We start from the raw sequence: 144,179 nt of genomic DNA, 5'->3' as shown, positions 1-144,179 counted from the left end.
AGTTTGAACACAAATCATTATTTCTGTGAATTGCACATACACCCTGTGTATTTAATGTCAGAAAGCCTTATCTTATCGGTCATCTTTTAAAGAGATAAGCCCTTCAGCCCTAATTGATGTCAGGCACACACACAACGACACACACAACTACACACACACACACACACACACACACACACACACACACACACACATCTTGCCAGTAAAAAACAGAGGATTTTGACTTATTAGTGTTCTCTTTCACTTTCTTGCACTGGTATTATAATGTCATAGTTATAGTACAGTACACATACTGGCCTAACTCTTTCCAATGATTAGAGAGATTGAAGGTCACTGCTACTGACGATAATGGGACACGGCCTAAATCGCCTTGCCCTTTTGAAGGTGCACTCTTAATTCATCTTAATGGCAGACATGATGGACCTGCCCTGCTTAAAGGTGAAATCTGTAATTCAAAAAACAGCAAAGGGGGCTCCCCACCACTTTTTTGGTAAACAGCTAAAGGATGGAGCTGGAGAAATGTAACCGCTCTCAATTTCATAGACAGAGCTATGGGTGCAAGGACTGACCATCCATGAGTTCAAAATTATAGTTTTAACCATCTTTTGAAGCTATGCAGTGTTTTACAATTGCATTGTTTACAAACAATGGAGTAAAACAAGCTTATATTTTGTTGGGTTCTGATGGGGTGAGACTAAGCTCATGAGGCATTTAATTATGTTCTTCAAGAATTAATTGCTATATATAATTAATTTAATTTAAGTCCACAAATTGATGTATCAATTACAGATTGCCCCTTTAAGGTAGTGTTTTATCAACACATTGCTTATACTTTATGTTCCATTCCAGAGCAGTTATGCAACAGAGTGCTAATGTGGTCAGATAACAGCTCCTGGGATTGATAATGGTTGGAGGAGACAGGGGAGGGAGGATTACATGGGACTGACTGGTTTGTTCAGTTATTTTCCCTCCCACCTAGCACACACTCCATTCGCCCATTCCAGTTCTACTTATTAGTCTGAGGTGGTACCTTTGATTTTGGAAAGAGTGAGACTGTTGTGCTTGTGCTTCTTGGTTGTCTGATTACTTCCTGGCAAAATGATAACTTAACACAATGTTCTGTCTCCCACCTAAAGTAATTAAGTGTGTTTTATTGGCCATTCCTCCTCAGTTAGTGAACTTGTCCTCGGGGTTGTGAACGAACGTGAAAACTGCCCTCCTGGAGTGTGACAAACTTTCTTATAGAGTAATAATTTCTGTTTACTCAAAACCAGTCTGGTTGTCCAATCAATGAGGAAAGGTGACAAGCAACTGCTTTACCAGACATTTGGGATTTAATTTGAACATGAATTCGAACCAGTGGGAAAATAGAACAGGCACCTCATCTAGCATTTGAATTGACCATCAGTGTAATATTGCCCATTTCCTCAGCCTCTCTTTCCTGTGGGGCTGGTGGAGATGGCTGATTATGCTCTGTAGAGACCTTGGCCTCATTAATAACTGTTGCATAAATTTCACACTATATCACACTAAATATGTGCATACGCCTTCTTTTCAAAAAGGGCACACATAAGAAAATATTTTTGACTTCAAAATGTAATCTGACTAGAATTCTGGCTAGGCGAGAACAGGCGTGTATCGATGCAGTCTCAAGTTGGACAATGAAGAACAATTCTGACAGCAGGGCTTCAAACCATGGCAGTGACAACATGATGGCTATTGAATTCCTCAATAAAACATCTTATGAATTCTCTTTGAATAATCACCTCATAACACAACCATCAACTGAACATATATGTGCAAATGACAGATCTCTCAAATACCATCATATGATTTATATCCTACTACAGTCTACACATCATGGCATATTGGGATTTTCCTGATTCAGGTACACGTGTCAAGAAAAAATTCATGATTAGGCATGAAAGTGCCTCCCACAATGACGGCATTTGCTCCTTCATGTAGTCTGTGAGATAACTGCGGGGATCCACTGCGCCTCGCTATGTGTGAGCTGTGATCTCCCCAGCATGCAACCTGTATTGAAAGGCGCTGATCGGCCGATGCTGGTCAGCGCGGGTCGTCAACTGCTCAAAATTAACCTTTCATTAGTGGGCTTCCTTCAGTAAGTCCAACTATTGTTATTGCTCATACTTTTTCTTCTTAGTGGGCTTGCTTCAACAAGTCCAAATATTGTTATTGCTCATTATTATTGGTGGGCTTGCTTCATCAAGTCCAACTATTGTTATTGCTGACACTTCTTATTATTATTATTATTATTATTATTTAAATTCTTCCGCTTTTAAAGCATGCTACTCCTACTACAGCTTTTAAGCTTTTCACACCAATCTAACTTTAAAATGTGCAGAGAGGTCTAACTTGAGTTGCTTACATTTATATTTTTCAAACTCATACTTTTTAAACTATTCAGCTTTTGTAACTCCTATCTTTTAACATGATGGAATGTTGATTTAGGCCAACATTCTGAGAGCCCCATTGTTACAACAACTGCTATGGAGCTTTCAGAAGTCTTGAATAAAAACAACAGGAGAGCTGTACAACACATTCTTGAGATCTTCAGAATGATTACACAACAATGCACTCTCTTGGTTACAATTTCTACCCCACTGAAACCACTCTCAACCACTAAACCAACTAACTCTCTATCCACTCCACTGAACCACCACAGACTCATCCTATCTATCTATCTATCTATCTATCTATCTATCTATCTATCTATCTATCTATCTATCTATCTATCTATCTATCTATCTGTCTATCTAACCTTCTAACTGTCCATCTTTCCTACCTTATATCTATCTAACCTTTCAACTACTTAGCCATCATCCTCTAACCAGTCACTGCTGCTTCACCCAGTATAACCCATACTAATTAACCTCTTAATTATAGATCGATCGATCTATCTATCTATCTATCTATCTATCTATCTATCTATCTATCTATCTATCTATCTATCTATCTATCTATCTATCTATCTATCTGTCTATCTATCTATTTCATCTATCCATTCATCCATCTAACCAACCAACCAACCAACCAACCATCCATCCATCCAAACCATATTTAACTTCATCCACTATCATAATACCTCTCATCTATCTATCTATCTATCTATCTATCTATCTGTCTATCTATCTATCTATCTATCTATCTATCTATCTATCTATCTATCTATCTATCTATCTATCTATCTATCCTCTTTCATCTATCTATCTGTCTATTGATCTACCTAACCTTCTCTCATCTATTAATCTATCATCTATCAATTTTTCTATCCAACCAACCAACAGACGAACCAACCAGTCATCTATTATTTGTTTGTATCTATCTATCTATCTATCTATCTATCTATCTATCTATCTATCTATCTATCTATCTATCTATCTATCTATCTATCTATCTATCTATCTATCTATCTATCTATCTATCTATCCATTCATCCATCCAACCAACCAAACCATCTTTAACTTTATCAGCTACCATAAGACTATCTCATTTTCTTTCAACTACCAAAGTTCTTTCAACTACCAAATCTATCTATCTGTTATCCAAACCATCTTTAAACTATACGACTAAAATAAGACTTTGCTAGCCCACGAAGTTTCTTCTAGAACTTATTTTCCTAGTTGAGATTTATAAATGCATACGTCACACATACGGATGTGTTCAATTATAAATCAGACCCATCTTAAAAATGTGCGCACGTGAATGAGTTTCACTGTAACTTCAAATGCATTTTTGAGTGAACCGCAATTAATACAGCAGGAAAAACAAGAGGAACTTATCTAAATAGAAATGGTAGTGAAGTGGACGCAAGACTGCGCATATTATTTGCAGGTTTGGGTATGATAATAGGATAAAGAATATAAGACAATATATTGCATGAAAAGAAGTCGCAGACAGCTGCTGTCAACGCAGGAAGCCTCGAGAACCGCACCCAAGAAAGAAGAAGAAGTGGTCCGATATCAAGGTAGAGGCACCAAAACGGTGCATACCTATGAAGCCTGTGCGAAGGCTCCAAGCGGAGCTTCCCACCTTTAATGGCAGTTATTAAATGACAGTGAGTAATGGCAGATGTGGGGGGATATGGATGTCCCCTCTTGAAGACCTGTTTTCTCCACATGGAGATTACAATTAATGATGACAAATTAGGCCACAATGTCTAGGCCTAATAAAATCCTAACTCTAATAAAAGCAAGATATAAATAATAATAACCATAGTAATTCAGCCATGTGTCATTCTAATTATATGCAATAGGCTAATATTAATAATTATGAAACTTGTGAATCTTTGATCTATGTTACTGTATGTAGTTTATGCTGCTCCGAAGTTCAATTAAACTTATAGTTATAGTGAGAAACAGTAAACTATTCTCCAGTGTATAATATCCACGCCTTACATAATATAAGAATAATACGTTAAGTCAGAGGAAAATATTTTATTTCTGTAGCGCCTCTCACAAACCCAAACTTTGCCTCTAGAATGTGCATATGCATGGTCAGAAGTTTGCATTGAGGTAAGAACATTCTCACGTTAAGTTTAATTTTTATAAATACTGACTTATGCGTGAAAACTGGCGCATGCATGTTTTGGGGTCTATTTAGTGCATACACAATGGTTATAAATGAGGCCCCTTCTGATCCAGTCCGTGGATTTGGTCCCAGACGCTCCCCTTCTCATGTGATACTGAGCTCTGGAGTGAATCTAAGGACGAGGAACTCACCCCAATCTCACCCCACCCCTCCCCCTAAAAACACACACAGAGATCCCTCTCAACGCCCAGGCAGAAATTACTGTTGACCCCAGTTCTCAACACGCTGGAAGCTTCAGAGGTTCTCCCGTCAGTTGGAACAAAACTTCAAAGCACCAATTACCAGGCTCACTAGAGAAAACATGCAGCACTGACCACAAGGGAAAAGCAGTCCAACCTTTAGGAGACCATGTGGATATGATCATACTCCTCTTGTTTGCCCAAATATGTTGTGTTTGTCTCATCAATGATGTAATATATCCTTGAACCAGGAAGATGGGATGGCATCATTACTAAAAACAAGTTCACTCTCACACACAAATTCAACCCAACTCATACAAATCCCCCAGTTATACACACCCACCAAACATGACTGTACTGGTATTTGGGATGATAATAACATAGTTTTTAATATGGATGGGGAGTGTAGGGAGCATGCTATTAGGGGCGGTATGCTCTGTGTTTTCTCACCACACAGCCTGCAGTGGGAGAGAGAGGTTAGACTGATTAGATAAGAGCTGTGTACGCAAAGGGGCCTGCTGGGTTCACGTGAGGGGCTCCTGATGCAGCTGATAAAGACAACATCAGGAGAGGACTGACACAGCCACACCCTACAGACACTTGGACACAGCCTGCCTACAGTATGTAGCCAACTGCTCTGATCTGATTTTGCCGTATAGTAGGGCCTCATTCAGTGGTTGTCACATAATTTACATCTACTGAACATTCAATGCACCTGTCCAGTGCAGTGCAGTTATCATTCATATGGTGGTTATTATCATTGGGTAAAAATAATAAGAAAAACATAGTGTTTCTGAAAGTTACATTGCACAGAAATGACAACTTAAGATGTTGGGAAACTGTCTGTGTATTAGAGGAAGCAGTGTCCTTCCTAGGCATTATGGCAACATGGAACCTTGCATATGTACACTGCACCACTGTTCTTCCTCTTCTCGTCAGTTGCTCAATTGTTTCTCCCTACTCAAGTTCTATAAGTATTACCACAGAAGTCCTTTACAAACTATTGATATTTTCCAATATACTGCAAATGTATTGACATCAGCAACTTGTACGTGTCTCTTCCTGTAGTGACCTTATACCCCAATCACTCAGGCTTTTGACCATCAGTCCTGTGCACCTGATGGTCAGATAAGGACCATATCTGTGTCTGAATACACAACCTGCAGAGTGTCTTACTCATTCACACAGGAATGCATACTGCATGTTGACTTTGCCTGTCAAGTTTGATGTCTGTTAAGAATAGAGCAGGCAATCTTTTGTAACCCAGCTTTAATGACAGCAGAACTTCACCATACTTATATTTGATACATTTCCTCTCTCAGCTCGGTGTACGTGTGATTGAAATGACAGCTAAAGCATTGCTTTGATGTCAGGTTGTGTCTGTTTTCACAGTAGAGGAAGTTAGTACCTCAGTCCTTGACTCAAGTCACATGGTTTCTCAAATAGTAGTGCAACCTCAGCTCTGTCCTTATTGACTTCATGTTTAACATACTCAAAACAGACTCTAGGGTTTTTAAAGTATCCAAAAGGTAATACTCTCAAAAAGAGTGCCTATCCTTACTTCACCCCCACATATTTTTTTTGCAACTTCAAACAAAACCTGCCTGAGGTTCAACTTTGATGAAATGGGGGTTTTGCAGTCCGAAGGGTGTGAAGTCTCTCATGTTTAGTCATTATAGGGGTATCTGAAATTAAGTCTTTTCATCAGAGTGTAGTCTGTGAACTTACTTCCGGTTTTCAAAAAGTTTCTTGTGAGTTTTATTTTTTCCAATTTAAGAGCGTTTGGGTCTGGTAACCGTTTCTTAATTATTTTGTCTTGAAGTCAAAACTTGAAAATCAATAAGCTACCTTAAGGACTGTAGATAACCAACTTAAAGACTAATCTGCTAGTTAATTGCACAAGAAAATGTTCAAGAAACTGTATGCCTATGTTACACAACACTTATATTAACTGTTTGAAAAAATCCAGATGTTTTTCGTCTTGAACCAGAAGGAACGGCATGTTTCGGAACTCTATTGAGTCATGTTTAAAACTGAACAGAACATTTTATTTGGAAACCAAAATTGACACATTTTACAATATAGATGTGTTGCAGAGTTTGAGTGTTGTTATGGACTTTTTTTTCTTTCTTTTTTTTAAATGTGCAAAGCTCTTACAGAATGTTCAGTACCCACTTATTATACCAATCACCCCACCTAACACTGATTTCAGCATAGGCTATAAGAATCAGAGAAATCCTAATGGAAGATTTTCATCTGTGATGGAAAATAGACTATACTGTATTTGTAATTACAATAGGTAAGGGTTGAGTAATTCATGCACTAAGAAGTGCCATCCTGCTCTGTGGCAACATGGTTATGTGTCATTGTGCGCTCCCTTCCACCTTACTTGGTGCCCTTGAGCCTATGTGTCTATAATTTACAAAATTAAAATCAAATTGACCCCAACCCTGCTTTTATGGTATTCCTTGACCTCCATAAGATTTCTAACCTAACCCTAACCCAAACCCTAACCCATGAGTAAAAAAGAAAAAAAAGAAGAAACCTATTGAAGTTGTCCTGCATGGATTGTGTGTGGAGTTGCCTGCATGGTGCAGGATCTGCCGTCTGGGCTTCCGACCCTGCCCCCTGGATGAGCAGGAAACTGGCACTCCCCTGTGGGCGCCAACATCAGCATTGTGCTGTTTCCCTATAGTACTCTCTTATCTCCACACAGTATAAAACTTGAAAAACAGAGAGGCTTTTTGTTGCCTCAAGTCTACTACTGTCGGCAGTACAGCAATATTTTTGCAAATGATCTCAAGAAATTAGGCTGCACAACGTGTCTCTTTCTCGTAATACTTATTTTTATTTTTATTTATTTATTTTGTTTAAATCTCTCTACTATCCAGGAGTAAACAAAACACTTAACACTTCTCATCAACAAAAGCTTTCACATGAATATACAGCTGCTAAATAACTTTTATTTTTTCAAAAGCTGTAATCTGTGGCTTAAAACAGTGCAGTATTTGGAATCCTTTGTCAGTGCATTTTATTGTACGCTATCACATATAAGCACACTGTACAGTAAAGTAGCCAGTATGACTCAAGAACTCCTTAATGCACATTCAAGAACACATGATATGACCTTCTGTTTCATACATTACATTACATACATTATTCAATAGATCAATAATAATGTAACATAAATGACAGATGTAAAGAATCTCTATAGCTCGATATTACACAACTTTAATTAAATAGATGCTATTTTATAGTCAGCACCATGACTTACCATAAAAACAGATACATTGTAGCACTCATGTTAGCAGACATGCTCTCCAGTGATCAGAATAGATTACAGTAAATTTTTTTGGAAGTAACTTCTCTTGCACAATTATTGTGCAAAACACAATTGTATTCCACAATGTTAGTAAGTGGCAATATTACATCCACAAATGTGAACAAGAGGGGTCAAATGTTACAGTGTAGAGTGATAGATAATAGCATACTTTAAGGGGCATGGTCCATATTTTTGCCCTGAGATGAAGTCTAGAATCCTCCCTTAGCTGGCTCTTCAGCACTTCTAATGTTGCATTAAGGCTTACAAATCCACCCCACTACCATATTCACAGACCTTCTACCCTGTGTACTGCCACTACAACACCAGTGTCACACTGAAGATTCATTGTCACACTGAAGACTCATTGTGAAACACCTTGGCTTTGAGAGTCCTCAGATTGCAGTGGAGGTTGGAGCTGGTCTCTGACTGCAAGGCCTCTGAGAACTTGACATCATATGAACGGTTCACTTGAGACTTCCGCTTGATGGAGTTCTGAATGGTCTCTGAGGTGAAGTAGTAGACAATAGGGTCAAAGCAGCAATTGGACACAGCGATGCAGAGGGCGATGGGGTAGATCGTTCTGACTACTGACTCCACAAAACAGCCCTTGAGGGTTTTTGTGCGAACCAGGGCATAGAACACCAGGTTGACATTGTAGGGGATGAAACAGAAGCAGAAGATGAGGAGATGAACTATAATCATACGTAGGATCTTGGTTTTGTTGAGCTTGCCCCCGTGGCTGATGGTTTGGGGGCGACGCAGGGTCTGGAGCACCATGACGGAACATACCACATTGAGCAGTAGGGGGATAAGGAAGCCCACCGTTTCAATGAAGATCACCATCTTGGATAGGTGAGACTTCCACTGGGTGGAGGAGAAGTTCTCGAAGCAAAACCTGGCCGTGGTGTGGTTATTCTGGGGTGAGATGGTCTCTAGTTTAAACCCAGTGGGCAGACTCCCAGCTAGCACCAGCACCCAAACAGCCACACACACAATCTTAGCATTGCGTTTGGTCCTCAGTGTCCTCGAGCGTAGGGGGTACACAATGGCCAAAAAGCGGTCCACGCTAATACAGGTGAGAAAGAGGATGCTACCATACATGTTGGTGTAGAATAATGAGACAGAGAGCTTGCAGAGCACCCCTCCGAACGGCCAGTCTTGGTTGATGAAGTAGAAGACACGTAGGGGCAGTGTGAACACAAACAGCAGGTCAGATACCATCAGATTCATCATGTACGTCGTGGTCTCGTTGCGTAGCTTCAGAGAGCAGGTGAAGAGATACATGGCTGCTACATTGGTGATCAGTCCCACCACAAACACAATGCTAAACACAGTGCTGTACAGGGGATACTTGAATCCATCGTTCTTGGTGCAATTTGAATTGTCTGAATGGACGGTGATATTGCCCAATGTTGGGGTAATATTCTCCCCCAATTGCAGGGTAAAACTGTCTGCCAGCAGGGTAGTATTGTGCATTTTGGGCAGAAACAAGGGATCAGTGAGGGGCTGTCGTGTAAGAGCTATAGATAGAAAAGGTTTCCCTTAACTCTGAATCCACCATTAATGGGCAGTAACGCACAAAGCAGTTTCAATACAGGATGCCTTGAAAGACTGCACTGTCTGTCACCAGAGATGTCTGACCATTAAACACAAAGGTTTCATTCAATAGTCACTATCCACAGTAGTGAATAATTGCACATGATCAACATGTTTTCTTTGCCATCCTTGATGTGTGCCCTAGAGTTGTGTTGGGATTTAGCTCATGGTGAAATGACCTCTCCCCAAGAATGGGGAGCCAGGCTTCAGCTTCCTCTTCCCCTCCCCCTGCCCTCTCCCTCTCCCGGCCACCCTGCAGGACACCGGCCCCGAGGTTGGACTGGGAGCTTTACTTACTCAAGTCACACAAACTTGCCTCCTTTTTCATCCAGTCACTGAACACCAGTTCCTGAGTCCTCAGAGAGTACGGTTTGATATCCAAATCCACAGACGGCGTTTTCTTGATGATAAAAAATGTCCTCTCTCCTCCTCTAAAAGATAACCAACTCAGTCCTCCTCTTTGTCCTCTTTGTTTAGAAACAATCCCGGCTTCTCCTCAGGTTTTTCCAGTAGTAAAGGTTTACAGTTAACTCCGTAGTTGTGCTGGAATCACTGCAGAGATTCTAAAGTCCACCCCGTGCTTTCCCGAGAGTAGAGCTGGAGAGTGAGTTTTACTTCAGCTCTCTGTGTGTGTGACAATGTAAGTGAGTGTCTCGCTGTTGCTCACCAGAGTCTGTTTCCTGCTCTCCCTCCTTCTGCTTAGCTCTCTCTCTCTCTTGCTCTGTCTCTCTGTTACCTTTGTCTGTTCTTCCCTGTGACAGCCTCAAGGGTATTGTACAGCTCACACATTTAGAGAGGGGAAGAGAGACTGTGGTATAGGAACACTTACTTCTCCTTGCCGGTATCACTGCCAGTTTGTTTGTGGTTTGGGAAGAGGAGAGAGCACTTGTAGAGGCTCCACCCACCGTCTATCTGAAACTCCCCCTTCTCTTTGTCTTCTGTTACAGTGAGATATCAGGCTGAATGTTAAGGGAGATGGTCAGGAGTTTCATCTGAGAAGTTCACTCAACCCTTTCAAGAACACAGGTAGACTGTTTCAAAAAGGTCTACTGGGAAGTGTTGATTTTCTAAAAAGGGGCATTTAGACTGAGGTAGAATAAAGAGTTTTTTCGATTCAGTGGTCATTCTAATTCCTTTGTTAGTCAGCAGACTCTCAGGGCTCTTTAAACTGGAGTTCAACCTGTAATGTGGCAAGAATATTCAGTTCAGCTGAATTGATTAGTGGTTGAGAGGAACATCATGTTATTGCACACGGTTTCACAACAGTGATACTGACATGCTTTTGAGCTATTTGTTATCCTCAGTCATTTCAAACAAGACATGTTTTTAATTGACTCAACTGTTTAATTGACTCAAAAGTTTGTATCATACTTCTGATTTTCATTGTATTGAATTCCAACATTTCTGAGCAACTTAAAACCATTGCCATGAAATTTCAATTGACTATAGTATGCTACTATCTACTATCTAGGGAATACAGGATTATAATATCAGTTTAGCACAGCACTATCCCAAAAAATATGAATAGACTTCACAGAGAAATCCACATTAGACAAACAAATAAAGGAAAGCCTTGCAGACAATCTAAGAGTCAGTGGCTGTTTTATGACCATTGTCCCCCCTCTTCGTCAGTTTGCCATAAAATAAACACCATCAAGGCTATGGTGAAATGTTCTAGAAAAACAGAAACATTTTTTACCATTGTCCTTTGAACCGAAAGATTTTTCCATCTAGCACATAACAACAAGCTCTTCACATGCAAGTGTGTGGTCACTAAACAAGAACATGAATCCCAGGTCTGTTCTCATTTCTCACAATGCCAGGAAACTGTCAGCCACCCCCAAGGCCAAGACACAAGGGCCTCAAGTACAAAGGCATGGTTAAGAGAGGTAATCTCAATAGATGGATACTAAATTCTGTATAACACAAATTGAGATGTCAAGTCATCATTGGTGATTGAAACAAACTTTTCAAGAGGTCTCTCTAAGTTGCAAAATGTTTTCATATTAACCATTTAAAAAACTGCTATGATATAATAATATTATAATATAATATATGCCATTTAGCTGATGATACATGATATTCAAGTTATTGACCATCTGTAGAATGTGGTAATTGTTACTGGATATTGTTATTGTTTGTTTTGGGGTAATCACAGTAAGGTCAGGTTCTGTTTATATTACAAACAAAGCTAGAATGTACAGGGTCACCCAGTTGACTGGTACCGCCAGTGCATAGAATGTGTGGAATTTAAAAGCCTACTTTGGAGTTCTCTCATCATTGTATATATAAATGTTATTTTAAAAGCATGATGATACAAACTTTGATATTAATTTTGTATCAAGTGCAGGCAGTATGTTAATGTACCAATGTGATAACTTATTATTTATGTTTCACCATAAGCAAGTGAGAGTTAAAATAAGATTTGTGTGGGCTCTTTTGAGATACTACGCAGAAAATAGCACATGCAGAATACTGTGACAGCTGACAGGAAACAGAGGCTCTTGTTTCTAAATTCTGCAAACTGTCACTATAGTATTTGAGATCACATGTCATGCTATGTCACCCACCTCTTTCTCTACGAAGTTTGCAACTTTTGAAAATGAGATTTTCATGGTTGTTAGTGAAACTAACTGTATTCATAAAACTTAGAAGATGCTTTGGATATTGACCATGTCACATTTCTTTTGTTTTATGTCAGTTACTGTATAACAGCCTCAAACCGGTTTTACAATCACGCTAGTGCTTTTTCTAGACTTCTACGTGTTTCTTTGATTTAATTACCATTTTGAGAACGAACAAGAGCATACAGTGCAATATATTAAGTTACATTGGTGTTCTGCTGTAGAGTGTGTTTTCTCATTGGATAGTGAGCAGACTGAGTCCTTGGGGCAGACTGAGTCCTTGGGGTATACAACATACAAGTATTTCAACATACCTGGATATCTATCTACTACTGGTATTTAGATTGAGTTCTAGAGAAGCTTTAAGCAGCAGCTGTTAAGCTCTGGATGGGCTAGCACTGCAGTGAAATCCTGCAGTATGTGTTGGTGGGTTAGAGGCAGTGTCTGTTGTAGTGGAACCACAGTAACACTTATTACAGCAAAGTAGCCATCAGTGGGGAAACACAGGGTGGCTCTGATCAAGGGAAGAGCAAACCAGTTTTCGGCAGACAGCAGACAGTTAACAAGATGAAGCACATTAATCCTCTCACAGCCTCTTTCCCCTATACTGATATCCTCTTTTATAGAAAAAACGTTTCTATAAAGCCCAGAGCAAAAACAAAGCAATGCATACATTTAGTGTGAAACAATTAAGAATTAGTGCAGCACTACTGCTTCAAAAATCTCATGCAAAGAACCGAATAAATGCTTATTAGAAAATACAATTTGTGTTAACATTATTATATTGATACATTTTCCACTGATATGTTTTCCATAGAATGTATTTTCAATCACAGATGGACCTGGATCCAAGCTTGAACTATCCATGTACTCAGGGATCTCAATTAAATAAGTCTGGTGCCAGTATCTCCACAGTTGGTCGATGATGTTTAATGGGCCCCATCTTGCTCTAATTAACAGCTCTGGGGAAATAGTGTAACAACCTCTAAAGAAGTAAAGGAGATCTCCATATGAGAATGTATTCATTTTAGAAAGGCTGTCCAAACTGTTGCCACAGGGACCTGAGACCACCATTATCAATATTGCTATCAAAGAGAAAATGCTTTTACTGACAGCAAGGTTAGCCATTACTATTTCTATAAGGTGTGAACCTCTGTAACAGTCATCATAATATCAGTTATTTAAAGAAAAAAAATACTAAAACAAAATTGTCACAAGAAAACAATGCCTTAAGGACATGTTAATATTACACCATGATTGTTACGGTCCCTCTCCCTAACCTATCCTCTGGCACCACCTTGAGGCCCCAGCGATCATCACTGGAGTGTCCACCTCCCAGTCGACAGCGCACCTGTTTCCTATCTCCACTTAGCACACCTGCGACCCATTCCCAATCACCCTCCTATTAGAACCCTGCCCAGTCTTCACTCCAGCACCAGAACGTACTGTGTCTATGGTAACCTTCCCAGTAACCCGCATTACGCTTCAAGCCATTTGATATCCTCCTGTGTTCCTTGTGTTTGTTTGTGTTTCACCGTGTTCTCCTGTGCCTCCCCAGAACCCTCGTATTCCCTTGGACTCCCTCGTAATCCCACGGACCTACCCCTACCCCTCTGTACTACTGGATCTCCTGCTACGGAACCCTGGACTGGACCCCGACGACTCTCTCCTGGATCATCCCTCTCCCACCGACCTCTCTCCGCTATTGGACCTCCCACTGCTGAACCCTGGACCGGACCCTGACGACCCCTTTTGGATTATCCTTCTTTCCCTTACCCCTCTCCCTATTATTATTATTATTATTATTATTATTATTATCATTAAATACGCTTTCGGGCTATTCTACTCTCTCTGTGTGTGCCATCATTCTGGTTCTTCAGACGTTCACTCGTAACAATGATATCCCTTGTGCGGTCACCCAAATGCCCCAAAAGCCATGACAACTTCCTCATTTCAACATCCGTTAAAAATGGCAAACAGTTGCCTCTCCATTCATGGCCAAGTCCCCCCCACGCTCTCTATATCCCTTAGATCCTAGACCCAGTTTTCCTTGCATACAAATTAAGCAGTGATTATGACAGTCCAGGGAGACCCCAAATAACAAATTTCTGAAGAAAAAAATTCAGTTTTTTTGTATGCAAAAATTTGACTTTTTACTAATATAGGCAATTAACACTCCCATATACTGTATGTGTGATAAAGAGATCCAGACTCTAAATGTAAGATTTCATTCAGCTTTTGAGCCACAAAAATGAATGAAAGCTTATGCAAAGCATGAAAGTGTGATGACAGTCCTTAATGCCCAATGTTGCATCTATGCAACATTTACATTTCATATGACTATACATTCTTGAAGGTGTGGTATTAGCCCCAGTCTTAACATCAGAAATGGGTTTCACTTCAATAGCCAATCACCCTTAGTTCTTGTCTGTTTAGCCACACAGACGATATATGCAGTAAAAATAAATGTGCATCCATACATGATTCATAGTTCTGAGGTAGCCTAGTTACCTAGCAAGCTGGTAATTGGAACATAAATTGATTTGAAAGCTGTCGTCTGCAAGCTCGCCAACTATTTGAATTAGCCACTACTTCCTATTGGGATACATGCAGGATAGATAGATAGATAGATAGATAGATAGATTGTATGACCCTGGGGTAGCTCAGTAGAGTGGGTAGAGAGTGGTTGGTTGAGTTGGTTGGTTTAGTGGTTGACAGTGGGGTAAAACTGGTAGCCAAGAAAGTGCATTGTGTAATCATTCTAAGAATGTGTGCTGCAGGTCTCATGCTGTTTTTATTCAAGAGTCTAAAAAGTTTCAGTTGCAGTAATAATGGTGGCTCTCAGAATGTTGGCCTAAATCAACATTCCACCATGTTAACCGGATGAGAGGTTTTGGAGTTACAAAAAGCTTATTACTTTAAAAAGTTATAGATATACAGTTGGAAAGATAGAGGGTTAAATAGATAGTATGTTAGAAGGTGATAGATAGATAAATAGATAGATAGGATGAGCCTGTCTAGTTCAGAGGAGTGGGTAGAGAGGTGGTTGGTTGTCATAGCAACGTGAGTTAGACCTCTCTGCACACTTTAAAGTGGATTGGTGTGACTAGTTTAACAGTTGTAGGAGGAGTTGCAGGTGAAGAATTATAATTATAATAAGTATGTTGAAGAACAATAGTTGGATTTGCTGAAGCAAGCCCACCTAACAACATTGTATTGTTATTTCAGAACTGAAACATATCACATCAGGTTCAGTGATTACATCTCCTGTGCGCCAGTGTTTGGTCTTGGAATATGTAGTTGTGGGGAAAGCGAGAAAATTAGTAAATAAATTAGTAAATTAGTAAATTTTATTATGGTAGATTTAGTTTGACAACCAAATATCTGTATTTAGTCCGGTGCCTTAGCTAAAAAAAACGTTATGTGGCGGATTAAAGCATGAAAATTGGTACAGTTATTCCTTAGGTAAAATAAAAACATCCTAGAAGGGGTTCCCAATTTAATCCAACGCGTGAAGTTAGTTATAAGGAAAATTCAAAATGGCCGCTCAAATATATTGTAATTATCCCTAGTGCTATTCAAACTACTTAATTAAGTCCAAATATCATAAAATAATATGTCAAATAACATCTTATATCTTTCTTTAGTTTTCATTTTAGGTTAATAAAATCGACATGCTCCTCATCATGTCTGAAACTAATATAAAATTGCGGACAAGCTCAAAACCTAGCTACTTTCTTGAGCTCATGCGCAATGCATTTTAAATTTGATGAGATGGATGTTTTGGTGACAGCTGTGCAGGCGAGGAAAGACGTGCTGTTCGGAAGATTCTCCCAATTTATTACACTTAAAGAAAAAGATAATAAATGGGCCAAGGTGGCAGAGGTATGTGGAAACCCTAGATCGATACAGTATCGTTTGTGAGTTTGTGGTGATTAGTGCAAAAATAGTCATGTTATAATGAATCAAATGAGGCTTTAACAATACTGTAAACTTATACAATTATTACAAGGCAAATACATCATAGAAAAATGTTACATTCTACCTTCATGGTAAATGATAGAAAGAGAGAGATGTAGAGAGAGAGAGAAATTGTCACTTTTACAGTACTCACCTGTTCAGCTGAGACCACACACCAAGACATAGAGAAATAATCTGTCTCTCAGCTTCTGTCCTTATACCCAACATCCAGTATGTGGCTGAATGAGACTGATTATCCTTGCTAGCGCCATCTGTAGCTAGTTATGTGAGTTTTGTATTACTGTGTTGACGGCTGTGGTGGAAGAGGGGTGTGAAAGAAGTGTAGCATCTGAAATCCATACCACTTCGCCCCCTGATATAGTGACACTGCCACCTGGTAATGTGCTGAATTGTTGGACTATTCAATAAAATACCTTTGCATTCTAGATCTTAGTTTCATCTGTACATTACAAAAAAGTATATTCTTCTAATCATTTTGTTGGTTAATAAATGTATTCCACAGCAAAGGAAAAAAACATTCAGGAGGTGCTGCTGGACATAGAGCAGGAGAAGCTGCAGTTGCACAGGGAGAGCCTACAATTGCAGGAGCAGTTGGAGCTGGAGAGGGAGAAACTGGCAATCAAGAAAAGGTTAATGCAGTTTGCAGAGAGTGCCAAATTGAACTTTTATTAGATAGTTCGGTGGTTGACATGAGTTTGGATTTATTTGATTTTGTTTTATATGAATAAATGAATGAATATATAGGCTATCAAAACAATATTTAATTTAACATTTGGTTATCAATTAAGTGGTCTGTGTGTGCATCTATGTGTAATGATGTCTGTTGTGGACAGCATGCCTAATTGTATGTAAAATAAGTGTTGATGAGTGTGTTTCCAATGTAGTTGTTATCTTCATGTACAATTTGGATGTCTGGGTTGTCTCCCGGCAGTTCAGGCCCTGTACAGGACCCCGGACCAACCCTCTGACTAACAGGTATGGACCTCAGCCTGCAGGGTCTTACCCTGTGAGCTGCTTCCAAAAAAAGGTCCTGTGTAGGTTGGTGTGGATTAGACTCACTCCGCTTGTTAACAGTCCACGTCCCATAGTTCCTCCATTGACTTCCTTTACCCACTTCAGTTGAACTGAAAACTCCCCCGAAAACCGTACACAGAAGTGGGTAACCTCTATGGTTAACGACTGCTCTAATCTGATATGAGTGCAAGTTGGTGTGGTTGCAGAAAGGTATTTATCGGTAAGTACAATTTACCCAAAGGAGGTAATAATGGGCTAGATATAACCATTCAGATCCTATGATGAAATATGCACAGTAATCTATAACCTTTTATGTCACCAGGAGGAGGTAAAATACTTATGATGAATGGAATAATACAATCAAAATGAAAATTAAGAAGTGAGTTTAGAAAACTGTTACTTTGAAAACTGTGAACTAGTAACTGTTACTTTTAGATTTTTAATAATGGCTTATAGCATTGCAGCATAGCTAATTTATCATATAAATGGGTTAGAGACAGAATTAAAATGTTAAAATGATAAAAATATAAAAATGATAGAAATCAGAAAAGAATATATCTCTACCTCTTTCCCTACTCTGCCTGATCTACTTGTCTGTGAAATTTAGAGAAGTCCCAGTTCCGCTCCATCGAGTGAAGCCGGTTCCTCTTTCCGCCACGGCTGTGGTAAAGAGCCAGAGCTATACTCCCCCGGCCGAGGGACTCTGATTCCCGCAGAGTGTCTCAGCTTTGCCCCTTGAAACTGCTTTGCCAGTCTCAGCTTTTCCTTGGTGCCCCAGTGTATGAGTGCCCCAGACTGCAGTGGTTTTCACCCTGCACTCTGTTCCAACTGCCCCAGTGAATAATGCAAATATAATGCCCCAGACTACAGTGGTTTTCACCCTGCACTCTGTTCCAACTGCCCCCGTGAATAATGCAAATATGCCCCAGACTGCAGTGGTTTTCACCCTGCACTCTGTTCCAACTGCCCCCGTGAATAATGCAAATATGCCCCAGACTGCAGTCCCGTCTTACTCACAACCACAGCCTCAAACAACTAAGGACGATGCCTAGTGCTGAGAGAGGAACAGTGGAGTTTTCAGAGTGTGGTCAAGGGTGCCCCGTCCCTAACAGCAACCCAGCGGCGAAACCGGGAGTCAGGATTTGATCAGAGTGTGGGCCCCGGCCACGGTCAACCTCTTGGGCACCAGACTATGAGAGCTCCAGTTTCACCCCGGTGTAAGGTATCCAACACACTCCCTCCTGCTCCGGTTCTTCAGGTTTTAACGCTCCTCAGCGGGGAATGACCGAAGTACTGCTCCGGGGAGCTCTTCTTATACTCTGTTTCTGATCCAAAACTCCTTCCATATGATCCTTCCATATGAAACAACATAGTAATCACTCATCTCAATAGATCAGTAGTAGATCACCAGTAAATCACTCTATACTTCACATTGTTACTCTTAACCATTCTTATCGTTCTCATACTTGATTATGGACACAGTAGTACTTCTTGTTGGGGATTCCCACTACCTGACCTACTTCACCCCGTAGGCCTTACACAATAACCCCTTTTATGCAGTGTTAAGACCTTGTATCATCAAAAATAAACTTCAGTAATATAGTATCATACTTCAGTAATCATCCCTGAGTAAGATTACACAATCAAACCTTGGTATTCTTATATTCTTAGCACTTTCATTGGTAGCATGCCGTCATCATAATGAGGCCTATGCAGATATGTTGACACGGGGTCCTACACTCACATTCCAGTTCCTCTTATGCAGTTATGCAGTTACACATATTTGATTCAACTTATCATTTATAGCAGTTATGCAGTTACACATATTTTAATCAACTTATCATTTATAGCAGTTATGCAGTTACACCTATTTTAATCAACTTATCATTCAGGGATCCTGGAGTGTAGAGCTGACGAACAGCTCCATCCCCTCTTCCTCCAGTGTTGGCATCTCCAGCTGTGGTAGGGACAGCTCGTAGAGTAGATCAAAGAAGTTGACCTCGCAGGACAATTCCCCAGCGGCCGGTGGAGAGCTTAGCAGTAAGGTCTCCATTTCTAGAGTAAGGATCGGCATTTGGTCATCCTCCTGTTGCACCCGTTCGAGGGATAGATTGAAGATAAAAACTGTTTCAGGAACATCCTCAGCCGCGGTGTCCCTCGTCAGGTTGGGCCCCCAACTGCTAAGCTTTTTCTCTTTCTCGCCATGTCGTGGTGATTCACCAAGGTTGCTCTCAAACCTCGGGCCAATCCTGCCGTGCTTAACTGGGTAACGTTGGGAATGGTGTTTAGGCCGGGGAAAGGCCATACTAGACTCGCCCTTGGCGACAGGGTCAGGAAGGTTGGCCATTCGGACTACTGCTTGATGAACAAGACAACCTTTTGAGGGGCATATTACAGGTAGCTCCCACTCATCTCATGGCATCGCCATCGTAAATGTGAGAAAAGAGGAGATAATAAAATAATGTAGCATCCTACTTACATAGGCCTTCACAAATGTCACTTACAGTAGGCAGAAGTTAAGAAAGTCCCCAATGGTGTGACGATGTCGCGGGAGCCTTGACTACTGCAACGCACTCTTGGCCGAGTTCCCCGCCTCCACCATCAGACCTCTGCAGCTCATCCAGAATGTGCTGCCCGTCTCATGTTCAATGTTCATGTTCATGTTCTCCCCAAATTATGTCACTCTCCTTCACACCCTCCACTGGCTCCCGATAACAGCTCACATCAGATTCAAGACCCTGGTGCTCGCCTACCGGGTGGCAAAGGGAACAGCCCTTCCCTATTTGCAAGCAATGGTCAGCCCCCAAACTCCTGCCCGATCACTCGGTTCTTCCACCTTGGCTGGCCACTTCTACGAGGATGCAGCGGTCGTGCTATACAGTCACGGCTTTTCACTGTCCTGGCACCCGGTGGTGGAATGAGCTCACATGAGTGAGTCACATCTTCCGCCGCAGACTGGAGACCCATCTCTTCAGGCTACATCTTGACTGTCCCTCCTAAAGATTTCTTCACCCCCCCCCACCCCCTGTACAGTTTCTATACTGTAAATAATAATAATAAAAAATTTAAAAAAAGCATTGTGGTTACCAATGGCCCCTGGTCCTACATGCTCTTCTAAATAGCATAATGCAGTGCATGGTAATCCAGCATCTTGGCATCGACACTTCCTGGAACAGAGGGGCTCACATTTGCAGCCACACCTCAAGAGTTCCCTGCAAGCTGTAATGGAAAAACCAGTATGTGTACTAACAACAGATTATGATCATTTATTGTGTTAGCATACATTCCTTTACTAATTGTACTGTGTGATTCTTTCTTTCAAGTAGTACCAGAACATTCCAAGTGTTAACCTTCTAGACAGTGACATGATCCTGTAGCATCCTAGGGGGTATCATGTGCTGGCCTTGTATTCACGGCCTGTAAAATGGAATTGACCAACCTCCCCAAAACTGATGACAGGAGCTGTTGAGAAGAACACATTAGTGTCTTCTCAAAGGTTCAGACTGTCCCTAAGAGATAAACACGTATAACTTCTAACTGGAGGACCATTGTCCTCAGGAGCTGCCCCCAGGATTTTATCTAGGACTGCTGTAGATCATGCCACCTGTGTTCAAGGTTGTCTACTGATGTATGCCCATGTGAAAACCCTGCCTCACGATCGGACCATCTTGAGAGGGTATAAATTGTATGCTGTAACTTGTATTGGGGCTCTCTGTTCGTACGGTGCAGATTGCTATGCTTGCAACCATTATTAAAACCTACTAAACAGATATTGTGTTCGTGCATTTTTGCAAAGTCTCACTGAAATCGTTATTGTGGTAAATAGACAAAGATTTCTACCACAATTTGGGGGCTTGTGTCCGGGATCCTCATTTGGCTTGACACTGGAGGTTTCTTTTCTCAAAGGTTAAACTGCGCAGCTGGACGACTGGATCCTCCAGAATGTCTGAATACCTCCCCGAACGTGAGACATCGTAATCGAGGCACAACAGGGTGAGAAGCACAGACACCTGCCTGGGAGGACGGATGCTTCCAGAGGATAGCCAATACAGGATCATATCAAATTGATTTCAGGTGAGAACACAATACCTGTAGAAATCCTAAATTGGACTTGGTTCAAATCCATCCTGCCAGTAAGAGTCTGGAGGACACGTATGTTCTGCTGGTGAAAGTCCAGAGAACGGGTAATCAAGAGTGCTTGATTACGGGTTGACGAACCCGTTACGCCTATCACGCCTACCTAATCTGTGTGTACGTTTTTTGTTTGTCTAACTGTTTTATCTGTTCTATCCTAGGAATATTGATCCAATTTGTGAAAATATAACTCATTTTTGGTATGTCTCTTATGTCACTGAAATTAAGGCTTAGAGCGTTGAGTTCACCAGCACAGAGAATTATTTTCTTGAAAGAGATAGCAGTTTTTACTTTCAGTGCAGCGTGCCCTCCTGCATCATAAATCTCTAGAATTTGTAATCAGATCCTTTTTGCTTTGGTTGCAAGTCACCTTGAGGTATTGGAGGACGCATTTGATACTGGTATAGACACAGTGTGTGAAGTTGTCACTAGAGACGGTATTAACAGCTGGTATTTGGTAGTGAAAAGCTCTGATACTTTGGTGAACATCACTCTTATCAAAAAGTAAACATTTGTTCATTTATCTGTGTGTTATACCAATTTGATACTAAAATCCAAAAATATATATAGTTAATTAGAATAGTGACGGATCGGGAATAATCATGGGTGGTAATCAAGGAAAATGTGTTGCGACTCCTCGCGTTTATGTGGGACCGGCTAAAATCATATTTGATAAACATGGTGTTGAAGGGACAATGTGTTTAGAAGAATGGGAAAGTTTAGGTTTTCCTGCTGATGGGAGTTTCAGTGTGAGACAGATTGATGCATTAAAAGTTCAATTAGAGAAAGTTGAGCGTAAGGGAAAGAAAGTTAACTGGAAAGCATTTTTGTACTGGGCTATGGAAGCAGATAAGAGACACCGGGCACAGCAAAAGGCAGGAACACAAAGCTTTGAGACTTTAAAAAGACAATTGACTGTGGCCCCTACCTGGGCCTACCTGACATGACTAAACCTTTTACTCTAGTTGCTGATGAGAAATCTGGTTATATGACATCTGTGTTGCTTCAAGAGCATGGGGGTAGGATGCACCCTGTTGCATATTATTCCAGCAAGCTTGATTCAGTGGCTAGGGGCTTACCAGCATGCCTCAGAGCAGTAACAGCAGCTTCGATGGCAGTAAATTGCTCTCAGGGGATTGTAGCGTATCAACCTTGACAATGCTGGTGTCTCACGGGGTGAGTGAGATTTTGTTGAAACAGAGCACCAGCCATTTCTCCCCTTCTAGGTTACTGCACCATCAACATATGTTACTCGCAGTGGTGCTCAGTCAATTGTCTTGAAGTCAAACGCTGTACTGTTATTAACCCCGCAACTCTTTTACCCACACCAGATGACGGAGATCTGCATGACTGCCTGGCTTTAATTAACGAACAGGTTACTCCTCACCCTGACCTGACTGAGACTCCCATACCTAACAGCGATATGATTTTGTATGTTGATGGATCTGCACAGAAACACCCTGACACACATGACTCAGTAGCAGCCTACGGTGTAACCTCTGATAATGATGTGCTTGAGTCAGCTAGATTGTCTGGTCATTTATCTGCACAGGCTGCTGAGTTGTTTGCTTTAACAAGAGCTTGTATATTGGCTGAAGGGAAAAGGGTCACAATTTACACTGACAGCAGGTATGCATTTGGCGTTTGTCATGACTTTGGCACCCTGTCGAGGAACAGGGGTTTCGTCACATCAACAGGTAAAACAATTATGCATGCTCAACTTGTGACTAACTTGCTTGATGCAATCTTGCTTCCCCAACAGATTGCGATTTGCAAGTGTGCTGCACACACAGGAGGGACTGATGCTGTGTCTCTGGGGAATGCAAGGGTGGATGCAGCGGCCAAGGCCGCAGCATTGAGTAATGTCTCTCCCCTTTTGTAGATGGTGAAACACACTGGACTAACACACACTGAACTAACACCAACTGCCTCACTCAAGGATTTAATCAAGTGTCAACAAGATGCTTCTCCACAGCAAAAGGCTAGGTGGAGAGATGGTGGTTCCTACACAGATGGCGTTTGGTATGGCCTACTAAACAGATATTGTGTTTGTGCATTTTTGCAAAGTCTCACTGAAATCGTTCTTGTGGTAAATCCCCTAGACAAAGATTTCCACCACAGCGTTTAAATGATGCTCAATTGGTACTAAAGGGCCCAAAGTGTGCCAAGAAAATATCCCCCACACCATTACACCACCACCACCAGCCTGAACCGTTGATACAAGGCAGGATGGATCCATGCTTTCATGTTGTTTACGCCAAATTCTGACCCTACCATCTGAATGTCGCAGCAGAAATCGAGACTCATCAGACCAGGCAACGTTTTTCCAATCTTCTATTGTCCAATTTTGGTGAGCACGTGCGAATTGTAGCGTCAGTTTCCTGTTCTTAGCTGACAGGAGTGGCACCCAGTGGTGGTCTTCTGCTGCTGTAGCCCATCTGCTTCAAGGTTCGATGTGTTGTGCGTTCAGAGATGGTCTTCTGCATACCTTGGTTGTAACGAGTGGTTATTTGAGTTACTGTTGCCTTTCTATCATCTCAAACCAGTCTGGCCATTCTCCTCTGACCTCTGGCATCAACAAGGCATTTTTGCCCAGAGCACTGCCGCTCACTGGATATTTTCTCTTTTTCTGACCATTCTCTGTAAACCCTAGAGATGGTTGTGCGTGAAAATCCCAGTAGATAAGCAGTTTCTGAAATACTCAGACCAGCCTGTCTGGCACCAACAACCATGCCACGTTCAAAGTCACTTAAATTACCTTTCTTCCCCATTCTGATGCTCGGTTTGAACTTCAGCAGGTCATCTTGACCATGTCTACATGTCTAAATGCATTGAGTTGCTGCCATATGATTAGCTGATTAGATATTTGCGTTCACAAGCAGTTGAACAGGTGTACCTAATAAAGTGGCCGGTGAGTGTATAGTCGTGCATTGCCAGACTTGAAAGTCTTGTTAACACTCGGGAGAAAGACTGGGAGCCGAGGTTATGTCATCTATAGCATGAGACACTGCCCCTCTCTGGTTTACAGCAGTGTATCATCAAAACTATGGAGGGTGCATAGGGTAAAAATTCCAACTAGTGTCTAAGCACAATGCCTAACCTCAATTCCCAGCCTAAGATAATGAACTGCTAATACCTAGGATACTTGCCTAGGGTGCTTGCCTGAGAGGCACTTTGAGGTTCCAAGCCTAGGATTAATGCCTAGTGTTCATGCATAGGTTACACATTCACTGAACACTTTATTAGGAACACCTGTACACCTTCTCATGGTGGAGGTGGTGTGGGGAATGTTTTCTTGGCACACTTTGGGCCTGTTAATACCAATTAATCATCACTTCAATGCCACAGCCTATTTGAGTATTGTTGCTGACCATGTACATCCCTTCATGGCCACAATTTACCCATCTTCTAATGGCTACTCCCAGCATGACAATGCACCATGTCACAAAGCAAAAGTCATCTCAAACTGGTTTCATGAACATGACAATGAGTTCAGTGTTCTTCAGTGGCCTTCCCAGTCACCGGATCTGAATCCAATAGAACACCTTTGGGATGTGGTAGAACGGGAGATTCACAGCTTGAAAGTGCACCTGAAAAATCAGCAAGAATTGTGTGATGTCATCATGGATCAGAATCTTAAAGGAATGTTTCCAACATCTTGTGGAATCAATGCCATGAAGAATTGAAGTTGTTTTGAGAGCAAAGGGTGGCCCTATCCAGTATTAGTATAGTGTTCCTAATATAGTGTTCAGTGAGTACTGAATGTATGTCGAGCATATCTTGTCCCGGGCTCAAACCTAGGGTTCATGCCTAGTGTCCATGCCTATGGTCAATGTCTAGGGCTCAAGCCTTTTTTGTTTCATGCCGTTTGAGCATGTTAGCTAGCTGTTCATATTTAATATATATAAAGTTCTGTCTTCGATAGATGTCTTCACAAGTCTGTTCTTCAAGTCAGCTACTGAAATATATACAGCTAGGATTTTTTGGGATTTTGGCTCTATCCACCCTCCATACAAAACATTGTGCTCCCTCAGTTTATGGTGAAATGTCATGTCATATTTATATATGAATTAAGTACACATCTTTAAAACAGTCAGTTTATTCATGGAAAGGAAACTTAATTTGAGTTATACAAGGGTCGTTTAACACCATCTTTGGTTAGTGTATTGCCACAACCCTTAGTAAATTGGAACTAAAAACAAGGTTTATCTTGTGGCCAATGGGCCAGGCGTCAACAGCTAATAGCATTTTGCTGACAATAGAATACAACAAAAATGTAAGCATTTAATAAAACATGTTAAATATACAATTGGCTTCTTAAAGTCAAAACATTTTATTCCATCCCTTTTAGTGGGATAAAGCATTTTAATGCAGACTCTCTTATCAGCTCCAAGTATAAATAAATGAACGCCACTTCCCAAAACATTCAGCACACATTCAGTTGGCAATTGCACTGGTCTAGCAAATTGCTCTCTCATTGACATAATATTCTAGCTTGAAACAAAGTACACAATACAAGTACAAGTACTCTGCACACGCACGCACACACAGAGAACCAGAGGCCTGGTGCCTCATCAGTATAAACAAAATATTCCAACTTCTGTAAACATACTGTATCTGCAAGGACAGACCACTTCAGCATTATAAAGCTATCTACCATGAAATGTCAGACATGAAACAGAGCTAATGGTATTTTCGGGGAATCATTCCAATAAGAGCAAGAGACTGCTTCCAGCTACAACTGGAGTTAAAAAAAGCAACACAGGTAAGCTAACAGGTAAGCTAACAGGCCCTTATCACCATTCAACACAGGTAAGCTAACAGGTAAGCTAACAGGCCCTTATCACCATTCAACACAGGTAAGCTAACAGGCCCTTATCACCATTCAACACAGGTAAGCTAACAGGCCCTTATCACCATTCAACACAGGTAAGCTAACAGGCCCTTATCACCATTCAACACAGGTAAGCTAACAGGCCCTTATCACCATTCAACACAGGTAAGCTAACAGGCCCTTATCACCATTCAACACAGGTAAGCTAACAGGCCCTTATCACCATTCAACACAGGTAAGCTAACAGGCCCTTATCACCATTCGGAGTAAATAGTGACTGTCTACACCACTGTGGTGAAAGGACCACCAACAAAACATTGTTAATGTTCGTCAATACAAAAGTAGTAATACCAATAATTAGAATGCCAAAAGCAAATCAGCATACTACTGTAATATTGTAGCCACAAAACCTTTTGACCTTTGAGTATGAGAAAAAGTATATAAACATTGGTCAGATAAAACTATAATTACAAGTAAAAAAAAAAGTTCTGCTAATTTATAATGCTCTCTCTCAACGTTTCAGGACTGAAAGATAGTTTGTGAGGGAAGGCTTCAAAGTCAGAATACATGTTCTGAAGGATCAACTAATGGCAAGCATATAAAACTCTCCCTCATACCCATTCCAACCTCCCTCAAATTGGAGAGTATAATATATCCCACTTCCAAATCTGGAATCTGCCATTTGTGATTGCTGAAGGTAAATCATGTTTGGACATCTTACAGAGACCACAATGCCTGTGGTTGTTGTAAAACAAAAATATCTCATACATAGGGTGGAATCCTAACTATCCGCCCGTGAAAGTCGAATTATCACGCAAATTTCCCATTGACATCAATGCAAGATTTGACAAAATTGACAGAGTTACTCACGCAGATCTTGCGTTAGGATTCCACCCATACTGAGCAAGCGAAATGTTTCACATTGGTCATAATGACCAAGATGTAAGAGTGGAGTGGAAATATGTGTTGTCCATTTCCCTATGGCATGAGTTTGGTCTCTCTCCATTCTGTGCTTGTGGTGTAACCCCTATCTGTCCCCTCAGTGACCTGCGGGTTTGAGGTGGGTCCAGGGCATGGTAACAGCACTACGGCCTCAACATTATATGGACCCTCCCTCCCCAGTTCACCTCTTACCAGGCTTTGAGGTATTGGTTAGCTGGGTAGTACACTTTGGTGTAGGATCATAGGTTACACTTAGCTTCATCTCTCTCCCTTGTCTCCATACCCTCAGTGTCTTAAACCGCCCCTCCTACTGCGTTGCTATCAGTTTTTAAAGGCCCCGTAGCGGCTGGCTTTGCTGATGAAGTTCTTGAGCAGGTCGTGGTCCATGTCAGCAAAGGCCTGGGTCTGTGTGACAGCAGTCAAGTGGTTGACACAGAACTTAAAGCAGAACTCCTCCAGGTCCTAAAAATGAAGAGGGCTGGCTGGTCAATGCTGAGGAGTACAACAGAGAGTGCATTTACTGGTAGGGGAATCACTAGTGAGAAAGGCCCTAACCAGCGTGACAGAGAGGACAGTGGTTGTGTTACGAGGTGTAAGCTTACCCGGGCCTCATATTTAACGGCAGCGGAGAGCAGGGTGATGGCATTCTCCTCAGAAATGCCTCTCTTGATGGTCTCCTGACACAGCCTCTTCAGCCTTGTCTCACGGTAGAATGTGGCCAGGTCCAGCAGCCCTGCACAGTGGAGAACCAGAGAAAATCAACGGAGGTCATTGTATGGCACTCTTCACAGGTGGATTTGTATGGTTTGCTGAAGCTTTCACTATAATTCCAAACACCATGAGTTGAATCGGACTCTGTCCCTGGCTGAGCTTACCTATGGCATCTTCTGGTGGCAGGTTGATGGTGTCAGTGTACAGGTACTCCAGGAATGCGCGGTACACAAGGTACGAAAATTGGTGGATCTCGATGGACTCCTCATCCGTTTCATTTAGCAGTGCGCGGAAATGCTCACACCTGGAACCAAAGGAGAGTAACAGCCTGTTCTCCTTACCGTATTCAAAGAACCCTACTGTAATCTCATGTATTCGCTTGTTGGCACCACATTGGCAGATGTTAAAAACTGTAGCTGTCTTAGCTGTTTTTCTTGGCACTCAGTGCAGAATGTAACGGGACTAGAAAGCGGATGTTGCATGTTTGTGTGTGCTAGTGTCTTTAAAAATAGCAAAAGGGGATATAAAAGCTTTGCCCTTGCTTCCTCATGACGTTGACAGGAAAGCCAGAGAGCCACAGAGGCTGACGTACTGCACTTGAAACATACAGAAGGATTTCTTTAAGGTGGTGGGAAGGCTTTGCTTGTTAAACACATCATTAGGCTTTAATTGCAGTATACTCAGTTCCTCTCCAAAGATGAATGCATGTTGTAGTTTGTATCAGGTGCAGTGTCTTTTTTGTACCTGATTTTCAGCAGGGCTTTATGAACATGGATGCACTTCCCATCAACCAGGAACTTTAAGTCTGAGATCTCTGGGCTGTCAAACTCTCGCTTCAGTGACTGGGCAACCGTCAAGTAGTCATCTCCATCTGAAAAACAGAAAAGACATGCCATCTTAATAAAAAATAAAAAAAACACACATTATGTGGATCATGTGTCTGTACTTAAACTACAAGGGCTACAGCACATTAATATATGTCTATCTATCTTCTAATCCTTAGAGGGCTTGACCTTTTTCTACATGTTTGGTGTTCATATACCAACATGCATTCAATGCCTGGTTTGAGAGGGAAGAATTTGAATATCTCCAAGGACTGTTTGGGTATATTTAAAGTGTTGAAATTCTCCAATCCCTTAATAGTCTACTTGGGGTCCAATGCAACACAAGTCCTTGTCACAGGACAGCAATCCTTAATGTCCCTCCATTAGTACAAAATATCTACTCATAGCCACAGACCCCTTCACATGTAAAAGCTAGTCGATGTATTTTATGACTGACTGTATGTTGAGAGGAAACCATGCAGAATTCCAGTTCAACCCCTAGACCTGAACCCCTTGCCGCTGCTGTATATTTGAAAGGGTCGGATACGTATAATAATACATAGGTATACTGTACATAATCTGGTCATTTAATCATATTGCTTACCTATCCAAGTTCTTCCTTACCTCTCAGAACTAAGAATTTGAACAGGAGTGGCAATGGGGTAGGGGCTAGGGGCTGATTTGGAATTCAGAATTTCAGGTCTTACCCACAGTTAGGAGGTGCCACATGACAGCTGGGGTGGCAAAGCAGGCAAACACATCATCTGTGCTGCCAAAGTGCGTGAGGTGGGGGCAGGCTACTGCTTGACCCCGACACTGACCCCACATCAGAACCTGACCACTCTGGGTCTTGGCTGCAGACGTGTGGCTGGTGTGGCAGGCTGCCACCTCCACCATCCTAGCAGAGACAACAGCAAGAGGAGGACAGATATCAGTAAGGAAAGCAGCCTAGGCTACAGGGGAAGACAACACATTTCACTCAAGAAAGCTCTAAATGATATTTAGTGGTTCACCTGCATACATATTCATGAGGTATTTGTTATTTACAATAGAGAATTGGTATAGAGGCACCCCAAAGGCAAGTCACGTCTGGGCCTCCAGCTCCCACGACAATGTGGCCCAGCATTTCCATAGATGCTTGGGAGGCAGTTAGCCCCCAATTGACACAATGCCCATCTGTACTGACAGATAGATGTGAGATTTGGGCCTGGTGGCTGTCCTGTGTAGGAGAGAACCAACCTACCTCTCCTTGTCCATGTTTATGAGCGTGGGCACAGCTTGGTTACTCTTGTTGCCTGTTCCAAGCTGCCCGTAAGAGTTGGCCCCCCATGCGTAAATAATTCCCTCATCTGTAAGTGCCAATGTATGTGCGTATCCACAGGCAACCTGCAAATTCAGGAAAGGGCACACATCTTATGACACACAATCCTCTTGGGAAAAAGGGTGCAGTCGCTACAGTATTTCACAGTTCAACCAAGGTGGAGGAGCAGATTGATATTTAGAAACTATTCATCTATGCTTGGAGAATAAAATGGAGGACAAACAATGTTTTAACAATAAAGACGCTGTCCTCCATGAGTAGCTGCTTTCTACATATCCAATACATAATCCTGCCAAAGACAAAGAAATTGACTATATATTAATCAAGCAATATTGGCTGTGCAATTTATCTGCAATATTGTCATGGGTATTACCCATACCAAGTAATAAATCACAGCCTCAAGGGCATTACTGCTTTTATACAACAGTTACAGAACAAATCAGAAAATTGTGACATGAAAACAATGCTTTATGTATTTATTTTGCTGTAGATTGTGGTGCTTTTTGACCGGCACACAAATATAGTTCTCAAACTACCACCGTTGTCAAGGGAATGTGAAACAAATCTACTGCGGCACATGAATATCATAACAGGTGATTTAAACATAAAATCACGGCTTCAAACTCCTCTCAGCCAATCACAATGCTTGATTTGATCAAACCATAGTATAATATTGTTTATTAATAATTTGGACATCCCAGCTCTATTCTTTAATCGCAGTCCCTCAAAAAGGGCAAGAACTTTGCCTTACCTTCCATGTGTTTCTCTTACCTGCACAATATTGATGCCCTGAAGGGCAGCGATCCTGCACGGAGTCTGCTGGTTCCCATTGTTGCCCAAACCAAGCTGTCCATTGCAATTATAGCCCCAACCGTAGGTCTAAAATAAAGGAGGAGCTTAACATTAACGCTTAACATTACTTTGAAGGAGGAAAACTTCAATTCTGCCCCTATTTTCAAATGACCCTTGGGGATGGGATAAAGGGCTGAGGTCTTTTATGACATATCAAGAATGTGATGATGTGGTTGGTTGGGTCTCTTTGCAAACAGCTCCTAATTTAAATACTGTGGTTGTAGAGTAATATAAAAGCAGGTCAGGGAATAGGTTGCTCTCTTTTATTTGTTCTGGTGTTTAGTTCTCGTCATGAGCGTTCTCTCTCTCTCTCTCTCTCTGAGGGTAGAATGTAAAAATGTTCTATGAAGTATTTGCCTTGTAATAGTTGTATTACAGTATTAAGCCTCATTTGATTCATTCTATATGACCATTCTTGCACTAAATCAGCACAAACTCAACAATTCTTCGCACAGTGATAATTATATTACTTGGAGTCACATTATCAATATTAGATATGCTTTGCTATTAACAAAACATAGCCAAACCTTCACATGGAAACTGCCATTATTATACACTCACGGGCACTTTATTAGGAACACCTGTACACCTTCTCATGGTAGAGGTGGTGTAATGGTGTGGAGAATGTTTTCTTGGCACACTTTGAGCCTGTTAATACCAATCAATCATCGCTTGAATGCCACAGCCTATTTGAGTATTGTTGCTGACCATGTGCCTCCCTTCATGGCCACAATTTACCCATCTTCTAATGGCTACTTCCAGCATGATAATGCACCATGTCACAGAGGAAAAATGTCATCTCAAAATGGTTTCATGAACATGACAATGAGTTCAGTGTTCTTCAGTGGCCTTCCCAGTCACTGGATCTGAATCCAATAGAACACCTTTGGGATATGGTAGAACGTGAGATTCACAGCTTGAAAGTGCACCTGAAAAATCTGCAGGAATTGCGTGATGCAATCATGTCATCATGGACCAGTATCTTAAAGGAATGTTTCCAACATCTTGTGGAATTAATGCCACGAAGAATTGAGGCTGTTGTGAGAGCAAAGGGAGGCCCTACCTAGTATTAGTTTATATTAGTTCCTAATAAAGTGGTCGTGAGTGTATGTGGTCTACAACTTGAGAAGTGAGACCATTGGCATGCTAACAGATCAGCCCCAGAGTGTCTGTTGGGACAGTTAGTAATCTATTTATGAACTACTGTTATGATATGTTTCTTTCAACACCATCTGCGAATAAGCTCCTTTAGCAGCAGACTACTACAACCATGTTGCACTAAGGAGCACTATAGGAGATCTTTTCTGCCTGCTGCAATAAGACTGTACAACTCCTCCTCCAGCTGGCTCGATCAGGGTGATCATAGTCAAGCTGGGGGTTGTTAAATCATACTGAACTGTTATTACTGTATATCATGTTTCAGATGTGTATTTCATTCTATTATTCTATTGTCACTTTATTTTTTGTTCTTGTTTGGTTGTTTCTGATGGGAGCTACTGTAACACCTTAATTTCCTCTCGGGGATCAATAAAGTACCTACCTACCCATCTATCAAATTACCTCCCCATTGTCCAGTACAGCCATGGAGCAGAGTTGACCACAGGCTATGTTGACCACCACTTTGTTCTGCAGACAGCTGCTAACCCGTCGTGGTGTGGGCTGGTTGGCGGTAGAGCCAGAGCCCACTTGGCCTGAGTTGTTGTACCCCCATGCAAACACCTGAGCAATGAGATCAAAGGTTAGGGGTCCAGGAAATACTCAGATCAACTCAACTTTGTCCATACAAGGAGCAGCAGAGTACCTCTCCTTCAGTAGTGAGAGCAATGGTGTGGTGGGAGCCACAAGCCACCTCGGTCACCCTCTTGTTAAGGAGGTTGGTGGAGACCAAGGCTGGGGTGAGGCCATGGTTGGTGGTCCCATTGCCCAGCTGACTGTAGCCATTGTGCCCCCAGGCATACACCTCTCCATCTACAGATGATAGAAGGCATTCTTTTTAAATTAAGGTTAATGTTTTACATGTAGATAAGAATTAGATCATGAAATCATCTATAAGTGAGTAAGTTAAATGTCATTATGTCATCATCGTTCATCATCAAATGTCATCATCGTTTCATATTCAATAGGCAATAGTAGGCAATGTATGTATTATAGCTGGTCTCTGGATATACGCGTATTTAGCACCCAATCTAAATGTATATAAAGTGGAGTTGAGCATTTTTTTCAGATAAACAAGATGCTAGCTGATCTCACCAGCAGTGGCGATGACCACATGTGGTCCTGTGCCATAACTTAAAGACACAATCTTCTTTCCACACAATATGTCGATCCTGCGGGGTTCAATAGTGCTTTGCAGGTCTCCAAGCCCCAAACAGCCACTGCAGTTTGTGCCCAGGGCAAATACCTGCAGAAGGAGCAAACAATCTTTTATTTCTGTGGGCAAACTACAGCTTTTGTTTTTCCCCATAACTTACTATTAGTGCCATCTTAGACTCTACATGTTTACACATCACATTCATTATCTCGTGCACCATACCAGTGTCTACATATGTGAAAACATAAGACAAAAGGTCATAAGGAAATTACCACCTATGATGTCATTTCGAGTAAAAAATGTTTTTTAAGTAATTGATTTATGTTCAAAACTACTGCCACAAACACACTCCCACCGACCCTAACCCTTAGGTATGGTGCTGGATATAATTAATGTGATGTTAAAAATGGGTAAAGAGTCACTTCAACTATGTAGAAAAGGACCTTTGGGTCAGGGGATAAAATAGAAAATTTGTTGTTGGGCTGCAAATTGGGTCTCCAAGAAAAACATGTGGGTAAAAACAAGGCCCTAGACATGCACTAAGGCTTTCCATGGATAAAACAGGGCTTGAACTGGCATTACATGTCTAAATATAGCCTGACTATCTGATTAGCCCGGTCTCTGGAACACTATCAATAAGTGTGTGAAAGACCTCAAAGTTTTTTTTATTATCTTCATATCACATTGTGTATGTTGATAATTACTCTGTTACTTGGTCACAAGTAAGTGTTTGACTTATTTCCCAAGTAAATAAAATTAACTCATGAGCACAAGGTTAACACCTGTCACACTGTGCTCCTATACTAGATAGACTTGGGTAAATGCTTGCGGCCACTCTGACGTCACCCCATTGAAGTTGAGATTTTAAATGGTTAAGGAAAGAGTTAGGGTTAATGGTAGGGTCATCCCAATGATCCCATCTAGCATATACAGATAAACTAGCATATATTATTGAGTGTCTCAATTACATGACTGCTGTCCCCAGCCTTGAGCCTTACCTCATCATTGACTGTGACATAGAGGGCTTCATTCGCAGCACTGCCAAAGACACACGCTTGGCGGATAAGCCGAAGTTCCTCAGGAGGCAGGAGTGCAAAAACTGGCCACTTCCCTACATCCAACATACTACTTAACTGCAGAATAAAGAGAAACTACACTCAAAATAGTTGTCATTTATGAAAACATATTTTGGTAAAGTATTCAGTTAGTACAATAAACAATAAAAAAGTGGAAAAAGTACTGCAGCATATGTGCTTCAATTACACTTCATGATAATAACAAAAATAATATAGATAGTTTTGAGATCATTATTTACACATTTGAGTTTTTCCTTCTATGCAATTGAGGGACAACTGCCTTTGTTCAAACCTTTGCAAGACCATTTCTGTTTGTTGCTATTCTTTTTTACAGCTGCCTTAGCCTCAACATTATTTTCATTGCTGTCAATGGAGTGAACGGAATGGATTGCAGGCACGTTTTTCGTTTCTATTTATGTTTCCTACATACTACAAATCGTTATTCCAGATGTCAAGTCTTGTGGTGATGATAGCCAGAGTAGTATATTAAAAGAATGGCGCAAATGAAGGGATCCATTTATATTGGCTAACGCTTATGGAGACTCAAACCGTTCTTTCACACAAACCTATGGACCAAGGGAAATATTGTTATTTTAGATTATCATTTTCGAACTGAATAGATGCAATTTCAACTGCGAAATTTATTAGATATAGGCTACTAAACGTTGTGTGCTTAAACCAATTTAAGAGAGAGATTTTCCAAATGGGTGGTAGTTTTATTGTTTTACTTGAGAGTATCCATGACATTTTGGGGTTGAAACTGCCTTTTTTGATCCCCGTCTTAAGTGTTGTTAGCCCCGCCCACTTACATAAAACATTTTTTTTTTTGGGGGGGGGTAAATCAGGAAGGAATTATTGTAACTATTTGAAGCCTCCAGCGCCACTCTTATCTACCACTCCGATGATGGCTAATACACAAGCTTCTGTAAACAAGAACAACATTTTAGCTGGCCATCCATGCATCATCATCATTAAGAATTTGACACAGACACTCACTCACTCACTCACTCACTGCAAGATTAATATAGCTAGCTAATACTAATAAATAGATATATTTGGATCTGCTCTTCATGTCTCAGACAAGGATGCCTACTGCACTACTGAGCTAGCTAGCTAGCTAAAGTTGTGTAGCTATGGAAAAGCTCCGACCTTACCTAGCTACATAGCTTACCGTGTTTGTTGTGCTTATCGTCAATTATGCCGTTGTATCGACATTGATCGTGATATTTTCAATTGGTAAATCAAGTTAAGGAATCACATCTCTCAAGGGTTGGTAACTAACTGACCGTGCCCAGAGTGGCGACTGACATCGCTCTCCTTTTTTCCAACAAGGTGAGCTAAGCAACAGATAAGGAGGAGCCAGCAGAGGGACCAGTCGGTCCGTGTACCTCGCGGCCATCCTATTTGCCTGTTCAAAACGGAAATCGGAAATCCACTCATATCTCGTTTTTCGTTTGTGGAGTGAGAAAACAGAACCCGAGAATTGGCGAATTTTCCGATTTCTGCCTATGTTGGCGAATAAAATAACAGTTGGGAAAAAAAGAGAAACAAGGTAATTTTCATGTTTTCAATCTGCACCCCAAAAACGAATAATGGCTTGTTTTTCTTTATTTTGTTCAGCGTTGCAAAATCAAATAACAGTAATAGAAAGACAAGAAAATATACTTTATTCTGTTTTTATATTTTCTGTTTTCTATGCTGGTGAAGGGTGTACTAGCTTCTAATGTGGGCCCACCCGCAACACTTTCATTGGACAAAGCTTAGGGCGGTACTAGCTTCCAATGTGGGCCCACCCACAACACTTTCACTGGCCAAAGCTTCACTCAAGGGCAAGCCACACTGTCACATAGCTTACTATTACGAACGTATTAAGTCTGGTAGGCAACCAGATTTAAGATTATACCATTATCATTGCTTGCCTGTGAGTCCAAGGCAGGCATAACCCTATAACATTGAGACGTGAGGTGTGGTGCACAGCCACTTGATGAACAGAGCTTGTATAAATATTTCTGTATACAATTCCCATTAATGTGTTTTAAATTACCATAATTTATAGTCCAAATGGGCTACAATTAATAATGTGTCTCCCCAGCAATAGTGCTGATTTACATTTACACCTTCAACTATTTCTCCCTTCACAGTTTTGAGCATACTTTTTTCGTATGTGTCTATTTTTTACTTATCCTCCAAAAAACCTGTATATGTTTTTCTATTATTACAGCTAACCTGCTTTACCAATCAACTCGGCGACAGATAGACGGCAGCGGCGTGGGCAATTAGGATGCGGTGTTAGCCACCCCACGCTCCTCCCCCAGGCCATAACACTTTTGAACAATCAACCTTAGCTGTCATCTGCTCATCCTGTTGCTCACTTCTGCACCCATGACCCCACACCCCAGTGATGTGCAGTGATTTCATTAATGGAATTACAGTCAGGGATGTAGGAAGTTTAATTTGCGAAGGGGTGCTGCCTTAAATGTTGCGAGGGGGGAGCTGTGCCCCCCCTTTCTATCCAGAGAAAATGTTGCCAATAAACAAGCAATTCTGTGAGAATAGCGTAGTGGTTAGTGCATGTGAAAAGCATGTGAAAAACATGAAATGATCGAGTCTGAGGTAAATGACGAGGCCAACAGCTGATTCACCCCGAGTGTGTCGTAGAATTTAAATAATAGTATTTTGAGATAAAATACCGTTAACCAGAGCTGTTGATTCATTCAGAGACTTTATTCACAGAGAAAGAAGTCGTTTCAGATTTGCAAAGTTGAAACCCCTTTCCACTTCCGTTACCTGTCTTTTTATAGACATCACATAGGTCAACGCCCTCCATTCAACAAACTTCTAGTTCCTGTCTACATACACCAATAACATTCAAGAATTACATTTCGTCATCAAGGTGGGCTACTCCCACCTGCCCTGGCGTCTGTTTGTCTACCTAAATCTTGATGAGCCTGGCTGATTTCAAAAGCCTTTTGTTCTGGCTGTTTACAACTTTGTTTATTACTTATTTACCCTAACTTTTAATGACTCTATCCTGGTTTCTGCAGCTTTTGATCTATTGTATTCATTGTATTTATACCCTCTAATCAACCCTCTAGTCAACCCTCACTTTAATCTCACCCCTCTTTTATTGCATTCTTCAAATATTCTAAGACCATCTGTTTTCTTGTGACCTTTTCCCCTAGGTGTGGGATTACAAACCCTTATATGTCTTTAAATTTACCATAAGTGCACCCGTCCGTACCAGATAAACAGCTCTGATCATGAGGGTTGCATATATTTGTCAGTATATCAATCCTGACTCATCCAAACCTGCGTTATAGCTCTTGTATACAATCTAGCTGGTGCCATGTCAACGCATACCACAACACAAAGTAATCGCATATAGTAAGAGAGAGCAACATAATGCAAAATGGAGATGGAGTAAGGTGAACACCTTGCATTTTGGCTATTTGTCCCGACTCCGAAATGATAGACGATGTCTATCCCGTCCCCCCCTTTATGTGTCCAGCAAACATGTTGCCTATCACCTGTTAAACAAGCAATTCAGGTCACTTTTGACAAAATAATAACTTAGTGGTTAGTGTGAGTAAAAAGCGTAAAATCCAACAGCAGTCACACAGTGTAACCAGTAGCCTAGATGAGGCACATAGACTTCCATATATTGTCACACACATTCATTAACAATATATTTTTTTTAAAAACACCCCCCACAGCCTCACTTCCTACTTGCCTGATTAGAGTGAATACGTTGTAGTGGTTGAGCACCATATGCTTACACACAGCACATAGCGATAGCGCACTTTCAATGAGTGATAATTACAATTACGCACAGGTTTTCATTACCACTGCCTGCTTTCACATGTTGTGACTATGTCATTGTAAAATTGCCCTTTGGTATAAAAGATATGTATCTTGACAACATCGAGTTAAGATCAGATGTTTGACCGTCCGTGTAGGATGTTACCTAGCCTTACGTAGGCTATAATTGAATACAGTAACATTTCATGTTCTGCCTGATCCTGTTTTATCGTTTTATGTTTGTACAGATACAATGCATCAAGACATATACAATGCAACAATGTGTAGGTGAGACATCTGACTACTTAGATACCAACTTTAGAAATATCAGCTGGCATTTTTAATTTACATGTTTATGTGTACCAACCTCCTAAGCGTCCAGGTGTTATTCTCCACATTTTAGTTGGAATGTGTCACAATATCTATGAATTTAACCACTTTTGCAGTTAAATATTTCTATTACTAATATTATAGGCTACAACCATCCATTTCAAATGGGAGAACACGGTTGTCTTTGGTTCTACCTTGGGTACGGTTAGGCCTATCGTAAAATGTTGCTAGACTTTCCTATTGGGTTTGTATTATCCCAATACAGTACCGCCCTAAGCTTTGGCCAATGAAAGTGTTGTGGGTGGGCCCAAATTGGAAGCTTGTACAGCCCTTCACCAGTGTAGAAAATAGAAAATATGAAAACAGAATAAAGTCTATTTTCTTGTATTTCTATTACTGTTATTTGATTTTGCAAAACTGAACAAAATAAAGAAAAACAAGCCATTCTTCGTTTTTGGGGTGCAGATTGAAAACATGAAAATCTTTTTTTCCCGAACTGTTATTTAATTCCCCAACATAGGCAGAAATCGGGAAATGAGACAATCCTCGCGTTCTGTTTTCTAACTCCATAAACGAAAAACGAGTAGATTTCCGTTTTGAACACGTCAATCGGATGGCCGCGAGGTACACGGACCCGATGCCGGCAGAGGGTTCACTCAGCATCCATTTCGTCCTGCGCGGACGTGTGGAAAAAAGGGGTCGTTTTTGCTTGAAAACAATAGGAAGGCTGTGAACATTAGTATTTTACTCATGTTTGCACCTTGTCTCATTGGTTTGAGTTTAACGTGTGTAATGCCTAGGGTTTTACGATATCTTCGCCGTGATCTACGTAAAAAGAAAAAACTGCCCGTGACTGCTACGCACATGCGCCGTCTGACGAGTCCTCTGCCCTTGTAAATAATTGCCGATATGCATGAATAAAAAGATTCGTGAAACAATTTAAAGTATCTTCCCACTAACTTGCACTTCGTTGTCCAGCTACTTTCACAAATGTATATTACGAAATATGAAACATCACTGACAACCCTCTCTGCGCATGAATGAAGTGCTAGTTTCCGGGGTGGACAACGGTTACCATCGAGAGCCGAATCAGTCTCCACCCCCTGGTATGACGCGCAGGTGCAAGAAGGAAGAATTTATACAAGAGATCAGCCGAGACATTGAACCATCAATGATTTCACTTAAATGCAAAGATTTGACCGTTCGAAACATCCCTGGTGTTATTAATGACATATCAACCTTATAGGAATGCAACCATGGATATTATTTTTCGTAAACATATTAAGAGTACAAGACTGTACAAAAATAGCACTATACAAATGACATATTCCAAGACCAACACTGGTGTGATACTTTTTAAGCACCTCAATGAACTTAATTCTAAAATGCAAGGTAAAGAGGAAAATCTACTAAGCTCATCAGACAAATTGCGTTGCTTCAAGTCTAAACTCACTCTCTGGCGCTCTTGTGTGAAACAGGGGAGAGTTTAGATATTTCCCCTGTACAGTGCACATCCAAACAGCAAAAAACTTTCTGGCCTTATCTCTCAGCATCTGCAAACCCTTGACGAGAGATTTAATAAGTATTTTCCAGCTGAGACCTTTGCTGGTTTTGACTGGGTCCGTGACCCTTGGAATTCATGCGCTTTGGAGAGCGCAGCCGACCTGCCAATGCAGGCACAGGAGCAACTGGCAGAGATGAAAGAAGATCGTACATTAAGGATGAAATTTCAAGATATGACATTGGATACATTTTGGATATCATTGGAAAAGGAATACCCGATAGTGTCAAGTAGTGTCATTGACATACTGTTGCCCTTTTCCACGACATATGTGTGTGAACTGAGCTTTTCGAGGTTAACCTGCATCAAGAACAATAGCGGACGTATGAGCGCGGCTTTGGAATTATTCAAAACAGCGCCCGCTCTAACACGATCAAAGAGAATACGCGGGAGAGGTCCACTGTTTGAGGCGAAAAAAGACAGGGTTCCCAGCGGAAAAATTAATAAAAATGAGTTCCTCACAAAACAGGGAACCCAAAACCATTTCAATGGAAACGATCAGACTTTACCTTGGAACGTAGCGGACGTATGAGCGCGGCTTTGGAATTATTCAAAACAGCGCCCGCTCTAACACGATCAAAGAGAATACGCGGGAGAGGTCCACTGTTTGAGGCGAAAAAAGACAGGGTTCCCAGCGGAAAAATGAATAAAAATGAGTTCCTCACAAAACAAGGAACACAAAACCATTTCAATGGAAACGATCGGAGTTTACCTTGGAACGTAGCGGACGTATGAGCGCGGCTTTGGAATTATTCAAAACAGCGCCACAATCAAAGAGAATATGCGGGAGAGGTCCAATGTTTGAGGCGAAACAAGACAACTTTCCCAGAGGAATAAAAACGAAATAAAAATGAAATATCCCAGTATTCCGAACAAAACAAAGAACCCAAAACCATTTCAATGGAAACGATCGGACATGACCTTGGAACGTAGCGGACGAATGAGCGCGGCTTTGGAATTATTCAAAACAGCGCCACAATCAAAGAGAATACGCGGGAGAGGTCCACTGTTTGAGGCGAAACAATACAATGTTCCCAGATGAATAAAAACGAAATAAAAATGAAATATCCCAGTGTTCCTAACAAAACAAAGAACCCAAAACCATTTCAATGAAAACGATCAGACTTTACCGTGGAACGTAGCGGACAGAGAGCGCCTGAGAGCTGTGTACCAGGAGCTACGTGTGTGTCTGTCATCCATTCCTGCGAGAATAGTGTGTGTGTGTGTGTGTGTGTGTGTGTGTGTGTGTGTGTGTGTATATGCGTGCGTGTAAGAGTAGTAGGCTACATGCGTCATGCATTTGTTGTTCGTCAGAGACAGTGTGTGTATTCTAATGATAATCAACATTAAAAAAAATAATATATATATATATATATATTGGGGTGCCTTGAGATTTTTCATTCATGCAAAGGGTGCCGCGACTGAAAAAAGGTTGAGAAACACTGGTCTAGGAGACACTGGAGAACTTGGCGGACCTGTTGGACATGGTCTCCTCGTCGAGGGAGAAGATAAGGATATCGTCCAGGTAAACAAAAACAAACTGATTCAACATGTCCCGGAGAACGTCATTAACTAGAGCCTGAAACACAGCGGGGGCATTAGTGAGTCCAAACGGCATAACCAGGTACTCATAGTGACCACTAGGAGTATTGAATGCCGTCTTCCATTCGTCCCCCTCCCTTATCCTAAACAAATGATAGGCATTACGGAGGTCCAGCTTAGTGACAATTTTAGCCCCTTGCAATAGTTCAAAAGCAGATGAGATAAGAGGGAAAGGGTACCTGTTCTTTACGGTGATCTCATTAAGGCCTTGATAGTCAATGCAAAGGATGAAGCATCTTATCCTTTTTGTCCAAAAAGAAAAAACCTTCCCCAGCAGGAGAAGAGGAAGAGCAAATGATACCAGCAGATAGGGAAGAGTCAATATATTGAAAACCCAGGATGAGATGATGTAAAGGGGAATTGAAAAGATGGAAGCTCAGGAATTCAGTGTGGTTATTAGCAATGATCAGTTGAATGGGTTGAGTACGGTGAGTGACTCTGCACAATAGGTGACCATCTAAAGTGTTGGTTTCTAATGGATGGGACAGAGGAACAATGTTAAGTCCAAGTCTTTTCGCTAACCTCCAATCCATAATACTCCCATGAACTCCGGAGTCCACAATCACAGAGTGATTGAGACTATGGGATGAAGTAATTAGCCGTGCAGGAGTGAGAATTCGAGAGGGACCGGCAGAAGAAATGGTTTGGCTCACCAGCGCCCTCTTCTTCACTGATGAGCCTGGTCTTACAGGACACACAGACATGAAATGACCCATATGAGCACAGTAGATGCACCTGCCCTCCTGTATCCGATGTTGGCGCTCCTCAGGAGAAAGCCTTGCCCTCCCTAGCTGCATGGACTCTGCCGATGCAGCCGGGGGCGTAGAAGAGTCGGCCGTCGGCAGGATCTGTTGAGGAAGACGCCACGACAACGAGCGATCAACTGTGGACTGGCCCCTCAGGATGGGCAGAGGGACCGCAGCCCTGGATCTCTCCCTCTTTCTCTCCTGGAGACAACTGTCGATTCTTATGACCAGAGAAAAAAGAGAATCCAGGTCGGAGGGCAGCTCGAGAGGAGTCAACTGGTTCTTGATGGAGTCGGAAAGCCCCTGGAGAAATGCGTCAAACTGCGTGGATGAATTCCTGCCACTGTCAGGTGCCAGTGTGCAAAACTTGATCACGTAGTCAGAAACCTGCCTTGTGGCCTGATGCAGGCCCATGAGCGCCCTTGCTGCCTCTCGACCGGGGGTTGTATTATCGAAAATCTTGCGTAGAGATTTAGTGAAAACCTCCAGAGAATGGCAGACTGACGAATCCCTTGCCCACTTAATCGTGGCCCAGGCCTCCGCTCTACCAGTGGGGTGGGTGATGATGTACGCCACCTTGGCTTGTTCCGTCTGAAATGACGCCACCTGTAGCTCGAAATGTAATCCACACTGGACGAGGAATGCCCGACTGTTACCGGAATCCCTGGAGAACCACTCGGGTCTAGAGAGGTGAGGAGTCGGTGCCGGTTGTGTGTGCAGGGAAGCAGGAGCGGGATCACAGGTTGGAACTGGCGCCGAGATGGTAGGAGAAGGGATGAGAGTCTCGAGGGCCGCCGTCAGCTGCTGGATCTGACCACCGATGAAATCCTGGAAGCCCTCATGTCGCTCTGACAGCCCACTCACCCCCAGGCAGATTGAGGTGAGTTGTTCATCATGGCGGAGAATCTGTCTCTCCTGGGTCAGTGTGCAACAAATCAGAGTCGGCTGAGTCCATTGTTGGCCAGTTCGTACTGTAATGACGGTAGACCAAGGCGAAGGGCTCAATCGCACGACTCGGGACAAAAGCTTAATCCAAAAAAATAATCCTTTAATTCCAGAAAAAGGGTTTGGTACACAGGTAGACAATTTGTAGAGAGGCAGATATCCAAAAAGGGGTAGGCAAGGCAGGTATGGTATCCGGGTATGTCAGACAAACAGGAGGCGGATAATCAAACAGGGAAAAGGCAAAAGGCAAACTCAGAAAAACTAACAAGGATCAAACACCAGGAAGACAAGAAATCACTATGAAAATTGCTGGGACATTTTGACACTAAGTCACAAAGACGAACTGGCAACGAGACAGGGGAAACACACAGACTAAATACACAGGGAATGATGATGAGGAACAGGTGAATCCAATCAGGGCGGGGTAGACACAGACGGGAAAGGGCAGTTAGTGAAGTGTCTGAAACAGATAAGGTGAGAGATACAAAAATAAGCAGGGAAGAAAAATGGAATAACATGAAACAAAGACAAACAAATTAACGAACGAGATGAGACAAGTGAGGCCAGGCTTTTGACTATTTTGAATAGGCCTACCTTCCTTTGTCTTTTGTAATTGTATAATTTTATTTATGCCTACCCCTGTATACCTTGTTGTTAAATGCACTGCAAACTAAACTGAATTAGCTGTAGGCTAGAATCATATTTTTTGCAAGAATAATGATGTTTTGTTATCTATGCTCAGCTGGACAGGAGAAATCCAAACTAAAGAACATTGCAGATCTTCTTGGTGGAGACGATGAAGATGATGATGACAATGGCAACATCTTCTTTGAGAATCAGAGAGTAAAGTACGTTAATGTACTAGATCTAGAGAATAGTAAGAGTATGTAAGAGTATGTAAAGACATACAGTATAGCACAACAATTATGCTAAAATGTTCTAATTTTGTAAGAAATAGCGCTACTCTATCACTAGATGGCATGGTGTCCTCAATCTCACCCCATCAAAGCATGTTAAATCACGAATGATATCCCACATTTTCCAAAGCATTTAACAAACAATTTGTGAGTGTTCTGGGGTTAGACTCAGCTTGTTTCAGTGTCTTGGCAGTGATTTTTATTTTCAAGACCAACTTTTCTTTATTTAGAAACATTAATCTCTCATTATTATCTATAATGACAAAGAACATAAAACAAACATTACTAGAAGGTCAATTGAGCCTCAATGGTGTCTTGCAGAGGAGGAGGAGTCATAGGAACTTCAACAGGTTGCTCTGAATCAGGTGCAGCAACTAGTCCATCCCAGTCAATTCCTCATGCTGAGACATTCACTAAACAAAACATGATCAAATAAGTACAACTTCTCATTAGCTGTGCTGGGTTACAAGATGGCTATAAACATGAGCAAAAATATATGATGGTTCTCTGTTCCAATGAATTTTCCATGACGGGGCAATTGACAACTATGTTCTACCATTGAGAACCTGAGCAGCTTGGTAAACAACCTACATGACGTTTTTTATCTTATGTACATTCATTGAAATTGTATGGTTTAATGTATTGTGGCTCGATTAGAACCCCTGAGTCAGGACTTGCTCCTTTGAGAGCAAGATGGAGTTGCTTAATAAATGTACTTTAACCTTTGTATTGCTCATTCATGTTATGATATCTGAATATTCATATTGAACATGTTTAAAACCTGATGTTATTCTACATGGTTAGACAGTTTGTGGCTTGGTGATCCCTATCAGTCACTAGCTCTTCCTCATATTGGCATGATTGTTTTGTTTTGTTTTAATGATAAATATAACAAAAGAAATTTGCAGTTGTTGTATGATCAATTATCCAACCTGTGTTATGCTGAAGTCGTTTTTTTCGACATAGTTATTGACCTCTCCGAAATGTAATGTGACCCCTTAGCCGGGCCTGCTTGATATGAAACATATTGTGTGTACAATAGCACGGAAAAGTAAAGAGCATTAAGTCCTATGCTTTCAGCATTGACACTGCAGTGCTGACAAATCAGTTACTGGAGCTACAGTACTTATTCACCTGTGCGATCCACAATAATCACAGAAATCCATCACCACAAAATCAATAAATGTCGGTGTATGTGGCCTGTTTCTTTCGTGTGAATTGATAGATTAATATGATTTACTGTAATGTTGTTAGTTGCAGTTGCAGAGAATGACACAGTATATGACAAGTCCGAGTCTCCTTCAAAGGCATATGTTGAAATCAACTGCCATGGAGTTTTGCCAACAGAAGTTTAGGAAGCAGTCTGGCATATCTTTTTGGCAGGTAGGGTCAGACAAGAGGGACCCGGGGTTGATGGTACTGAATTTCGCACCTTGAGCATTAGTGAATAATAGATAAGTGTGGCCTGTTTGGTTTTATAGTCAATCAGTTGTAATTTACTGTAGTCCTAATCTGTGGAAGATGTCGATAGTTCACCAATTTGAAAATGGAGATCACTATATCTGATAATTCATTAAGATATATTAACGTAGCACTTAAATACATGAGCATGAGGAGAGTTGAGAACAATGATTTCCAAGTCTTAATTTCCCCAGAAAAGCACGAGGTCCTTAGTTGTGAGCAAGGAATGAGCTAGACAAATAGATAGGTCTAAAGTTACTAAGCCTATTGCGTGTTCTGCTGGGTGATATGGGTATCACAAATAAATCTAAGCCTACATCAGCTCCTACCCACCATCATAGGAAAACCTTCGCTCAGTTTCAGTGGCAGAATAATCATCACGAATAAGTGTAATGCCATCAGGTATTTTGATTATTCTGAATATTTGTAGTTAAATTATATGATATAATTGATGCATTCTGTAAAATATCTCTGTGGTTTGAATGTAGGATTGATGCAGCTGGGTAACGAAATCGTCTAGTATCTGGCTAGCTAGCTAGGTTATTAGATCTGCAGAAGCTATGGCAATATTTATTCAATGTCATATCAATGTCAAAATAGTTGTGATATTTTTAGTACATGTAGTACTAGAAACTTGGGTACAGTTTCATCACTGATGTCTTCTGTCTGTACTTGCAACTGTACCACATTGTAAATTAGACAAAACTATAGGGGGTGAAAGAGAAGAGATGATGTGTAAGGACCTAGCCCCATCAGTTCCCGTAATATTATTCCATGTCTTAAAAATGTCTTCATCTCAAAAGGGATTGCTGTTATTGTAATAGTACACTTTACTTTTTCAGTGAATCTGTAAATCCCAATTTGGATTTGAGGTCAAGAGATGGCTTTGAGCAGTAAGTACAAAATAACATGTTTATTTGTACATGCATATACATCATCATCTATCATCTGTTTATCACCAGGCCAGGACCATCTGTCTCATTCATACTGTCACATTATCTTATTATATAACAGATAACAGATCATGATAACAGATAATGGTAATTGTGTAAGAACAATAGCATCAACATCATACCTATAGCCTTGTCAATGTTTGGTTAAGGAGGATTTCTATTCTAGTACAGTAGTTATGTTGCCACAGTTATATACTACTTGGGCGCTAATTTAACTCCTCATCTGCAATGCTATGCCATATTGCTTTCATTTGGTTAAAGCAATTCTCTACCCTCTCACCTGGCTTCCGCTGATCAGGAGGGGAGCAACTCAGCCCAGCTACCAGAGATCTGGCCCTATTCACCAATATGGACTTGAAGTTGGACCTGCCCTAGACAGAGCCGACCTCACAACTGTACGTATGTGGGGTCTGAGGCTCCCCTATTGTGGCTGCTGAGGGGATTGACTCCTACGGCACAAAGACGGGTGGTCTTAACATTATTCAATTTCCGATTGCAATACTTCAGGTTAGACCTGCCCCTGAGGAAACACACCCCTACCACAAACCTGCAGTCATTTTCTCCTTGTACAGATCTCGTTTAAATAATTGTCAGTTGTGTATTTGTGATGTGTACCGTGTCAGTGTATGTATAAATGTATGTATATTTTTATGTCCCTCCCCACATTACAAGCCCATCTATTTTAGGTGCATAGGCTGGTTGAAGGGGACTGAGGGTAGAACGTGGGTAGCATGTGGCTGTGTGCTTGGCTGTTTCTTTGGCCACCTTTATTTTGAACTGTTTGATGTAAGTGCTTGTGAAAGCTTGAGTTCATCTATAATATGCTTTATTTAACCTTATATGAGTAAATACTTGTCTGGACCTTTACCCTGCCTCCCTGAGCCTCTGTACTAGTACTAAGACCAAAATGCGCATCTGAGCAGACAGATAATCAAAAGATACGTTATTAGGAATATGTACACAAACTACTGATGCCAACCAATTTTGTAGGCCTTCAAGAAATGATTTAGACTCAAATGCAAAAAAGCAACTCCTCTTTAATTTGTTTTTTTTTATAAATCTTATAACCTGCGCAGTTTTACACAGAGTTTCCATTTCTGGGATGATGGGGAAAGCAACATAATGAAGAATATTCAATTACATTATGGTGGGTGTACATTTAACAGCCAAATATGTACATTTTTGCAGTAATGATGTTTGTTTGGGTGTCTCCAGTTATGTTACCAGCGTATTCCCCCTTCCCTTGCTTACTTTCGCTGCCATCTTGTACCCCCCTTAGATGAAGTGAATGCACTGAAGCAAACATTTTTTCCAGAATGGAAAGGATCCCAGTCTTCCCCACGTTGGAAAGCCTGTTCCTCTACAACATCAGAAGGATACGTCCGTTCCTCATAAGAGAAGCAGAGCTCTTGGTCCAGGCACTTGTGATCTCCCGCCTTGACTACTGCAACACACTGTTGGCTGGGCTTCCTGCCTCCGCCATCAGATCTCTGCAGCTCATCCACAATGCTGCTGCACGTCTGGTGTTCAATCTCCCCAAATTCTTCCATGTTACCCCCCTCCTTCGCACCCTTCACTGGCTCCCGGTAGCAGCTCGCATCAGATTCAAGAGCCTGGTGCTCGCCTACCGGGCAGCAAAGGGAACAGCCCCTCCCTACTTGCAAGCAATGGTCAGCCCCCAAACTCCTGCCCGATCACTCCTTTCTTCCATCTTGGCTGGCCGCCTGGCACTGCTGCCTCTACGAGGATGCAGCGGTCGCACTATTCGGTCACGTTTTTCATTGTCCTGGCAATGGTGGTGGAACGAGCTTCCCACTGCTGTCAACACTGCATTGTCACTACCTATCTTCTGCCGTGGACTGAAGACCCATCTTTTCAGGCTACATCTTGACTGTCCCTCCTAAAGACCTCTTCATCCCCACAGTTTCAGTACAGTTTCTCTACTGTATATAATAATAATAAAAAAAGCATCTAGCATTGTGACTGCCAATGGCCCCTGGTCCTAGCATAGATTTGTTTTTCTTATGATGACTGATGTATAGATGATTCACTTACTTTAGACATATGTACTTATTGTAAGTCGCTTCTGCTAAGTGTCTACAATGTAAATGTAAAACATTTGCAGAAAGTAGCTACAAAGAACTCAGTTTTTCCTTCAGGTTTTCTTCCATTTTATTCAATGTTGCAAGTTAGCATGGGCAACAACTTTCTGCAAAATAGTCCTATTCAGTACATGCACATAATAACAAGCAACCATTCTACAGGCATATGGGGAAGGTTTTTGGAATGTAACATCCAATGAAATTGCAAGCACATTCTCCCATAGCTCTGTCCAGTTCTATCCAAGCCAGAGCGGCTAATCTAAAATTCCTCCAAATGAGATGTGAGAACAATGTGATTTGGAGGTATGCAAGACTAAACCACTAAACACAGCTAGTTCAGCGACAAAATATGAAATCTGTAGTTTTTCGTTTTGTTAATCAGGTCTTGATTTATACAAATCCGAACTAACTGAGATTCCTAATTTTGAATTATCTCCCTTGCTCCGGTGTCCGTTTTCACTTTTCAGCTGCTGACTGGTGTCCTATCAACGGTTTGCACTGAATTTGTGGCTCATACCCGAAGTCTGTGCTCGTACCTCCATTCCATTTGGGGGCCATATACGACACGACACCAGCCCGATCAAAAAACAGTATCAAAATGCATGGAGTGTACAAATATCCAGCTTAAATGGATAAATATGAAAAGTATGAGAAATATTATGCTACATTTCAGTCTGATTATGTAATACATTAACATTAATTTGCGGTCCCTAGGCAAGATCTTAGATCTCGCCGAGGGATAGAAGTTAATAATAATGTGTCTTATTTTTTTAAGTGAAGTGGCGCATCTGTTAAACAAGCAATAAGTTTGTATGGCCTCATTTAATTATAAGTGGAAGCATGGTAAAGAGGAAGGGAGTCTCTTGTATGTAGATGGTCCCAAAAAAGAGTGGACGTAGCCAGAGATTGTGTTTACTACGCATGCGTAAAAAGATTTGTGTACATTCTTGTTCTAGAAACGATGTCATCTGTCAATGCCCAGTCGCTGTCATTTGTTATGCACGGAGCAGGGTTGACGGCTGGAGAAGTATCAAGTTGAAACTTGTAATTTAGCTAGCATTTTGGGAGAAACGAATGTCGAAATTGTTTATTTAAACCAGTTTATCATAGAGTAAAACGCGAGGTAGCCAAAGATTAATCACACCTAGCATGTCACATTTCCAAAAAGAGTCTACTCGCTAGCCTTGTGGGGTTCGGTGCTCTGTAGCTAGCCAGCACATTTTCTGTGTAGCCTCTTCTTAAGTTAGTGAATTAATTAGCTTGCTGTTCTACCTGCATAGCTAGCAAGTACATTGTTAGTTCGATAGCTGCTTCATCTCGTTTGGGAAAAGTTGCTTGCCATTGCTGTCGTCGCGAGGAACTGCTGACGTGTGGTGAGTTAGCTACGCCTACGGTCTACTTATCGTGACATGATACAGGCTAAAGCAATGCTAGCTCGTCTAAGTAATGTATTTATTGCTCGCCAAGTTTGTAGCTAATATAATTGATTGTCTCAATTGGCTATTATTAGTAGTTAACTATATTTACTGTGAACGTTAGCAAGCAAGCTAGCCTATAGCTTCGCTGCTAGTTGAGCTAGTCGTCAGCTAGCTATAGCTAACCAGCTGTCGTTGTCAAATAAGTGCTTTTCTTCTAGCTAGCTAGTTGAGTTAACATCATTACCCTCGTCTAATCTAACGTTACTTACTCAGCTAGATAGAATGAAAACATTGACACGTTTCATGCTAGTTACATGTAATCGCAAACTCACTCACAGTTTACTACTTTGCTGTGTATTAGACAATAAGAGCTAGTTAGCTAATTCTTGGTTAAGCCAGGCCCCTACAGCTACCACACACACACACACACACACACACACACACACACACACACACACACACACACACACACATCTGTAGCTATTAGGCGTCGTGTGTGTACGTGTCCCCGAAAATAGTAGTTTGCGTTCTCGTAGTAAGCTAGTTTGCTACTAGTTTGTAAATCGACGACAATGGATATGCTACTAGGTCAGATCTGCATCTCTCAGCAGTGTTTTCATCTCTCGGAGTGAGAGCTGTCTAGCTAGCTTTATTCCTTATTATCATACTGTACACTACACCTGAAACATTGAAGCTGATAGCAGCCAGCCATCATATGCTGTTTATCTCTCTATGGCTGCTGTTATCAAGGAGCTAAGTGAGATGTAACCCAACAAGCCTTCACCACTTAGTCCAATTAATGACAGTGAAGGAACCCTGCCTGTCTCATTCTTAATTGTCGAGTCTACCTAGGGAATCAAGTGAAAAAGCTAATCTCAGGATGTCCAAGCAAAGAGGATGCACATCATAGCTAGTGAGAGTAGGCTACTTCTTGGGACAAACTCAAGAGGCCAGCTGAGTGCTTTTTTAAACCTCTGAAACTGAAAAACCATACTTTCACAACTCCTTTGGCAGTTTCAAGACTGCCAAGAGGATGCATGTAAGAAATATTTTGAGCAAGGGCCCTTGGGCATTCACATCGCCTCCTCCATTGAGGGGGTGGGGGTGTATAATGCCTCTAATTTTGCTGTTACCTAGATGTATATGCTCTGTTATTTGCAATTATGATAGAATTACGTTTGCGTCTCCCTGTTGTAGTGTCCTCACATTTTTAATATATTTTTTATTTTATGTTCAGATATATAAAACAAATACAAACCATACAAAACCTGTGAATAGACAAATGTGTTGTCTCAACAGTAGGGTAGCTTTTTTGGCTTCATTTTTTTTTAAACTTTTAGTGCACCACAGCATGATATTCAAGTCATTTTCATCTGGGCCAAGTCTATATGCTTATTTTGTCTATTCCACATGCTTTTACCTCTGTCATAACAAAACTGAAAAACAGATGTCATGTGGTCATTGGCTGTTTTGTATGAGCAGTGTTACAGAAAGAAGGGGCATTTTCTTCCTTCAGAAAAATGTGTAGCAAGCAAAGCATGTAGACAGAGATGTAAAATTAATTTGGGTGACATCGGATGAAATACGCTGGTAAAGCAATTGCATCATAATCAAAGAATACCATGACAAATCTGTTTGATATACGAGACGTGTACTGGTACAAGTAACATGGTTAACCTGAGCAGCCGCTAATATAGCTGAAAACCGATTTAAAAAATGAATAATCTTCAAACCTACACAGTCTTTCACACTGTCTTAGTTTCTGGGGAATGGGAAAAGCGAAATAAGTAACACTAGTCAATTATTAAGGTGGAATCAAGTTTGAAAGCCAAATATTTGCATGACCATGTCAGTTTTACAGCCATAGAAATATTTATAATTACAGCGCTGTGTGCTTGGTTGGGTGTCTCCATTGATGTTCCACTTTGCCAGTGTATAGGCCTACAGGTGATATTATACATTTGGGTAATTTCAAATCATCTAATTAATCTTGCCCCTTTGACAATTTGCATACATTAGGCTACCCCATGGGAGAAATGGTAAGGCTAGGTTATAATGTGATTGTTGGATCTGTTAAGCACCTTTATGTGGCAAAAAAAAAAAGGTGCTAGGCCTATAAGATTTGATTGATGGACCAGAATGACCTTCCATTACCAAAGTTGACCCATTTTGGATCCTCCTTATCCTCGTCTTTGACATAGAAGGTTGATTTTGTAATTGTAAAGCTTATAAAGGAGGTTACGAAATTAGGCTATAGCCTCTTTGTAGAAAACTGCTGTTTTGCAAATAAGGTCACTCTTACACCTTTGACCTTGATTAGGAAAGACGACTAGCTGTTTTTTTTACATTCATGGAGCACATATGCTATTGATTCTGTGGCTTCTCATAGCATACATGATGATGATCCATGTATGAATTTATTTGTAGCTATTTCAATGTTGTTTCCAGTACTAATATGTTTGATCTTAAATCTGGGGTTAGTAGCTACAGTAACACTGTTATTCCTTCATCTCCCTTGTAAATTATCCCTTCACTTGTTGACTCCAATCATGCCTCTCTTTCTCAACCTCCCTCTAGTTGAGTTGTTTTGGGGCAATACAGTCAGAACATGAGGGAAAGCTTTGGTGTCATTTTCTATGCCATGCAAATGATTACTGATCATGCGTTATTGCATTGCGCGGGTGTAGGGGCAAGGACATAGTGGCAGGTCAGAGTGAGTACCCTTGTGTCCATACTTTAGCAGAGGGGAGATGGTACTCATACTGCCACTTCACATAATTGCAGCTGACTCAGAGACGTCAATGAGCTGGCCTATACAATGTATGTCAGTTGTTTCCCTAGCTGGTATTAATAGGATGCCTTCATGTTCAGAACATAGCCCCTGAACCTGAGAATCCTCATTTGCACAATGAGAGCCATGCCATTTGCGTCATCATCTTTAGGCTAGATTGAGAGTGTGTGTGGGTACGCTGGGGGGCTGAGGATGGTGTTGACCCCTTAATGTTATGAGTTCTCTGTGGTTTAAGGCACTGGTATGTTTTATGTAGAGACATAGGCGGTTTATTGTTGTTGACAATGGTGGCTGTAGAAATACTACTACCACTCATCATTTAAAGCCAGTCAATAATAAGGCTAATCTTGTGTTGATCTGCTGCATTGCTGCCATTCTGTGACATCCAGTTCATTGACCACCACACTCTAAACTGACTTTGTTTGAGCTTAAGGAGGGGAGTGGCTTACAGATAAGCCAGATCACCGCTAGGTTTATGGGCGCATGCGCTAGATAGTAATTAAGTTCAAGGACACATGCTATCTCTCTCTCATGCATGTGGGCAATGTTAACAGTCAAGACTGGTCACTTCCATGAGTCTCAATCTGTTGCTTCATCATTATCAGTTTTTTATTTATTTTGCAAGGCTAAAAAAGGGTATCCTGATTTGGAATGGTCTTCTAAGGGTACTGTTCTCAATGAAAATCTTTGTTTCCATATAACCTACCATGCCCTCTCCGTTAAAAAATACTGGTATGATTTGTTATCAAATAAGTAGTTTGTTAGCTCGGTGAGTTGGAAAATATTGATTGTGGGGTGGACAAAACTCTGGTTGACATAACTCCAGCAAATGACAGCAGTTTCCATGAGGATGATGCTGAGCACATCCCATGAGTGTCGAAGCTCTTAATAATGGTTTGCTGGAAAAAGCCTCTATGACAACAGTGGTTGAAATAGCAATGTGAAGTAGCATAATGATCATAGCCTAATCTCTGATTGTATGTTGTGTTTGTATTGATTGCTGTGCATACTTGCAGGAGCTTGGACTGGAGTACCTCCTCAGTGGTGTGAATGAGGGAGTCATGGCAGACCACACCCCCCCACTGGAGTCCGGCCAGTTGCTCAGTCCCGAGCTCCCGCTCTTGGCCTCACCACCGCCCCCTGCCATCGTCAATGGAGAAGGCCCCCAGCAGGTACCTACACATCCAAACCTTTACTGTTGGGTTGTATACATTTCTAAATGTCTATGTATGTCTAAAGCCACAATCTGGGATCTGAAATGGCCGTCCCATCTGTTTTGGTATACAGCTGAGTGATGGCACTGAGAATATGTAACCCCTCTTAAATTCATACAGTGCTCTAGATGGCAAGAACTGATAGTCCATGGCAACCACATGATCGTTTTTAACATATTTGTACATTGTTTGTTTACGTTATTGTATTTGTAACAATGGAATAATAAAACCGCATATTTTGGGTTATGATAGTGTAAGACAGTTGTGCTATTCTCATAGAGGTGTTTACAAGTTATATTATGGAGGAATCAATGGGTATCATGAATTCAAATGACCATTGAACAGATTCCCAAATCCTAGATTATGGCTTTAACATTGTTATGTAAGATTGTACTGTATCATTGAAATATTCTACACATATTGGCTCTATGCAAGTCTAGACTTGCATTAGTCTGGATTGGTCATACTTATGAGGTTGTACACTAAAACCCATGGCTCTCCTCATCCCAGTGACTGATCCTGGGGTTGACATGTTAAATAGAGGCTACAAGGTGATGTCTCTGTCATCTCCCCTTGGTGTCATGGAGAGAGAGTGGCCTTGACAAGCCTGGGTGTTTTTCTTGTCAGTGTGATGGTCATCAATTTGTTTTGGCCAAGTGTCTGTGACTGCCAAGAGAGAGAGTAGGGAACTTGTGATTCAAATGTGTGTAAAAAAAAAAAATTTGTTTCAACTACAATAAACTTGCCATGTCTTCATGTCGTTTTGCAGAGTGGAACAACTATTTTGCCAAATTAGAGTATTATGAGCAGTATAATAAAGGCTTTGTTGTGGCAGGGAAGGGCTTTGTTCTAATGGAATGCAGTTACCTTATTAACCCTTTGTGGTGGTCACCTTATTCCCTTTGCTCAATTTTCCACATGACTCACTGGGTACTTAAAGAGCTAGAAAACTGCTTTCATTAACATTATTACAACCCTACTGTGTAGGCCAATTTGAAACACTGTATGTTTACAGCAGTTAAAATGCATTGGCAAGTGCAAAGAGGAAAAACAAGTCAGTGAAAGCACTGAATGACAGTAGTATTTAATTGCATAATGATCATTTTCATTTACGCTGGGTGAGATTTTGATTGTTATGGGTTCATTAACCTTTTGGCAGTGTTTGTGTGCACAATGGAAACTGGCATTACGATGCAAAGCATTCTATGATTGAGCAGGGAAGATTTTCACCGCCTGTTGGAAAGCAGATATGGTGCTGGATAAAAAATCAAAGAAGCGTGCACGTGTCAGGGTCAGGGTCAGGGTTTCCGTTAGTTGGTAATTGACGGCTTTTAGCCGATAAAAATAATGACGAGTCGATAAATAAAGTTGTTGTCGGACAAATTGTTCGAGAGAAAGAAAATCCCATTGGGAGATCCTCATAAGGATTACTGAACACAATTGGCAAAGATTGCGTTTATTATCCCTGTTTCCAGTGTGCCGACCGGGGATAATTTCTCTATAAACAAGCGGAATGTTAGTGCCAAAATTCTGTAAACAAATTAAAACAAATCCACAAACGTAATTTGATCCACAAATGCAGATTCAACAGTTCTAGGCTAAAGTGTTGTATTGAAATTATTGGATACCTACACAAAGCAATGCTTTTGTTCATGACTTTGGAAATATGTTTGTCACTGCTTTAATTCATTGACACATCGTGACATTTGCTTGCAAAGAGTATTTATTCACAAATCTTAAGCCATATGTAAAAGTAATTTTGCATGTATTAAAATAATGGTTTACAAATACAAATCAAGAGTTTTTGTGTGTGGATAGTCAATTATATTTGTGCTTTGTGTTCATGGTACACATTTGTAAGTTGTAGTCTATTTGTTTACAATAATATTGGCAGTAATCTATCTCCATAACTTCACCCTACTCCTTCTCCATCTTGCATTAGGCTACATTGCAATCTCTCTCGCTATATGATATAGGTCTACTGACAACTGTAGCCTATATGCGCCACTCTCGTGATCAGATTTATTGGGTCCAGGTAAGAACATTGTTCGACTTTATTTTATTACAACTTTACAGGCTAATTCATTTTCTCTTTAGATATATTTCTGTCATTCTGAGCACCGTGGGTGGACGCTCGAATGCATTGCACACCCAATGCATATGGATGAGCAGTACATTTCTCAAATGTCCGGTAAATTCAAATGTTGTCGGTTACGAAACCCTGGTGCACGTGCAGTGGTGGTGTTAATGCGAAAAATAATGAAAACAAAAAAGAAAATGTGATACATTGAAAACGCAGGTATATTGACCATGATATTACATTTCAAGTCCCAGCTTTTTATATTTAAATAGGCTTGCTGGGATTATCCAAAACGTCTCATCCATCTTCCAAACCACTCTCTCTCTCGCCTGTTTGAGGCTGACCCATAGAAATAGAGGGATAACCCTCCCTTCTGATTGGTGTCTCCAAAATACATTTAACCAGGGCCACTGTTGAAGAAAGGATAATCTCTTTTTAGCAATAGCAATATTATGTTCCAACACCCAAACTTTAAACTGGAGTACACAAAACATGTTTCTGCAATGCAAATTGACTCGAATTGCGGGAAAGGTTTGTCTCTCAAATTTCCATACTTAGCTTGCAATATGTTTGTTTAACTAGAGTGCAGGTGAAATCTATAAACATTTTTGGAGTGGTCTGCGTTTGGAAAATGCAGGCTTTTGAAAGTTAATGTGACCTTGTGTGTGTGTGTGTCTGAGTCCTCTGGAGGGGTCTGGACCTGACAGAGCGGTGCAGGGCTGCTGTGAAGGTAAAGAGGATTCACTGCGATGGCTGATCCCACCATCTCTGACCTTTAGCAAGAAAAGCTGGGAGAGATGCCTCCTCATTTGTTCTTGTTTTTTTTCTCTTTAGTCTTGGGTTGGTCCAAATGCACTGTTGGTCCTATTAATCTGGGTCAGAGAGGAAGCCAGGTAGCCAAAGAAGTGGTGTTGAAGATGCTCTTTTTGAGTTGACTTTGACTATGGCAAGATTCACTGTTTCCATCCATGTAACCCCCCCCCTCTCTCCTCTCTGCCTACCCTTTTTATGTTTTCATTTGTTTTGTCTTCTGTTACCTTGAGCAACCCCTACTGTTTTGAAATGGTTTGTCCCTAGGTTTGTGGGATTGTAAACTTGAATTTAGACCACAGTGGAGACCTGTGAGTGTGGTCTGAGGAGGCTGTGAAGGCCAATGTTAGTGTTGCTGCCTGCTCTCCCGGGGCTGTGTGTGTCGTTATAGCCAGGCGCAGAAGCGGGCTCTTTCCCCAGTTAACATCATTGTGTGGTACAACCATGGTCTCACCACACATTTCACCCGGTCAGCCACTGAGTCAACCATAAAAACACAGGAGATGGGAGGGGGGGGGTGAGCCCTCCACTCCCCAGAATGTCAGCCAGCGTGAGGTGGACAGAGCGTATGCCTCACTGGGGCTAAAGCCACATGTGGGCGTGTTTATATGTCACTTCCTCTATCCCAGCAAAGCACCTGAGTTATGACCACTCAACTAGCACCACCGGCTGCATATTAATCACTTCATTTTGTCTCTCCACCTACCAGTGTTCTACTCTTCTTTCTTCTCTCTTGAATGTAGCGATGTTTCCATAGCAATGTTCTGTCTCTCCTGTGGGTGTATGTACCTTAGCACCTAATAGAAAAGAAAATTGCTGCTTCTCTTGTTTGGCAGGCAAAATGGTCTCAAGTCATTGTTATCATTGATGTTGTTCCTACATGTTTGTTATTGTTAGTTGTGATATGAAAGAAGTTGCATTAATAGGATGAAGAAAGCTCTATTCTGACTGCAGATCTTGTTCTTGTATTGAGGTGAGGCTGGCCTCACTAGAGGTGCACCAATACTATTGGTTCTACAATAACAAGAAATTATACCAATGTGAAATATTTTATTGAAATTTGATCCGTTTTTGATGAGTTTGTTATTATGAAAACATTGAACTTTTTTTTTCCGAGCTATAGTAAACACGAGTATTAAATAAATCGTACAGTATGTGAAATAATTTGCATAATTCATCATTTTGTTGATTTGGAAAGTCATGTTGTTAAATCAGGGTCTATTAGGCTATTCATTTTTCACTGATTTTGGTTCTGGTAGAGGGAAAGCTCCTGTGGATGGACTGGGTGGTGTCGTGGGTGTTATTTGGAACTGGGCTATTAGTCATGTTGGATCACGTTGGAGTTGTTTTCACCCAGCAACACCTGCTCATGCGTAGACATGCCCTACCAATACCAGCCACCCCTGGAAAGGAGTAGAGTGGGGAGTCACAGAGACCTGAGTCACTAATTTAAAGTGTCAATCAATACTGCAGTGATGGTGTAGGCCTGTTGCATTCAGCTCCCCTGCCTGTAACCCACTGCTGGCATCCAGTGCTTGTATGTTTGTGTCTGTGTTTCAGCCATATCTGTGTGTTTGGACAGGGTTTGTTTATGTGCAACAGAATATTCATGCAATCCTGAAGCTTGGTTGACTTTTTGAGGTTGTAGGACCTTAAAGGATTAGGCAGTTACAATACGGAGGGTTAGCAAGGACATTTGGCTATTTTTTGTTAATAGCAAAGCATAACTTAATATTATTAATCTGACTCAGAGTAATTTAATTAACACTGTGCTAATAATTGTTCAGTTTGTGTTGAATTAGTGCAATAATGGTCACGTTAGAATGAATCAAGTGAGGCTTTAATAAAACTGTAAACTTATACAATTAATACAAGGCAAATGTTACATTCTACCCTCATGATAAATGATAGCAAGGTAGAGAGGGAAATGGGGAGAGAGAGAAACCCTAACCCAAAAACAGACCACATGATCCGTTACTGTCCTTACAACAACATCTGGTACCTCTGACCAGGACACAGAGGGAGAAAGAATCTGTTCTCTACTTCTGTTCTTATGCCTGACTTCAACCATAGTATTTAAATTAAGAGCTGTTTGCAAGGAGAACCAATGAGACCTCATCCTATCAATTATATTCATGACATCACCACATTGTAGGGCTGTGATGGTCATGGAATTTTGGTTTACGGTAGGTTGTCATGAAAATAATCGTTATAACTGTCAATACCGTTTTACAATGGGGACGCATGAGCAATGAATACATCTAACCCTAATGTTTTAAGAAGATCTATTTATTGATTCAACAGAAAGCAAGAATCAGTCATAAAATAAAGTTCACACATATTTAACAAAAGTGTCTGCCATATGAACGCATGGAACAGAAATATTGCTTTTTATTAATTAATCTACACAAATAAAATAACAGGCAGCTGGCGCTTGATATATAGAAAAATTACAAACACAAAAGACATGCTAAGCCTACCGTAGTCAGTGCAAATAGACTGTTGTGTGTGTCCTTTTAAAATAACAGGCTAAAAGAGAAAAATAAATGCATTCTATTTAATAGGAAAATAGGCAAACTATAAGAATTTTGTTCAGTCTATTATTTGGCCTATTCTTTTAAGTTCTGTGCCAGGAACACAAGCATATTTACGTTGTCTGGCTTGAGGGGTAACAATGTTCCCCGCTGTAGTAAAAGCTCTCTGAGGCGGTGCTCGTTGTGCAAATACACATGTATTTTCTTGCAAGTTTCACCATCAAAGGAAAGCGACCCTGGTTGTTGTGCCACCATGGCAGGGGATCATCAATGGAGTCCAGTCGATCTTCTTTTAGGTAGGTAGCTTCTGGGCTGAGAAGCTCCACTGTAAACAGTTGTAGCACAGGCTTCACTGACGAAACTTTGAAACAGCTCTCACCTGAGAGAACATCTGTGAAGTCAGCCACGGGTTTAAGTACCGCTTGGACTGATTTCAATTCCTCTTTGTCCTGCCCTGTCGGGATAAGATGTTATTGTTTTCGGTCAGAGACTAGGACACCTCCGAGGGCATCGTCTTGCTCCAAAACCCTTTCGATCATTTTTGGTTTAGTCCTCCACCGTGTTGCGCAATAACACATGCAATAAAATATCTAATAAATTACAGCATTATAAGCTATTTAAACTCATAGGCCCATCATATTTTCACAACACAATTATTTGTTATTATTGGCTAAGGCATATTTGAATAACAACATGAACATTAATTTAGGATAGGCTATTGTTCAGACATTGAATAGGCTAGCATAGTCTACACTATAAATTAGATAGTTATTATTAAAGCTGATCAAACTTAATCTCACCAGAATAAGGCGGTGCTTTGGGAGTTGGAGCTCCGTCTGTGCTTTCAGAAGGTCTCTCTTTTTTCGACAGCTTTGCGAGAAAGTGCTCACCAGACTCTTGCGTAGGCTTATTGCACAGGCTGTGCGGGTACTCTCCGTTGGTCCCAGCTAAATGTAGATTGTGGCCAAAGCAATTCAGCCAAGGCCATTTGAGTTGCCATACTGCAGCCTCAATGTTCGCCCCGTTATCCGTGGTGATACAGGACAATTTTGTCATTGCAGGCATTCAGCCAGGTTGTTGGCTGTGTAACTCTCTGGCATGTAGCTGGTTTCTAAACAGCGGGACTTGAGTGACCAGTCTTTGGTGAGGTAGTGGACAGTCAGGCTCATGTAAGGGGTCATATTCACACTCTACCACATATCCGTTACTATATTGTCACTTGTGGTAGATGTCTAGGATTTACCACTCTGTACGTTAGCTCTTCAGAGATGGGATTCAAGAAATGAAGTCCTGAGTAGCCACAATATCTGAGTCCGGTATTTATTATTGCTTGCAAACAAGACACAAGAGCCTAACAGCAGCCCAGTCTGTTTAGCGCAAGTCTAAAGAGGCGATTCTCAAGATTGTCTTTTAAAGAGATGAAACAACAAATGGTAGGTGCCGCAAAGTCCATCACCTGCGAGCTTGTGCTCACACGAGAGGTAGCGGGAGAGAAAGAACAATGGGGAGACTTTTGTATCAATCGGCGTTCAACATTTCACACCTATCCACCTTCTTGTCGGCAAGATGTGTCTGTCCCTTTGTTCTCTCTCTCTTCCACCACTCCCTCCGAAACCACAGCTATCCATATGGTGATCATACGATGTTTCTCAGAACAATGGCTATAGAACTTTAGAGGTGTGGTAAGAAAGGGGAAAATGTAATCACAGTATTCACACAAGTTGTATCAGTCATATGAAAGTGTATATCCTTCAAACAGTTCTATCAATGTATTTTCAATAACACACTGCAAAGTGGTCGATGGTCGATGAGTTCTCTCTGTACGTCATCCTTCAATTTATTGGCACAGAGGTTTGAGAGACATACCTTTTCACTGGCAACTCATATTGTTTGTCACATTTCAGCATGTCTTTTAAATGTGCTTTTTTTCCAACCATTCAGAACAGAACCATTCCATTCTATTGCCAGAAAGCGAGTTACACTGTCTGTCAGCCCTTGCCATCTGTCACTGTCCCGTGTGTATTTAACCCCTTGGGCAAACGCCTGGGCCGCACTGAGCTGTTGCTGGCCAGAGGTGGGTGAAGAAGCTTCAGTGGCTGTGGTTAACCCCAGGTGTGCACAGGCCACAGCCTGTAACCGCGTAACTGGCACTATCCATCACAGCCTTACCACATGGACATATTCCTGAGAGCTTATAAACATCCCAACACACACACACACTTACTTACAATCAGTAGAAGTCATCAGAACTGAGACAAAAGAGAAGCAAAGGGTAATGTTACCAATGAGCTACCCCCTTCCCGAGAGAAAGACAAAAACAAACAAACAAAAAACAAATGGGTTTGGAAAGCGAGTCTGTCCTTGCCATCAGATACCAAATCAGCCATATGCGACTGCAACCAGTTAAAGGTTTTATTATCAGTAATACTGCAGTGGGACATGGGTTAGGGTTAGGGTTACGCTGAAAGAACATTTGAAATGTTATACGACACGCAGACATGAAACAGGTTCACATCATGCAGGAGGGTATTATTAATGTTCCCTTGAATAAAACCATTGTGATCAGGATATGATGTTGGACACTGTGTACTGGTCCATAAACAAGTGTGTGGACTCATCCAGTACACACCATCCGACACAGTACATACCTTCCCTTTGTCCAAACGAATGGTTTGTGTTGATGTACACCTGGTGGAGAAGTAAGATTAAATGGAGTGATGGTAAACAGTCAACAATGTGGAAACAATATATATGCCTAGGAACAATTCCATAGGCTTGGTGTTGTAACTTTCAGTTATCAAAAGAAGAATCAAAATCAAAAGAAAATGATACAGGAAAGGTGCAAAAATGTAGCTTTAAACAGATGTATGAAAGGTTTGAGAGAAACAAAATAGAAATGTGCTGTGAAAAGTACAATTAAAACTTTTCTTTTTTGAATTTGAACAACTCTAATGTGGGTGTATAAGGTGTGTTGTTTAGTTACATAAGTATACATGTTTGTAACAAAGACTTAGATTAAGTCAGAATTAGAAAAAACTATTATGTGCATCTGAGTTATGTGTTGTTTAGCTACATAAACATATGTTTGCTAAATTGATTTGCCATGTTCACGGCATTTAGGGTCAGGTTAACTACAAGTTGTGTTGCAGAAATTTTGCCCTGGCTTTACTCCAGGCATGCCATGCAAATGCTATGTGAAGTTTAACATTAGGCCGTCTCCCTATTCACACACTTTGCTTCTGTGAAACATGGTCAAATATAGCTGCAGTGACCCAGGGTCACCACTGGTCTGTCTAAAGAGACCGATAACAAGCTGCAACAGAATTCATGCATAGTTCTAGCAGATTATCCAAGTACACTGATCCATCTGAGGCATTTTCAGACAAATGAGAGCATTGTATCATAATTTGAGGAGATTCATTTAGAGAAGAAATAATGTAAGCAATCCATCTTACTTCAAATATATACAATACAAATACAATCTAAAGTGTAAACACACCAAATACGAACATACCGTTGGAGGCAAAAGTTCTAAGAAAGCATTCAATTAAGAATACAAATACATATGCACATACCAGATTTAAGAGAAGGGATAAAGGAAATGCCTTGTCATTGACTTGTAACATCGCTCTTTCTCTTGAACTGGTCTCAAAGGTAGGCTACTTATTGATAAGGAACTTTGGAACAGGAACAGGAGTAACAATGGAATGTTGATTACAGTCAAACAGAGCCGTTCTCCGTTGAGATCAATTCTGAATTTTGCAACATGATGAAATATATTGGAGGACTACTGCCTCTTCCCAGATCCCAACATCTTGTCACAGAGTGACCTTGTCTTTTACAGTAACTACAGTATATAACGTGGGTTTTTGGCTTGGATTGCATCTACTGCGGCCTCCTGACAATGGCCCATAGAAAACTTTGTTTTCTTGCCTGCATCGCTTGCCATTGTAATTACAGTTGGCAGGGGTTTAATCCCTGCACGCAGCCATGCCGTACATGCGGTGTGACATTGCCAAAAGCCACCACAAGGTGGTGAGAAGAGTTATGAAGGATGTTTGAAAAGACAATGGTTTGCCTTATCAGATACATGTACTGTAGATTGGCAAAATCAAGGTTATTATAGCAGCTCATGAATTGCAGATCACGCATTCTCTCACAGCACAGAGAAACAAGGGGAAATGTTTTTAGTGCAGTCTAACCTGAATCAGCGCGAGTCGGCTTTAATAATGTTACAGAATGAAGTTAGGAATTTTCATGCGTGACAGCAGTAAGTACAATATGTTGGGTTTCAGTGGAATTGAAAAACATTTTCAGCAAGGGCAGCTTTCTCTCGTTCACACAATGTAGTAATAACAGTGATGCATTTATTTTGTATACTGTAGAGCTTTTAGAGGGATCGTTTGAAGGGGAGAGTGTGCTGGATACATTTTCGCACCTTTGTTTGTTAATCGGAAACGATCAAGATCGATAAGTTTAGGCTATTTACATACCCATTCCGGGCATGATATTCAAATTTACCCACCCTATATCCATCATGAGGTTGCTACAATAAATGAAAGTTTATAACACAAGTGCACAGGAGAGTAACATTGACGTAATCAAGGTGACAGTGACACATTCAATAATGTCCTGCACAACGTCCTGCATCCCCCTCCCGTTCTCTCAAAGATTACCCTCCATCAACATTACATAAGCCTAACTTTGACTGAAGTCTGTGAGTAGAGACATGCCAAAAGTGAGATTTGTATAGCTCGGATTTCTGTTGTAATGAGACAGGTCTGTTTGCAACAGTTGAGAACAGCTTACACCTAAATCTCGGTTTTCATTTAACCATGGAGCAAATAAAATAATGCAATGTAATCTTGTTTTGTGCACACATTTTTTATCATAATGCCATTGCCTATTTGGGAGGTGCCGTTCAAGATTTTGGGAGGACTATTATTTTAGTTTTGAGCGGTGTTATTTGATTCATATTCCATTCACCCAGGTCGATGTGACATCGATAAGATTAGGCTTCACTTTGCTTGTTGTATTATTCCTTCTCGTGAAATATACTTGCAACATCCCTCCCCCAATAATTCTATTCAAATGCATTTGAGCAGAGTGGGAGTGAGTAAGTGTTAAGGCTCTTTGCTTTGTGAGCACGCTGGGGGTGGGGGGGGGGACAAATTGCCAAAATGTGAGGTTTTCACCTTACTACATGTAATCACTTTGTGTGGTGGTGCGTGATGACAGGCTCCTGCTAGATTGTAGCGCAGGTTTGGATGAGTTGGGATTGATATATTGACAAATATATGCAATGCTCTCATGATCAGAGCTGTTTATCGGGTGCACTCTGGTGAATCAACTTTAGGCCTTGTGTCATTTACCTGAGACTCGATCATTCCATGCTTTTCACTCACACTAAGCACTATGTTATACATTTTAGGCAGCACCCCCTTGTAAAATATACTTCCTACCGTACATCCCTGGACAAATAGCTAAAATGCGAGGTGGTCAGATCAGATTGACACAGTGACAAATATATGCCAAGCTCTCGTGATCAGAGCTGTTTATTTGTTTTGTTCTTGGCATTGCACATGGCATGTAAACAATTTTGATTTGATTCATGAAAGTTCTCATTTCAATCATGTGAAATATGTTCAGCGGGAACTTGCGGTGCCAGAGCAGAAATTGAATGACATGAACTGCGCTCATTGCTTTGTCCTTCAGCCTACTGCATGAAATGTGCAGATTAATCAGGAGTGTTTGTGAACACGCTAACACACTGTAAACATATCCAATATGCTCAATGATGCCTCCTGGTGGTTGTTTTGACGAGGTGAATGACCTTAAAAAAATAAATACAAAAAAATCAAAGGTGCAGTCGCGATATCGTCACAACAGCAGCTCGGCTCTAACCGTCAGCCTACTGTACAGAGACAAGCATTTTGTATTTTGAGAAACAGATTTACAAGAATGAGCATCAGAAGTGCAGTTTGAATCACATTGGGAGATGTCGCTAATTCCACTTTCAGTGTTGCAAGCATCGCGCTCTAGCGATTCATTGTGTTATTGCAAATGCTTAACATAACTTTTCAATGAAGCAATCGGCATCTTTCTCGATGTTTTGCCCAACTAAGCTTTTCATGACCAAAGTTATCGAGTTGTAGTTTCAATTCCTGAATTCTCTCCTTAGGCCTTTTCACTTAACAGTAATGCATTTAGCACATCATTCTGCATGTTCTCCATAGAGGCCTTTTCACTAATCAATAGGCTCGTCGCAAGATCCTCTCACACTTTTGCAAGATAGTAATGCAGATGCTTGTTGACATCTCGCTCGTGGGTAAGATTCTTTTGTTGGTGTCTGTTAAGCAGATATGCAATTGCATATAGAATTAGTTTTTTCTCTGACTTGCTTTTATGAACACCAGTTGTTTGCCAATAATCAAGGATTTCATTCTCAGATGAATTAGCTGTAAAACCATTCTTGTCTTTCTTGTTCAACTTCAGCAATGTGTTTTTAACAGTTACCAAAGCCCATAACTCAATCAATTCATGCACTTCTTTATCTCTTGCCATTGTATTTGTTACACGTGGTGAGTGATTTACCTTACATTATCAAAGCACAGTTCCTTGGGTTTACAATTACCAAATATTTATATTGGTCCTGAGAATAGGCCTTGTTTAAAACACTATTCATGCAGAGTTATCTTTACAAACAATGTGATTATAATACCTGAAGCAATAGACCAATACAACAAATGATAAAAAAAAAGAGAGGGAGAGAAACAAAAACAGACCACATGATCCGTTACTGTCCTTACAACAACATCTGGTACCTCTGTCCAGGACACAGAGGGAGAAAGAATCTTTTCTCTACTTCTGTTCTTATGCCTGACTTCAACCATAGTATTTAAATTAGAGCTGTTTGCAAGGAGAACCAATGAGACCTCATCCTATCAATTATATTCATGACATCACCACATCGACACATTCCTGAGAGCTTGTAAACATCACAGAGAGATCAGTCATTTGGCCCCTCGGGGGAGGGATCTCAAGGAAGGGTGGGCAGAATTGATGTCTCCCCTTCAAGGTTACAGAAACAGTTTTTTTTTTTTAATGAAGTGATTGTGGAATGAGGGATGCCAATGAACACAGTACGCAGATGGAAACTACAGTGAGACTCCGGGTTTCTACTGGTGGTTATCAGTAGAACTAAAGACTGGAACGAAGGCAAACCCATCAATTTATGTGCAGATGAAGTGAATTCCACATTTGAAAGCATTTTCCAGAAAAAGTAAACAGTACTGGGAACTAGACTTTGTTCACCAACCTTGATCTGGATGTATCCGGAGGTTCCTAGAGGGTGGTTTATCAAATTGCTCTAAATTACCTTTGCACAAGTGAGCTTATGTCATCACTTTCAGGGAGGCTGCATTAGTTCCTGCCTGTTTGTAACGTTGGAAGGCTCTTCCCCACGTCACTCGAATCCCTTTTCCTGTCCGCCCAGCTGCTGTGCCACATCAGCGCAGGGTAAACAATTAAGAGGAACAAATAGTGAGAAACCTGAACCCTGAGTCACCACTAAGTTAGAAACGTCAGAGCTAACAACCGTGAACGCACAGAGCTGGCCCAATCTCCTAGGTAATAAAACACAGCAGTGACTACCTCTGTGGCAGTGTGTGCTAATCACTCCTCTCCCTCCTCATGGGCCAAACACACAGGCTGCCTGCCAAACAGCAGTGTACACGCTGTGTACAAGCACCTGTATGAGATTTCATGTTAAGGTTAGCTGTTAAGAGGGATTTTTTTTATTATTCCTTTCAAAATCTTCAGGGATCATTAATGCACTACCAGGCTATTTCTTTCATCTTGTGTTTTTACATACCTTTCCCTGTAGTGAATGTGACAGGGGAAAAATCACCTACTCATCTGTGAAACGCCTAACCTTTACAATGTAGCCGAGCCTACACAGCTCTGTGACCAAAGATGTATTCATCCCTGAAGGGGAAGTAAAATCATAGTTAACCAACCTAAACTTACAATGTGGAATTGTTAACAGAAAATAAATAGGTATCATTGAACAGAAGCACAGAAAAACGTGTTGAGTAAATGAGCCGGTTCTACCTGTCAGTGTGTTGTACTATCAGAGCATAGATGAAGTCTCCATGAGTACCCTACAGTGGGACCAGGGGGCTCAGTCAGAGGCATTCATCCTCAATGTAAGTTTTAGAAGAACGGTCAGGCAGTTGCCATGGCTTTAACTGTGGGGGACTCACTGCTGGAGTCTTAAGCGCAGATCTGAGAGCTGACTATGCTATGACTGACAACTGCCTGAAATAATTTGTGTTGTCAGAGGAAGTGCTTTCATGGTCTATGGAACCTCAGATTTTACACCAGGTTTGTGGTATTAGAGAGAAACCAAAAGTGAACTTCAGTTGTTCTGATGATGTAGGCTACTACATAGAAATGCTAAAAACTGCATGCATGCACATTGCTGCTGCTATTCAAAAGATGCATGTTCTTTATTTTAAAGCTGTGCACTGTCAATAACACAGAAGCAGACTTCTCTGTTTCCCTGCCACCTCCAAGCAACTGCAGCTCCAATGAATGATCTGTTTTGCATTAATTAATAGGGGCAGATGTAAAAGAGGCCTGGAACACTGGGTCTTGCAATTTCACTCCTTTGTTTGTCCCTATATAATGGCTCCCTTTTTATTTTGTCTGTCAGACCACCGGTTGGTGGTCTTTGAGACAAGCAGACATGAGAGAACTCAAGGCTGTGATTGTCGCCAGCACTGGAGCTCTGCTATTGAACTCCCACCACCACCTCATCTCCTCTCACATCGATCAGAGTATTAATAGAAGGTGTACGGCGTGTCGTTCTGTGAATGGGAGAAAGGGAGAATGAGAGGGAGTGAGGGGGAGGGAGAGAGAGAGAAAGGAGGAGGGAGGGAGGGAGTATAACGGAGTCGTGCATGTCAGCCTCTAAAGCAGCGTGGGTCGTTCAGTTCCCTCACGCCATTGTTGTCGTCGAGAAAAAAAAGGCAGAACAAAGGACTCCCCAGATAAGTTGTGGAACCCTGTTACCTTTGCTGGCTGGCTCTCCACATCTCTGAATGTCAACCCTTGAAGGGATATTATTCAAATTACCCAGATAAACATGTACAAAAAAGGTATGGAGCAGACACGCAGTGACTAACAGATTCGAGAAGGAAACCGAGACTGAGGGAGAGAATTCAGAAGCTCTTTCTGGTAGAATCTCCCCTGTTCTCAAATTTTTGGCCTCCTTTCCTGGGCTCAACCTCCCCCTAACCGGAGACTGCAGGCACTGCCGATAAGCTCTGTCGTCCTCTCTCTCTCTGACGGTGTGGTGCGGACATCACCGTGGCTTATTTGTTGAAGGGGTTGCCGTGGAGACTGGTGGCAGGGAGGCTGCGCTGGAGCCAGAGGCAGGAGAGAGGGAGCCGTCTGCAGCAGAGAGCTCCGCTGTGGAGCAGACGAGGCTGAGCCAGGCTCTCTGCAAACATGGGCTTCACGCCACGCGTCCTGTGAAGGCTACCGCCAGCCAGCCAGCACTGAAACCGAGCCCCATCCACCCCCACAGCGCCTGCTGCAGCAGTCATCTTTCTGGCAGTCTCTTCTCTGATTTTGTGCGGGGGGTCAGTGTGGAAGTGGAGGGAGTAGAGGTTCAGTCGGGCCCGATGTGCTGGCATCGCATGTCAGGTGGTTTGTCATGAGGGCTGGGTGAAGAGGGATTGGGTCTCTTGGACCCTGGAGCATTGGGAGGGTCGTCCTTTTCTGTGACCGTGCGAACAGCGACGCCTGAATGAGAAAAAGCAATGCGGGCAACAGTAAGTAGCAGTCAGATCTTTGTCTTGAAGGGTGCGTTGTTGTTGTTGTTGTTAATGGTGATGTGGAAAATCACTGGATGTTTTTTTATAGGGGTAGAGATCAGTTGTAAGTTCTTAGTGGAAGTGTTTGCTTCGCACAGAAATGGGGGAGTGGAGAGCAAACAAGTGCACGCACGCGCACACACACACATGCACTTATACACACACCAGTGGGGAGTGCCTTGACTTTGATTCAATTAGACCTCCCTTGGCCACCCCTTCCTAGTGTGCTCTTACACTTGCACTGCTACACTCACTGCCGCTGCGTGTGTGTGTGTGTGTGTGTGTGTGTGTGTGTGTGTGGCATGTGTGCGCGGCATGTGTGCGCGGCAGTCAAAGGGCTCCTCCATCTCCCAGCCAAGCTTATGAATGGGAGCAATGTCAGGGATTGAGATGCTCATGATGGCTGTGCTGGGAGAGAGTCACAGTCAGACCCCTATGCCATGGGAGTCTATGTTCTATGACAGCGACTTCCACAAGAGCGAGGTAACCAGCGCCCACACACACAGCAGAGCTGCACAAGCCTAATTACACGCAGTGATTTTTACCAGACAAGATCAAATGGAGGGGAAAGGTTTGTGAGGGTACAGTTTTGACAAGTTATTATAATGAAGTAACCCAGAGTAGTAAAGATGACGAGTGATGCCAATTGGAAATTCTGAGGTTATATTGGTTGTTTTATTGTTTTAATTAAATTAAATTATGATCAACATGAAATTGTATTTGTCTTGTCCCATTAATCTGTTGGGAGGAAACAATGTGTCTCTTTTAAATCTTAAAATGTATTCTGTAATATTCTGATATTAAGGAGTGGTCATATTTAGCAGGGGGGCTGAATGAGTAGTATTTCCCTGCTGTCGCTGCCCTTGGGTTGCACAGGACCACTTATCTCTATCTCTTTGATTAGTCTATGTTAGTTATTTCTGATTTTAAAGTTTTTGATTGGAGACCAAATTATTGAGAAACAGTTACCAGAACCCGAACGGTAGTCAGGCTAATCAGAAAATAAAACATACACAAACTGTAATCCTATATGTTACACAATGCTTATTAGCTATTTGAAAAAAATGTGGGGTCAGCTCTCATTTTGTTGTTAAACTCTAGTTTATTTGTGGGTTTATATGTTTTACTAGAATTTCAACAGGCTATTTGAGTAGTTGAGACAACAGTACAAACTCTGTAAGTCTGCAGGGAAAGGCTTAGCTTCTTTCAGATTTTCAGTGATTACAATACTTTTATCACACACAGTTTCCTTGTACTCCTTGTAGTCTGAGATATCTCTGAAAAGTATATTTAAATACCATCTGAACATGTAATATTTCCAAAGGTCAAAAAATGGAACAGCATTGTCTATTATTCAGTTAAATTGATTTTCTTTGGGTCAGTTCACAAAAACTCATGTTTAAGACCAAGTTCAACGGCAACCCCTTCAACAAATAAGCCACGGTGATGTCCGCACCACACCGTCAGAGAGAGAGAGGACGACAGAGTTCCAAGCTTTAATGAAACTTGAGATTTTTTTTTGTGTGTTTTTTTTCTTTCATACAAATGATGTTACTCTGTACTCCAAGGAAATCAATGTGACATCAAATGTTAATAAGTAACTAAACAATTTTCATGTGTACCCTAACTCATTAGCCTATTTTATTTTCTATCCAGCCATTTTCAAATGCGTTGCTTATAAATTGCTTTTTCTTGGACTAGCTGCTATAAGTTAATTAAGAAAATGTCCCTCTTCCTCAGCCCTCATCATTGACGTAGAGTGACATTCACTTTGTCAGACAAGCTATTTCCGTTGCTTTTTTCTCAGAATTGGTCAGGTTTCCTGTGTGAGCTTTAGTTTCGGGTTCATGTAGCCTACAATAAACACCGTCTCCACATTATGTCCATCTTATTCGAATGAATGTGGAGGAGAGAGAAATGAGTGGTTGTCTATGGAACATGTTTCTCTTATGTGTAGGGACACCATTGAAACTGGAATTTCAGACCTGTAGCATAGGCAGACCTTGGACTTGGGGTTTTCCTCTGACTTCTGGGGGCAACCCAATGCTTTGATTTAGCTATCAGACTAACCAGACACTTGTTGGCTTTTCTTGCTATTCATGCTATTTTTAAATCCACCTGGCAGATATAGAATATTCTAATATGTTCTCCTTTTGGGTTAAATAAATACAGCCACTTGTTGTTTTTTTATGTACATGATGAAAGGGGTAGAGGGGTACTATCATAAAGTAGAATCAAGGAAGGTTGAACACAGGGTTGATGTTCCAGGGGTTTAGTGTTTGTTTTTTGGACTCTTTTATTGTCCAAAAAAGAGTTGTCCTTGTGTGTGGTCAGTGGTAAGCATGCCTGTGTTTGACTGCTCCCCTCTGTTTTCACAGGTAATCCTGGTTCAGGTAAACCCAGGTGAGGCCTTCACTATTCGACGAGAGGATGGTCAGTATCAGTGTATCACAGGTAAGAAACACTAACTACTGTCTACATTTTGTTTTCCACATGATTTGAGGGAATATTAAGTAATCAGTACTTTTTCTCTGATAACCCATTTCCTGCAGTTCAAAATATGTGGCAGTTTTGTTTCCATCTCCTTTCTCTACCATGTCTACATAGCTGATGTGAATTCCATTTCAGTCAATGACTTTGCTGCCCTAATGTGACTTGGCAGGCTTCTGTGACTGTTTAATTTGACAGATGATTGAATGAGCCATGTACTGATACATTAATCATAATGTAAAATCAAGGTTTGCTGTAATTGCAGTGTGTTGGTAGTGCAGTCATAACAGAGACAGAGTTTGAATGAGATATGTTACACATGGTTATTTGTCCTACTGGCAATCGTTTCATTTTGCTCTATTGTTTGTAATTGCACAGGCTTTGTGACTGCAAAAACGCATGCAATGAAACTGCCTTGGCAGTTCTAGTGAAAGACAGCTGGAGTAGTGGGAGGAAGTAGAATGGCAGGACAGTAATTGTAAATGATTATGATACATTGCAGGTTCATGGGGGAGTATTGATTTGAAAATTATTTCTTTTGTTTGTAGTATTCGATACATTATTGACAGATGTCAACATATTGATGTGGGGTGGTTTACCAGCACTTTTGTCAGTCGAAAATCGAATTCAAGTATGGAGAGATAATGGCTGTTTGATTATCCATTGAGACCACATATAGCCTAGTAGAAATGATTGTTGGCTATTTGATTGATTGTTTTGTGAGACCTAAGCATTCATTACGGTAATAAGTCTTTTGGTCATGTTCTGTGACCTTTTCAGAGAGGCAGTGGATGTAGTGTTGACATAGTGTGTGAAGGTGGGTCAGTGTTGTGACAGGCCTGGGTTTATGGATTCAGATATCCTTCATTTATTATAACATTCCAGAAACACACAGACATATAGCTGAAACCCATGGAAAGGTTCATTAAAGCTTGATCCTCCTCCCCATCCCAGCCCCAACATAGCCCCATGATGAGCTGAGTAAACTGTCCTAATAGATGATGAGCTGAGTGAACTGTCCTAATAGATGATGAGCTGAGTGAACTGTCCTAATAGGGAGCGAGGTGCACAGTCCTTCTATCATAGTAGAAACAAAGAACTCGGAGGAGCATCACATAGATGAGCTCCTAACTGGTCTGTCACACGTTAGTGACGTGAATGGAGGGATGACTCACCGCTCATGGTGCAGGGAGTGTGTGTGTGTGTGTGTGTGTGTGTGTGTGTGTGTGTGTGTGTGTGTGTGTGTGTGTGTGTGTGTGTGTGTGTGTGTGTGTGTGTGTGTGTGTGTGTGTGTGTGTGTGTGTGTGGTAACCCTTAACCTCAGAATGTGCTGGAGGGGGAAATGTGATACAGCTGAGAAACCAGAAGGAACTGGTTTACGCCTCTTTTTTTGGGCTTGTTCTATCCTAGATCTATTTGTGTATTCATTCATGTATTTATAGCAGCTGGATGTGCGTAATTGCTACGTGTTTGTGCCTGACTGCATGACAGGCTGCTTGATATGAAGAGGCAATCTTGTAAAAAGGGGTAAAAAATAAAATGCCTTTTGCTTTAAGACATACATGGGGGGGGGGGGGGGGGGGGTAGCAGGGAAGCTAATTAAAATGCCCATTTAGCATCCTGCAGCTTGCTATCTCCCTGCCACGAGGGGTTCTCTGCGTGCCAGGAATGAAGCGATAATGTCTGCCCAGCTACCCTGGTCACACTCTCAACTCGCTCCTCAAACCTACCATCACACCCCCACCCTCCAGCGCCCCACTCCTGTGTTGGCCCTCCTTGGCGCCTGGCAGGGTGGAGGTGGTTGAGGCCAGAAGCATTGAGGGGGGGTGATACCTGATAAGCCCGGCGACTGATGCAGCAACTCAGCATCAGGGACCATTGGGTTGATTAGATCCACTTCTTTATCTGACTCACTCCGCCGGTGATTCACGTCACTTTGGGTGATTCAGTCTCTGTTTAATGGCTAAGAGCACCCTCTAGTCGCAGGGAGGCGTTTTCCACAGGGCTTTTTGAATGTGATGGTGATGGGCTTTCTCTAAAAAAGCCAAGAGAGTGACTCTGGGACATTGACAAAATGCTGAAGAGGGACTCTGTGTGCACCTGGCTTGGATGAGAGTCAGCACCCTTACTGCCAAAGCCTTCTGTCTCTGTTCTCTTTGAGACATTCAATGTCCTTTCCACCCTGTTTGCTCACATGACCCATGTCAGCCAAGCCATCGTTTTGAAACACATCCTCCTCGCCAAGTGGCAGCCATTCTCAGCCATTTTCCATTGGAGGGACTTAAGCCTGTCATCCTGTCATGTGGCTGAGATGAGCAACAGCATGGCCGTATGGGCCCTGTGCTCTTGAAAATCAGACACTGTGGGGTCAGAGGGCACTCTGCTGTTGATAAGGCCTGAGAATCCCTCACACCATTAACCCACAGAGGGAGGCCTGCTCAACTAGAACCACAGCATGAGGAAGCACAATAGAGACCAGATCAGACTGCCTCACAAGCAGACAATTCTCTTCTAAAAGTAAAGAGCTTTGAAATAAAATAAGAAAAATCAACATATACCCTACCCCTACAAGGTCAGTGCCCACACACAGCCACATGCATACTGTTCATTCACAGCCTCTGCATTGAGTATACATCTTGGCTATTTCGTATTTATGCGTGTTAAAGAACCACCTACACATTGGCAAGTGAGTGGGCAGCAAGGACAGGCAGAGATCACAGAATGGGGGTTTGCATCATGGGGCTGCCAGTGCTGGTGTAGGTGCTCCAGTGCTCAGCTCATGGTCTGGCTATGAATAACCTCGGCTCCCAATCTCCCAGTTCTTCTCACCTTCGGAAAGCCTGGGGAGGTTCGAGGCAGAAAGTTGCTACAGAGGGGTGGAGTCCAATAACCAAATTATGATTCCAGGAAAAATGGTGATGGCTAACACTGACTAATTTGCTATTTTCAAGAGTAATAAAAAAGGAGAGGGGGTTATTATTCTTGAAACATCACTTCTGCTCAAAGCCAATCAAAATGTGAACTCTTGCATCTGCTCACAACCAGCGTTCCATCCAAGCGAGATCAGCTAATCTAAAGTTCTCCAAACCTCCAAAGGAGGCAGGAGAACCACGTGATTTGGATTAGTGATAACTACGCAAGACTAGGCTATGAAGACTACCACTATTCAAGACAGTCAGTATGATTAATTATTACCTCGATACTTTAAAGAAACATCCTCACTCACATATTACACAGGTTATACTGAACATTCCATGCATGAACACACACTTAGCCTACACCCCCAAAGACACACACACACACACACACACACACACACACAATGTTCATTCACAGCATCTGCAGTGAGTGGCTTTCAGAATGAACGAGCTTGTGACTCATTCTCTCACTGCTATCCTGCTGCCAGAAAGGAGAGAAGGTGGAGGGGGGGGGGTTGGAGGGGGTGAAATGTAGAAGCACCCTTTGTTTTTGTGTTGGTTATGGAGGGGGTGGGGTGCTGAGAGAGGGCAAGGCCAAGTCAATAGTATTTTTATTTGTTACATCATCCACTGTGTGATGCTGGCTTTGCATAATAGAAGGGACACGCACCCCTGTCTTCCAAATAAATCTAAGGAGGTGTAGTATGGAATTAGAGTCTCCACATCCCACAGTCTAATAGCATCCCACAGTATTAACAAATTGGTCCCCTGTGGGCATTGTCTTTCTCTGGGTTTCCATCCATGTCTCTTTTTGTAAGGGCTGAGAGCAGGAGGAGTGCTTCATGTTGTGGGAAATAAAGTAGTAGCCTACCCTTTGTCCTTTCCTCCTGCTGTTCCTTTTTTCTTTATTTCTTTTTTCTTTTCTTTTTTTTATAACAAACTCACATGCAAAATGACTGCATTGAAAACTTCTTTAGCTAACTCCATGTTATCATATCATGCAATGTATATAAATCGTGGTGCAAACAAGAAGTCACGGATGGAAGTGGAGGGTCATCTCGAGAGACGTGAAAGGTTTAGGGTGGTGAAGACTTGCTGACAACTTCCCAACCGTCCCTATTTCTTACTAGGGTTGTTAATGATTAATCATCGTTGTTAAGAATTTGATCGATCAAGCATATCAAAATAAACAATGAAATTTAATAACTTGGGGTCTCGTCTCAAACTGAAAGAGTGGGAGCTTTTGGTGAAATCAATTATTTAAATTCAACACGAGGGCACCATGTAATGAGGAGACAGACACCTACACCACAGTCATTCAACCAAAATGAAACGGGACCATTTCATCCTTAAAGACAACACTGCAAATATTGCGAAACTTTGTTAAAATACAATACCACAACAAGCCCCATGATGTACCACCTGAAAAGCCAGTATCCGACTGTCTTGGCTGGTGGTGCATCCTCCTAACCAACGATCACATCAGTGTTAGCCGGCAGGAGGATGTGTGATGGGCAACGGGTAGAGAGAATCACACAAAGGCTGTGTAAAATGATTGAAAAAGATTTGATGCCCATTAATACAGTAGACAGCGAGGGTTTTCGGGCCAGGATATCGCATCCCATCCCGAGGCACAATCACCAGCTGCATTGTATCGAGATTCAGAGAGATGAAGGGAGAGCTTCATATATTAAAGCTAGCTTCAGCCGAAAGGGTGGCTCTACCTACCAACTGTTGGACCACACTGACAACAGTGTAGCGAGAACAGAGCAGCGAGATCACGGTAACAGCCCACTACATTGACGAGAACTGGTAGGTACAATCAGCTGTCCTGCTTACAGAAAGTATGCCAGAGACATAGGGCTGGCAACTTGGCAGAGAAGTTGAAGGAGGCTGTGCAGGCATGGGGACTAGCTGGTCAAGTCATAGCTTGCGTCCATGCCAACGCAAGTAATATAGCGGCGGCCAACAGTCCCACATGAGTGGACTGGTACTGTTTGCTTCGCGCACACCTTGCAGCTGGCCATCGACAGTGGATTTGCAGTCTGTGTACTGGGTCATTGTTGCAGCTGGCAAACTGGTGAGGCATTTCAATCGCAGCACCCCTGATACTAAAGTGCTGGAGGCCAAGCAGCAACAAATGAGACTGCCAACGCACAATCATGCTAGACAAGATGGATGTCTGAGATGTTTGTAAGGCTGGTGGAGCAGTGGTGGGCTGTGACCGCTCTTTCTCTGATCGCACCATGACCAAACTCCAAGAGGCCAGGCTTCTCAAGCTGAAGAATAAATACTGGCAGTCCAGAGAACTGCGCATCAACCTGCTGGGAGAGGCCACACCAATGCTATGGCACTACTCCTGGGGGAACAACACTGTCCTCGCCACCAGTGACTTCGAAACAGAGTTCGAAAACTTTCTGCGGGACATTCCCCCACCTCTGGATGTAAATCCCCAGACTGGTGGAGACAGATTCCCTACAGTGGCAAACAGGCTGCACACACGACTCACCCCTAAGCATGTTAACATGCTAATATTATTAAATAAAAACCAGTAGGTAAGCAGGGGTGAGTCAGCTAAAATTTAGCCGACTGCTTGTAAAATTGTAAAAGATGTAGCCTGTCACAAAATATAACATTGTATCACACCTGGATTGGAACTTGTATAAATAATGCGGCAAAGAATGCAGCAATTTTACGAGCCGTCGGCTATATTTTTAGCCCTTCATGATTCTAGGTTTTTGTTTTGCTGTCAAAATAAATAAAGATTTGATCATTGAAAACACATTTTTCGATTAAGGACATTGCTTAAAATTTGAAACCCTATTTCTTACCCCAGAAACTCAATCGAGAAATGAGATTCTGGCTTCCGAGATGACCCACGGACCTCATCCATGTCACTGGGGTCATGGGTCCTGAGTGTGGCACAGAAACAATGCGGATGTTATGAAATATTCAGCATTTAGCCCCAGTTTACTAGACCAAAAAGGCATTCCTATTTAATTGATCTGTTCTTTACCTAAGGGTGTCCTCCCGTAGGCCCTGGTCTGCTGATTTTAAACAGAAGCGTTCTCGCCCCCTGCCTGGGCTCTCCGACAACATGTCAGTTAGCAGCCAGTCAGTGTGATCAGACACAGTGTGTTCATCCCTGCCTCTGTAATCTGCTAATGGAATGTTACGCTTATAGCAAATTACTACCCTCTTAACTGATGGCAGGGCTTTTCCCCTACAAGTTGTAGAAAATTGTGCCGTGACATGCACAAGAAAACAGACCAAATCTGTCACTGACTCTTGCTTAAGAATGAGGTTGGGATTTTAATTTGCAATTAGTACTTCTATTTTATCAGGAGGCCTGATTCTATTAATCAGCCTCCTCCCCTCCCTTGGCTGTAATTATTAACCTCAGTCAGTTGGTCCTCTGGCCTTGCCTATCTTCTCTGCTCCTCTGTGTATTTGTGAGACACTTTATTAACTCTAATTATTAATCCAGTCGGCTCCTAGCTACTCCTTTGCCTCACAGTTTAATGTGCTTCTGATGGCTGACAAGCCTCATTTGAGGCAATATTTCTGCCCGAGATCTGTCTCCCAGTCTCGCTCCCTGTTTCTCACTCCATCTTTCTCCATTGATATTGTACCCCTTATCTCTCATCTAGTCCCCTCTACCTCTCTCTGACTCATAGAGAGCATTGGCAGACATGGCTGAAGTTGGGGCAGTATTCTGTCAAGTCCACTATTCACTTTCTCCTTGTAGTGTTATGCCTAATGGAGATCTAACTGAGAAACTGTTGCACTAATGCAAGGCCCTTTTTAGCTTTCTCTTGGTTGGATGGGTATGTAGGCAGTAGGCAATTCCCTTGTCTGTGCTTTAGTTGTAATGATTTTCTTCTTGTATTGTCACTATAGCATGTGCCATTACACCCTCCTCTACCCTTACATGAATTGTCTTGAATTTGTAATTTGAATTTGTTAGTCTGTAATTGAAATTTGACTTAGTCTTTATAAGGGGTTATAAATGCCACAAGGCGTGATGAGCTGAGGTGGTGGAGTCATACTGGAATTTGTTCTGATGTATCATTTCCCGACAAGCTTTACCTCGACTGTGTGTGTTTGGCCCCTGTTGAATCTCTTCCCTGGCCCTCACACAGCTCCTGACAATTATCCCCTCTCCCTGCGGTAACATCTACCCCTCCTCCAGACTTGATTAGAGCAGAGGAGGTGCTCTGTTAGTGGAGATGGCCCTCTCTAAGAGGGAAGTGAGGCGGACTATGTGATGTTGACTGGAGATGATGGTGTTCCCAAAGTGTTGCTTGGCCACTGTTTACTCTCCCAGGAGGGCGGCTTGTTTGTGGTTATTCTTGGCGCAGCCTCCCGTTTGTGGAAGCCTGATGTTTTTCTCAAAGCTGCTTCCTCTGGAAGGCTGGCACTGCGTGGACACGTCAGCGCAGCCAATGCTTCAGTTGGCTCAGGGGGAGGGGGATGGCCTTTTGTGTCTGATCCGTGTCAGCACTTGTGCGTCAGTCTGATGTAAAAGAGTGGGTGTTTTATTTTTTTTCCCATTCACTCCAACCCTCACCCATTTCTCTCTGTCTCTTCCTCTCCCTTTTGGTCTCTCTCTCCACTATGTCGCCTTTCCCCTCTCTACCTCCCCCACACCCCTCTTTTCTCCTGATTTTCCTCTCCCCACCCTCTCCAACACATAACGGTGTACACAAAGCATTTTCACTGCAAACAGTCGAGTATGGATCTATGTGATTCATCAGACCTGTTGCTGGGCTATGGCAGAACTAACAGGAGCTGCCTCCATCAGGCAGGTGTGCAGCCAAGCCCATGTGTCGTTCTCTGTTTATCTCAAAGCAAATGGAGTCAATGGAGAAAAGCAGTGTGTCTTTTGAACTCCCACACAAGATGATATTGTAATCTGAAATCAATGGGTCTAACTCTGTGGAGTCTGCTCAGCAGTATTTGGTCAGGTAGAGCTCTCCCACGCTCCCTGTTTGCAGATGATCCTTATACAACCTTTCTTCTAAGGTTTGAAAATGACTCATTGCCCAACAATTATACTTAAATGGGCCTCAAAGGTCTAATATTTCTCTCTCTGTCAAAGTAAGTAGCCTTAGGCTTGTCTACCTAAATAGACGTAGGCCTAATGATATTGAGATTTGAACACCCCTTAATTTATGGATTTTTTTGCATCAAAATTATTTTGTCAAAACGAATTTTGGTTAAACGTGCCATTTACATTTAGATGGCAGATCACAAATGGCCTTTGAACAAATCTCTCTTTGCAGAGACTTCTATGTAAAGGGCATTATGATCCTGCACCCTGTGGATTTCTGGGTGGACTGACCCAGAAGTGTCTCTGGTTAGTGTGACCCAGCTGTTCTCTCTCTTCATACAGTAAGAGCCTAAAATGATGTGGAATGATTACTGCAAAATAAACATCCTGACTACTCCTGGATTTTGAACTGTTACATTGTGTAGCAGAGTGTCAGATGTTTACATATAATATGAGATTTTTTACATATTTGTGTGTGTGTGTGTGTGTGTGTGTGTGTGTGTGTGTGTGTTGTAGGAGGCATGAATCTCTCCCTGCTATGTTGTTTGCTGAGGTGTATTTCCTCCACCCACCTGTTGCCAACATTGCCCAGAGAGGTGGAGCCTGGAGGTCTTACCACTGTGGAGGGGGAGGAGAGAGTACTGTAACAGCTAGTCTGTATGTGGGCCTCTAGGCCTTACTGAAAACACTGCCTGCTCGTCTTCATGGTCTAGTCAAAGAGTTGTCCTTCATATTGTGAATGTATAGACTACACTCTAGTCTATACATTCACAATATGAAGGACAACTCTTTGTCTCCAGGACAATCAGGAGGTCAGTGTGTTGGTTTCTCAAACTCCCTAGTGATGGAGCACTTTAGCCCTGGTGTTCATCTCAAGGGCTGTTGTGAGTGGAGGAATGTGAAAAAGAAAGTGCTAGCCGAGTTCCCTCTCCAAGGACTTGTGCTGAGCTGTCACTTCTCTGGGTTGCTGCACTGGCCTCCACAGCCACGCAGGAACTTTGTTGTTTCTCAGCACTTTTCGAAAGTGGTCGCTTGTGTTTGCCAAAATGTTAATGGCAGTTTCTATAGCAGTTTTTCCTCTTAGGTATTTTAAATCTGTTGTTTGAAAAAGGGCCATTTCAGAAGGAATCACTGCAGTCTGTACAAGGATACTTTCCCGTGATAAAATTAACTGCAGAGAAAGTGCTTTCATTCAAGTTCGGGTTTTGTGTTGTTTTGATCCATCACATTTTCACTCTTGTTAGAGGTTTAAATATAGGGGCTCACTGAAAGTATTTCACCTTTCTTATGTTTGATAGGTCCTGCTCAGGTTCCCATGATGTCCCCAAATGGTTCAGTGCCTCCAATCTATGTGCCTCCTGGATACGTTTCACAGGTATGCCCCCTGTTTCATGATTATTCAAGATTCTTTAGTTTGCACATAACCAAAGTTGTGTACATTTTATTATGAGCATTGCCTTCAAACCCTTGCCATGTTCTGTTTCTAATTGCATATCTTATCTCTCCAACTTCTCTTCTCTCAGATCATAGAGGAGAATGGAGTACGGCGTGTTTTGGTCTTACCTCAGCAGCCAGAGTTCCACCCAGGGGGGCACTCCCCTCTCCACCACCCACTGCCTCCTACCCACGCCCACCTGCCCGCCTTCATCCCCCACCCTGCCATGATGCCCCCTCCACCCCACCTCTACACAGGCATGGCAGGGAACGTGGGTGACATGAGCTCTCAATACATCTCCCAATACCACCCAGCTAATATTTACTCAGAGCAGGGTGAGTTGGCACACCACAGCCTCATTCTTTCTGATGTGACAGGTTCCTCATGTACATCAGTGTGTCATCCTGAAGAAGGCTGCTTCTCTGACATGCATATCTACCTGGTAGACAGGTCTGTTTGTATTTATGTCTGTACCTGTATGTGCCCATATGTATGTAAGTGTTCTATGTGTTTGTTCTCCCAGTTTCCGCAGATTCTCACTCCCAACACGGACGCCTGCCGTTTGTTCACAGGGATGAAAGGGCTAACAAAACATACGAGCGCCTGCAGAAGAAGCTCAAGGAGCGGCAGGGAGGTGGAGGAAGTGGAGGAGGTGCTGGTGGAGGTGGAGGTGGAGGAGGAGGAGGAGGGGGGGGGGGGCAGATAAAGGACAGCCCCCCTGCCTCACCACAGAAGAGCCGCAGCACCCCTCCCGTGCAAGACATCCACAACGGTGTGGGAGGGAAAGGGCTGGAGCCAGAGCAGGGGCAGCCCAGCACCATAGTGACTGGCATTGGCAAACAGAAGGGCAGGGGAAAAGACACTGACTCAGGAGGTAGGAGGGCAAAGGGCCAGCAGGGGTGATTATTGGGTTGACAATGTATTCTGTGCTAAATTGAGGCGGGTTATGTTAGGGAGCTGTGGTGAGCCACTGAGGAGAGGCCTCATTAGCTGCAGCAGCTGGTGGCAGTGAGAGGGCCCTAACAGGGCCAACATTAGTCTTGATTACATGAGCTCTGACTGCTCATTAATCATCAAGCCTAACCCTGGTACTTAGCTTTTCCAGACCTGCTCATTCTTAAGGAATGCCTCTGGAACTGCAAAAATGGTCAAGTTAGAATTGTACGTATGTATCTATTTTATATGAAATAACTTTGACACTTTGTTTTATGTTGAAACTGTATGTATTATATTTATGTTAAAAAGTCCTTTATTTATATTATGGTTTTATTTATGTACTCAACTCTTTCCCTCTCTGTAGAGCTCGATGCAGAAGCCCTGGCCCTCCAGGCACTTTTGACTACCGTCAGTAAGCCAGTGGTAAGTGCTACAGCATATCCCCATGCATTGCCAACCCTAAACTCAATGGGAGGTACAGTGCCTTCAGTAAGTATTCGCCTCCTGGGCCTCCACATTTTGTTGACTTTGAAATAGAATTAATAGATTGTTTTTGACACTGATCTACACAAAATGCCATATAAAGTCAGAGTGATAATTATTTTTGTTGAAACTTCAACTAATTAATTAAAAATGAAAAGCTGAAATGTCTTTTGCTTGACCTCTTTTCTACGAAAATCATGTGAAATCATGTGATTTCAGTATGAATATCTTTTGATTTTATGGGGTCTCTGATTTGCATAGGAATCATTGATACACTGTTTCAATCTGGTTGTCATTACAAACTGAGCAAACTGAGAGAAACAAAACTGCTCAGGGATGCTACCCTGAGGCCTGGGGACTTACAAAAATCTACAGTTGAATGGCGGAGAGGAAAATGCACCGTCCATGGGACAACATAATCCTAGTCATTCTACAAAATTGTGGCCAAAGAGAATCCCTTAATGAAATAAAATCTATTTCACATCCATAATTGTGTTTGCAACAAGTGATACAGCAGAGAAAGTGGCATGAAATGTGTTTATTTGGTTTTACTACAAAAGCATTAAGTTTAGTGCAAATCCAGTACATGCAATGCAGTTTCTGCACCGTTCCTCCTGTGAAGAATAGTCGTAGCTGCATTATTTTATGGGTATGTTTGTCACAGGCAAGGACTCGTGAGTTTGTCAGGATCGAGAGAAAATTCGGAAATGTCCTGAGTTTGTAGTGACAGCCTAATCCACACAGTGTGTAATTGATTCCTAAGCAATTCAGAGGTCCTATAAAAACTAACAGACATTTCTGCATTTGAGCTAATTTTAGGAGTGTCATAGCAAAAATGGTGAATACTTATTGCCTCAAGACATTTCAGCTTTTCATTTTTTATTAATTATTAAAGAATATTTTTCACTTTGACATTATGGGGTATTTTGTGTTCAGTGTTCAGTTGTGTTCAGTTCAGTGACACAAAATATCTATGAAATCCAGTCAGGTTGTAACACAACAAATTGTGGAAACAGTTCTGGGGGGTAAAGGCACTGTACACAAATACAGAAAATGGTTCAACTCAGTCGTTGGTACTGTATAAATAGCATTTACTGCAAATGTCATGATTCTGACATAACAGCATATACATTGCCCTCTGTAATTATTGGGACAGTGAAGCATGTTTTCTTCTTTTGGCTCTGGATTTGAAATCAAATAATTACTATTGAGGTTCTCACCATTTATTTGAGGGTATTTGTGTACATATTGGTTTCACCATTTAGAAGTGACAGTTTGTGTACCAAAAGTATTTGGACAGATCCCATACAGTATTTGCTCACATATCCTTTGCATGCAATAACTGTCTGAAGTATGTGACCCAATCACCCCACCAGATGCTGGGTGTCTTCTCTGGTGATGCTCTGCCAGGTCTGTATGGCAGCTATCATTAGTTGTTGTTTGTTTTGAGGTTTTAGGTATTTTTAGGTATTTTGCCTGAAATCTTATCTTAAGGAAATTAAATGCATTTTCAATTAGATTTAAATCCGAAGATTGACTTGACCAGTCAAGAGTTTTTCACTTTTTTGGCCCTGAAAAAGTCCCTAGTGGCAGTAAGTTTGTGGTCATTGTTGTACTGTATGATGAAGTACCATCCAATGAATTTAGAGGCATTTGCTTGTACTTGAGCAGATGATGTTTCTGTACACTTAAGCTGTAAGCAGTTACATCATCAATTAACACAAGTTAGCCAGTTCTAATGGCAGCCATGGGGGGGGAGAGAGGGAGAGGGAGAGATCTGCTATTGTACTCACAGATCAACAACTGGGACCTCAGACTAGAACACAAAGAGAAAGAATCTGCTCCTCAACCATGTTCTTATACCTGACCTCAGGTGTGACGGAACACACCTGACTAACCAGTAACACCTGTTAAGCCATTGTTTACAGCCAATACTTTTGGTGCCATGAAATAGGGGGACTATGTATATAATGTTTCGCTGTTTCTAAATTGTGAAACCAATATGTACAGAAATACACTCAAATAAAAACTGAGAATCTATACTTCATAGTAATTGTTTGATTTCAAATCCAAACATTTGAAGTATAGATTCAAAAGAAGAAAAAATAGTTCACTGTCCCAGTAATTACAGATGACACTATCATATTAGTATCATATCAGCAATTTTAGTTCTAGCTATTTTCTTACTCTACAGGAGGAAAATGTGTTGTGCGATTTATCAAGAATCTTAATGATGAATTCCTGCTGACAATTGGCTTATGATATCAAAACCTGCTGACTGTGGTTCGTGAGAGGATTCATATTCCCATTCCAATTAAACATCTATTGTTGTCATTATTCCACAAATTGTTCTTACTACTGATTAAAGTCCTGCTTTTGTACCTTGTTTGGCACTCGGCTCCCTCTCATGGTTGTGTCAGAGACCTGCATGCTGTGGCACACAAAGAGCCATTTCTTTTGTTACAAAGATAAGATTGTACCGGGTAGAATAAGGAACCCTATGAATATATGGGTAATTCTGTTTAATGCATGGTTGTTATGTGTTGTAATCACAACAAGAAGGCAGAACCTTTTCCAAATGATCTTTAAGGAAACAGCTCTGTTGGGAATGTGGTTTTGTTAAGCTGATACAAAGCGACGCTCCAACCAGATCCAAGCACAATTTGACCTTTGTGCAAGGTTTAGCCAGTCCTAGTCATAGCCCTATTTGACATCTGCTGGATGGAAATCAGTAAAACTAGAAATATAATTAGCTTGACCTTATATACAGTGGCCTGTGTAAGTAATGGGACAGTGAAGCATTTGTTTCTTCTTTTGCCTCTATACTCCAAATGTTTGGATTTGAAATCAAACATTTACTATGAGGTAGAGATTCTCAGCTTTTATTGAATTTTCTTTTTCTTTTTCTTTTTTTTTATTATACATGTTGCTATCACCATGAAGACACAGTTTCCCCTATTTTAGGCCACCAAAAGTGATGGGACAGATCAAATGTCTAAATTAAGCAGTCATGTTTAGTATTTGGTCGATAATCCTTTGCATGCAATAACTGTATTAACATGTAACTCAGTCGTTGGTACTGTATAAATAGCATTTACTTGTTAGATGTTCCTGTACACTTAAGAATGTATTCTGCTGCTGCTGTCAGCATTTACATCATCAATGAAGACAAGTGAGCTAGTTTCAGTGGAAGCCATACATGGCCATGCCATAACACCCCCCTCTGCCATAATTCACAGATGAGGTGGTATGCAGCTGTGGGTATTGGGCAGTTCCTTTTTTTCTTCTCCCTTCAGACAAATCTCTGGGTAAAGAGCTCTCAAGAGAACGGTGGGGATTGAAGAGCATTGTAGGGGGAAAGAGACCGAACTGGCCTGATTTGAGTTCTTCCACAGATTAATTCCTCTTGTAGTGTGGTCTGGGATATTTTGAAACTCTGAAAACACAGTGGCAAACCTTGTGAGAACCCTCCACCAATTGACTCTAAACTGAAGGGCACCGGTCCCCCGTTAGACTAGCCAGGCCTGTGTCTAGTTAGTATTGGCTATGATAATTTAATTCATTTATGAGCCTTAACCTTAACTTTGGTAGGCATGTTGTCAAATATTACTGTGTTTGTTTGCTGTGTCTTCCTGAGGCTGCTGTATTTTCAGTAGAATGAATACATGTTTTTTATCATCTCCATGAGGACTAGTGACTCAGACTCTGTGATAGTGGTAATGTGCTAATAAATGATACTACCCTGTGCCCCAGGTAACAGACATACAGGCCAGAGGGGCTTTGCTGACCTGGAGCGCTCCCACCAGGCTTGAGAGTGAAGAAGGCATTCCGGATGCAGAGGGGGACAGAATCCATCCTGAGCCCTTCAGTTATGAGGTGTCCATCTCCTACAGTGGCAAAGACGGAAAGTACAAGAGCACGTACAGGTGAGTACTGGCTCTGTCCAATGTCAATAGGATGGGCACCAGTTTGTCCACCAAAGGACAGTGTGAAAGAGGAAAGAGTGTGAAAGAGGCCTCACTTTTGTTTCCACTGACTAAGAGAGCGAACATATTGCCTTTTCATTTTCTATGAAGGACAATTAACTATGTCTCCTTAACTATGTCTTCTTCTGTCTAATGATTTTCTTTTTGTGTCCTTCTTATGGACACAGTGGTGAGGAACTAAGTGCAACTTCAGAAGACCTTAGACCAGCAACAGACTATCATGTCAGGTTTGTACATAATTTACTTCTCTGCCGGACACATATCAACAAGGAGCTCATGCATGTAGAGTTTGTAACACTGTGTTGGTCCCTCCCCCAGGGTCCTGGCCATGTGTAACTGTTTACAGGGGAGCCCCTCTGAGGCTGTGAGCTTCACAACTCTCAGTTGTGAGCCAGACCCCCCAAGCGCCCCCAGGAAGGCCAGCGGGACTAAGAGCACCCTCGTCCTCCAGTGGAAGGTATGTGTCAATTCTCATGAGTCAGCCATTCCCCACTCTGTCAGATGAAGTGGTTGTGATTTTGAGACTAATCAAGATGTCTTTTCACAGGCTCCCTGTGACAACGGTTCCAAAATCCAAAACTACATTCTTCAATGGGATGAGGTGCTGTCTGGTTTACACATATGGATGAACAGCTAGTTATGTCCATGTTAAACTGATGATACAGTATGCAATGCATCCACCCATGCTTTCATTTCTTTCAAGGGTTATTACTAAAACTAACCGATTGTGTAATCTGCAGGGCAAGGGGACAGGGGTGTTTGAGCAGTGCTACTATGGACCTCAGAAGCAGTATAGAGTCACCAAACTCTCACCAGCTTCAAGATATTCTTTCCGCCTTGCAGCCAAAAATGACATGGGTGATAGGTATGAGTCCCTCTCTCTGCTCCTTTAAAACAAAAACAAATACTCAATATATGTCCCTTTACACCTTGCATGTCTTTCTCTGCCTCTCACCCTCCTCTCCTCAGTGAGTTTAGTGAAGTGGTGGACCTGTTCACTTCATGCAGCGTGCCCACGCCGCCCCTCCCTCCAGAGCTGCGGAAGGCAGGGGTCACTTGGCTTTGTCTGCAGTGGCAGAGACCCACAGGCTCTCCAAAGGAGGACGACATCTACTACATCCTGGAGATGGAGGAGGAAGGCTCGGTAATGGCCTGCTCTCAGTCCCATCTGACTGCTCTTGATACAAGCTGACACAAGTTACTCCTTGTGTATCTACTGCTGCAGGCTTGCTTGTTTGTTTGTGCCTTTGGTTGTTTGTAGAAGGGATTGCTCACCCAGTCTTTTTCTTTCCCTCATTTCTCTGTTTTACAGGGATATGGTTTCCAGCCAAGCTATGACGGCGATGAGCTCTCCTGCACTGTCAGGAACCTCCACAGGAGTACCATGTACAAGTTCCGGGTAAGACAGAGCCCTGCAGTGTGTCTGATTTGAACAGAGCCAGTGATCTTGTGGCTTAATTAAGACTGTGGCTCAGTGTCTTAGTGGCTGTCTAGAGGAGAGGGGCTGAGGCAGGGCGGGAGTGAGACCCATGATGGGCCCTATGACTCATCCGTCTGCAGGGTTTTAATGGCATTAGTCTCCCAGTGCCGGCAGGGTGGCACAGACAACATCAGCAGGAGGGGTGGACTGGAACCAGTCAAGCTCCTCACTGGAGGGATGGTGACTAATATTGTGGAAAAACAACACAACACGTTCCACAAATTTAGATATAATATATAGGTTTTTTATATAATTTTCGTTGTTGTTCAAAGCATCAAGGTAAAACCTAAGCAATTTAACTTACTACAGGTGTGATTGAAGCACATTTCCAGTGGGCAGTTGATGGGACAGATTGGCAATAAGAGGACACCGTTTAGGCAGACATGACCGGTGCTATGGGTGTGGGATCAAAGATGCAGGTGGTTGGCTGCATACCAGATGTCAGTACCAACGTTGTGGGATACATCCGTTAATGATCCCACCTGCTACACTTTACCCTCAACAAACCTGCTTGTCTATTGCCACTCTCTCTTTCTGACTCATATCTGGGTGGTGAAATTGCCCACAGGCAGAGCTGAGGGTTATTCACCTGTTGCATCCAGATCTAGCATTGCTAGGAGGATTGGAATGTGAGTCCCTTCTGTTATCAGAGAGGGCGGTAGCCATTGTATTACCCAAAACAAAATGCCATTAATCTCATTAAAGCTTCCTCTGTGTGCCTCTGATGGTAGAGATGTTCATTAGCGACTCAGAGACCCCGCTCTCTCTCACATGCAATTGTTCCCAGCACAGCATGGTGGGAAGCTGGCTGCTGTGCAGGTTTGTATTTGTACAGTATGTGAAACCAGCTCTCTGTAGGCGCAGAAGGAGATCTGCATATCTTAGCAGATGTGCCACTGTGTTTCTAGAAATGGGGATGTCACTGATTCCCCTCATTGCCTTCTTCATTATTTCCTTTGTGAGTTTTAGCAGAGTGATATTGACATGTATGGGTGGTCTAAGGAGCTGAAGCTGTTTTGATAGTCAATTAATCTGTGGCTAAATTAGTATTAGTGTATCTATGCTAACAGTTGACTCCTGACTGCCATTTGGTGTGTTGCCTGCAGGTGGCAGCGTATAACACTGAGGGGAAGAGTAACCCTAGTCAGGTCGCAGAGTTTACCACCTGCCCAGACAGACCCAGCAGTCCCTGCAGACCAGTCATCAGAGGCAGAGTGCTGCCCATCAGCTTCAGGATGACCTGGGGTGAGAACTGCCACTGACTACAACTGGGGCATCACACGTGATTAGAGGGCTGCTGTTTCAACAACTCACAGTCTTTCAGCATAACCTATGACATGCATTGATCTAGCAGATATCATACTATATGACTTAACAATATGTTTTCTTCTCTTTTTAGAACCCCCCAAAGACAATGGTGGGGCAGAAGTGTCTAAATACATTGTGGAGATATCTGAAGGCTTGAGCGGTAAGTTTCAATAGGTGATAGCAACATTTTTGTGATGAGATCTACTGCAGGTTATTCATAACTGTTAAATGTTATGTTGTGACACTGTAATTTGTGTACATGTATCCAGGCTTGTCCTGGGAGCTGGCGTTCAGCGGGCCAGCCATGGAGCATGTGTGTGAGGGACTGAAGCCTGGCTGCTCCTACCAGACCAGAGTCTACTGCATGAGCGAGGGGGGACAGAGCCCAGTGAGTCATACCCTTCCTCCACATGCGTGGCCAGGACAGTCAACACAGGCACATGACCTCATAGCCAGATAACAGGCCACTGGTTTTCTGTTTTGTCCCGTTACTCATTTCTCAGTAGCATTCATAACCAACGTAAGAGCTGCCTGTCTATGGCTTGCATGCTCTGGGACTACTGAATTTGATCTATTCCTATGGTTGATCTGATAAATTAGATATGAGTAATTCCTGTTATGCACATGCTCTATTTATGGACAGTTCTAATAAGAAAGGTCATTCAGCTGGTCCTCATGTGTAAGTACAGTACAAGACAAAGGGCTCAAATCAATTAACTGTTGCTTGTGACAGAGTATGCTTTTCTTAATTAGTTTAGTTCTGAAGCGCTCATCATTAATATCTGTCAGCTCTTTCTGCGTGCATTTATTCATGACAGGCTTGTAAAGGAACATGACTCATGTTGGGAAGTTCATGTTTTTTTTGACACAGCAAGCTCACAAGTTTGCTCCCTTTTGTCGCTAGACTGATGTTCTAAAACACACAAAATGTATTTATTAAGAGGAGTCCTATCAAAATATCCACTGAAACTACTGGTATTGACCTGCAATTTTTGTCTTGTCACCCTGATCTTATGTTTTCCTCTCCATTTCCTAAATACATGTAATAAGATACAAAAGAAGGGTGTTGGAATTTCGCTTGCATTGACAGATAACTCACTTTTGTTTCCTTGTAAATGTGGTAATATCAAGGACTCGATTACTTGTATCAGATCCTAACTGAGTGTTGTCTCTCTGCAAGCTGTCGGAGACCCTACAGGTCCAGACTCCCGCTGTGCCCCCAGGGCCCTGCCAGCCCCCCCGGGTGGTGGGCAAGCCCAAAGCCAGGGAGGCGCAGCTGCGCTGGGGTGAGTCACTCTCCCAACCTTTTAAAACCTCTCTGTGTGGGTGACTTTTAGTTCCTCTTCATGAACGTATTTGTTGGCGTCTTTGTCATGCTGTCTGATGCCTCAGGACAAGATCTACAGTATGGGCACTGAGGTGTGTGTGTGTGTGTGTGTGTGTGTGTGTGTGTGTGTGTGTGTACATCTGTATATCTGTGTATGTCAGGCCCTCCTCAGGTGGACGGGGGCAGCCCTGTGTACTGCTACAGTGTGGAGATGTGTGGGCCGCAGGCAGAGGAAGGCAGAGAGGTTCACCAGGGCTCAGAGCTGGACTGCACCGTGAGCAGCCTACTGCCTGGCAGGACCTACTGCTTCCGCCTGCGGGCAGCCAACAAGGCCGGGGTGAGAAACGTTACCAAAACTGACCTATCAAACAAAATAGATGTGCTCTTGTGAATTTTGCAGGCTGTGTACTATAACTATTACTTTTCCTGAATGTATTTAACATGCAAGTTGAGATTGGCAATAGTGTGTGTGTGTGTGTGTGTGTGTGTGTGTGTGTGTGTGTGTGTGTGGGGACTGGTAGTACGGGCCCCTGTCGGAGCGCCTTGAAGTGACCACAGGCCCAGGCGCTCCAGAGCCCTGCAAGACCCCTCACATCACCTGCAAATCGCCCACTTGTACTGTGGTCAGCTGGGAGGTAAAACCTGTTTTTCAAATATAACAACAAATTATCACATATTGACATCACTTCATTTTATGAAGAATATGTTTTAATTTCCCCAGTGCACAGATTTATTAAACCATTAAAATTAGACACTCTATTCATCAATTTCCATGTTCCCCAGGCTCCTCCCTGTAACGGGGCCCCCGTGTCAGACTTCCGTCTGGAATGGGGCGCAGCTGAGGGGAGCATGCAGGTGTGCTACAGTGGACCTGGGCTCAGCCATGAGATGAAGGGACTGCTTCCTGCCACAAACTACTTCTGCCGGGTACAGGTAAGGCAACAGGAGAGCAAAGTCATCTGTTACTATCTAGTCCCAATTTTCCATTTTCCAGCCAGAAACATTTTTTGTGTATCGGATGTGTCACCACAATTTCAGATGTGAGTCAAGATACAGAAGAGGAAGAACAGGAGACTTTTTGCACAGTTCACTCCACCCAGTGGTCAGAGATTATCATTACACACTGGAAAGTGGTGCAAGCTAAAGTGCTATTGTGCAATGCTTGACTGTTGTTAATTCATTGTGCAATGTTTTAACTGCATCTGTCCCTACTCCAATAAACCGTTAGAATAAGATGCATATATTTCCCTGTGTCCCTGTAGGCAGTGAATGTGGCTGGCGTGGGGCCGTTCAGTGAAGCGGTGCTGTGTCAGACACCCTGCTCTGTGCCTGCAGCAGTCAGCAGCGTCCATGCTCTGAAGGAGGCTGAGCTCAGAGGGTACCAGACCTCCCTGGAGGAGGAGGAGGAGGAGGAGGAGGAGGAGGAGGATGAGGAGGGTCCCCTGGCACCCCCTTTGTATTCCCCCTCTACCTGTCTGGGCCTGCGCTGGGAGCCCCCCTGTGACCACGGGGCTGAAATCACCTCCTACCTGATAGACCTGGGAGAGCGTCAGGCCATTGCCGTGGGCCCCATCACCAAATACATCATCCAGCACTTGCAGCCTGATTCCAGTTACAGGTACACCACCCCAATGGCACTTCTGTATCTGATAAAGTTCTATGTCTGTAGAGTTTAATAGATGTGAAATCCATACATTTATTTATCCACATAACCTGAGCTATACCAGTTGCTGTAGTGTCTGCTCTCAGTAAATGACACCCTCTGACACCCTCTCTACCCTGTCCCCCTGCAGGATCAGGATCCAGGCCTTGAACAGCCTGGGAGCAGGTCCCTTCAGCCACACCTTTAAGCTCAAAACCAAGCCCCTGCCCCCGCAGCCCCCGCGCCTAGAGTGCACGGCATTCAGCCACCAGACCCTCAGGCTCAAGTGGGGCGACGGCCCTGCCAAGGCAGCCACCTCCGATGCCCTCCAGTACCAGCTGCAGATGGAGGACAAGAGCGGCAGGTCAGTGGCTCTACCCTGCGCTCTGTGGAAATGATTTGAAATGTCTCAAATGGAAAAGCATCCAGAAAGATAAATGGTGATTTGGAGCTGTGTTAGGTTCAAATTTGTAGCTAGAAAATGGTAAGTTAATTGAAAATGACTCATCCAAAAGTGAACTTTACCAGGAGACTGACAGAGACGATCTACTTTGTCAATTTGTCAATTCATGTTTCAGTAGAATGATTTGTTTTTCTTTCTTGTATTCGTGTCGTCACCCTCACCCTGCTGTTCTCTCTCTCTCTTCTGTTCTTTGTACTGTGCAGATTTATATCCTTGTACAGAGGACCATGCCACACTCACAAAGTCCCGAGGCTTAATGAGTCTACCTCTTACATATTCCGCATCCAGGCCTTTAATGAGGCGGGCGAAGGGCCCTTCTCCAATGTTTACACCTTCACCACCCCCCACTCTCCCCCTGCCCCTGTGAAAGGTACAGTACTACTCTTTATTCATCTGTGGCTCATCTTTATCTTTTCCCCACACCCTCTACACTCAATCAAACAGTCACAGTGCTCAACTGTTAGCCTTCCATGAGCATCTTTAATTCATGATTGTTAATATTGGTTTCTCTCTCTCTTTCATGTCCCAAAGCTCCTCGAGTTGATCGCCTGGAAGATCACTCCTGTGAGGTCAGCTGGGAGGCTGTGCCACCCATGAAGGGAGACCCAATCATCTACACCCTGCAGTGCATGATGGGAAACTCGGAGTACAAACAGGTACCAGTGCCTTACTGTAGTTCTTGTATTCTTCTTGCTGTTATAGATTTGTTTCTGTGGGTTTGATTATCCTTCAACTTCGTATAGCCTACCTTTAATGCTTTACTTGTCTCGGACTCTCTCCACTACTCTCAGTAACCTGTGCATATCAAGAGACAAATGGATTGTGAGGCTAAATGTTTTTACTGTAGCTTTGCGTCATCCCTCATCAGTCACTCCTGTGTCTCAATCGACCATTACCAATCGATCATTGATCCATGAGGGATCCCAGGTGTCTGGCCTCTCCCAGCACCACCATCCCTCTCATTAGTCAGTGAGTGTTAAGCTAGAGTAATGGTGGCCACAGGAGGCCTTGGTTACACCTGCTGACGGTAATCTCCCTAGATGTGACACCCAAATTAAATTTCGGCGTTCTTTCGTCGAATTACATCCCTCGACTTCTAGCAACGGAGTCTGTGGTAGTAAAAATTCTGCCCTTGCTCTGTCTAGACATTACAGTCTGGAATTAGAGTGTTTTTGCAATATTGAGCATGATTAACTGGAGCAAAATGAATAAAAAGGCGATTATGATGACTTGGCTGACTTCATAGGCATAAGTTCTGTGATACAGCTATTGAGTCTGTGCCCCTCATGCACAGCCCAATAGTCGGTTAGTGTAAAGGTGGAGCCAAATATATTGTGTCACAATGTGACAATCGTGTGCTCTTCATTCGGCTTCTGCTGAGTGTTGGAGTGAATTAAGGCATACTAAAACTGACCTTGTGCACACACTGAACTCTTGTTAGATAGCACTAGTATGTCACACTTGGTCTAATTTTCTAGAACTACAGTAACTCAATGATCTAGTTAGTATCCCAGAAACGTGAAATTCAAATATAATCATTCAGTTCCTATTTCAGCAACCTGGACATAACAGGGAGGACATTTTATTTCATATTTTGGCAGTCCGTTTTTCTGTGATATTCTGTCTTATTGTGATTTGTGCTCATGCCAGCCTGTCTCTCTGAGCTGTCATTTGTCGGGACCGACACGTTTTCCACACCAGACAGGGATTTGATTCATTAGGTACTGTAACTGCATGATAGCCCATTACAGAACAATACAGAATGTTTTGCATATGCATCGATCCGTTATTTGGGCAAAGTCAAGCAACGGGGAGCTGTCATAGGTACCCATTTATTTAGAAGTCCATCTATTTTAGCTCACTCCTTGATATCTCCATTACCAATAGCAATCTAGCCTAAAGCACTTTGTTGGCCTTCAGCCATTGCAGTTTTCTGCTGCCAACATCATAATCAAAGATGTAAACAGACAAAGACAAAAACAACATTTACGACAGCAATACCCTCTCTCCCCTTCCCCCTAACCCCCACCACCCGCATCCCCTACAATGGAAAATAAAAATTAGACACAACAAAATGAAAACACAAAAGTTAAAATACCATAAATGAAAAAATAAATAAAACAAAATAAATAATCAGTGCTCTACAAAAATGTTGGCTGTCATATACAGACTAAAGGTACAACACCAGACACCCCCCGAATCCCGGCAGACGGAAACGTTTATGTAAACAAGCTCATGAAATATCTGATACAGCACCCCAAACTCAGTGATGCTACTAGATTACTTAGGTCTTAGAGTCAGAGTTGCGAGATATGTAGGTAAGGAAAGGTTGTCAAATATTTTTGGAATCTGCTGGGCCTCAATGCAATCTCATACTGAATTTTGTTAGTGAGTTCTGTCAACCACACTTTAAAGAGTGGTGCTCTTTCCTTGTTACAAATCATCAGAATGGTTTTCTTAGCAATTACGGTAGCATACTGCACGGTCAGTATCTCCCAACGACTAAGTGTTACCAAATGCTGTGACCAACCTAAGATTGCTATCTTTGGGTCTGGAGGGAGGTCAAAACCTGACACCTCTGTGTAACATTGAAACACCTCCGTCCAAAAAGTATGCAGTTTTGGGCAGAACCAGAAGAGGTGACCCAAGGAGCCCTCAGCAGACTTGCATCTGATGCATAGTGGAGAGAGGGGTAAATTGAATGTAATCTGGTAGGTGGGAGCCACTGCCTCGAAAAATAGTCCACAAACATGAATACCAGGTGTTTAGTATTGGGCTCTGTAGTAATAAGGGAATATAGTCTGGAATAAGGGAATATAATTTGGAACATTTAGATAATTTTAATGTGTTGGTACATCATTTTAAATGTGTTGGTATCGCAAGAAATGAGAGGGGGGAAAACTCATATTTATGGCTAAGTTGAGCAAACAAAGCAATATGACCTCTATATAAAGATTCTCTATGGTAACTATTCCCCTCTCTTCCAGATTAAGCATGGTTATGAGAAGTAGGAGTATAGAGAGAAGTTTCTGGTAACTAGAAGACTTTTCTAATCTGGTACCAAATGTTCAGAGAGTGAAGTTATCCCCTGTAATAGCTGCAGGGGGCCTGTGGAGAGTTAACACAGGCATCCTGCATTCTCAGCATTAAAGGGGCAACATGACTAGCATATGTTTTATGAAATTCTATACCGAAACCATCAGGGCCAGCATCTTTGCCATTAGGAAGAGCTATAGTTTTGGAAGAGCTATAGAGCAGAGGAAGCTAGTGATGTCTGCTGAACTAACTGTGCTCTGTGAGGTGTAGAGTTTTTCATCGAATTCTCTAAAACACTCATTTATGTCTTCTGGATTGGTAATGACAAAGCCACAGCTTGATTTTATCTTATGAATTGCTCTGCTGGCCTGAGCACCTCTAATCTGATGTGCCAATAGTGAGATTGGTTTGTCTCCCAACTCAAATTGTTTGTGTTTTAATTTCAGTGACATTCTGCTCATTTGATTGTTATACTCATATTTGAGTTTCATAATATCATTAAGAGCAAGTGGAGATGGTACATCTCTGTATGCTCTCTCAAGAATAGTAAGCTGGGTTTCAATTTCCGATTTTTTTTTTTCTGTTCTTTGTTATTCAGCCTTGTATGATATTACATGTCCACGCATAACAGCTTTAAAGGCTTTCCCATATGTTGAGTCAGACACATCTTGACTATCATTCAAACTGACATTTTCTGTGACAAAGGTGGAGAGTCGCTGATGAAAATGTGCATCAAAATCAGTTGACAACATGATCGGGCAATGAGATTAAAATATTGTGATATTGGATGTTTATTTAAAGTCAGTGATGAAATAATCTATCCTTGTATATGATTTATGCACATGTGGAAAAAAAAGAGTAATCTCTATCTGTGGGGTGCTGCAGTCTCCATATGTTTGCAAGATTCATTGATCCGATTAACCTATTCAGCACAGTAGTGGAGGTCAGAGGAGTGGGTGGGGGAGAAGAGTGCCTCTCCATGAATGGGTCCAAAACATAGTTGAAGTCTCTACCCACTATTAGGTGTGTAGTTGACAAGTCTGGTAGGAGATTAAAGACACACATAAAAACAGGGTCATCAAAATTCGGTGCATATAGATTCAAGAGAGTAGCATGAAACGATAGAATATTGGCTATAACTCACATAGCAGCCATTACGATCGTCTGTGGTAGATATCCACTCACCAGCCACTTTATTGGGTACACCTTGCTAGTACCGGGTTGGACTCCCTTTTGCCTTCAGAACTGCTTTAATTCTTTGTGGCATAGTTTCAACAAGGTGCTGGAAACATTCCTCAGAGATTTTGGTCCATATTCACATGATAGCATCATGCACTTGCGGCAGATTTGTCAGCTGCACATCCATGATGCAAATCTCCCGTTCCACCACATCCCAAAGGTGCTCTATTGGATTGAGATCTGGTGACTGTGGAGGCCATTGGAGTACAGTGAACTCATTGTCATGTTCAAGAAACCAGTTTGAGATGATTTGAGCTTTGTGACATGCCACGTTATCCTGCTGGAAGTGTGGTCATAAAGGGATAGATATGGTCAGCAACAATACTCAGGTAGGCTGTGGCGTTTAAACGATGCTCAATTGGTACTAAGGGGCCCAAAGTGTGCCAAGAAAATATCCCCCACACCATTACACCACCACCACCAGCCTGAACCATTGATACAAGGCAGGATGGATCCATGCTTTCATGTTTACGCCAAATTCTGACCCTACCATCTGAATCTCGCAGCAGAAATCGAGACTAATCAGACTAGGCAACGTTTTTCCAATCTTCTATTGTCCAATTTTGGTGAACCTGTGCGAATTGTAGCCTCAGTTTCCTGTTCTTAGCTGACAGGAGTGGCACCCGGTGTGGTCTTCTGCTGCTGTAGCCCATCTGCTTCAAGGTTCGATGTGTTGTGCGTTCAGAGATGGTCTTCTGCATACCTTGCTTGTAACGAGTGGTTATTTGAGTTACTGTTGCCGTTCTATCATCTTGAACCAGCCTGGCCATTCTCCTCTGACCTCTGGCAACAAGGCATTTTTGCCCAGAGAACTGCCGCTCACTGGATATTTTCTCTTTTTCTGACCATTCTCTGTAAACCCTAGAGATGGTTGTGTGTGAAAATCCCAGTAGATCAGCAGTTTCTGAAATACTCAGACCAGCCTGTCTGGCACCAACAACCATGCCACGTTCAAAGTCACTTAAATCACCTTTCTTCCCCATTCTGATGCTCAGTTTGTACTTCAGCAGGTCGTCTTGACCATGTCTACATGCCAAAATGCATTGAGTTGCTGCCATGTGATTGGCTGATTAGATATTTGCGTTAACGAGCAGTTGAACAGGTGTACCTAATAAAGTGGCTGGTGAGTGTATGTTGGAAAGGAGTATTTTTTATCGCCACCCTGCACTTTTGATGAACACCCATTGAAAAACTTGCCCCACCCAATTACATGTCAGCCTTTGTGTGTCATAATGTTTAATATGAGTTTCTTGTAGAAACATAATGTCGGCAGGTGAAGACTTCAAATGTGAGAGAACCTTGGATCTCTTAGTAGGGGTGTTTAAACCACGAACATTCCAACCATGGACAACCAGGGAAGGATTGATACTAGGAGGCACCATAACCAGACATTCTAGAATACATTAGGACAGCATGGGAGTTTTCAAACAAAACGTAAAAGAGTACGAAAACACACACAAACACTTCCCGCACCTCCCCACCCTCCCACTTTCCCAAAAGAAGCAGGAATAGAAAACCCCCATTACAATTGTGAAGCTGTTGGGCAATACACGGAGCAAAGCTAAATATAACCATAAACAAACATAACATATGTTTTTGTTTTAACTCCATCTCCAAACAAATGATAATATTAATTTACACATCTTCTTAAATTAATGTGAAATAAACAACTATCACCACACAATCTAGACTTTTCGCATGGGCCTTTCCAATTTCTGCCTAAAAATGTATTTGAAATGCATTAACACAAACATTTTATAATTTTTGTGATGTCAAATGGAATTTGAAGTAAAAAACACTACAGTAATACCAAATACACATAAAAAATGCAAAAGTTTATATTCAGATAAAAACACTAGGCATGTGACTTGTATTGGGTTGCATTTCACCTTTGCTCTGAGTGTTTTCCATCCTGGTCATACAAAGCTATTACTCTATCAATGGTGATTAGGAAGGCCTATTGAAATGTCACGCACTGCTTGACTGGAAAATCTAGTGAATAAAAAAATTGTCTACGACCCCATATCGTATCGCTGCCCTGCTTTTGTATTCTGTGATCCTGACTTTTAATTCCCTCTTGGTTTTACCAACATAATAGAACCCACAAGGACATTTCAATACATAAACCACACATTTTGTTTAACATGTTATTCTTCCTTTGACCTTAAACCTATTTCCAGAGTATTTCTAGTGAGTGCGGGTTTTTTTCCTTCATGAATGAGCTCTTTTTAACCCTGCACCCAAAGAAGTTGTCTATCAAGTTAAGCATGCCATTCCCAAACGTTACTTTGAGTGAACTATGAGACATGATACACTGGACAGAAAAAAAAAAAAAAAAATACCGGCAGTTACTATTGGCAACTACAAATGACTCGCTGAATACTGGCAGTAAGACAGTGAATATGTGAGTTGTTTATATTATAGTCTACAGAATAATATGAATAGCAGCATGTCAACCTCACAGCTTACTTTCACTGATCCATAGAATCCTGTGCAAGAGCAAGAGGCAACCAACAAATGCCAAAGGAAAACCTGGCGCTTGGCCAATTAATTAAATCAACAGTACAATACAATATTTTCGCCTGCTCTCTGTAAAGTGCAAGATGCCTCGGTTTTCTCATCACTATGTGCTTAATGTTGTACTGTAAGAAGCTTAAATCCATGCACCTTCCGGTGGATGCAAACAGAAGTCCAGTTAAAAAATAATCACAAGTGTGTTCAGGCTCTGCGGAGCCGCTATTTGAGTTTTTAATGTCCATTAAAAAATAGTTATCTCTGTTGTTGGATCATAATGCTTTTATCACAGCATATTAACCCATGATTGCAGCATACCATCCAGTTGTTTAAGTTGCTTTAGGATACAGCCATTGCAAACCATAGTAATATTGTGTTTTTTTATTTAAGTGCAGATTTTTTTCTTTTTCAAATACTAGCTTACAAGGTTTGTTTAAGTTATTACAAGTGTAAGTCTCCCATTTCATCCAACCCACATCGTTTAGTTGTTTTGTTCCACAGACCGTATTCTCACTTTCCCTCTTTTTTTCTCTCCATGGTACAGGTCTACAAAGGCTCTGCCACATCTTTCCAGATCCCTAACCTGCAACCCAACAGTGAGTACCGCTTCAGGGTGTGCGCCATCCGGAAATGCCCAGAGGCTCCAGAGCTGAGTGGACCGTACAGTCCCACAGTGACCCTCTCCCCCCAGCGCAGCGAGCCCTCAGCAGGCAGTGGCCCAAGTGGCACAGGGGCCAGGTCCGGGGCAGAGGCAACCAGACCCAGACGCAGCCTGTCTGATGAGCAGTGTGCTGCTCTCATCCTCATGTTCTTTGCAGTCATCTCCATCCTCATCGCTTTCGTCATCCAGTACTTTGTCATCAAATGAGTACCCCTCACCCCAGCTGCAGGGTTACAGCTTTTTTTTCCTGTTGTTGATTGTCTTTTTGTTTTGTCATACCTAGTTATCAGATTAGCAGTGTGAGGGGACAGGAAGAAAGATGACCTAAACAACAGCAAGGAAATGCTACAATTTATTGCACCTATTATAGCTTCCTGTTTCCCCCCCCCCTTTGCCTCCTTCTATATTTCATTGTGATTGGTTATCCTGCACAGAAGGGACATAGACAGAGCATGGATACGGTTAGAAAAAGAGTACATCATACTTTTGACTCATGTACTTGTCAATCATATATGTATAGATTGAGTTATTTATATTTGAGTTTAAATGTCCAGTATAAAACTGATTTTGATTATGTTCCAAAAATATTATGTAGGTGTATCAGTAGCCTGTGCTGTTTGACCCAGGGACCTAGTGAGCCAGTGTATGCACAGTGGAGTGTATGTGTAGATGCACAGGTGTGCCACAGAGGTGCACAGGAGAGGGCTTGAGGGCCATGTGAAGGGAACTCAAAGGGACTAATCTTCTTCCTTTAAGGGGTTATATAGAGAGGTAGAACAGATATACAGTTCTTGTTTGCGTTATAGAACGTTAATTTAGCACTTTCCAACTTTTTTGATGTTCAGAATGTGTAAGAATGCAAAAATGGAGAAATGTTAGTATATTTTTGTACAGTAAGACACAAGGACCTGTTTGTTCGAGAAATTGCTTAGAATAGACATATAGAAAATAAACAAAAACCAAACTAACACAATGAATTCTAATTATTTTTACTATCATATAGTTAAATTGTAGCTTGTTTTTTCAATCATGCAGCTGCTTTACTCCGATATTGTTGTTCAGCACAATAAATGTACGCTTACCCTGATATCTTTTTTCAGTAATTGATTTTGCACCTTAGTGAAAGAAAACCATGACTGAATGTGTCTTGGTCTTGTGATGCATTTTTTATAGATTGTGCAAGCCCTATTTCAGTTTTGGGTGTTTTAAAAGTTGTAGTACCACATCATGTGTTCCCGAAACAGCTTGTTTCTCTCACCAAAATGGTGTTGATGCCAGTTGTTTCAGAGAGCGAAAGATTGGAAAAGAAAAACTTGGGAGCATTTTCTTAATTTCTCTGAAGTTTTGGGGTTTGTTTTTAGTTTTAGAAAACACTAAAGTGTTTTTGTTTCCTTTTTCTTTTAGCAATATTGATTTAATGTTAGTCAGCATATAAATAATGATGAGAAAATGTAATATTGTTCTACAGTAGGTATTATTTTCTGATTTATTTTGATTTCCTTTTGTCAGGGTCATACATGTGTGAAGTATATTTTTTTATGATATTGAAGTAATATAAGTTAATTTTGTCCAGAGAAAATAAGAGAACCTTAGTACTCATGAAATATGAAAAGCAAGCAGCAGATACAAAATGTGTTAACTCATGTACTTCCTGTGAATCTAAATGTTTGCCTTTTCTCTGTGTGTTAAGTCTTTGTAACAGATTGTAAACACTGAATGATCAGTGTAGTAATCTGACAGTAGGGTCTAGTGTTTGGTTATGGGCAGATTATTGCTGTTGCAACTGTTATGAGATACAGGTACCTTGCAAAAAGTATTGGAAAATTACATGATTTGGTCTATCAGACATTCTGCAAATGTCTTCTTTTTGTCGTTTAAAGACTAAAATTCCTATTTTTGATAGTGATTGCAATGTGTGCCATTTTAACACCTCTTCACCATGGTAGGTTACTACCCTTGGCTGAGGAGAGAAACAAAACGCTACAAAAAGAAATAAAATATGCACAAAAAATGAGACCATTTTTATGTAATTTTAATGTTTGCAGTTACCTCATACACCGTACATTCCAAAATGAAAATTTGTTATACTATACATACTACCAGACATATCACTTTAAAATGTTCGTTATGGGAAAAAAAATGTATAATCATAAATATGTATCTAAAGTGTATCTGTATAGCCATGATATCTACAAAAGATCCATGCACAATAAAAGATTTATAATTCTTCTTTGTAGTCTTGTTTTATTTGTCTTTTCCTGCATTTGTGTGTCATCTACAACATATTTGGTGTATGTCTCATTGAGGAAGGGCAGGTGTGTATTATTGGCTACATTCAAAGCAAATGTATTATAATGGAACTGTATCTGGAAATTGTTGGAACATGGACTGGAAGAGCTATTACTGTTGGCACACAATGTGCCTCAATTCAGGTAAAGTAGTCAAAAGCCATTTCCTGTGGATCTGAGTGGTCTGTTTGGAATGGCCAGAACAGAGAGTAAAGTGTTCATGTTTCTTGGCATGGAATTTGTAATTCTGATAATATATTTCACACTACAGAGCTTGATAGGATATGTACAGTAGGTCTAAAGAGAGAGATCTACTGGAATTGTAAACCAGACAAAATTAAACAGGCCTATGTATGTAATGAATATGAATATGGAGGGTTGAAACTATTAAATATCAAATAATTGAAAACAAAAAACACTAAAAAAAAACAATATTAATCTAAAAATAAGCTTACAAAAAGCACTATTGGGTAACTTAGTATCAGACGGACATAATATTAATCAACATAATCATACTCTTAGCAAAAATATTCATTTTTAGCTTAAAATCTGTGCAGACCCTGTGCAGGAACTATGTGAGACATCACAGTACAATTGAAAAATATATGTCCAAGCGAGAGTGGAAACCAAGCGAGAGTGGTATATCGAGAAAGGTGGGATGGGCTGGGAGCAGCTGAGGGGTGGAATTCAAAAAGAAATCCAAAGAACTATACCAAATAAAATGGAATATATATTTGCATGTACACCAGGAAAAATACAAAATATAGCATAATGGAGATAAAAAAATATATACATTTTATTTAATTAATTTTTTTATAATAGTGGCCTGGGGTGGTCCAGCACCATGGCCTACAGTGCACACATATACCCATGTCGGCAAGGTTTCAAATCCGGCCCATGCCCTGCTGACATACCCTCTCCTCCTTACTTTCCTGTCGATCTTCACTATCTCTATCCTATGAAAAATATTATAGTTGGACTGCCCCACTAAAAAAAAAAAACTTACAAAAAATAACATAAATGAGTACCTAGTAGATGGAATATGTTTGTAATAACTGTTCAAATGATTAAAACAAACAAAGTACTTAGGTTCTCTGGTGAGCGCAGGGACAAAAAAAAGAGATAGACAGGAGTAAAGTAAGTAAATACTAATAGGCCAACATCTACATATATACAACATCACTGTGAATAAAACCCTTTAGAATTTTTAACCAAACAAATGAATTAATAAGGAAATAATATTAGTGGCCTCTATCTTGAAATCATTTCTCATGTTGACCTTTCCTCTATGTAGAACACAGAGTTGTATCCACACCCACCTTTTTGGACAGTATTAGGTCTACGGAGCTGGGTTCTTCCCTTGGTGATCAAGAATTATAGTGCCAAGAATCCAAACTGTTCTTTTACTGAACCACATCTCCTCACACTTATTTCATTGGCTGAATTCCCTCTTGTTATTATGAGTTGTGTACATATTGCTTTTATCATTTAGAAATAATGTCCAATATAAATACAAATATAATGTCCAAATTAGGCAGTCATGTTTAGTTCAGTCTGGTTGACAATCCTTTGCGTGCAATAACTGCCTGAAGTCTGCAACCCATTGACCCCACCAGCCACTGGCTATCTTTTTTCCTCAAAATGTATCAAGAAATTAAATGCATGTCCAATTGCATTTAAATCTGTTAAATTTGGAGGCATTTGCTGGTACTTGAGCAGGCAAGATGTTTCTGTACACTTCAGAATACATTGTGCTGCTGCCGTCAGCAGTTACATCATTAATTATGACAAGTGAGCCAGTTCTTGAGCAGCTATATATGCCCAAACCATAACACCCCCTCCATCATGTTTCACAGATAAGGTGGTATGCTGTAAAACTTGGGCAGATTTTTTTCCCAAGCTCTTGCAATCATTCTGGTACATGATCAGATTAGTCGTATCTGTCCACAAGACCTTTTTCCAGACCTCTGCAGGCCTTTTTAGGTACTTTTTAGCAAACTGTAACCTGACCATCCTTTTTGAGGATAACTCGTGGTTGGCACCTTGCAGCGAAGCCTCTGTAGTTTGGATGGTGACGCATTCTGGGGATGGTAGTCTTTTGGAACATTCACGCCTACCTCCTGGAGAGTGTTCCTGATCTGTGCTTTGGGCTTGTTTTGGGCTTTTTCTAAATTATGGTGAGCATTCTTCGGTCAGGCATTACAGAATTCCTTGGCCTACCAGCTCGTTTGCGATTGCAGAGCTCACCAGTGCTTTCTTTCTTTTTAATGATGTTCCAAACTGTTGTTTTTTGTAAGTCTAAGGTTTTGACTATGTTTCTGATCGATTTTTTCTGATATTTCAGCCTCATAATGGCTTCTTCAACTTTCATTCTTCGACTTTCATCTCTTTGGTCCTCATATTGACAGACAACAATAGCAGAAAGGCAAATGTGAAGCCTAGAATCAATACTAGACATTGACAGCTTTCTTTTGAGATCAAATAAAAGCTGAGAACCTGTACTTTAACTCCATTGTAATTGTTTGATTTCAAATCCAAACTTCTGGAGTATAGAGCCAAAAGAAGAAAAAATGCTTCACTGTCTCATTACTTACAGAGGGCACTGAATGACTTATTTATTTTCATAAATAGCACCCTATAACTCAACAACCTTTTTGCTCAATGTGCTACATGGCACAATACATCAAAGCAAACTGTTTTTCTTATTCAATGGGTTGTTTTGCGGTAATCTTGTGGATAAGAAGAAATGTTAGGAAAAGGAAAGATAATTCTTGAGGAAATTCTCAGAGATCCAGTTAGTATGCAGACACCCACAAACAAGTTCTTATGTCAACGTCTTTACTACACCATCAAACAAGGGTCCACTGTATTTGTTGATTCCATCACATTTTACTTGATAATTTCCTGTCATTGCACTCACTATACCTGTTGGTAGATGTTTTGCAGTTAGAGAATACAGAGTGGTTAGGTGATGGGTCAGTCTCCATATCTGTGCCGAATGAAAGAGGCTAGTGAAGCGTAAGAGGACCGCCACTCCATAATATGTTGATATTTGAAAATGTGTTTCCATAGCTTATGCTCTCAAAAGTTGAATATTCTTTCCATTTTAATTTAGATATTTTTAGTTGTTTGTTGAAATTTAAACAGAGAATGCATATTGTCGCCCAGAGACTGAGATGAACTGAGAGGTAGTTCCACAAGGGAAGAGGGATTCCCCATTTCCAACTCCGCCCTCCTTCCATCCCTTGTCCCCCCCCCCTTCTACCCTCATCCACCCTCTCACTGTTTGATGAAGAATTAGACTGGTTAGACTGGGAGCACAGACATACGTGTGCGCGTGCACACACACACACACACACACACACACACACACACACACACACACACACACACACACACACACACACACACACACACACACACACACACACACACACACACACACACACACACACACACACACACACACACACACACACAGCAGACAGCCCCTGTCTCTCCTCAGCACTGAGGAGAAGTGCTCTTCCTCAGTTCCACACCCAGAGCTTTTCTGCCTTCACAGCACCGGGGACAAGTTTACATCTCCTCTCTCACACCGACGCACAAAGAAACAGGAAAAGGATTATAAGCACCAGAGAGAATTGCGGACAGGGGATTTAGCTCAATTTCAGTGGTAAATCACCTATGACAATTAAGTAATTTTTCGACTACTAATACTATTATTTCACAATAGATTTTTTTTTAGCTTTGACAGATTGAGAGGACAATCCCTTTATTTCCACAGCTACTTGTTGATTTCTACTGAGCTGCCTCTATCAGTAGCATGCCCTGGACAAGACCCCAACCTGAGCTCCATCCCCAGCCAGTAGACACCTTGGAGGAATCCTACATGGACGACTACCACTATGAAGGCTCACTATTCCCCACCTCCACCCTCATCCCTGTCACCATCATCTGCATCCTGCTCTTCATTATTGGCGTGACCGGCAACACCATGACCATCCTCATCATCCAGCGCTTTAAAGACATGAAGACAACCACCAACCTCTACCTGTCCAGCATGGCTGTGTCCGACCTGGTCATCTTCCTGAGCCTGCCCTTTGACCTCTACCGGCTCTGGAAGTACGTGCCCTGGGTGTTTGGGGAGCTGGTGTGTCGGCTTTTCCACTACATCAATGAGTTCTGCACTTATGCAACCATCCTGCACATCACAGCTCTGAGCATGGAGCGCTACTTGGCCATCTGTTTCCCTCTCAGAGCCAAGGTGGTGGTGACCAAGCGCAGGGTGCAGTACATCATCCTGGCCCTGTGGACCTTCGCCCTGCTGTCGGCTGCCCCCATGCTTTTCCTGGTGGGGGTGGAGTACGACAATTACTCTCACCCAGACAACGACACGCGGCAGTGCAAACACACCAACCACGCTATCAGCTCAGGGCAACTGCACACTATGATCTGGGTGTCCACCACCTACTTCCTCTGCCCCATGTCCTGCCTCATCTTCCTGTATGGTTCTATCGGATGCAAGCTGTGGAAGAGCAAGAATGACCTGCAAGGTCCCTGTGCCATTGCACGCGAGAGGTCACACAGACAGACTGTCAAGATCCTGGGTGAGTGGACTTAATGCTCATTTGACTACAACTGCTCTAAAGTGTATTTTATACTTTCTGATTGCCTGAGAAAATGTGTACATTCTTCAGAACCAACTCCTGTCTATATTATTATCTTACAATGAAGTAGATCATGGGAATATAACTTGAATAGTGTTTTTTTAGTATTCATTTTGTGGTACAATAACAAACAGAATTGTTAATCTTCAAAAAGATTCACAAAAGAGGTGAATGTGCCCATAGACATTTCATATCCATCAACCATCAGACATAGTGTAAACGTTCTTACAAGTAAGTGCACTATTCTGAACCTGAAAAAGTGTGAAATAGAATCGAGTGACGTGATTGTTGTTTTAACGTCAGAATTAGTAATGACACCAGCTTTGTTTAGGACAAATTATGTCCCTTTACAAAGAACAGTGTCTGCTTGATTTGTAGTTCCAGCATGTTTTACAGTAATCCTATTTTTCAGTAACATACTTTAGCCAGGCTCATCTGTAGTCCATAATATAATACATGATTATATTAATGTTACTCATTAGCCTAGTACACACAGTGCACAGAGCCAATGTCATCAGACATGCTTCCTTTTGTGTCCACATTTGTGCAATCCTAAATTGAATTGTCATCTAAGACACTCATAAATCAGACAGTAATAAGAATTTACATGCTCCTACGCTCCTGTGCTGCCTTCTAATCTAGTGGTGCAGTACAGATGAGATTAGGATTTACCTCCATCTCATAAGAGCCTGTGAAACAAAGACTGCCATACAGTTCAGTGTTTCCTTACTCCTTGTTTATAATAATTAACTCTGAACCTGACCATGTGTACCTCTAACCCCCCTCTCTGTCTGCATCCCTTCCTCATAACCATTCCCCTATTCCCCACTCTCCAGTGGTGGTGGTGCTGGCTTTCGTCATCTGCTGGCTGCCCTACCACATTGGTAGGTACCTCTTTGCCCTGGCGGATCACTACGACGAGGCCAAGCTGAGCAATGATTTTAACGTAGCCTCCATGGTGCTTGTTTACCTCAGTGCCTCTATCAACCCAGTGCTCTACAACCTCATGTCCCGAAAGTACAGGGCAGCTGCCTGCCGCCTCTTCCTGCTCCACCACAGGCCAAGACACTACCGCCCCGGCCAGAGACAGCTCTCTGTCAGAGAGGACGTCACCACCCTCAATGAGACCTTAACTGGGGTGTAGGACAGCCCACATTATATACTGTAAAATGTAATGCAGTGCTCAGAAAAGACCAAGAGGTGTGGCAGGCAGCCAGGAGTATTTAAGCATGTGCAGAATAGTCAGGAATATCTAACTTCATCCTGTTGGAGAGGAATCTAAGGCTCATAATTCAAATGAAGGATGTTATTGTACACCATGGCATTGTGTTCTCTGACAGAAAATAAGCAGTGCATTTTCTTGACAATTATGTGCAAGTGTATATATTCATATTTGTTTGAATAGCAATGGAACACAAGAATCTGTAACAACTCCTGATGCTAAAAGATGGATTATTGTTTTTGTCAAATTCACAACTAGAAATCACTTCAATGTTCCCAATGTCAAAAATCAAGCTAAAACATTTTATGTCTCCAACAGAGGTATTCCTATACCAGTACATCCATTCCAGATCTGTCTCATTCTCATCTTTCATTCACACCACTTAGATATAAAGTGATGTAGATAAATAAATGAAATATGATGCTTATCCAATTAATGTGTGCTATCTGAGATGGCAGATCATTTGTAATGCTTAATTACAACGTCAGCCCCAATCTTAAGTCATATCTATTTGTTACAAATGTACATCTTGTGTGATTAATAGCCCTTGTTCTTGTGGTGTGTTAGTGGAATTGTTCTCAGAAATTATCAAATTAAATATGCAAAACACACTTGTAATAAAGGTTTGTCATCCGCTATGGTTTAAATGTGTTCCTTGCACATGATAAGAGCAGATAAATATGAACATAGAATAATTGTAGGTCTTGTGCGTATATATAATATATATTGTCCACCTGAGCCTTTTGTTGCTTTGTACGTTACATGCTGTCCATCAGATGCAATCTAACACTGCTATTCTATGACATGCCCCCGGCAAGATTTACACTGGCCGGTATTGTCCCCACATCACCATATTCAAAGTAATGGCTGTTCTCTAAATGTATTTTAGAGGGAGAGAAGGGATTGTTATTGCCATCAGAGGCAGAGTTTATTGGTTTTATGCCATTCACTGTCATAATCTCCAGTGCATATCCATTAGATATTCTCCTTGGGTCATTCAATTGTTTGCTTTGAGATGTAAGATGTTTCCCTAATGTATCTTGAGGGCAAATGCAGAAAAGTACACCTTAACAATATCAAAACCTGACAGCCACATCTCATTCCCCAGGTTATGTATGTCTAGGAGGTATTCATCTCCAGGTTAACCACCTGCTATTAATCAGTGGAATATGGTATCCACACATAAACTGAACCGACAAGGTGGCCCGGCCCAGGCTCACCTTTGACATCTTGACATTGCCTTTTTCATAATCTTGGCCCGTGGACACTGTGCTTTTAGTTTCAGTTTGTAAAAGACTTCTAACCATTCTGTCATCACCTTAGAAAAGCTCAACAAGCAAGCAAGGCTTCAGTTGCTTATTTTCTTTGCCGACGATATAGAGACCTGACTGGAGGGGTCCCGTCTCTGGCTGTCTCCCTTTGCATGTGGTGTTAGTGCAGACGAGCACTGTAATCTCCCATACCTACCAGTCTCCTTTTGTAGGACCAGGTGTTTAATTCACTATTCACCATGGGTAAAAGATTACACAAATGCACAAATTACAGAAATGATTTGTCAGTTTATTAAGATCCTTGGTTTCACAGTCTACACAGGAAAAAGTTAGGCTGTCCTGATTTCCCTTCAGTTTCAACTGTATTTTGTTTTTAAGGGTTATTCTGTCAACGTGAATGAACATTTTGTAGAAGCCTTCCAGCTGGAAAACACATACAGGTAAAGTTAGTTATACTCTTATTTAAATTAAATGCATAGCTAATTTGCATGGCATATGTTAAAAAAAAGACGAATTCAAGATAAGTTGGCCATTATGTACTGTATAGATCCTCTAGGGACTGATGCTGAAAACTAGGTAATGCTAAAGCTTGATGATGCTTCTATGCATTTGACTCTCGTTCATGTGTCAATGTTTTAATTGTAACCGAGGGAAATATTGACACATGAACGAGTCAAATGCATTATGCATATACATTTGCCCTCCATTGGAAAGAGGAAGCATTTTTTCTTCTTTTGGTTCTATACTCCAAAAGTTTGGATTTGAAATCAAACAATTACTACGATGTTAAAGTAGAGACTCCCAGCTTTAATTCATTTTTTCAAATTGGTTTCACCATGAAGAAATTACAATCCTTTTTATACATAGGGGATGTTATGATTTCGGTATGTATAGCTGCCACTAGAACTGGCTAACAACTGGTCTTAATTGATTATGTATTCTGAAGTGTACAGAAACATCTTGTCTGCTTGAGTACAAATGCCTCAAAATTCATTGGATGGCACTTCATCATACAGTAAGACAATGACCCCAAACATACTGCTATAGCAACTATAGAGTTTTTCAGGGCCAAAAAGCTGAAAGTTCTTGAATGGCCAATTCGATCTTCAGACTTAAATCCAATTGAACATGCATTTTATTTCCTCATGGGTATTTAGGCAAAAATACCTCTAAACAAACTGAAGATGGCTGCAGTACCTGCCTGGCAGAGCATCACCAGAGAATGTACCCAGCATCTCGTCGGGTCAATGGGTCGCAGACTTTAGGCAGTTATTGCATGCAAAGGATTGTCAACCAAATACTAAACATGAGTAGTTTATTTGGACATTATATGATTTTTCCCAATACTTTTGGAACCATGAAATAGGAGAAGTATATTTAAAAAAATGTTGTACTTTCTAAATGGTGAACCCAATCTGAAAAAAACCCATTGAATGAAAGCTGAGAATCTCTACCCATAGAGACAGCTGTGATTGGCTGGAAAAACAACTTCCAAAGATTTTCTGTTTCAGTGAAGATAGCCAACTGTGATAAAGCCATACATTTGTGGATCATTTGTGCATGTACAAGCAGAATGTTAGTACCAAATTTTGTAAAGAAATACAGACGTAATGTGACCTGCACATTTTATGTTGAAATGATTGTATATATACACAACGCTTTTATTTATAACTTTGGAAAGAAGATTTGTCATTGCTTCCTTTTTTATTCACACATTGATGTTTGTTTGCAAATGTGAGAGCATTTACTCACAAATCTTTGTATCTATTTACTTGTATCTATCTATTTTCATTTTGCATTTACTGAAATATTGTTTACAAATACAGATCAAGAGGGGTTTGTTTGTGGATGAGTAAATCATATTTTAGTAAATCACATTTGTGCTTTGTGTTTTTTTGTTTATGGATCATGGTTTTTGTGACATCTGTGATTTGTACTCCTTGTATTTGCAATAATATTGTCAGTAATCTACAGTGTCTTGGACTACTGTGTCGCTTTACAAAGAGAGAGTACAATTCAAAATATTATACTCAAACATATACAACTTTTAAGGGGGGACCGGGACCATAATTCATGACATGACCAACATTTGTGGGGAGATGGAGGTTTTACATTACATTACGCAAAATAGATAGACATAGGTATATGGACCTAACTACAAATATGAGATTAATAATGCTTGGCAAATAGCGTATAGCCTACTTAGTTACACAATACAGACCCTGGACTCTTTCAAATGTTTTAACCAACTAGTAGCCTATTGGCATTCTCACAACAGTGGCTCAGAAATATCAGGTATACACAAACTATAATGATATTAAATATTGTATTAGTTTTGCATAATCCACTAGTCTCCATATCAAATTACAATGACCAGTAAATATGTTTTCATTGTGATATTTAGCATTTCCCATTGTAATGTCTATTATATGCTTGAGATAAGATACATACAGTTCTACTGAAAATCTTTAGTTGTCACATTTTAGCCTCTTATAATATTCAGTATATTTATCGTGACGGCCAGAGCAGAGCTAGAGTTCTAGAGCAGATCAAATTTCGCACCCCGCACACTGTCATGACCATTAGTTTGAAACATCAACATCTCCAGCGTCCACCCACTTCCTAAAAACCCAATGGACAGTTATGACAAATAAGAAAAACTATGGAAAGATTCTCTGGTAAAAACCAGTTTAATATAGCCTATACCATGGCTGCCCAATTTGGGGCCCGCGGGCCAAACTTGGCCCGCGACCGATTATATTTGGCCCGCGCCTTATCCACTGTATAATTTTTTCCCACCATCAGCGCTCGGAATCTGCGCTCGCTCGCTGCGCTCGCTCTCATTGAATATTATTTATTGGTGCACTTCCACTCCTGACCAGAGAATAACATTGTGATACAATGATGGTAGGGTGGCGCTGTTGAGCTCCTACCAGATGCAATCCGGTGAGGCGAAGACCAGTGAGTGAGAGGATGCAAGGATGGAGCGTGTTAAGCAGTGGCACACAGACAAACGAAAATTCAAAAAAAGTTGGGAACATGGTTATCTTTTTACCGAGGTCGATTCCAACGCAGTGTGTCTGGTATGTAAGCAGAGGGTCGCTGTTTCAAAGGAGTACAACATTCGTCGTCACTATGAAACTATGCATTCTCACCAGTTCGCAAAATACACAGGTGACGATCGCAAGCTGAAGGTAGCAGACTTGCTAAGAAAGCTAACCACACAGCAGCGAACTTTACATCAGCCGTTCACTGCACAAGAAAATGCCACTCGGGCAAGTTATCGCATTAGCAAAGTCATTGTCAGAAGTGGACGAGCTTTTGCTGCGGGTGATTTTGTCAAAGAGTGTCTGACAATTGCTGCTGAAGCTGTGTGTCCAACTCAGATGCGGGCTTTTTCTCAGATTAGCCTGTCACGGAACACGGTCACCCGCCGCGTTGAGGACATGGCCGAAGACGTTCGGGGCCAGATAGCCCAAAGAGCAGGTCGGTTTTCTGCCTTCTCCATCGCAAGCGATGAAAGCACCGACATATCTGACTCAGCACAGTTGCTGGTGTTTTGCGAGGTGTCAATGAGGACTTTGAAGTGTGTCAAGAACTAGCGGGCCTTGAAACACTGAAAGGGACAACAAGAGGTATCGATATTTTTATGGCAGTGCAGCGAATTATGGACAAGAACAGGTTGAAGTGGGAAAACCTATCTGGCATCACGACTGATGGAGCCCCGGCCATGGTCGGTAAGAGAGCAGGCCTAACTGCACTTGTGTCGGACAAAGTCCGTGAGTTTGGTGGCTCGATTTTTAAATACCATTGTATTTTGCATCAGGAGCAACTGTGCGATAAAAACATCGGCCTGAAGAACGTGACTTTTACAAATGTGTTCCTGCACACAGATATGGCAAGATCCGCAAACATGCACAGGTGATGTTATCCCTCTTTGGAAGTACCTATGTATGTGAACAGCCTTTCAGCCTGATGAATCTTAATAAGTCCAAACTGAGAAATGCTTTATCTGACTCTCACCTACATGACAATCTCACTTTGTCAGTTAGTCAGCTAGAGCCTGATATTGAGAGACTTTTAAAAACCAAGGACAGGCTTCATGTCTCCCACTGATAGGCCTAGCCTACTTCAGGCAGGATGTGTAGGCCTAGGCCTCCAATGTGTCAGAGTATGTTCTGCTCTGTATGATTAATGGGGGCATGTTTTGTCCCATGTTACTTTGTTTATTGCACTTGTAAGTACAGTACTGATTTCTACAAACCTTCTCAAGCTGTTGTCCAATTCTACTACTATTCCTGATTTAAAAATGATTGTTCACACCAGTGAAGAATGTATTTTGGTCCCATGGAGACATGTTTTGTCCCATGTTACTTTGCACTAAATTGTATTTGAAGATATAGGCCCAAGGCCTAGTAATGTTCCCTGTCTGTCTTCAAATATTTCATAGTGCTTCAATTATTTTTCTAATTTAAAGAAGCCAGATTGACGTCAGTAATCTTTTGAACATTAATGTGAAGCACAATAAACAGTGTCATTCCTTTTTCAAAATTACTTTGTGATAGTGTTTATTTTGTACATGCATGCTATATATACCCATATTTAACTTAATGTACTGCAAAATTAACATTTTGGCCCACGACCCTCCCCCCAGATTAAATTTTGGCCCTCCACTGGGAAGAATTTGGGCACCCCTGGCCTATACTTTTGTGTAATTTCGTAAGTGCTAATAGGGGAGGGGAAGTGCCCCGATTCCTTAGCCAAGGGTACAAAGGGGAAGCACACAAGTTCAATGATCAATTCTCAAACGGGGTACGGTTACCATAAATTCGTGCATCTTCTCAACACAGCAAACAGTGGGGGTATAATACTGGATTTCATTAGTTAGCACACACATGGTCATCAAGCCATCATATCCAAAACACGTAGCACTCCTGAGCACAACCAACACACTAGTGACAAAATCTAACGATACCTAGGTTGGCGAACAAAGCATACAACTGATCCTGAATGTAGGGGCTTAGACACAAAGTGTAACTGGAGGACATCAATATTGTTCACCCAGTAGGATGGAAACGTAGGATTGGCTATGTATATGGGACACTACATGTATGTGACTAAACATGTCGATGACTGGAGTGTACAGATAGTGACATCATTCTGACTGAATTGGTTTGGGCATTTTGTTTATATGACCGTGGCATTGATTTGTGCTGAAAGTTTACATCGGTGGTGTAGGATACACATGTTAGTGTCCACCTTGCAGTCAGTCGCTCAGTCTAACAAGTGATAGTGATGCTACACAGGACCTGCTACACAGGTCACAAGTTATTATGGGACGTCTCAGTAATTTGTAGTGTGTGCAAAACAAATGTGGATATAATGAACCAGCCAGACCATGCACTTCACTCTTAACAGTGGCACTGTTCTTTGGAAGTGCGAAATATGACTCGTACACACAAATTATTGTAGCGCAGGCACTGCTTGAGGTGCTGGGTGACTGTGAATTCCCAGCATGCATTGCGCATGCAGAATGGACAGTTTGACTGTAAATATTTGGTGTACGTGTTGTTGTTGGTTTATTTGGTTATGTGTATTGTGTTGTTCATGATTGTGCTGTTTGATTGATGTGCGGTTGTTAATGTTTTCGGGGAAACCGTTATTAGGCTCCCTATCCCCATGTCTTACCCCCCTGTTCCGTTCCCCACTGTTCAGTTTTTCATCTGCACTGCTAGCTCTGCAGTCTTGTTTAAGACTGGCGTAAATGCATGTGAGTTGACAAATACAACTTCCAGTGAGTTGGTCAGTTGTGAGTCACTTCTTCATCTGAATCCATGGCTCGCTACATTGGTGTCAGCAGTGGGATGGCGCCCGTGAGGCCATCGGAGAGGCGTGTCCACGTGAGAGACTTGTATAGTGAAGCGTGAGGGCACGCTCTCCCGAACGGAGGGGATAGTGTAACGACCCTGTGTAAGGCCCGTTAGCAGCTCCGCATGCAATCTTTACATCCGCGGTGTTACACAGCCAACTAACGCCGGTCTCCAGTAAGCGTACAGGTTAGAGTGGAGACACAAAAAAATAGGATCAGGAACGTATTCTGTACAACGGGAATAGACTCGTCCATCCCTGCTAGCAGCTGGAGTGGGCTTTTCCTCTCTCTCTCTCTGGCCAGTGTGGATTCCGACGTGAAGACACTTCCCGAAGAAGCCCGTCTCTGCTGGTGGTTTATGTCACCGGTCAAAGTGCAGAAACCCACACTGAATTGTGTACAACTTCTGGAATATAACATTTCACAAGCATAATCGCTAATAGTTGTTAGCTACCTTGCTAGCTAAGGCACTGTATCGGGTAGCCTAGCAACAACAGTCATGTCTGTTTCCACTCCGCTTTGAAGGCTGTTTCAGATACAGAAGCGGCGCGCCCCGCTTTTTTTGTAGGCAAAAACACGTTTGGTGGACCCTAAGGGGCCGTTATCATTTTAAAAATTCTGCACTATTTAAAATATAGCAAATGACAGAAATGGAGTTTCTGCTGACAAAAATGCAACCATCACGCTGCAGATTTAGTAATTCAACAGGGATTTTGTAGCCGTAAAAAACAGAATACGACTACCAATTATTAGATCAAGATTAGCGAATCTGCGCAGTGCTTAAACTGATCCCCTCGAACGCAGAGAAATGTTGATTTTTGCTGAGGAACTTGGAAGATTTACGAGAGGCAATGTTCGAGTGTAATGTGTGAATGCATTCAAGGTAAATAACCTTATCCTAAAATTAAATGTGCTTTCATTGTATTGACTGATCACATTGCCTGCTATAACCTATTAAAAAAACGAAATTTAGACGTTGGCAATTTGTATAAGCCAGAGTCTAGCCATCGAACGGAATTGATTTGCAAGGTATCTTATTGCCAACCTGTGCCCACCTCAAATCCGTCACACCAACGTCCTGCCAACGCACCACCAGCGGACAAAGTTGTCCTGACGGCGTTTGTCATTGTCTTGCCAACGCCGACCAATGCATTGTCACTATGTTGGTAAGATGTATGCTTGCTATCTGGGAAGGTTTACATCTGCGTGATGGGGAGGGGTCACTTTGGTACTCCTGTGTATAGGAGTGACTGGAAGGACTTTGCGAATGCCCACCCCCTTGTGGGTAAGGTGAGGAGGCACGCCCTCTGTATGAAGAGTCACCATAGCAATCAGCACCACAGTGAAAGAGCATGTTCCCCCTAGCAACTGGACGGCCTCTGTTGCAGTCCTTGTGGACATCATGGCGGTGTCCTCTGTTATAGTTGTCACGTTCATCACGAGGCCGGTCTCTGTTGTAGTCATTGCGATTATCACAGCTACGATCTCTGTTGTTGTTACTGGAATGGCCTCTGTCATAGTCATCCCGTGCCCCCTGACTAGGAGAGTAGTAGCGGGGTGATGGTGAATATCCACGCCATGTCTGAAGAGAGCTGCGGCCTCTGTCGTAGTTGTCATTAGAGGGCCCTTTTCCCACCACACCAACCTCATACTGCAGATGTGCAAATTGATCAGTCAAGTTATCAAGTTTCTCATCTGTCTGTCCAGCCTGCTGATGTTTTATGTCCCTCAGTTCAGATTTTATGTCTGATATGGCTGCTGACAACTCTGTGAGTTGGGGTAGGGGCGGGGCAGAATTCAACATGTGTGGGGATATGGCAGTCATAAACATAATAGGGTTGGGAGAGGTTATGTTGATTGCAAGCTGGGAATATTCACACTGAGCTGCAATATTTAATGCAGCAACCATATTTGTTGCAGCATGTTCATGTAGCTGTAGAACTAAATCCAGTCCTGCCACAAACCTTCTGAAAAGTTCATGTTGTTTTGCGTCACCAACCTAGTTGGTGAAGGCCTCTACAACTAAGGTGGAGGGTTCAGCTGCATACAGCTCCAGTAGCTCATTTGGTTTGCGGGGTTGGGCCGTTATGTAGGTCTGGAACGTTGTCATAAACTGAGTTCGCCCAAAAACAGTGGCAAGACTTTTCTTCGCTTCTTCATAATTAGCTCTGGTAGCGTCTGAAACGCTCTACCAGTATGTGAATGCAGGGCCAGACAATATAGTTGGTAAAATGTTTGTTACTTCGAGCCAGATAATCCATGACGAAAAAGATTCCTTACTGTCCCCGACAAATGGGGCGGGAAGTTCCACTCGAGATGACGTGTCTCTCACGGGCGGGTGGTGTACTATGGGCAGATCAAGGAGAATTTATTGGACTGGCACTGGTTGCGGGCAAGGCTGCTGTTGTTCGTTGGCAGACATATGTCGGCTAATGTTGCTTTAACTTCCTTAAAAGTCCAATATCCAATAATAGTCCAACTAGAGGATGTGCTCACAAGTATTTTCTATTGTATTGGGGGAAAAACTGCGGGAGCTAGATTAGCTAGCAAGTCAATACGAGATTTGTCCTGTTAGCAAAAAAACATAAGTAATCCCACACTGTCACTAGTATAACACAGTAAATCAGGCAGACGATTTGATGACTCATGTTAATCCCAATCCAATCAACTGCTACAATATTCCCCTTTCAAAGGCACAACCTGGCAGCTTTTACATACATAAAATAATATATGAATTACCTGTTAACCATCTCTAAACCCTAGATGGCAATATTTACTCTTTCGAAAGCATGATGATTGCGCAGTGTTGCCAAAACTTTGTTAAAGTCATATGAGCCTCAGTCCTACAGCATGACATGATAACCATGATCACTGAAACACTGGTGCTAGCATATAAGAACGCACTGCTATCTGCTGAAGTAGTCCTCGTTAATGGAGCTAGCTCTGACGTTACCACTGAACTGCGCCCAGTATAGCAAACCCAGAACGGTTACATTGTTGAAGCTAGAAAACACCAACCACTCGCGCATCAGACTCTAACAAAGAATCCCAAAAAACTGACACTGAACTGATGCCGCATACCCACATGAGCTAATGAACATACAGAGTGAACAGTTCTTGTAACTATTTGTTACGTAACTCCGGTATGTGCAGAACTCAACCTGCGAGAAGATAACAAATAAGACAAACACATGTTTAACTTCCCTGTTTACTGATGGGATCATCGCTGGAATGGATAGAGGCGATCTTGTCGGGCCTTGTCAAGGCTCTTTTAAGCCTTGTGCCTGAGACATGTGATGACGTTTTGCAGCCGTACGTCACCTGACGTACAGCTGCGCCTTTCGAATGAAAGTGTCCCGCCTGAACTAACGTAAACTTCATTGATCTATCTATACTTCCCCTCTCTCATCTATCCATCCTCTATCCTATCCTATATATTTTTGCTTGTTTTGTCTCTATACTGCAAAAGTTTGGATTTGAAATCAAACAATTACTATGAGGTTAACAGCTGTTATGCATGCATGACAGATTCATATAATGTCCAAATTAAACACTCATGTTTGGTATTTGGTCGACACACCTTTGCATGCAATAATTGCCTGAAGTCTGCGACCCATTGACCCCACCAGATGTTGGGTATCTTCTCTGGTGATGATCTGCCAGGCTTTTTGCCTAAAATCTTCTCATCAGGAAAATAAATGCATGTTCAATTAGAATTAAATTTTAAGATTGACTTGACCGGTCAAGACCTTTCTACTTGTTGGCTCTGAAAAAATCCCTAGTTGCTATGGCAGTATGTTTTGGGTCATTGTTTTACTGTATGATGAAGCGCCATCTAATGAATTTGGAGGCATTTGCTTGCACTTGAGCAGACAAGATGTTTCTGTACACTTCAGAATACATTCTGCTGCTGCCGTCAGCAGTTAAAATCATCAATTAAGACAAGTTAGCCAGTTCTAGTGGCAGGTATACTTGCCCAAACACCCCCTGCACCATGTTTCACAGATGAGGTGGTATGCTGTAAATCTTGTGCAGATATTTTTTCTCCAAACCTTCCTCATGCTGATACGTGATCATGTCCGTCTGTTCTGTCCACAGCACCTTTTTCTAGACCTCTGCAGGCTTTTTCAGTACTTTTTAGCTAACTGTAACCTGACCATTCTTTTTGAGGAGAACTAGTGGTTTGCACCTTACAGTGAAGTCTTTAGTTTGGCAGGTAACGTATTCTGTATTCACGCCTACCTCCTGGAGAGTGTTCCTGATCTGTGGGACAGTTGTTTTGGGGTTTTTCTTAATTATGTTGAGCATTCTTTGGTCATCCACTGTGGAAGTATTCCTTGGCCTACCACCCTGTTTGCAATTGCTGATCTCAGCAGTGTTTTTTTCTTTTTAATGATGTTCCAAAACTGTTGACTTTGGTTTTGGCTATGTTTCTGATTTCAGATTGTTCAGCCTAATAATGGCTTCCTTTACATTCATTGACACCTCCTAGGTGGTCATGTTAACAGACAATAATAGCAAACTACAAAGTTACAAAGCCTATAATCAATACTAAACATTGACAGCTCTCTTATGCCTGCACAAATGACATGACGGAACACACATGTCTTACCAGAAACACCTGTCAAGCCAATTGTCCCATTACTTTTCGGTATCCTGAAATAGTGGGACAATGCATAAAAAGTGTTGTAATTTCTGAATGGTGAAACCAATATGTATATAAATACCATCAAATAAAAGCTGAGAATCTCGACTTTAACCTCACAGTAATTGATTTAAAAGTGTAGAGCCAAAAGAAGAAAAATTGTTTCACTGTCCCATTATTTACGCAGGGCACTGTCCCATTACTTACTCTACAGGGCACTGTATATTATCTATTTATTTATCTATCTGTCCTACTCTATAACCTGCTCTCATCTACTGTATCTGGCTAACCTACCCTCTGACTATCTTTTATCTATATCCATCTGTCCATCCTATTACAGTATCTCACATTCTTTCAACTACTCAGCCATTATCCTGTCTTTTTATTGCCAGTCACTACTGCTTTCTCAGTATAACTCATACTTGTGAAACTCTTATGAAATTGTGTCCATCTATTGGTCCATCCTACCAACTCACTTTCTTTTAACTACCCAGCAAATCTATCTATCTATCTATCTATCTATCTATCTATCTATCTATCTATCTATCTATCTATCTATCTATCTATCTATCTATCTATCTATCTATCTATCTATCTATCTATCTATCTATCTATCTATCTATAGTCCAAACCATCTTTAAACTATATACACAACCAAAATAAGACTGTCCAAGCCCACAAAGTTTCTTCTGGAACTTATTTTTTATAGTTATTATAATTATTGTAATGGTGTACAAAGTATTTATAGAAAAGATTAGCAAACAATTTTTGTGGTATAATGATTCATTTTGACCAGTGGGGGGAGCTACAATATTACCACAAAGCTGTTTGAAGAATTCATTTGCTTTGCAGATGGAGAACCGTTCAGGTTAATTTATGCACTGAAACCGAAACCGAGCTTCATTTTACTCCATTTGTAAGTGGTATAAGGAACATGTAGCTCTTTATTTCATGGGACTGCAACAGATCTAGACCAATTTGAAGCTTAGGGTTTTAACCCTTCTACCCATTGTATAGATGACCTTCCTTGCTACTTCCCATATTCAACTGTTCCAAGAATTATTCAATAATCCTCCTTTTTAACCCTCTTCCCCAAATGCCCAAAAAAATTTTTTTCTCGTCCTGTGTCCTGACTAAATTAACTTCCTGTTTTGTGGGTTCACAGCTGGCTCTTTGTGCCTGAGGACCTGTGCATTTAGCCACAGGAAGCAGTGTTGAAATGGAGGCTGTTGAAGAGAGTGGGTTTCTGGGGGTCTCAGCGGCTCTTCCTCACACTCCCCTCAACCACCTCTTTCTGTTGTATTCCCTCCCCACGCCCCCCTCTTCCTCTGAGGCATTTCTCCCTCTCTCCATTCTTAAGCAAAACTCTCATCACAAACTGAATGTTAGCTTGCTCAGCTGTGACACAGTTGATAAATACTGTTACAAAAGAGAAAGCAGTGCATTTCGTGCACACAGCAGAGGAGTTTATCTTAGGTTATGTAACATGTTTGGCACAACTTAGCTAACAATCATGTCAGGTGTAGATGTTTGCACCTACAGTAGGTAGAAAAATATAAAGATCTTCAATTAGATGATTTGGAAGCACCTCTGCTTGTGAGATCTGACGTAATCACATGTGAATAGTAGGGGAAGGTAAGACCTTAATGCATGCTAAATATGTTTTGTGAATGGGGGAAAAAAGGACTGTTCTTGACAGCCATTCTTGATCTTTTAGAAATGGCGCAAAGATCTCTAAAAGCACTTTTTCTCTTTGATGATGTCAATCAAAGTTTAGGCACATGCAGAGACTATATTACAATGAGGTTGTCCCCCACCTTAAACTTGTAACACTTAAAACCATGCCATTGTGTAACGCATGAACGTCTGAAAATGTAGTTGTATGTCATCTCATTTGATTGTCTTCTCTTTCTGTCTGTAAACTCAACACTCATGTGGGACAGTTTTTTTGTTTTTTTTCTTAATTATGGTGAGCATTCTTCGATCATCCACTGTCAAAGTCTTCCTTGGCCTGCCAGCCCGTTTGCGATTGCTGAGCTCACCAGTGCTTTCTTTCTTTTAATTATTTTTTATTTTATTTTATTTTAGCAGGGACCCCCATTGAGAACAAGGTCTCTTTAAAAGCCGTGCATACACACCGTTTACAGTAATATACATACACAATTACAACATAATAAAACACGGTAAAAAATGGTTGAAATGAAAACAAAGATTCACTAGTAGTTGACTGATCTTCCATCGAGCCAACTGGGGGCTGGGAGATGGGAGCACAGTCGACCGTCTGATCAGGGTCAGCCAAACCATTTCTCTCAAATAAAAAGCCTGCCGAGATAAAATGCTGGTTAAAGGCATTACTTATCTAAATTTACTCTGTAATGAGGCCAGAGTCTGACAAAACTTCAGGAATTTCCATGTTAATTATTTTCCCAAATTTTGTAGGATCACCAGCAGAATCCAAGATAGCACGTAGGAAGTTGCTTGATTTAGCTTTCTTAATTGATGAGGTGCATTTATGTCTCAGTTGTCTGAAAATCTGCCAATCAGCCACTGAGTCTGTTTTTCTTGCTTTGGCCCAGGTCAAATCAAATTGTTTCTCAACAAAAGGAGATTTGAAAGTTCTGAGGTATATCAAGGATTAGTTCTGTCCTTAATTCTAAGGCATTTAAAGGGGGCATATTTGTCTGCCTGAGATGTAAATATAGATGAGAAATGTTCTAGAGCCAAATCGGGGTCAGGTATGCAGCTGATAAGAGAAAGATTCAACCAATGAAGATCATGTAAAAAACCTTGCTCGCTAAAATGTTTAACATTTCTTTTTTGTAAAGAACCGTGGAGCAGATGTTTTTATCCTTTAATTTCGAATACAGGCGACCTATTTGATGTCTAGCAGGGTGGATTTATCTGGATTCTTCAAGGTAGGCCTTGTTGGTTTTGAGATTAACTGTGATAGTTGTATACTAAAAATCGCACAGGTGTTTGATTTTTTTTAGAGGTCTGAGACAAACAGTCTAGATTAAAATCACCTACTATTACTACTTCAGAATGTAAATAAGAGGATATAAGTGCAGCTTCTAGTTATCAAGGGTACTATGATGAGCACATGGTGGGCAATACACTCCTATTACAGACATCTTAGAGTTATTTCCAAAATACACACTTAGGACTAAATCTTATTGATTTGGTACAGTAGAGGACAGCAGAACAGATGCAGTAAAACAGTTTTTGACAAAGATAGCCACCCCTCCTCCCCTCCTTTCTGTCTGTTGTAAATATGGAATAGTCATTTAAGGACACATCATTTTCCAACACTGTCAAATTTAGGCACGTTTCCTGGTGCCATATATTTTTTTATTTTTCAATTGTCCTGTGATGTCTCACAAAGTTCCTGAAAACTTTGAATTCTAAGAGCCTGCACAGATTTTAAGCTAAAAATGAATCTCACTCCAATATCTGCATAGTGCCGATTGTTCAATGCCCCATATGGTGAGCATTGTTTTGGTTGCAATAATTTTATACAGTATTTTAAATTGAAAAAAAGTGTAGTGACAGGATTTACTGTGAATGGTATGATGTGCTTCTTCTGCCTGATGCTGGTGATGATAGTCTGGCTGACAAAGCCAAGGCTTTGTGAGGATGCTCTGTCCCAGGGTCTGCTGGTTATCCACTGTGACTGGATAAACCAACAACAGTCTCCATGTGCTGCTTGGAGATCCTCCTGAATGTTGACATGTATAATGTGGATGCTGTAGGCTTACTGTATGCTATTATCAATGTGGGATAATGGTCAATTTAATTGTAACAAACTGGGGCAGTGGATATGTTAGTGGTGTTTACATACTTTTCGGCTGAGTCAGTTGGCCATTGCCTCTTACAGTAAATAACATTAGCGTCTGCTAAATGCCATAAATGTAAATGTAAAATGTAATGGGCTACAGTTCATGACACACAGAGAGATAGAGAGATGGGAGAGTATGGAAGGAGCACACCAAGGAAATGTGTGTCAGAATTGGCAGCTGGAGAACTTTCATTTATCTAACTGGTCAATAAAGAGGAGAGAAAGAGGGAGGGAAAGACTTGCCTGAATTGAGACATTAAAACTGATATATTCAAAGTATTGATCAACTCAAATGTCACTGAGGATGTACCACCAGAGCTTCACTGTTGGCACAGAGATGTCTGGGAACTGGGATTCTATATGCACAATGCTTACACATTCAGGCTCAGAGGCATTCATTTATTAGGTTCAGTACAGTGACCACCTTATCAGTTAGAGCATGGATGAGAAATGACCTAATAGCCATCAAAGGAGAACATGGAGCAGTGAGGTTTAGAAATCAGCTTGACAATGGAGGAGGGGTTGTCTATGGGAAGGGAGTGAGAGGCAGAAAGAGGGGCCAACTAGTTATAACATGATAAGGCTGCAAGGACAGGTCCCTTATGTCGCAGGCTGCAGTATGATGTTGAGCAGCTGTGCCTGTGAGGCCATCCCTTCCTTCTTCAAGGACACAGTAGACACCTCTCTTTTGGGAGAGTTTTTTACTTGTTCATATAGCCTGCTCCCCACCATGTGTTTCACAGCCCTCCCATTTTCCTGTTAGAAACAACAGAAACATGCTCAGTCTTATAAAGAAGTGCTGGCTGCATTGTAAAACAATGATTAGCACATGCTTTCTAACTGTGTACCATTCTCAGGGTGTTGGTTGTGTTTTTACTTTGTACAAGCTTACTCTCCTGACACAGCCATACATAATGTACCACATTCAGTATAGATTTGCCACACACATTATCACTATTATGATGTTAATGTGAGCTGCAACAAGTATTTTATTTTCCCACTGGTATGTCTATTGTGTGTTATTGAATCTATAACATTTATCTTTCAGAAGAATCCTCCAGTTAAGCCATCTGTGGTTGAGCTGGCTGAAAAGTTCAAAGGTCACACTTTGCAAATTCCTACTGCAAATGAGGAGGTAAAGTAAATGTCTTAGAATTTCTCCTTCTCTTTTCTCTGCTCCTTCTCAATCTCTTTCCATTTCCCCTTCTCGTCAACCTCTCTCCTCATCTTTCTGGTTTGACTCTAATTTGCTCATGTCTGAATAACATTTTTATATCATTGCCTGTATATGTACAGTACATTTTACTTGTATGTATGTACTAAAACTATGAGTAGTTGATGGTAACGTGCAAGGCTTATACTGCATTTGTGTCATATTGTAAAGTGTATTATAATTTTGCAGAGGAAGCCAGTCCAAAGGAGGCCCCCATGCTCCCTACAGCTTCCCAACACAAAAGATGATGATGAGGAATTAGAGGTTAAGGTCATACAGTTTGTTTTTAGACCAAATATGCTGATACATAAATGCATATCTGGCAAAGGGTGAAAATGAAATCTTCCTCTTTTGTTAATGTTCACTGTTTTAACTAAGTGATATGAGTGATATTTGGTTTTGTGAGTGCTCTTTTCTCTCCTTTGGATATGCCATAAACATTGTTCAGGATATAGTAGGGTTTTTTAAAGTTTTTCTCAACTGCTAGACCAATGAAAGGATTCTAACAACAATGGATCATGCTTGGTTGTTTTTGCTGCTGCACTCCTCAATCAGGTAGAGATTTGTTTGCTGGGTTGTCATGCCAATCATATTAGATCATGCGTTTCATAACTATCAACCAACATGTGTCCCTAACTACGTAATCGTTTTATGAACAACTTGTATAGACGGAGGGCATACATCAATACAATTTATAATGGAAAAAAAAACACTAGCACCATTTCTTGTTGTCAGAATTGTTGCTGTTGGTGTAGACCTGTTGTATAAAAGCAATAACACACTCAAGGGTAGAGCCCGACAGATACAGTGGGGGAAATAATTATTTGATCCCCTGCTGATTTTGCTAGTTTGCCCGATTACAAAGAAATGAGCGGTCTATAATTTTTATGGTACTTTTATTTTAACAAATAGAGAATATCAACAAAGAAGTCCAGAAAAAACACATTATATAAAGTTATAAATTCATTTGCATTTGATCGAAGGAAATAAGTATTTGATCCCCAAGCAAAACATGACTTAGTACTTGGTGGAGAAACCCTTGCTGGCAAGCACAGAAGTCAGACGTTTCTTATAGTTGGTCACCAGGTTTGCACACATCTCAGGAGGGATTTTGGTCCACTCCTCTTTACAGATCCTCTCCAAATCCTGAAGGTTTCAAGGCTTTTGCTTGGCAACTCGAAGCTTCAGCTCCCTCCACAAATTTTCTATAGGATTAAGGTCTGGAGACTAGCTAGGCCACTCCATGACCTTAGTGTGCTTCTTCTTGAGCCACTCCTTTGTTGCCTTGGCTGTATGTTTTGGGTCATTGTCATGCTGGAAGACCCATCCACGACCCATCCTCAGTGCTCTGGCTGAGGGAAGGGGGTTCTCGTCCAAGATCTTATGGTACATGGCCCCGTCCATTGGCCCCTCAATGCAGTGAAGTCGTCCTGTACCCTTAGAAGAGAAACAACCCCAAAGCATAATGTTTCCACCTCCGTGTTTGACGGTGGGGATGGTGTTCTTGGGATTGTAGCATTCAGCATTTCTCTCCCTCCAAACACAAAGAGTCGAATTTATGCCAAAGAGTTCAATTTTGGTCTCATCTGACCACATCACCTTCTCCCAAGCCTTCTCTGAATCATTTAGGTGTTCATTGGCAAACTTCAGATGGGCCTGTACATGTGCCTTCTTGAGCAGGGTGACCTTGCGGGCACTGCAGGATTTCAATCCGTTACGGTGTAGTGTGTTACCAATGGTTTTCTTGGTGACTGTGGTCCCAGCTGCCTTGAGATCATTACCAAGCTCCTCCCGTGTAGTTCTGGGCTGATCCCTCACCCTTCTCATGATCATCCTTACCCCACGAGGCAAGATCTTGCATGGAGCTCCAGGCCGAGGGCGATTGATGGTTATTTTGTATTTCTTCCATTTTCTAATAATTGCACCAACAGTTGTCTCCTTCTCACCAAGCTTCTTGCTGATGGTCTTGTAGCCCATTCCAGCCTTGTGCAGGTCTACAACTCTTACCCTGATGTCCTTTGAATGTTCTTTGGTCTTGCCCATGGTGGTGGAGAGGTTGGAATGGAAGAGATTGATTCTATTGACAGGTGTCTTTTATACCCATAACAAGCAGAGATTAGGAGTACTTTTCCTAAAGTGACAGGACTCATGGGCATATAACCGGTCTGTATGAGCCAGAATTCTTGCTGGTTTGTAGGGGATCAAATACTTATTTCCTTCGATCAAATGCAAATTAATTTATAACTTTATATAATGTGTTTTTTCTGGACTTCTTTGTTGATATTCTGTCTCTATTTGTTAAACTAAAAGTACCATAACAATTATAGACCGCTCATTTCTTTGTAATTGGGAAAACTAACAAAATCAGCAGGGGATCAAATAATTATTTCCCCCACTGTATATCGGAGCACCGATAACTAAGTGATATGAGTAATAATTAAGTGATATTTGGTTTTGTTTGGTTTTGAAAGCTGTATGAAAAACGTTGCTAGAGCAATGGAAGGATTCTAACGACAATGGATCATGCGTGGTTGTTTTTGCACTCCTCAAAAACCAAACTAGCTAGCCAATCAGGAGAGATTTGTTGGCTGGGTAGTCATGACAATCATATTAGGCCATGCGTTCCAGAGCTATCAACCAACCTGTATCCCTAACTACATAATCGTTTTATTAACAACTTTTATAGGCAGAGGGCATAAACCAATACTGGAAATTACAGTGGTTGGCAACCAGAAAGTGGAGGGGGTATTCTAACGGTTTGTTTTAAGCATACTTTTCACAGTGCATTTATCAGTCACAATGCTAGAAAAAGGAAGAATTCTTTATTTATTTTGTATTTGTTTTATTATTAACAGTAGAGGAACTGTACAGAGGTATTTAGTCTTTTAAAACAACACTTGTTCAGTCCTTAGTACTCTTACAGTGGAAGAGGAACACTAAGGCCTCACAAACTGTAGGCTGGCAGTGTTTTCACAGGGCTTTTATTTTCGAAGCCATGCTGCCACCTACTGCTCAGTTGATGTGTGTTGTCCCATGCATGAGTGATGAGAGGGGGGAAGGGCCTATCCCTGAATACTTCACAATCGGCTCAGATTGATGAGCTAATGAGATTTTGGACAGGCCATTCTTTGACAGGGAGCTAAGTTGCCATAGTTTCTTAGCCACCGACATTGTGGTCAGTCATGGGACAAAAGGGCTGCCGCTTCTCTCTATTCTTCTTCTCCCCAGTGCAGGTAAGGGCTTTCCTCCTAAACTTGACAGGTGGTTAGAAGGCTGTTTTATAGTATTTCTCAGTGTGAATGTTTGTGGTTTGTTGTGGGATGTGTGCTGTAGGCCTAGAGTAGGGCATTTCAGGCTATGATCTGGCAGTTGTTTTCAAAACAGGGATGTGGTGAGCATAAGAAGGGCAGTTATCTCCTCTTGCTGTCCTATTTAGACATAGGCAAACCTGCCTACACAACTCTTGTGAGTTAATAGGAGTTGTGTTTTGACTTGAGTTTTCATAGGTTTGTTTGTAGAATTTGGTTTGTCAGGTTGATGGCTGTTTTTGAATATGTTGTAATCATGAGTCTCTGTGGGTTTTGAAAGAAATGTAAGTAAGTCATTGTTATAATTTAGCCTAAACAATAAAAGCAAGTATGCAGATTCCGCACATGACATGTGTGTTTGCCTCAGTATGCAATGCCTTTTAGATTCGTAATTAGAACATTATCAAGTAGAATATTATATTTCACACTGCACTATGATTTTAAAAACACTTTCTTTTGTAAATTCCTCAATGGTGAGGCCACCAGAATGTATCTCATTTAAGCCTCTCTCCTCAGGCCAATCTTTCTTTGTCACCCACTGCTCTGCTGCCCTCGCCCAAGAGTCCAAAGGTGAAGCTGCAGCCCACACCCTTCTCTCCCAGCACACCCTGCAGCCCCCTGAGCCCCACCCTGAGGCCCCCACAGCACTCTAGTGAAGAGGAGGAGCCTGTCGGCTTTGAGAGGCGCGCTGAGGGCACCCCGTTGGCCAGCATCAACAAGGTTCTTCATCATGGTGTATTCTTGTATACATACTATGTATTGTATTGCAGGTTTATATTCAGTGGGTTCCTTTTTCTTCTTATGTGACATACATTTTATACAACATGAACCATTATTTACTGATGTACAAAAACATATTCAAAGTTCAGACAGTAATGATTTCAACAGACCTAGTTGGAGCGATGATTCAACAAGCATGCTCACAGTTTCTGATCTGGGTATGTTGTGAATGACAAAGCAATAACATGAATACGGCCTCACATCTGTCAAAGCCTTGAGGCCTCTCTCACACCAGCATCTGAGTGAGCTATGACATCACATCAGCATGCCAGAGCCCCTCCTAATTGACACGTGTCCTTCACCGGGTGTCCTGTGTCCTGTGCTTAAGTAGGCCCTAGATAAGCCCTAAATAAGGTCCTCTGCAGTGCCTGAATGCAGCAGCCAGGGGGATTGGAAATGTAATCCCCTTAACCTAGTTCTAACTCGCACCCTACTTCTGGGCTCCTATTTAGTGTCCTTGCTTCTGCCTATTAGACAATGAATTCTAATTACCTACATAATCCATAGAAAAACTGGAAACACATGTATTTGAAACATATGAACAGCAGCGTTTCGTCAATCAGGACCTGGCCCCACCAGCAGCAAATTCAACATCATCTTTGTCATATAATTGTATCTTGATATCCTAACATCAGCAAATCAATACATTTGTAAAATAATATCTTTGGTTAATGAAACATTTGCGGCTATGCTGTCGTTTATTTTCCTTGAATATTTCCTTGAGCTCTGAAATGTGTGAAATTTGCTGTTTTTTACAGTTGGCTGGCTGGCTCAGTGCTACTGTTTTCTATGATAGTGACCCCTCTCCGTCAGTGAAACGAGTAGGGATATTGGTAGTGTGCATGCTCAAAATGTACTCTCCGTGGAGTCAAAGCAAAGAGAGTGGTCAAATGCAGAGCTACATGGTCCCCAGAAATGCATGATTGCACCCACGAGAAAGACTTCTAAATATGTATTAATATGTACATTTTAAATATATTTATATATATTATATAAAAATATGTCTGAAGTCATTTATGAACAAATGATATTATTAAATATTATTATTATTATTTAATTTCATGAAATGGTTTCTAAAAGGCCCAATTTTGCCAAGTATTATTTCCCTGGGGCTGAGCCTGGAAAGTGTTCAAATCCTAGAAATGCGTCTGTCTCCAACTCATTGGCCGTGTTTGAGAGGATACATTTTTAGCAGTTGACGACCAGCACTGATCAGCACCTTTCAATAGCTGTTGTATGATGGGGATCAAATCTATCTGACTTGCTCAAAACTATGGCTGCTTGAGATTTACGAGAGTCGAGAGATAGAGGCTCACACAGTTTTTAGAGCGAGGCGATGTGCCTCATAGTTCCTTCTCACAAGACTGCATGAAGCAGAAAGCGCCTTCATTGTGGGAGGCACTTTTCATAACCAATAATTAATGTTTTATTGACACGTGTAAAAGCCCTATATGCTACGATGTGTAGACTTTTTAGGATATCAATCAATCAATTATGGTATTTGAGAGATTGATTGCACATATACCCCAGTGCCCTGCCTAAGTAATGGGACAGTGAAGCATTTTCTTTTTCTTTTGACACTATACTCCAAAAGTTTGGATTTTAAATCAAACAATTACTATGAAGTTAAAGTTGAGATTCTCTCTAGGGTATTTGTGTACATATTGGTTTCACCATTTAGATATAACAACACTTTATATACATAATCCCTCTATTTCAGGGCACTAAAAGTAATGTGAGAATTGGCTTGACAGGTGTTTCTGGTAAGTCAGATGTGTTCCGTCACATCATTTGTGCATGCATAAGAGAGCTGTCAATGTCTAGTATTGATGTTCTAGGCTTTGTGTTTGCCTTTGGAGTCTGCTGTTGGTGTCATAGCCAAAACCTTAGGCTTGCCAAAACCAACAGTTTGGAACATCATTAAAAAGAAAGAAAAGCACTGGTGAGCTCAGCAATCACAAACAGGCTGGTAAGCCAAGTAAGACTTCTACAGTGGATCACAGAAGAATGCTCACTATAATTAAGAAAAACCCCAAAACAACTGTCCCACAGATCAGGAACACTCTCCAGGATGTAGGCATGAATGTGTCGGAGACTACCATGAGACTACCATTTGTCACCAGCCAAACCACAGAGGCTTCACTGCAAGGTGCAAACCACTAGTTATCCCCTACATTGTCTTAATTGATGATATAAGTGCTGATGGCATTAGCAGAATATATTCTTAAGTGTACAGAAATATATTGTGCGCTTGATCAAGTACAAGCAAATGCCTCCAAATTCATTGGATGATGCTTCATCATACAGTAAGACAATGACCCAAAACATACTGCCATAGCAACTAGGGAGTTTTTCAGAGCCAAAAAGTGGAAAGGTCTTGACTGTCCAAATCAGTCTTCAGATTTAAATCCAATTGAACATGCAGTTAATTTCCTGATGATAAGATTTTAGGCAAAAAGACCTAAAAACAAACAACAACTGAAGGTGGCTGCAGTAAAGGCTTGGCAGAGCATCACCAGAGAAGATACCCAGTGTCTCGTGGAGTCAATGGGTCGCAAACTTCAGGCAGTTATTAAATGCAAAAGATTGTCGACCAAATACTAAACATGAGTGCTTAATTTGGACATTATATGAGTCTGTCCCATTACTTTTGGTCCTCTGAAATAGGAGGACTATGTGTTGTAATTAATGTACAAGAATGCCATTAAATAAAAGCTGACGATCTACACTTTAACATAGGGGGGTGCTAGAGTAAACAACAAACATTCTGAAATTACACTGATTGACTGATTGTCACCAATTTACACAAGGAGGGGCACTACATCATTAGGAGGGGCACTACATCATTAGGAGGGGCACTACATCATTTGGAGGGGCACTACATCATTAGGAGGGGCACTACATCATTTGGAGGGGCACTACATCATTAGGAGGGGCACTACATCATTAGGAGGGGCACTACATCATTTGGAGGGGCACTACATCATTAGGAGGGGCACTACATCATTTGGAGGGGCACTACATCATTTGGAGGGGCACTACATCATTAGGAGGGGCACTACATCATTTGGAGGGGCACTACATCATTTGGAGGGGCACTACATCATTAGGAGGGGCACTACATCATTAGGAGGGGCACTACATCATTAGGAGGGGCACTACATCATTTGGAGGGGCACTACATCATTAGGAGGGGCACTACATCATTTGGAGGGGCACTACATCATTAGGAGGGGCACTACATCATTAGGAGGGGCACTACATCATTTGGAGGGGCACTACATCATTAGGAGGGGCACTACATCATTTGGAGGGGCACTACATCATTAGGAGGGGCACTACATCATTAGGAGGGGCACTACATCATTTGGAGGGGCACTACATCATTAGGAGGGGCACTACATCATTTGGAGGGGCACTACATCATTTGGAGGGGCACTACATCATTAGGAGGGGCACTACATCATTTGGAGGGGCACTACATCATTTGGAGGGGCACTACATCATTAGGAGGGGCACTACATCATTAGGAGGGGCACTACATCATTTGGAGGGGCACTACATCATTAGGAGGGGCACTACATCATTTGGAGGGGCACTACATCATTAGGAGGGGCAATACATCATTTGGAGGGGCACTACATCATTAGGAGGGGCACTACATCATTAGGAGGGGCACTACATCATTTGGAGGGGCACTACATCATTAGGAGGGGCACTACATCATTTGTGGGGGACATGTCTACTCTAGACTTGTTTGCCTGTGGTTCCACTGGCATGTATTTGAGCGTTTAAAATAAAATGTTGGGGTTAAAAACGCCACTGCATATGAAGCATAATGATTGTTTTTCTGTATTCATATTACACTGAGTTCTGTTACATCAAAGCTTACTTTATTGATTACATGGAGTGTTGAGTCTTGCTGTTTTTGTCCCCCATGATGAAATCGGGGAGAGGACTGTGGATCGGTCTCTGTCCGTTCGTATGTTCGCCTGTTCATATGTCACACAAGATATCTCAGACCACTAAGACAATTTTGACGAAACTTCAAATGATGGGTCTTGCCATAGATCCAGCATTAAAAATGACATTGATTGGCCCAAGGTGGTGCTATAGTAAACTGCCGTGGGAGGCAACATGTTTACTGTGGACTTTGTTTGTCTACCCATAGAGTCGTGCTCGGCTGTCATTCAAGAGGCGTCCACCCACACGACAGCACAGGAGGTCAGGTGGAGAGGAGACTGGGGCCTACAGGGGCAGTGTGCCCCCAAGTGAGCCCGACAGCCCACTCCACAATGGGGACGAGGACCAAGTGTTTGAAGGACTCCCTCTTCCGGCCACTCTGCAAGAGACTGAGGAGGGTGACAGGGACAATGCAGAGATGGGGGAAAAAGTGCTAGAGAAAGCTCCTACTAGCTGTGGGGAGGAGGGTACAGACAAGGCAGTCCCAGCCACCCAGGAGGGGGAGGAATCAGGGGAGCTGGCAATGGCTGAGCTCCAGGCCTCAGATTCTTTGGAGGCCATTAAAGAGGAGGGGCAACATTTGGGGTCATGCTCTGCAGGAACTATAGGGGACAGCAACAAGACATAGGAGAAGGACCCCCTGCCCCTGCAGGAGGACAGAGAGGAGAGCAATGTGAAGGTCTAAATGTATATGATGTTATAATATTTCGAAACACTATTATGAACTATTATAAGTCATTATGAAAGTTCTTGCTCTCTAATAAGACTCATTGGATACCCTTTCCTGAAAAACTTAATTATCAACCAGAAACAGATAATGGTGTTATTTCCTTGTTTCCATAGTATTTTGAAATAATATTTTTCATAATATGTAGATATTTCTCATTATAGGGCAAGCTCATAAACACTGGAGACTGAGGCAAATGGAAAGACTACTTTGCTTCAATGATGCCAACTTTTCTGGTCACAAAAGCAGCTATTTTCTTTCTTTTACACATGGCAGTGATCTGACTTGACTTGCTGTGATATTACTACTACACATGCCTGAAGAGAGAGGCAGTCTGTCTCGGATTTAACAATGTCTCCTTGACCGGACTCCTCTTCTGTGTCAATTATTTACAGCTGGTTCTTTTTAATAACTTCAAACAGAACTGGAACGTTTCAAGGATTCTGTTATGAAATTCAATGCACTCTCTTATCATACAATCATGAAAATGATATTGTCCAGATGTTGCACAGTGGATATTGGAGGTGCTAAAAGCAGTGCTGTAGGAACCAAATGCAACACATTACAAGTATAATCACATAATCCCGAAGAGGATGCGTCCAAATGAATTATTTCTTAAGGTGTTTTTACTTGTTTTGGGTTTACATTTTTTAAGATTCTGTGTTCTTTAGAAAGATTCTCTCCTCACTGTAAAGCCAGAGCCTACTATGCTACTGTATAGTCCTCAGCAAAGCCATAGATATGGCTTATGGCTATGGTCCTCAGCAATCATGTCCATAGATGGTATAATATAGAGCTTGATTTATATTTTAAAATGTCTTTTCTCTATTGTAATTTCTGAGTAGTAGGAGTGGAATTATTATATTCATCCTTTTATTCATCCTTCAAATACGTGATTGAAAATAGGCCTACCTGCAATAATGAAGTTTGTGTTGCTTACACTTTTTAATGTTTTTGTTAAGACTGGGAAATTATATATATATATATATGTATAATAAGAACACATTTACAAATGTTTTAATCATCATTTCAAACACATTCATCATTTAACCACACTTTAAGCAATGTAGTCTATACTGTAATGTATGAAGAATTGACAGTATATGCCTAACCAATTATTTATTAGTAAATGTTGTGCTATATTAGGGTGATATAGGTCATTTGCCAAATGTGACTTAGCCCTAATGCCACACTTTGTATGTTATGCCATTTTAGGACATGATTTGTGTATAATCTGTGTAGGCTGTATAAGGGCTATACGTTTACCTATGTATATTATACTTTTTCTATATGTGGACAAAATATTATCTGCCAGAGGCATTTTTCGTTGGGGTTATCACATAATCATCTAGCAGAAGTTGACGGCTACAGCCATTTGTGTATCTGACACTGTTCGTCGTTGAAGCGCGCCCCTCACCCTGCACTCACTGATCATTTTTCTGATAATTCAACTTGACGGCTGGTACTAGGAGATATACAGGAGTACACATTTAAAGTATGGATTGAGCAACGTTATACAGCTGCAGGGACCCAGGTCGATACACTAGCTGCCCGTGCCGTGTGAAGGACGCGCTTCGACGACGCAGAGAAACCAGAGTGTCACAAAAACTATTGCCATGGCAAATAATAATGTCTATTTTATAGGCCTACCATGTACAAAAAGATATTATTCTACTAATCTATTTGATGTAAAATGCGTCAAAAGGTCAGGTAAGTAGCCTATGAACAATAAACTCAGATAGGCTAATTGACGTAAGTCCTTGAATTGCACCCTGTATAAGATATTCACGATATTTGTAGTCAATGGGGAAACTTGACTTCCCAGTAGAGGAGCGCAGCTTCAGATTTCCGGGATTGTAACGCTTTCGGCGTGAATACCTATTGCATTTTAAGCCTCTCGGAAGACAACGCCTTCGAACATCACACCATCGAAATTCACCTGGACAGGAACGGGAGAAAGGAATATGGAGTTATAAACAAATTTATTTTTGTAATTCCTTCATAAAAGGAGTCGTTCACGTCATATGTTAACATCGACACACGGTAACCTAATGTTTTGAGAATCAAAAGTAAAAACCACGCACGTAGTTCCGGGTTCGATTAAATAGTTCGATTAAAAAAAGACATGGACAGTGAGGAACAGAACATTGAACTGACTGACAAAAACGCAAAATCTAAAAAGCAACAGGTGAGTTTGAATGTAATTAAAAAATCGATACAGTTAGTTGATCAGGTTGTTTAACACTTGAAACGAGGTCATTGTGAGCTTTGGTTCAGGTGTACTTGGCTGCTTTCCTGCGAAGTTCTGTCTAGATCAACGACTATCTCAATTTTCATTTAGACATGCATGATCGTGTCGCCATTCGGAGAAATTCGGAAAAAAATAGAACAGAAGGAGCCCTACTTGTGTGCTTAAAAGGAATGTCAGTAAATTGACACATTTAAAAACATTAAACAACAATGTACCTTTTACTTAGGCTATCCTACCCAGCTGGGTTTGTTGTTGTGGAAGGGTGGTAAAAAGTAGCACAATGGTAAATATAAATGGATTGTATACAGTAGGGCAGGGATTGTAAAAAACTTGAAGTTTTGAACTAGCTACCTGTAGACTGTAAACATTTTCTGTAGTTCAGGAGGAGAGAAGGGATGTTAGTTTGGACACTGTTATAACCTTGTTGCTTCTGCAATCTGCATATGCACACATTTATTCATCTGAAAAGTAATTTTGTTGCCATATAATGATGTAGGACAGGCTGCTTTATTTGGCAGCACAGTTGTGATTAAACTTTATTAGTCCATAGATTTGACCATGACCAGGGATCAGTTAATAATTAACTGATTATTAATTCAACAAATAGCCAGAGCAACATGCAGACAAGTGAACAAACATTTGATTTGGCTCCTATTTGTCAACCAGCAATTTCTACTGTACACTTCTTGGAAGTCTTGGGCCTCTGTTGGACTCTCAAAATGATCAGTAACCATAATGCAGTAGGTAGGTCACTGAACCGACAAAACTGTACTCCCTCTGTTTTCAAGCACTTTCTCCTTTTCAAAGACAAATAAGCTAAACATCTTTGTCTCTAGACAGGCCACTGTGTGGGTAGGATAGGTCTCTGTGGACTACAAGGTTCTATATTCTCTATAATTACATATTGCAGGTAACAGCAGGTAATGGTGATAGATTGACCTACACGACAGAGGCAGCTGAGGAATCCCCTCTGCTTCATACACAAGTGAGTTATTATAGCATTATCACTAATATATGTGAGCTCATCTGCCAATCAGAATCTAGAAAAATATAAAACTGTGGCATAATATGAAATAAAAGCATTCCCCAATGTAGCCATTACAAAAACATGGTTTATTACTGCACATGGTACAAAAACATGGTTTATTACTGCACATGGTACAAAAACCGCAAGCCACATTGCTTAAACTAACACGTGCCTGTGGATTGTGTGTTCCCAGGTTCCTGTCAGTAATGGAGAGAAGCACCCTTTGGTGGATGCTGCTGTGACTAAGGAAGACTCCATCTCTCTCTCCATAAGCGATAAACCCCCCACCAATGAACAGGTTGTGGAGCAGAACTTTATAGGTTATCTTTTTCATATTCATCAGTAGCCAGGGCCTTTCATTTTTTATTATACATTGTTTCTTAAAAAATAATGTTTGTAGTTAGTGCTGCTGTCAGCACTGAGGGTTTTCATCACTAAAACCAAGACAACCAAGGAAGTGGTGTCACTACTGTAGTCACATGATTCCCAGCACACACTGTAATCTGTTGAATTCTTGTGAACCCTGGAGGAAACAAAGATTATGTTGCAAGTACTGTGACAACAGTCCACTTATTCGGCACACACAAACCATACAAACAAACCATGAAACCTTGACTAACTATTAGCACATTCAAATTCAACATTACTGACTGGGTGTGCAAATTCTACCAATTTTTACAGTAAACTTTCTTATAGCTTCACATCGTGCTGATCAACAGCCAAAACATAACCTATTCTGTACACTAAGGTGCATGGACACAGGAATATTGTCAATGTGAAGTTGTGTTGTTTCTAGACAAGCGCAGTGTGCAGGCTGAAGAGAGAGCTGAACGAAGTGGTCATCTGGAAGATCCGACTGTGGATGGTCATAGTCCTCATCTTTCTCCTCATCTTTGCAGTGATTGTGGTGTCCCTGGCCCTGTGCTCAGGTACCCTATAACAACCTGATTATACCACTCTCATATGTCATGTAAGGGAATGTCTAATCTTTAAATGATTGGAACAGTTGGTTGGGCCATATTTGAAGTTGTTTGTTAATTACCTGTTGACAAAGAAGGAAAGTTAATTATAGACTGAAACAAATTGTTATGATAATTAAATAATAATATAGTTTATTTGGGGAAAATAACCTTTTAGTGTATTGTGTTATGACACTGATCCTGCTTCTCTTGCTGAACAGTGGTCCATGAGGATGTGGATGATAAGTATGATCCTGCATCATTCGAGATGTCACGGTACTTCAATGGAAGCTTCCGACTGACCAATCAGATCTTCACAGCAAACCTGCTCTCTCCCATATCCAATCAGAGCCAAGCCCTATCCACTCAACTTCAAAAGCAGGTTTACCGCACTGAACTCACTCTATTATGACATCCTTAGTGGCCGCTTCTGTATCTGAAACAGCCTTCGAAGCGGAGTGGAAAAAGACGTGACTGTTGTTGCTAGGCTACATGATACAGTGCTTTAGCTGGCAATGTAGCTAGCAACAATGAACGATTATGCTAAGATACTTTGTAGGAATTTCTATGCTAGTAACAGAGTATCTTGCTTGCGAGAAGAGTAAAATACATTTAGAGAGTTTTTGTTTCATACAAAAAGAGTATATTTATTTCAGAAACTGTACAAGACATTCTCATTTTCCACTGAAGTAGCCGCCATCTTGTGGAATTTGTCAATTGAGTTCTATATACATATTACAATAACATTGATAAAAGATAGCACTAGAGCAGAGGTAAGGCAAATATCATTGTACAATGGTTCCGCACTTGTGCTTGAGCCGTGCACACGGCAAAACCTCTTTACTGTTCTATTCGAATGATCACTGCACACATTGTGACAAGAATAATTTCTCTCATCCCAGCCTTATAAAAAAATGCACTTCACATACATGTAAAATAAAGATAGGTTGATTTGCTTGCTACATCAGCATGATTTGTGATTAGTGAACTGCACCAGGGCAGTGAACCCATTTGATGGTTTCACAGTGTTTCCAATTGAGTCGCGAGTGCATTGTAGCTGCACAGATTGTGGTGTATTCTGAGCGTCATCAGCAATAACATCATCAATTCAGACAAGTTAGCCAGTTCTAGTGGCAGCTATACATGTCCAAACCATAACACCCCCTACCATATTTCACAGATGAGATCAATCACTCTAGTACATGATAATATTCATCTTATCTATCTACAAGACGTGTTTCCAGCCCTCTGCAGGCTTTTTAGGTATGTTTTAGCAAACTGTAACCTGACTATCCTTTTTGAGGACAACTAGTGGTTTGCACATTGCACTGAAGCCTCTGTAGTTCGGCTGGTGACATAATATGCAGATGGTCCCTGACACATGAATGCGTACCTCCTGGCGAGGGTTCCTGATCTGTGGGACAGTTGTTTTGGGGGTTTTCTTAATTATGGTGATAATTCTTCAATCATCCACTCTAAAAGCCTGTTTGTTTAATGATGTTCCAAAGGTCCTCTCGTATGCCTGCACAAATTATGTGACAAAACACACCTGATGTACCAGAAACACCTGTCAAGCCAATTTTCCAATACTACTGGTTCCCTGAAATAGGCTAACTATGTATAAAAAGGGATGTCATTTATAAATGGTGAAACCAATCTGAAAAAAGAAAACATTAAATTAAAGCTCATAGTAATTGTTTGATTTCAAGAGCTAAAAGAAGATATAATTCTTCCTCTTTCCAATACTTATGGAGGGCCCTGTATTTTGTTGGACCTTTGATGAACAATAATTTGTTATTATAATTTAAACATATTATGTAAATAGTTTCTTCTCATATATGATGCTGGTCCTTCTTCAGTCAAGGTCCATAGGCATACTACACACTTTTTCTTTTTTTCTTTGTCAGACAGTCCTTTTATTTATATTCTAGACTACTATATTCTGCACTTTGGGCAGGCCTAGTCTAGAATATAAATCCATACAAAGGAATATCTGACAAATTGTTAACTTTGTCAAAAACAGCTTTATATTGGAGGAGTGCACACCACTTATGCGCAGTAGGGTAAGCCATCAAGTAAACTTGTGAGCCTTGATTCAAGTTTCAAGAAACTGTCTGCCACTGCCGCCATGATTTATTGGAGCTACTATAGCTGATTCTGGGCATCTCAGTAATATTCAATCTGATATAACCGTGAACAAATCAAATCAAACTGTATTTATATTGCACATTTCATACACAGATGCAATACAATGTTATAGCTATAGGAAAAAGAAATACAAACACAGAGAGAAAGTAAAAAGACAAAAACACAAGAGGATAAGTATTGAAACAAATGAGGACTATAGAGAGCTATGCATAGTGTGAGAGAGAAAAAAAAGGATGAGCTAAAAAAAACTGAATGACTATAAGACTTAAAGGACCCTAAGTAAAAGCAAGGCAAAAAAAAAGTATGTTTTAACATGCCATTTTAAATGTCCACGGTTACCCCCTCAGGTTCTCTAGCAGGCTGTTCCAGAGGTTGGGGGCATAAAAAGTAAAAGCTACCTCTCCAAGCCTCTTAGTCCTGAAGGATCTACTCTGTACATACCTTAAAAGCATGTCTGTCATGTACTGGGGTGCGTGACCATGAAGTGATTTCTAAACTAATACAATTATCTTAAAATCAATTTTAAAACTAACAGGCAACCAGTCTACACAAACTGGTGTAATGTTTGCTCTCCGTTTGGTCTTGGTCAGGACTCTGCTGCATTTTGTATGGTTTGTAGTTGACCTATGGCTTTATTTGGTAGACCAGAGAGGAAAGCATTACAATAATCAAGCCTCCTAGTAATAAAAGCTAGGTCAGTGTCAGCGAAAACTGTTAACTCTTTCTCCTCTCTTTTACACCCCTCCCCCCATCTATCACTCTCTGCCCTCTGCCCCACCCAGCTATGTGACCTCTACAGCTCCTCTCCAGCCCTGGGGCGTTACTTCTCCAGTGCTGATATACATACTTTCAGGTAACACACATATGCTTACTGTAAACATTGGCTATTTCCTGTTAGTTCCACTGATCTGCACAGGCATCTTCATGGCCTGTGTTTAATAATGAGAGCCAGATAGTGCCATCTTTTTTTTATTTATCATTATTCATTGTGATAGTTGTGGAGCAACAATAACATGTGGAGTGGACATGTAAGATTGGCTGTCTTTTATTGTCCTCTTAGAAATGGCTCAGTCGTTGCCCAGTACCGGCTGAAGTTCCTGATGCCCCTGGAGTATTACCAGTTAGAGAAGTTCACTCTGAGTAGGGAGGTGGTATACAATGTGCTCAGACAGTACCTCTATGACCAGGAGCCAGAGAACCATGAACCACTGTACATTGACCCAGCTTCACTGAACATGGAGGGTGAGACATACACACAGGATTATTAATGCCACAAGTCCAACAGTAACAACTACTGTATTTACTAAAATCATTCATTACATTCAGTTTTTGTATTAAAAATGTATGTGATTTTGTTCCTTAAGATAAGTCATTTGTCTTTGCAGTTGCCGATGGGGCAGTAAGTCAGCAGTGAAGTACATTGGTGAGTATGCCAATGCTATGGGATGGGATGACAGTCTTGTGTGTTAACTGTCATGTGATTTGTTGTCAGTCATCGTGATGTTTTTATGTCAGAGGAAATTGTGTTGTAATCAGCCCGCAGACACGGGCTAGGGATATTTCCGTTTGTATTTTAGCAATTAGTTACAGAAAATCTGACTGATATAACACAGAATCATATTTTGATGGGGGTCGCATAGATACGTTATAATTTCCAAGAATACAATGGATCAGTTTATCTCAGTTTGCATTTTCCCAAGTTGTAGGATCAATATTCTTCCAACCAAAATGTGTTCTTTTGCCTGTAGTTTCACCCCATTGAGGAGACTCATAGAATGGACCAATAATGTTTAGGGGAGCCTGATGACAGAGGCCTGACTGTGTGAGTGACAATCCCATAACCGATCTGCTTCCCAAGACACTGTGATCCCTTTCAGAACTTTCATATTCAACACTCACACTACTGTTCACAACCACAGCCCTTTTCTACTTGTTCTACATGTTTTTATTACAAATCTATTAGACTTGTATGCACATTGCTGGTGTATCTCCAAACTCCAGACAGACAGCTATCTTAAGGAGTCATACTGTAAGTGTTGTACAGTGTTGTCATAAAGTGTATATGCAGTCCCTGACATTGTATGCTATGAAAGAAGGTGTCAAAGTGGACTAAGAAAGTACGTGGCCAAGAATTATGACTATTATTTTTTATCCTAGTTTCTTTTTTTTTTATGTGGCTAATTTTGCTTCCTGAAATATAGATCTAAGGAAAAATCTGACAGGCCTCCCAATTTGCCCTGTGTTTTATTATCTGTTATCTGTTGTCATACATTTTGAAACATGTATTTTAAATTCTGATTCTTGTCAAATAAATTGTATTTTTATTGTATTGAGGTCAAGTTGTCTCACTTAGCCCACATTACATTACATATGAATGACCATTAGGTGCAAATATGTTCAATGTTGGGCTCTGCCTAAGCTCCAGAGTAGGTTCTCTTGCTAGACTCCTTACCAGCTGGGTGTAGGTAGAGACTAGCCTCTTTTCACAGGAGATGTATATCCGACACCACACCTTATCCGTATATTGGCATTCTGAGGTGGAAACTCAAATAAAAGACCCAATGTGATTGGATCTTCCTTGAAACACAGAGGATGAAATTCTATTGAGCCTTAGAAAGCCCCTCCCTCACCCCACGCTGTTGTTTTTCATTTTCGTCCTAGGGTTGTTTACGGAAGCTAACTATTTAGTTAGAAGTTAGCAATGGAGATGTCTAACAGTCTGAAAACAAAAAGCTTGTTTGAAGTTTTACATTTAAAAATGGTGCGCTCCCTTGTGATTGGTGCTACGACCTGTCAGTAATTTCAGTCTGAACATCAACAGCCCACCCAATTCTGACTGCTCAGTAACCAATGAACAAGCTATGTTTGACAGACTCAAGAGTGTGAAGAATATAATATATAAATGCCTCATGATATTAGATTAACTGTCTTCCCCATCAGAACCCAAAATATAAGCTTGTTTTACCATTGTTTTACCGTTTATAAACAATGCAATTGTAAACACTTTTTATCTTCAAAACATGGTTAAAACTATAGGGGCTATTGCTCTGACAGCTATCTTAGCACAGTCATGTCGTCTGAACCCAACAGAGATGAATACAGAATTTAGACTCACAGCTTGCTCTGTGACGCCTTCTCCTCTACACTTGTGGTTCAACACCATCAAGTTTTACCTTGAACAAAATTGCACTGTTCTCCAATAGTCACCTCACTTTCCAATAGGGGACAGGTAAATTTGCCTGTTAGCCAAAACCAGCAAAAACACAAATAATTGAAAATCATACATGATGTTCTCTGTGAATGTTATTTTTAAATGATATATTGTGTACACATCATGAGCGCAAAGCACAAAACAGAGCTCTCCATACAAAAACAAGCAATAAACATGTCAAATATTGTCAAATCAGTCAAAAGTAAAAAGTAAAAAATACCCTCTATATACTAATCTTAACTGAAACTCAAAGATTAAATTCTGTTTCGCAATACAGTAATTCAATTAGATTGGGGGCTTTGTAGTTGCTCATTAATTCAATCAAGCAACTTTTAATCACTATCAGTGG

At 41.5% G+C, this 144,179-nt stretch overlaps 6 protein-coding genes across 7 annotated transcripts; 4 read left to right on the top strand and 2 right to left on the bottom strand.

The window, feature by feature from the left end:
- Positions 1-7,640: 7,640 nt before the first annotated feature.
- lpar6a (lysophosphatidic acid receptor 6a) lies at positions 7,641-9,909 on the bottom strand. Its single transcript, XM_083695222.1, has one exon. The coding sequence runs from the start codon at positions 9,586-9,588 to the stop codon at positions 8,461-8,463; it is 1,128 nt and encodes a 375-aa protein (XP_083551348.1). The 5' UTR covers positions 9,589-9,909; the 3' UTR covers positions 7,641-8,460.
- Positions 9,910-25,544: 15,635 nt separating this feature from the next.
- rcbtb2 (regulator of chromosome condensation (RCC1) and BTB (POZ) domain containing protein 2) lies at positions 25,545-35,649 on the bottom strand. 2 transcript variants are annotated; one of them, XM_083694868.1, is made up of 12 exons: positions 35,504-35,649; positions 34,255-34,389; positions 33,196-33,346; positions 32,747-32,913; positions 32,506-32,664; positions 30,865-30,972; positions 30,016-30,158; positions 29,480-29,670; positions 28,693-28,819; positions 28,113-28,252; positions 27,840-27,970; positions 25,545-27,699 (listed from the first exon to the last, which is right to left on the bottom strand). In XM_083694868.1, the coding sequence occupies exons 2-12, from the start codon at positions 34,378-34,380 to the stop codon at positions 27,559-27,561; spliced, it is 1,584 nt and encodes a 527-aa protein (XP_083550994.1). In that variant the 5' UTR covers positions 34,381-34,389; positions 35,504-35,649; the 3' UTR covers positions 25,545-27,558. The 2 variants fall into 2 exon arrangements, with proteins under 2 accessions (XP_083550994.1, XP_083550995.1); XM_083694869.1 differs by having other exon boundaries at positions 27,557-27,729.
- A 14,061-nt stretch (positions 35,650-49,710) lies between these two features.
- fndc3a (fibronectin type III domain containing 3A) lies at positions 49,711-102,675 on the top strand. Its single transcript, XM_083695346.1, has 26 exons — positions 49,711-50,120; positions 53,973-54,128; positions 71,854-71,929; positions 81,235-81,311; positions 81,460-81,706; positions 81,895-82,245; positions 82,672-82,730; positions 86,544-86,716; positions 86,944-87,003; positions 87,095-87,233; positions 87,324-87,377; positions 87,517-87,641; positions 87,746-87,920; positions 88,089-88,175; positions 89,363-89,501; positions 89,656-89,724; positions 89,834-89,952; positions 90,745-90,850; positions 91,053-91,228; positions 91,413-91,526; positions 91,675-91,824; positions 92,154-92,509; positions 92,685-92,897; positions 93,200-93,366; positions 93,528-93,652; positions 100,330-102,675. Exons 2-26 carry the CDS (start codon positions 54,018-54,020, stop codon positions 100,651-100,653), a joined length of 3,792 nt encoding a protein of 1,263 aa, XP_083551472.1. The 5' UTR covers positions 49,711-50,120; positions 53,973-54,017; the 3' UTR covers positions 100,654-102,675.
- A 3,882-nt stretch (positions 102,676-106,557) lies between these two features.
- mlnr (motilin receptor) lies at positions 106,558-108,545 on the top strand (the record flags this gene model as incomplete). Its single annotated transcript, XM_083694681.1, has 2 exons — positions 106,558-107,341; positions 108,238-108,545. The coding sequence occupies 2 exons, from the start codon at positions 106,558-106,560 to the stop codon at positions 108,543-108,545; spliced, it is 1,092 nt and encodes a 363-aa protein (XP_083550807.1).
- A 16,272-nt stretch (positions 108,546-124,817) lies between these two features.
- On the top strand, positions 124,818-134,135 carry LOC310822335 (capZ-interacting protein; the record flags this gene model as incomplete). The annotated part of the gene is made up of 5 exons (XM_083694680.1): positions 124,818-124,916; positions 125,292-125,378; positions 125,646-125,726; positions 129,281-129,484; positions 133,716-134,135. The coding sequence occupies 5 exons, from the start codon at positions 124,818-124,820 to the stop codon at positions 134,133-134,135; spliced, it is 891 nt and encodes a 296-aa protein (XP_083550806.1).
- Positions 134,136-136,100: 1,965 nt separating this feature from the next.
- Positions 136,101-142,953, top strand: c15h3orf52 (chromosome 15 C3orf52 homolog). Its single transcript, XM_083695485.1, has 9 exons — positions 136,101-136,422; positions 137,396-137,470; positions 137,706-137,810; positions 138,309-138,441; positions 138,693-138,853; positions 141,402-141,472; positions 141,680-141,861; positions 142,005-142,042; positions 142,368-142,953. Exons 1-8 carry the CDS (start codon positions 136,360-136,362, stop codon positions 142,031-142,033), a joined length of 819 nt encoding a protein of 272 aa, XP_083551611.1. The 5' UTR covers positions 136,101-136,359; the 3' UTR covers positions 142,034-142,042; positions 142,368-142,953.
- The last annotated feature ends 1,226 nt before the right edge of the window (positions 142,954-144,179 follow it).

The sequence above is a fragment of the Argentina silus genome (genome assembly GCF_951799395.1).
Source record: "Argentina silus genome assembly, chromosome: X".
In the NCBI taxonomy this organism is placed as follows: Eukaryota; Metazoa; Chordata; class Actinopteri; order Argentiniformes; family Argentinidae; genus Argentina; species Argentina silus.
Note: the sequence above shows the minus strand (reverse complement) of the source record. Positions and strands in the feature narration are given on the sequence as shown.

Bases quoted from the DNA above. Each gene is read 5' to 3' on its own strand.
- rcbtb2 (XM_083694868.1), bottom strand. From the start codon at position 34,380: ATGTTGGATGTAGGGAAGTGGCCAGTTTTTGCACTCCTGCCTCCTGAG. The intron at 32,914-33,195 runs GTGAGATCAGCT...TATCATCTGTAG, and splicing joins TGTGGTCATCGCCACTGCTG to ATGGAGAGGTGTATGCCTGG. The intron at 29,671-30,015 runs GTAGGTTGGTTC...TGTCTCTGCTAG, and splicing joins ATAAACATGGACAAGGAGAG to GATGGTGGAGGTGGCAGCCT.
- lpar6a (XM_083695222.1), bottom strand. From the start codon at position 9,588: ATGCACAATACTACCCTGCTGGCAGACAGTTTTACCCTGCAATTGGGG.
- fndc3a (XM_083695346.1), top strand. From the start codon at position 54,018: ATGGCAGACCACACCCCCCCACTGGAGTCCGGCCAGTTGCTCAGTCCC. The intron at 81,312-81,459 runs GTATGCCCCCTG...CTCTTCTCTCAG, and splicing joins CTCCTGGATACGTTTCACAG to ATCATAGAGGAGAATGGAGT. The intron at 82,246-82,671 runs GTAGGAGGGCAA...CCCTCTCTGTAG, and splicing joins AAAAGACACTGACTCAGGAG to AGCTCGATGCAGAAGCCCTG.
- c15h3orf52 (XM_083695485.1), top strand. From the start codon at position 136,360: ATGGACAGTGAGGAACAGAACATTGAACTGACTGACAAAAACGCAAAA. The intron at 136,423-137,395 runs GTGAGTTTGAAT...TACATATTGCAG, and splicing joins CAAAATCTAAAAAGCAACAG to GTAACAGCAGGTAATGGTGA. The intron at 138,854-141,401 runs GTTTACCGCACT...TGCCCCACCCAG, and splicing joins CCACTCAACTTCAAAAGCAG to CTATGTGACCTCTACAGCTC.